Source organism: Camelus ferus, chromosome X, assembly GCF_009834535.1.
Source record: "Camelus ferus isolate YT-003-E chromosome X, BCGSAC_Cfer_1.0, whole genome shotgun sequence".
Classification (NCBI taxonomy): Eukaryota; Metazoa; Chordata; class Mammalia; order Artiodactyla; family Camelidae; genus Camelus; species Camelus ferus.
Window position 1 is genome coordinate 72757718 of NC_045732.1, and position 144179 is coordinate 72901896.

The following is a 144179-nucleotide window of genomic DNA, read 5'->3' on the forward strand; positions in this document are numbered from 1 at the left end:
TCAACTCTGCTCCCATTAGGAGACAAGGACACGGGTCTTGGGCTCTCAATTCCGCTTGGACAACCACCAGCACTTTACTCTCCTGCTCAGCTGCCTTCTGCAGTAGGGCCACCTCACCCTCAGACAACACACTTTGCATTTCCAAGCCCATCTCCAGCTGCTGCTTTGCCTCACGCTGCCTCCAGGACTCTAATGCATTCCAGAGTCACCTGAGGAGGCCCGAGTGTGCTGCAGGTGATTAGAATGGGGTTCTACAGGGCATAATGATTTCAATCAATGTTTGTTAACTGTTTTATTGAGTACAGTTTTATAATGATTACAAACAGAACTACAAATCCACCACAGATGCCACTACCCTGATTGATATGTCCAGGCCACAATCTGGGACCTACATACATCAGCCACATTCTACAGACATCTCAGGCCATTCCAAAGATGTTAAATGGTGCGACTGTTTGGCAGTCTTGAAAAAGAGACTAGCATATACAGGGATGGTCGGCGGTAGCTCCAGGATTTCTATACGGGGAAGCTGCCCCCTCCTTCATGTATTTTATTTTTACTGTTTGTGTTCACATTCTCTATTTATGTGAAAGGGCTTGGTGGGGCTGGTAAAGATTAAGGGATTTGTCTTGAAGGTGTATTTGCAGAGCAAGCAAGCACACTTTCTCTAAGCTTATTTGGGGTAACTTGAGGGTGACTAATAACCCCTTCCCCAAGCCAAATGGCACTGTCCCTGAGAATGGCTCATGGTCACATAGCAAGTCTTGGGTAAAAGATAAATTAGAAGTTTCCACTTCTCAGCTCCAATTGCTGGGTTACAGAAAACTTAGTTCCACTGTCCCTTCCAGACACTTACTAATTTTGGAGAAAATGGAAACCCTTTGCTGGTGAGAAATCCCAATTAGAAAGATAAGAGAGTCAAGCCAGGAAAGGAGGGAGTCAGGGAAGAGTGGGACCGGAGCCAGGAAGAAGGAAATCACACCCACACTAGAGTCAAGGCAAGGTTTGTAGCTCCCACTAAGAAACCAGAAAGCTCAAAACAGGAAGAAAGAGGTGAGGTGCAATCCAAAAAGCAATCAGCTCACTGACATTTTATTTATTTTTACCTGGGGGAAAGGGGTGTGGGAGGGGTTTGGGCTCCCAGGCTGACCCGGCAGCTGCAGCTGCCATAAAGAAGTGGGTGTTGGGGGGCGGGGGGGAGGGAGGCCAGGGCCAGGGGGCCGGCCTCTTCCTTACCCCCAAAGGAGGCCCAAAGAATCTAAAGGAAGGAACCTGAGACTGTGTGAAGCCCAAGAGACTGAGACACTTCCAAGCCATGCAGAAAAGGAAGCCGCTCTCCAAGGACACAGAATCTACCCCAGCCTGGACCTGGAAACCCAGAGAACACCTCCCCGCCCCCACTGCCTTTAGACTGAGCTGTTTGTCGGGGCCATTTTAAGGGCAGCTGAAGTCAATGGAGGTGCAAAAGGGATGAAGAGAAAGACATAAACTGTGCCAATAAAATATACAAAATTAACTGAAAACAAGACTTCCCTGGGATTTTTTTTTTTTTTTTTTTGCCCTGGTCTTACAGCATCTGGTTTCATTTCTCCTCCCCGAAGGAAAAGAAAAGAAAAGAAAAGATGAGGAAAAAGGGGTGAGGGGGTGGGTGAACACAGCACATACGGTTTCGATGGAGTCCTTTCGAACATACGCAGGCCCGGGGGGCCCGAGCCCCAAGGTGGAGCTCTTGTTGCCTCCACGGCCAGCGCCATCCTGTCGGGAGGGCACACAGGACGCTGAGCGGTCCTGAGCGAGTCGCTTCCCCCTCCGGCCCAGTTTCTGCCTCACAGAATGGGTAGTGAGACTTTCAGAAGTAACCAGAGAAAATATGCTAAAAGGTATCGTAACAATAGCACCAACATGTTCTAGAAGCTTTCCTGAGAACACGCATGTTCTCATTTAATTCCCATAAAACTCCATGTGATTAGTATTCTTATTGTGCTATGTCACAGACAAGAAAACTGCATAATAGAGAAGCTGACTTGTTAAGAGTCAAACAGCCAAGAATTGGAGGACTTTGAACCCAGCTGTACTGACTTGAGCTTTTAACTCCTACTACATTCCATAAGGTAAGATTGTTGGTATTGTTACTAAATTCTACACTTTATGGTTTCCACATTTTGTCTGGAGGAAGAGTTCAATCTGAATATAATTTTCTTCTCTGATTTTGAGAGATGAGGACTGGGGTGGTACTTCTGCCTGTAAAGTGGGAACTGAGAGAGAGGGACATCTGATGCCACGACACAAATTCTCAGGTTATAACTGGAGCAAGGGGCCCCTCCCATCAGGCATTCTGGACTCAGGAACGTCAGCCTGAGCTAGTCAGGGAATACTTTTGCTAAGTACCCCTGTCCTCAACCTCTCTGTAATCCAGTTTTCTCCTCTATAAAATGGAACAAGAATAGCACTTACTACAGCTAGTTTTGTGGGAATTGAAAAATGCCTGTAAAGCACAGGAAACTTCTAGAAACTGTTAGTGCTTTTATTATTTCTCTCCTGTCACTCAAGAGTGCCATCCATGGGCTGCTTCCAACTGCACCCTCCTAAAATCCAGAGTGCATGGGAGAAGGCACATGTCCACTGGGTGCGGAACAGTGGAAAGATCTCTGGAGTTAAGGACGGGGTACCTGAGTTCTACCTTTGCCTCTCTCGTGGCAGGCAAGTCACTTGCCTGTAGGTATATGGAGTTAAACTTGTGTAGTCTGCCTCAAAGAGCTGTTGCCCAAAACAGGGAAAGTAGCACAAATGGAAAGTCCTAGAGTTGGTTCTGTAGGCTGCATTCTTGACTCTGTCTTGTAAGACTGAAGTCTGAGAGAACATTCTGAGAAATGAACGTAGTATTTTAACATTGTATTTCATTGGCACTTCACACGATTTTTCAATGAAGAGACTAATTTTCAGCTTTGTCCCCACTGAACAGGATGAGCTCCACTCACTCCCTAAATTTTAAACCTATGTCTGGGTGGCTGCTGAGAGAAGATGATGATCGGAGGCGGTCAGGAGAGGAGAAGGTGACCAGCCAGGAAATCGCCCTGGAGAGTAAAAATACAACCCTCTTTGCTGGCTATGGTTTAGCGAGTAAGCACGAAAAGGGAGTAAGAGAAGTGGGAGACAGAAACAGATAAAGGAACAGAGAGGCAGAAGACAGAGTGGAGGCAAAGGGGAGGAAGGCCGGGTGAAGGACAAGGAGTTGAAGAAATCCAGATGGGAGTCTTGGGCTTCACACATCCAGCAGATGCTTGACCCTGGAGCAGACATGGAAGGGTGCACAGAGTTTTAATTTCCTCTGTGAAAATACCAAATAAGCATTTGGCTCACAGGAAGATAGCTTGTGATTTCTTTTGTCATCAGTGCTTGCCTGAGTACAGACACCACAGGGTGTCTCTCTGTTGTGAACCAGCTCTCCTCCTGCTCCAAGTCTTTCCCGTCCCCTGTGCTTCGGGGCCCTCAGAAGGGATTGGAAATACCCGGGGACCAGAGCGGAGAAGAGGAGAGGGATTCAGGACTGAGGTGAGCAGGATGAGAAGGGACTTCCTGGCCTCTTCAGTGGCTCCCTGGCTGGTCAACAAGGCCAGTATAATACAGTCATTACGGGTCTGGGTGCGGAAGTCAGCCAGACCCGGGTTTGAATTTGTCTCTTGCCACTTACCAGGTATGTCCTTGAACTAGTTGCTTCCTGTCTCTGAGCCTTGGTTTTCTCACATGTCGTGTAAACATAATAATAACTTCCATCTCCTGATGTTATTGTGAGGATTAAATGGGTTGGGACAAGTTAAAGGCCTGGCACGTAGTAGTAGGCACTCAATGAACGTTCAGCATGACTCTCATAATTTGGAACACGAAAGGGCTGCCACCTGAGCCGCATATTTCACAGAAATGTCTTGTCTCATTCAGAGGGATTGCCAGAACCAGGCTAGCCCGTACCCTCCACACTTTTTCAAAGGCTTTCTCAAAATACTGAAAAGATTTTTCTTTTATCAATCTCTCTCTCGCCCCGGTGCCCTCTCCAGCTCTCTCACGCTCTCTGGTGTTCTCTCCCCTCCCCTCCTCCCCCCGCCACCACCAGAGAAGCCCCCAGTCCTCCAAATAGATATAAAGATGTGACAGGACCCAGGCCTCACTTCATTTGAAGCTGGGTAGACTTGTCCAAAAGGGATGACAATATTGCTTTTGTTTCTCAGACCCTAAAATCTCCCACAAGTCCTGAAGTGGACATTCCAGCGCCTCTTCAGCCCACTCCTAGCTACTTCAGCCCGGGCTCTCAGGAGTCCAACAGTGCCACCTTTAAGGCCGCCCTCACAATTCTGACACCTGCATCCTGGCTCCTATAGAAACTCTTTCCCTCTTCTCAATGTATGTGATGTTGAGAAAACCCTCGGGATGAATGGGGAAGGCATAATCATGATGTTAATGGGACTTTAGACATGCAAATGTCTGTTCTGAGTTGGGATGAGCTGAACAAAGTCGGTGTGAGGGGCAGGAATGGACAAGTGCCATCAGTGCCCCAGATGTGTGATGTTGGGAGGAGGGGACTGAGAAATGATGAAAGGAAACATAAGGGCTCTTTAGAAAAATGGGACATTTGAAGGACTCCATGAGAGGTGTGTCAATGGAGAGACAGCATGAGAAAGTAGCGGAAAGGAGCCTGAGTGCCTGCAGGGGGCACAGAGCAGAGAATTCTTGAAAGCCAGAGAGCAGGAGAGGAGCCTGGGTGGTGGGAAACTGCCCGAAGCTGGGGGTTTTGTGTTTAAACAGATCCAGGACGGGAGGCCATGGGAGCCTGTCTGATCAGGCTGCCAGGTGGCTGGATTCAGGACAGTTTCTACCTGGGCCCAAAGGACCCACCTAGGAATCAAGCTGAAAGGATCTTGCTGCCAACTGATGTGTTAAGCTGGACTGCGAACCTAGGCTTTTCCTGTGTGTAAACTTTGAACCTTGCATTTCTTCCAACTGTAATAATGCATTTCAAACAGCTAGCTAAGAATCCCGGCCCAGAGGCCCAGAGGAGACTGAAAGGACACAGGGACAGCCCTGGTTTTGATTCTAGCCTGCATCAGTGCCTATCTATGCCCCTATCAGTTGCTCTTCTCTGAACAATATTTTTCAAACTATCTATGGACAAAACCAGAGTATTCTGATACTAAAAATGAAATGAAATGATGGTCTTTCCCCTACAATTTTCAAGAAACCACAATCAGTTAATGCATAGAATGCATTCCAATAAATTTTGCCAACTTCCTTGGAGCCTGCTCCCATGTGCCTATGCTAGGATACAAAAGTTAGCATCTGAATTAGCATGGAATTATATTTGTAGGTATTTTATGATTTAGATATGGATATTTTACGATACTCCACAAAGAGCTCTGTGGTTTTCAGTGCTGTGCCACTAACACAGGCTTAGAGGTCCTAGGACTAAGGATTGAAACCATCATCTTGCTGATTTTCTCCCTTTCGTGCTTGCTCCCTCCCAGTGCATTCTCCACAAAGTAGCAAGAATGATCTTTCTAACCTGTCAACCAGATCATGTCATTTCCCAGCTCTAACATTTTTTTAACTTATTTATTATAGTTTATTGGTTTTTTTATTAAGTTATAGTCATTTTACAATGTTGCGTCAAATTCCAGTGTAGAGCACAATTTTTCAGTCATACATGAACATACATATATTCCTTGTCATATTTTCGTCATGAGCTACCACAACATCTTGTATATATTTCCCTGTGCTATACAGTATAATCTTGTTTATCTATTCTACATTTTGAAATCCCAGTCTGTCCAGCTCTAACATTTTTGACGGCTTCTCATTGCCTTTAGATTAAAATGCAGGCTCCTGCCCACCTTTCCAAACTCATCTTGCCCCACTGTCCCTCTTCCTGATAATGTTCCAGCTATACTTGAGTTTTTAGTTCCTCAAATATACCAAGCTGGAGGCCAGCTTATTGTGCTTGTGCATGAGGTTCCCTCTGCCTGCAATACCCTTTCTGTCTGTGGTTAGGCAAAATTTGGGGCCCTATAGCTTTCAGCCCCTGATGTCACACCTGTCATTATGTAACATTACATAGCAAAAGGAATTATTCAAATGTAATTATGGTTACTAATAAGCTGACCTTAAGACTGAGAGAGTATCCTGGATTAATTATCCAGTAGCCCTAATGTGATCATGTGAGCCCTTAAAAGCAGAGAGGTGTAGAAAAGGAAGTCAGGGAGATTGAAGCTTGAGAAGGACTTGAGCGACACTAGCTGACCTGAAGATGGAGGAGGCCGTGTGGAAAATACAAAGAGGAAATGAATTTGGAAGTGGATCTTCTTGAGTCTCCACTAAGGAATGTAGTCCAGCCTACACTTTGGTTTTGACCTTGGGAGACCCTGAGCAGACAACTTAGCTGAGCCAAACTGTGCCTGGATCACTGACCCACGGAAATTGTGAGATAGTAAATCAATGTTGTTTTCATTCACTATGTTTGTGGTGATGTGTTATAACAGTGATAAAATACTCATACATCATCCTTCCCTTTTCATGCTTACCTCCTTCCCATCTTTTGGATCTCAGCTTAAATGTCAGCACGTCCGAAGTGTGACCATCCTACCCAAGATGAATCTCCTCCCCCAGCCCCATTATTCTCCTCAGCCCGTAGTGCTTGCTTCCTTCATGGCCCTTATCCTCGTTTTACCTGTTTACTTACTTGACGTTTTAATGTAAGCCCCATGAGAACAGGGATTTTTGTTCTCAGCTGTAGTTTTGGAACATAGAAGAATGAATGGCACAGAGTAGGCGTTTCAATAAATATTTGTTGAATGAATGAATATTTATTGAGCACCTACTTTGTGCTAGGAAGTCTGTTCTGTTCTTGATCTACTTTATTTTATTGGATCCTCACAATAGCAACACAAGTGAGGCGCTGTTGTTTTCCCCGTTTTATGATAGATGGTGCTCAGAGTGGTTACGTACAGTGTTCAAGATCACACCGCTAGTAACTGGGAGAGCCAGAATTCAAAGTCAGGTCTTGCTGACTCTCAAGCCTATGTCTCCCACTGCGCCACACTGACTCCCAAGTATTAACACAATCGACTATACACTGGCCTGATGAGACTTTTGCAAGGGGAAAAAGAAATAAAAGTATGTAAGCACGTGCACATGTAACTTTGCATACAATTTCAGAGAATTCACTGGACTCATAACGCTCAGGCTAATTTATACGCTACCTGCATCAAAGAGTAGTCAAGCTTTAATAGAGGTTATCTGGGGGTGATCAGGTGAGCTCCAGATGCCCTTCTAGTTTTTAGATGGTCATTCCTGAATATGGAGACAAACATTGGACTCAAAGACATGAAATGCCAACAGTCAGATGACAGGTAGGTGGCGATGGCCAATATTTTAGGGACAAGGCTCTAATATCCCCTCTGACTAAAAACCACGTGTCCCACTGGTAAGACCTGTATGTCTCTAGCAGAACCTAATAGTCCAAGTATTTGTGAAGTCACTAGAGATTTGAGAATAGCCTGAAGCAAAGCAAGCAACGAAAGCTCGCCACAGAGTTGTGAGTTCTGAGGGAGGCCAGGATTCCTAACCACCCAGCTCCTGTGGTTCAAAGTCTGGGAGCTGTGACAGCTTCCCTTTCCTCAAAAGCCCCCACCCAACCCTGGCTCTGAGGAGCTTTCCAATCCCCCTCTGAGTGCTATTTCATCAAAACCAAGTATTTATGTTCCCTCTCAGCTTTGTGTAACACTTGAAATTCCTTCCAGATAAACAGCGGGATTATGGCCAAGAAGGAGCCCAGAAAGAAGGGAGAGATAAGACGGTGAGGTTTGATTTATGAAGTCGAGTTTCTGAAAGCTGCTCGTATCCCTCAGGGGCCGGGCAGCAGCTGGCCGACTTCTCTCTTCCAGCTTCGCTGCCACCGTCCCAGGGTTTGCCAGGGCTCTTCTGGTGCCCTCAGCCTTGGAATGCCATTCTCCCTTCCCCTGACTCCCATCCCTTTCCTCACAGCGAGTCATGACGGCCACAGACTCTCCGGCTGGGCTTTCCGAGTGCAACTGAAAGCACTCTGGGACAGATGGCAAGGAGAGCATGGGTACACCTGGTTCACAGTCAAAGCTTGCTCCTTCTAGGAGAGGAGCCGTCCAGAGTCTGCATTCTCTTAAGAGTCTGGATACTTTCCAGCTAAATCCCCTTCACTTTTCTAAATGGCCTGCTTGCCCCCCCATAGCCTTCCCTAGGGTTTCAGCTTCCAATTTGCAAGGGGATTGCGTAGTGGTTAAGAATTCAGGTGCTGGAGCCATACTGTCTAGGTTCACATCCAGCTCTGCTCCTGCTTGCTAGCTGAAGGGTGTGGCCTGCTGCCGATTACCCAACCTCTCTGGGCCTCTTTCCTCATCAGTAGAGTGGAGATAGTAACTATAGCCCTGAACTCCATGTTACAAGGATTCCACAAGTTTATATAAATAAAGCATTTAGAACGTTGCTTGGTTTATAGTTAGCACTCATCGAATGTTAACTATTAATCTTTACCTATCCAGGGAAGCAAAGAATCCTTTTGTGTATTTATAGTGCAAGCAGATACCTCGCCTACTGCTTTCAATGCCATTGCTATGTATCCTATAGAGCAATGTGTGATGGCCTTAATTTGGGGCCATGGAATGTCCTGCCATGTTAATAATAACAGGTAGGACTTATTTAGCACCTACTATGATTCAGGCTTTTCCCTAAACACTTTACATACATTATTTTAACACTCACTAGAAACCTAAGAGGTGGATGCTGTTGATTTCCTCACCTACCCCATCAAGGCCCAGAGAGATTAAATAACTATGTAATGTAAAATCTAAGTGAGCTTTCTGCAAAGGGTAATTGTCATGGACTAGGGCAACGAAGGAATGCTCTGTGATGGAGACAGAACTCTGATTTTGGATCACATACTAAAATTTAGATGAGGGAAGGGGAAGAGGAGGCAGGATTTCAAGTAGAGGAAATCAAGGAAATGGAAGGTGGAAATGAGCCTGGTGTGTGTGGAGTAAAGAAAAAAGATTGTCATGACTGCTCCAGAGGCCAATGATAGAGAAAGGCAAGAACTCGGGCTGATTGCATTAGCCTTCCCACCTCATGGATTGAAAAACTGAGCCTTGATCCTTGAACAGCCTCTCAAAACCAGAAGCAGCAATCTTTTTCTTTTTCTCCCCTACTCTAGATCCACTTTAGATGATCATGCTTCCTAAATCATCCCTTTGGGCTCCCCCCACCATGGACTGCATGGCCACATAATATGCTCCTAGTTTCCAAGTCCAAAAATCACTCCTTTTCAGCACTCCCACTGAGATTTAACAAGGTACATAGGCTAGGTCAGGAGAGTAAGCCTTGAGAGGTCTGAGGTAAAGTGGATCCACTTGCTACCTTAGGATCCAAAAGCAGTTCAAATTCATGCCAATATCTTACCAATCCCCCATTCTTGCCCTCATTTAAATTCCTTGCTTCACTGTTGACCATGACTCTTGGGTTTTGTCCCAGGTTGGGGGGAGCCCCTAAGAAAAATAACATTCCAAATCAATCTTGAGAAAGAGTGGAGCTGGAGAAATAATGCTGTCTGACTTCATATTATATTACAAAGCTACAATAATCAAAGTAGTATGGTACTGGCACAAAAACAGACACATAGATCAATGGAACAGAAATAGAAAGCCCAGAAATAAACCCATACATTTATGGCTGAATAATCTATGACAGAGGAAGCAAGAATATACAATGGAGAAAAGACAGTTTCTTCAGCAAGTAGTATTGGGAAAGCTGGACAGCCACATGTAAATCAGTGAAATTAGAACATTCTCCAACAGCATATACAAAAATAAACTCAAAATGGATTAAAGACCTAAGTGTAAGACCAAATACTCTAAAACTCCTAGGGGAAAACATAGACAGAAAATTGTTTGACATAAATTGCAGCAATATTTTTTTGGATTTGTCTCCTAGAGTAATAGAAATAGAAATAGAAGCAAAAATAACAAATGGGACCTAATTAAACTTAAAAGCTTTTACACAACAAAGGAAACCATAAACAAAACAAAAAGACAACCTATGGAATGGCAGAAAATATTTGTAAATGATGCAACCAATAAGGGATTAATTTCTAAAATATATAAACAGCCCATACAGCTTAATACTAAAAAAAAAAAAACCCAATAAAAAATGGGCAGAAGAACTAAATAGACATTTAAGGAAGACATCCAGATGGCCAACAGGCACAAGAAAAGATGTTCAATTTCACTAATTATTAGAGAAATGCAAATTAAAACCACAATGAGGTATCACCTCACACCAGTCAGAATGGCCATCACTAAAAAGTCCACAAATTATAAATGCTGGAAAGGGTGTGGAGCAAAGGGAACCCTCCTACACTGTTGGTGGGAATATAAATTGATTGGTGCAGCCACTATGGAGAACAGTATAGAGGTTTCTTAAAAAACTAAAAGTAGAGTTACCATATGACCCAGCAATCCCACTTCTGGGCATCTATCCAGATAAAACCATAACTTGAAAAGATACCTGCACCCCAATGTTCATAGCAACACTATTTACAATAGCCAAGACATGGAAGCAACCTAAATATTCATCAACAGATGACTGGATAAAGATGTGGTGTATATATACAATGGAATATTACTCAGCCATAATAAAGAATGAAACAATACCATTTGCAGCAACATGGATGGACCTAGAGATTTTCATACTGATATATGATATATGATATAATGATACATCATATCATTACTAAGTGAAGTAAGTCACAGAAAGACAAATATCATATGATATCACTTGCATGTAGAAAAATGATACAAATGAACTTATTTACAAACCAAAAATAGGCTCACAGACATAGAAAACAAAATTATGTTACCAGGGGTGAAAGGGGATGGGGATGGATAAATTGGGAGTTCAGGATTTGTAAACTCTAATGACTATATATAAATAGATAAACAACAAGGTCCTAATGTAGAGTGCAAGGAACTCTATTCAATACCTTGTAATGGCCTATAATGGAAAAGAATATAAAAAGAATAATTATATATATATATAATTGAATCGCTTTGCTATACACCTCTAACACAACATTATAAATCAACTATTCTTCAGTAAATATATTTTAAAATTTTAAAAAGAAAAATAATATTTATTTTTGCTACAAAAGCTTGTGAATCTCTCAGCCATGTCAGACTGTTGGAGGAATCCTACTGCAGCGTGTGGAATCAGGAGAGAGGAGTAAGGAGAGTTGCATTTCTAAGGAAGGAGATACAGCCAGAACAGTTTTTTCCAGGCTAGGAAGGGTTAATGGCAGCACAGTGTTTCATATTACAAGCAAAACACCAATGAAAAGAAAAGCCTCTGCCCTTCCTCCCTTCCTTTCTTCCTTCTTTTCTTCCTTTTCCCCTTTCCTTCACCTTCAAAATAAGGACATTGCAAACAGGAAGAAAAGAGACTGTGTGCCTTTTTATCACCCCCACCCTGCCCTCCCTCTCGACACTTGACAGTTGAAGGCCCATTCTCTTAGAGCATCAAATCCCATCTTGACAAGAATGAGAGGCCAGGCAGTATGTGAGAATTCTATCTTCTCCCTTGAGCCTGAAATGCATGCCCAGATGTTGCCATGGTAACTTACTAGTACTCAGGCTCTGATCTACACAAGCATGATGCTTCTCCAGTGACCACCAGCTCCATAGCTTTTATGTTGATTTCACCTTTTCTGGACGTAAATAACATGCTGGAGTCTTAGCAGATCACAGGCTAGTCTGGGTAACAATTGTACCTCCAGTAAACACAAAGGGAAGAAGAGTAGACTAAAACTGGTCTGTAAGGTGGAAGACTGGGTTTTATGTGAAGCTCTGCATTAGTGGGCTTTGTAACTTAGCAAGATGCTTCACCTCTCATGACCTCATAGTCCCTTCCTAGTATGCAAGGGGGCTGGGCTAGCTGATTTCCAAAGGCTTTTCTCTCCTCAAAATGATTCCATGCATGTCTTTAATGTGCTCGGAAATGTCAGTGGTAACTGTTTCTAGAGCATCAGCTGGCAACCTGAGAATTTTTAAAAGACGCTGTTTAATGAAAGGTTTGTGAAAGGGGTGGGAGAATAGAAGTAAACAGTGGGTTGGGGATTGCTGCGAGTAGGAGACAGATTGTAACTTCATACCCTCCAGTTTGCTGGAAGAACACTCAGGGTCAAATATAAGTGGGAAATGGAGCCACCTTTCACTCGTCTGTCTTTTGTACGTTCTGGGTAGGTGGTATCCCTCACTTTACTCAGTCTCCCAAATTTCTAGATTATAGGGACTCAGTCTCACTTTCTCGCCTTTATGTGGACCGCTATCCACCATCTGAACTCCCTATCATCTCTACTAACCAAATCCTACATATATGCAAAGTCTAACCTAAGCTCCATCAACCCCATAAAGGCTCTTCACAGCTCTCATAGGCTACAGAGACTCACGCTTCTGAATGCGTGTGGCTCCTGGGATGTCCACCTCCTAATTGCTGTCATAGACTGCTCTCCCATTTTAGCCACCCTTATTTTTACAGTTTTAAATACATTTTCTTTTTAAAATGTAATTACTTTTATACTGATTTTAAATATGGAGATATACAAAGAAGAAAACAAAAATGAGACATAATCTTCCCCCTTCTAACTCTGTTGATTTTTTTTTGTAAAAGTAATACACATATAACAGTTAGAAAATTCCAACTATGGAATGGTACCAAATGAAAAGCAAAAGGCTCTCCCCACCATCCCTAGTCCCTTTCACAAAGATCATTATAAAATATTGCATGTGATATCATCAGAAAAAAATAAATATATATCAGCATTCATATGTGTATCTATATTACAGAGCATAATCCCTTATCCTAAACCCTTGAGGCCAGAAATATGTTGAAATTCAACATTTTAAAGATTTTAACATGGTGATATAGTGCCTGTGACATTGAGTGTGTCACTCCCACAGTGGGATTTGGGACAGCAAAGACACAGATTAGACATGTTCAGTATTAATCAAACACATTAAAATTGAAGGAGCATAGTATTTGAATAGTCACACTATCTGAGGACAAATGAACAAATAGCCACATGTCACTTAGCATCAGGTTTCTCCCCCAAACAAATTTGTGCTAAATTCTTGGGGAAAATGTTCTGTTTTCAGAGCTTTTAGGATTAAGGAAAAGCAAATAAGGAATTGTCTTTATATTCATATTCTCTCTCTCACACACACACACATAGAGAGGGTACTATATACATATTGTTCTTCCCTGCTTTCCCTTCTCCTGAATAGCATGTATTAGGGACTTTTAAATGTCAGCCCATACAGATGTAACTTATCCCCCAACACTCCAATGTATGGCTGTAGCAATATTTACTTATCGAATCCCCTACTGGTGAATATTTCAGTAATATCCAGGTGTGGGGTTTTGGTTTGGGTTAGGTTTGTGTGGGTGCTTCATTTTGTTTTGCTGTTACAAAGTTGCAGGAAATATCCTTCTTCACATTTCTTAACTTTTGCAGTTCTATCTGTAGGGGAAATTCCTATCAATAGAATTTGGTAAACTTTCATGTGTTTCGATCTTGTCTCTTTGGATAGAATTCAAGCTCCAAAGAACAGAGCTTTGATATATAGTAAGTGCTAGTAAATGATTGTTAAATGAGTAAAAATAATAAAGATAATGAAAAAATGATGATATGAAAATATGAAGATGAAAACCCTCATGAAGGTCCTCATTTACGTCTTCAAAATCAGACAAAAACATGTGGCGAGAACTTAAAAATATTATATGATTCGACCTTATAGTGCCCCTCCTAGCTATATTTTTCCTAAGGAAAACATTTTAAGGGTAGATATTGATGAATAAAAATATCAGTTGGAACAGTATTCATAGTAGCAAAACCTTTGAGAATGCCTAAATGCCCAGCCCTGCTGAGGTGTGGTACTGCATGTTTGCGAAACGATACAGAGAAAATTTTAAGATCAAGTGAAACAAAGCGAGCTAAATATTATATATAATTCTCAACTACCTAGAGGTGTTTTAAAGATACCAGATCATAATACTGGACTAAAGCATGAACAGTGGCTGCGTCTAGGCAGAGGAAAAATAAGGAATGTTGTTTTATCTGCTTTTTAAAAATACTTTTCTGTACTATGCTTATTACATTTCTACAAGGAGCTTGTATTGTTTTGAAAATTGGGACCAAGATATTTTTTAAGTTAGCTAGAAGGAAAGTATCTTAGTCTATTCCGGCTGCTATGACAAAATACCATAGATTGGGTGGCCTTTAAATAACAGAAAATTATTTCTCACAGTGCTGGAGGCTGGGAAGTCCAAGATTAAGGTGCCAGCGGATTCAGTGTCTGGTGAGGGCCTATTTCCTGGTTCGAGAGACAGTGCCTTTTCTCTGTTTCTTCACGTGGTGGAAGGGATGAGGGCTCTCTGAGGCCTCTTTTATAAGGCACTAATCCTATTCATGAGGGCTCTACCCTCACGACCTTGTCACTTCCCACCAGTTTCACTTCCTAAAACCATCACATTGAGGGTTAGGGTTTCACCGTGTGAAATTTGGAGGGACACACACATTTGGCCGATAGCAGGAAGAATTCTCATTTCCATCTCTACATGCAGATGAGGGGACATCTTTTGCCATTGTTCATACCTCCCTCCACATGGTACCCAGGTGGCTTCTCACAAGGTCCCTGAGAAGCATTGCTAGCCAAGAGGTGTGCTCTATCATATACCCATTTTATAAACTCCAGCCCAGGTTGAACCATGCCTTCATCAGAAAGCCTTTTTCTCTCTGTCCCTGGCTCCACACACACCTTCCCTTCTGACTTATTCTAATTTAAATTAGTCAGCTTGGCTACTTAATCATTTTAATAGCTTTTTTATTCTTGGTATATTCTTCATGAGAGTTGCCTGTTCTCTCTCTCTCTCTCTCTCTCTCTCACGCTCTCTCTAAGATGCTTGCCCATTTGAAGTCCCCTAATACCTGGGTCATGCCATTTATCAAAAGGAGGAAAGCTAGAGAGGCTAATAAGAGAGTCTGCCTGATCCTGGGTCATTGTCTGGCACCACTTTCTTCTGCCTGACTGGGTTCAGATGGGTCTTTTTCTGGGTTCTTTATTTTTGCCTTGCCTTTGGGACTTTCATAGACAGTGGAGACTGTTTACAAAGCCAAGCCATGTCCAAGTAGTATCCCACCTCTATCCATCCGAAATTGTGTCCCCAAGCCAGTCTTTCCTTACAGCCATAACCATATTTTCCCAGCTGATATGCAATATTACATGTTCTAACAGGGGAAAGGGGGCCTCTGATCTACATGCCCACTACCATGTTAAATACACTGATTCTTTAGGCCAAGGGCTGGTAAACTACAGTCTGTAAGTCAAATCTGCACAAGCAGCCTGGTTTTATTTTTAAATTTTTATTATTTTTCAAAAATTGAACTTTATATTCTTTTTTAAGCTTTTTGGGGGGAGGGCAATTACATTTATTTATTTAATGGAGGTACTGAGGATTGAACCCAGGACTTCATGCATGCTAAGCACACATTCTACCTCCAAGCTATACCCACCTTCCCTCCATAAGCAGCCTGTTTTTGTGTGGTCTATGAGCTAAGAATTTTTTTTTTACATTTTCTATTGTTTAAAATTCAAAAGAATAATATTTCATAATCATGAAAATTGTATGGCATTCCAATTTTAGAGTCCATATATAAAACGTTATGGGAACGTAGCCACACCCATTAGTTTACATGGCTGGTTTTGCACTACAAGGCAGGCTTGAGTAGTTGATACAGAAACTGCATGGCCTGCAAAGCCTAAAATATTTACTATCTGTCCCTTTACAGAAAAATTTGCCAACCCTTTCTCTAGTGAATTCCCATCTATTAATTGCTAGTGTTCTCCCCAAATTCTGTATTTGGCAAGTGTCGGGCTATTGAGTTAAGTGAATGAAGTAACTTGGACATACAGCGATAGGGAAGGATGTGGCAAACTAAAGAGGACATGTCTATCTAAAGGTGACAGCCACACTTGCAATCATTCAGGATGAAGGCCCAGCTTTGCCAAATCTTCTAATTTTTCAAGAAAAGACAGAAATCCAGATTTTTATGTGAACTCTCCTGATTTCTTTAAGTTGGCAAACACTGCTCAGGTCAAATAAATCATCTGTCAACTCCCAGTTTACAACTCCTCCTCTAGAACTTCTAACATGCAAGGGGGCAGTTCAGGTTGTAAGTCAGAGCCCCACATTCCACCATCCTTGCACACCAAGGGTGCAGACAAAGAACAAAAGTGAGCTCATTAAGATAGCCTGATCTGTCCCTCCCCACCCCTACCTTTCCCCTTCGGTAACCACAAGTTTATTTTTTATGTCTGTGAGTCTGTTTCTGTTTTGTAAACAGGTTCATTTGTATCATTTTATATATATAAAATAGATAGCAAAGTCCTACTGTACAGCATAGGGAACTATATTCAATATCTTGTAATGACCTGTAATGAAAAAGACTATACATATGTATAACTGAATCACTATGCTCTACACCAGAAACTAACACAACACTAAATCAACTACACATCAATTAAAAAAAAAAAGAAGAAAAGAAAAAAAAGATAGCCTGCTCCACTTCAGATACCTCAGGGCTTGGAGGCGAAGATCAGAAATGAAAATGAGGAGAGAAGTTCAGCATGTCCCTCTGCTGTCTTATCCATGTGACTTCTCTGGTGGCTTTACACACTTGGTGACCACTCTCTTCTTGAAACTCTCTCCACATTTTCTCCTCCATCTCTGGCCTGTTTTACTATTTCTTTCTCTGGCTCCTCTTCTGCTCTCATCTGTTTTCTTTCTCCCATTAAACTGGGTTTCTCTCTCTCCTATTGTCACTCTTCCAGGCACCTGGCTGGATCAAGGGGTCACAGAATTTGCCCTTGGTTCTGTTGTTCTTGCAGATTCCTTCATATTCTACCCAGACAGTGATAGGCTCTAGAAGGTGGTGGAAGCCCTACTTAAGCCTCTGACCTAAGCTATGTACTCCAGCCCGAATTTCCTAGAGACCCATGCATTGACTTTTCAGCTTTTCTATTTTTTTAATTGAAATATAGTCAGTTTACAATATCAATTTCTGTGGTACAGCATAATGTTTTAGTCATACATATACATACATATATTCGTTTTCATATTTTTTTCATTATAGGTTACTACAAGATATTGAATATAGTTCCCTGTGCTATACAGTAGAAAATTGTTTATATATTTTATATATAGTAGTTTGCAAATCTCAAACTCCCAATTTATCCCTGCCCACCCTCTTCCCCCCCGGTAACCATAAGTTTGTTTTCTGTCTCTGAGTCTGTTTCTGTTTTGTAAATAAGTTCATTTGTCTTTTTTTTTTTTTTCAGATTCCACATATAAGTGATATCATACGGTATTTTTCTTTCTCTTTCTGGCTTCACTTATAATGACAATCTCCAGGTCCATCCATGTTGCTGCAAATGGCATTATTTCATTCTTTATATGGCTGAGTAGTATTCCATTGTATAAATATACCACAGCTTCTTCATCCAGTCATCTGTCAATGGACATTTAGGTTGTTTCCATAACCTGGCTATTGTAAATAGTTCAGCTTTTCTACTAAAGTGATATTTTGTCTCCCATTTGGCTACTGTTCTTTGCAAATCTTGCCCTAGGGAATCACATGAGGGGAAAGGACTGATTAGCATGAAAATTTTCAACATCCCCAGGTACTATAGACCAATACTATCTAAATATGAGCAAAATTTCACCCCAATTCCCAACAGAAATCTTCTCTCTTGACTCTCTTTTTTTTTTCTCTCAGTCTGTTTTATCTCAAGCTCCATTACTAACCCTCCTTCTTGTACCCATCCTTTACATGCTGCTGTGACCCAAAATTCTTTCCTTGCCCCTTTTGCCTTCATACTTTATACTCTCTTCTTATGCAATCTCAACCACTCTTGTGATCTTAAAGACAACATATGGCTGATGAATCCAAAATCTTTATCTCCAGTCTGGATCTCTCTCCTGAGCTTCAGACCCATGTATTCATCTGTCTACTGGTCACCTTAGCTTGGATACCCCTGAGGCACCTCAAACTCAACGTCCCAAACTAAATCAATGATCTCGCTCCCTCCCCTTAAACCTTCTTCTCTTCCAGCGTACTCTTAGTACATGGTGTCTGTATTCTCCAAGACACTCAGGCCAGAAACCTGGGAGTTTTCTTAGATTTTTCCCTCCATACCTCCCCCACCACATTCAAACACTCACTACGTCCTGCAAATGCCATCTCCTAATGACCTCTGCAATCCATCCCTCCTCTCCATTCTCATCACTACCATTTCCCCTAGTTCAGGCATTCATTATTACTCATTGAAAAAGAAAAAAAAAATCAACTCTGGCAACAAATTGCTTCAAGTCTACTCCTTTCCCTCCATCCACTAGGCTGCTGCCAGTGTTATTTTTCTAAATTGCAGAGCAGGTCATGTTCCTTTCCTGCTTTCAAACCTATAACTCTGCAGAAGGTCAAGTCTAAATCCCTGTGTGTAGCATGTAAAATTCCATATGATGTGACTTCTGCTTTGGACACACTTCTTCAAATATATCCTGCCCTGGTTGTCTTGACCACCTTGCATTCTTCAACTCCAAACACATTATGCTATTTATGACCTGTGTGCCTTTGTCTAGAATGCCCTTCCTAATACCTCCGCACCCCCCGCCATAATTCCTGTAGCATAGCTTGTCAGCGCTTTGCTAGATGACTAGCTAGCTAACGTCTGATAGACATTCATACTGAGATGGCTGGTGGCTGCTCCTTGTCAAAGAATAATACTAGTAATAGCCAATACTTATATAGTGTTGACCATGTGACAGGAATTCTTCTAAGTGTTTTCTTATATTAACCCAGGAAATCTTCACAACCGCCCCATGAGAGAGGTACTACCAGCAGCCTCGTTTTCTAGATGAAAACACTATGGGTCTAAACCACAGTCACAACAGCTACTAGGATGTAGAGATTCAAACCCAGGCATTCTGGCTCCAGAGTGTATGCTCGTAACCACAGTCCTCTTGGTGTCACATTGCCTTAATTATGTCACCATTTTGGGGAAGAGTATGGTGTAGCAGTTAGGAGCGTGGGCTCTTCAGATAGAACTTGTTTCAACTCAAAACTTTGCCACCTGCTAGCTATGTGACCTTAAGTGAATTAACCTCTCTGATTCTCAGCTTCCTCTTTGTAAAATGAAGATAGTTATTCTAAAGGTTCAATGAGATAGGCAATATATGTCAATCTAGGTTAACAGAACTTGATACACATTAAGGTTTTATAAATACTACCATTGTTGATTGTTATAGTGAGTAAAAACAATGACTCTAATGGTGGAAATTCCATATATCAAAGGAAAGGGAATATAGAAATGTGGTTAAGAAAAGGGCTTGGACTCCTAGCTCTGCCTTTTGATAACCGCATGACCTTAGGTAAGTTACTGAATCTTTCTGTGTCTGTTTTTTTTCTATAAAGTGAGATAATGATAGTATCTATTTCTTAGGATTATTTTGAGGATAAAATGAGTTAATAGCTGTAAAACTTTTAGAACAGTATCTACATAACTTTTGTGTTATGATAACAAACATATTTCCTGGAGGCTCTTGCCTCTTCTGCCCACGTGTACGGTCCACCCTATATGCAACTTTGTTTTGGTAACGTCTGTGCCAGACAGCTTCTGCTTTAAAAAAAAATCACTCATGTCCTTAAAGGCAGAGATTTCACTATTTCATTATATACTGAAAGCCAGCACCGTCTCTGAAACATGGTCTGATGAGTGAATGAATAAATGAATGAGTGAGTGCATCTGAATCAAAACATGAATAAATAAACAAACAAAAGAATGAAAAATTTGGTTGAAGTTCTGGGGCTGTTATAACATCAGCAGGTAAGACCAATTTTTCTGACCAAACAGTAGAATGGAAAATTCCTTCCTGCCCACTCTGGGGACTTATTAAATATTTAATAAATGGCACTTACATAGCAATAGGCAAATGGCACATTCCATTCCATTTAGCTCTATGTGCTACCTCATAGTCCTTCATCTGAAAGCAAACAGGACAGATCATCCATTGCGCCTTACAGATCAAGCATAAGCATGAAATAGCAGCCTTTTTTCAAATCGTGATAGACTGTGGGTCTGCAACTGATCTAGCTGAGGACGGCGGAGGTTGGCTTTTGTGGTTATGACCCCCTCTTAATTTTGGAGGCTCTCAATGGCAAGGGTTTTCAATCCTGACTCTGCATTAGAAGAAGTTGGGAATTTATTATATATCCAGATACCCAGGTCCCATAACAGACCTACTCAATCATATCCTCTGGGAACAGAGGTTCAGGACCCTGCATTTTTAGAAATCTGCCCAAATTACTCTAAAGCAGTGCCTTAAAGATAGTCAAGATTGGCCAGTAGATGTCACTGAATCCTTCCTAGCCTATGGCACCTACCGGTTGTCCTAACCTTTACATACTTACTTGGAGAACTGTCTATAGTAGCTCTGACCATATCCCAGAGGCATCCATAGCTCAGGTCACATGGACCATGAGAGAAAACAAGTGCCCTGTCATGCAAAGCATCTGGAAACCAAATGTTTTCCTGGGCAGCTTGTTGAAGCAAGCTTGGTGCAGCCTGTGCAGGAAGCAGTCCCCAAACCTGTGGTTTTTCATTCCATCTTGATGCACTGATTGCTAAAGTGATAGTCTGAAGGAGCCACTGTTCTTTCGGATGCCTGGAAATAAACAGATCTCTTAAATGGAGCACAGAAGCAGAAGCAGCAATTTCATTTTCTTTTAAAATGAAAGAAAAAGGAAAATCGTATAATTTCTAAATCATCTTCAATTTCTAATTTTTCTAGTTCTAAAAAAACAGGGGGAAAAAAGCATAGCAGAAGAAGGTACAGAAATAATCTATGTGCTGCAGAAGGCTTCTACAGAACTTGACCACTAAAAAAAGAAACAGGCTGTTCCTTGCTTCAACGTCTCAGCTTCTCATGGCTCAGTCGAGCCAGACTTACCACAGAAGGACTCGGGGATTTGCTCAGAAATGTGGCTTTAGTTTAAAACACAAACAACCCCCTGCTGGAAAACAGTTGCAGTGCTCCTTGTCTAGGGAGGCAGACACCACTCATTCACACACCAGCTACCACTGCTCCCTGTGTTTAGAGGCCTCAGATCAGGGTGGAGTTTCATCTTGACTTGTAGTCCTTTCCCCCGTGGCCATTGTGTGCACATCTACATGTGCCTGAAGTGTGCTGGCAAGTGTCTTAGCATGGGCTGTCATAGCTAACGCCATAGACTGGGGGGCTCAAACAACGGACATTTATTTTCTCACAGTTCTGGAGGCTGGGAAGTCCAAGAGCAAGAGTCAGCAGGGTTTAGTTTCCGGTGAGGCCTCTCTTCCTGGCTTGCAGACAGCCCCCTTCTCACGGTGTGCTCACATGGCCTTTCCTCAGTGCTTGCCCATGGAAAGAGACGTTTTTCTCTCTCTCTTCCTCTTTTAATAAAGCCACAAATTTTATCTGATTAGGATCCCATTCTTCTGACCACATTCAACCTTAATTACTTTCTAAAAGCCCTATTGCCAAATCCAGTCATATTTGGGGCTAGGGTTTTGACATATAAATTTGGGGGTGGGGAGATACAATTCAGTCCATAGCAAGAAGGCAGTGTAGGAAAACTGAGAACAGACACCTAGGCCAGCCTGCAATCCCTTTCTGGAAAGGCTCAACCAGGAAAGAGAAACACCTGTCAGGCACAGGAAAGAGCCCAAACTCAACTGCCACCAAGCCAGCCCGCCTGTACTCCCTAACCCCCACCCTCCATCCCCACCCCTACCCTGTTGCCATCCCCAGTGGCGAGATGTGTACACTCTGCCAAAGGGTGTGTGCTTTAACCCTCATTTTAACAGGTACCCCAGCCAGTACATTTACAGTCTCTAAGACTCAATTATCCTCCCTCCAAGGAGAAGGGGAAGTCGGATAAATTGAGTATCAGTTACCAGCATAAGGAAGAAAACTGAATATTAGATATGTATCACAAGAGCAGAGACATGAAATGCTTGTATAATGATGATCATAATTGTATTTGTAGAGAGTGGTTTACTTTGACTAAGTACATTCTAGTACGTTACCCCATTTGATCAAAGTAAGTCACAAATTATTCCCATTTGACAGATGAGGAAACAAATACAGATGAGCTATGACAGTGCCCAAGATCACAAACCAAGTTACTATTGGAATCAATACTGAAGTCTTAATGAATGTCAGCAGTGATTTATAAATTAACAGGGCCACTGGCCCCCTGCACACCAGAAGTGCTGTTATATAGACAGCATCACACAATTCAGAACTGAAGTTTTTTCCCTATTGTTTCATGTATATTTATTTGGTCTCCTTGAATTGTGAATTTCTCAAAGTCAGAGACCTAGGTTTGTGTACTATTGAATTGCTCATAAGGCTTAGCATACAGCTGGGCCAAGAGGATGAACTCACTGAAAATACTTAAATGCTGGTATAACACTTTACAGTTTGCAAAGTGCTCTCACATATATTATTTTATATTGTCTTTATGACAACCACCAGAATATCATTTTAGGAAAGATCATTTTGTCCTCTCATTCTCATGGTGCTTATTTTGACACATTCATTTTATGAAACATTTACTGAGTACTTACCATTATTTTTATCATGACTAACTAACACTAACTGAGCACCTACTATAGAACAGGCATTGAACCAGGCACTGGGCCCGATGCTGAGAATACAAAAATAAATCGTATGTGTCCCTACCCTGAAGGAGTGTTGTGAATAAATAATTATAATGCGGTTTGATGAATGCCTGTTAGTGATCATTTGGCTTCTGGACTGTTGTGCTCTAATCAGGAAGATCTAATTGTCCTCTAAGCAGCTCATTTCATTTTGTTTTCAAGATAGTTCTGATAGAAAGCTCTTCCTCACCTTATGCCCCTTTTGATTCCAGCCCTTGCTCGCAGTCCTAGCCCTGGGGTCACATAATGTAAATTTTCCTTTTCATTTGACAACCCTTCAAATATCTGAAGACAACTGTTATTATCGGTCATGCCCTCCTAAGCCTTCCTGTTTCTGCCTCTGTTAGTCCTGGCAACCCCACAGCTGGACCTGTTGATCTACCCTCAAGAACTCAGCCCTGTCCCAGTTTCCAGAGCAAATGATGCTTGAGGTAGGAAGCACTCCAAATGACCAGCCTCAGACTTCTCCATTCCAAATTCCAATCACTGAGACTCTGCATTAGGGCAGTCTCTTTGTTCTGATAGTTTCTGAATCCTAGCTTCTTCCCCACCTGTGCCCTAGTTTGTTAAAAAAAAAAAAAAAGAAAGAAAGAAAGAAAAAGAATCTGCAGCTTGAGCCCATTAATTACATACGGAGGGGGAACTGAGCAGGAGAGTAGAGGAGAGGTTGCAGATAAGGAAAAGAGGAGATTTTATGGGTGGATCAAAGTGCCTGGGGACATAAGGGTGAAGTCCAGAGCCAAAGTGGAGAGGGTGGGATTGATATTGATCTGGAAGAAGAATGCCTTATCCTCAGAGACTGAAGGCAAATGGTGAGCCGAGTGGAGATGTAGATAAGTTTGCTGTTGGAGAGGGCTGGAAGTTGAAATCGTCCCTGAGGCTGATTTTGAGCTGGTTAAACCAGAATGGCAGTATCAGCTGTGAAAGCTGAAGTGCTTTCTGAGTGGTCAGTGGCTGTGCTCTATCTATTGTTATTTATTTTCTTTCAGTTTTATTGAGATATAATTGACACACAGCACTGTGTAAGTTAAAGGTGTACAGCGTAATGCTTTGACTTACATACATCATGGAATGATCATCAAAATAGGTTTAGTGAACATCCATCCATCATCTCATATAGATACAATAATAAGGAAATAGAAAAAAATTGTTTTCCTTGTGATGTGTTTTCCTTGTGATTGTTTTCCTCTCTTAACAACTTTCATATCTAACATACAACAATGTTAATTATCTTTAGCATGTTGCACAATACATCCCTATACCTACTGCTGTATATGTTTAATATGAGCCTTGGGTTCCCAATTGACAACTCTGCTTTCACATGGAAGTGGGAGTTGACGCTATCTGTGAGGGAGGGAGACAGGTAATTGCAGACTGTGTGAGGAGAGTGCTATGTGGGGAGTATCTTCCAGAGAACAGGAAACTGGCCAAACTGGCCAAGGGCAAAGACAGAAGTTCTCAACTAGAACCAGAGCCTCTGAGTGTGTAGTAGCACTAAACTATTCATCTTTCTCCAGCAGCCACAACAGCTCAGATATAGGAATGTAGAATGCAGTGTCATTCATTCACTCCATTTATTCATTCATCGAAAAAATATTTAGTGAGCACCTACTTTATATCAGGCACCATTCTAGGCTCTGAGGATATTGTAATGAACAAAAATAGGGTCATTTACAGTATTAATATGTCTGCATCAGTCAGCATTTTCCCTTGCACTTCTTGGAAATCATGCAAGAGCAAAAAGGAGAATGGAACGCCCACCCTCCCCCCACCCCACCCCGGGCTCCATTTATCTACTAAGACAGATATAATCTCCAGACTCCAAACTGCAGCTGCCAAAAGTATTTGAGATAGGGGAGGAATGGGAAGAAGGCATGGGAAGTGAAGGGAAGCACTGAGAGTAGAAAAAACACAGCAGATCTTAGGAAGCTTCAACAAAAATATACTTCCTGAAGGTTACTGGTACATCCTGACATGTAAAAGCTAATCCCCTCGTTTGCAACAACAGGTCCAAGGACTGGGATGAGTAGAGCAGGGGCAGATGCCCTCCTAGACTAAGTTTGGCTCAGAGAAACTGACAAAACATGACTAGACAAAGAACCTCAGAGAGGAACCATATTTGCTATAAGGTATCCATCTCTTTGCCTTTACGGATAGAGTTTTTGGATAGTGAAACATGGAAGGCTACCCTGGCTCATTTTCCATCGTGGGAATCTCCTGCAAATAGCTGAGACAGGATAATCTAAATCACCCAAGGATGGATAATAAAAAAGGAACTGACACAGTATTGATAAAAATATACTATCTTTTAAAAGGTGGAAATGTCCAACAAAAACAAAACACCATAAGCAATTTTGCCGCTGAGTAGATGAAAATTGTTTCCAAAAATTCCTCCATAAAATTAAAAAATAATGAGGTAACCAACTCTCTGAATGAAGAACACAAAGTGGAGATGGACAAATTCTAGAGGAGATGGTGCTACAACAGAAGATGGTAAAACTAGCAGAACTCAGTAGAAGTGATCAGATTCTGGGTATATTTTGAAGATGGAACTGATGGGATGTACTGATGGGTTGGATGTAGGATATGAATTGCACAAGCCCATTCCAATGCCCTAGGAGAGTTCCTAGCAATCGGTTCACACAGTAGTGTGTTTCTATAATATTTGTAAAAATGGGAGAGTTTAACCTGTTGGTTAAAATTGGTTAAGACTGATGTGATCATTAGCTTTATGAGCCAACTTGGCTAGGCTATGGTGCCCAGTTGTTTGGTGAAACACCAGTCTAGCGTCCTATGAATATATTTTTTAGATGTGATTAACATTTAAATCAGTTGACTTTGTGTAAAGCAGATGATTTTTCATAATATGAGTAGTCCCCACCCAATCAGTTGAAGGCCTTAAGAGCAAAGACTGAGGTTTCTCGGAGCAAAAACAATTCTGCCTCAGTATTTCAGACTTGATAGCTTCCCAATATCCACTTTTGTCTCTCTCCCTCACTCCGCCTTCTCTTATGTTTTGTTTTTCTGCAGAACCCTGACTTGTATATCTGCTATCTCACGCCACTGTCATTCCATCTCTTACACTTTCTCTCATGATCCAGCAAAGGGAAAGTTCGGTGGGAGATACATTTAGTTTGTGTTCAGTGACATATTTATGTGGTTTGCAGTCAGTCCTGTGTATAGATAAATCATTGCTAAATCATCCTGGTAAAGGAGTGACTTCCAGAAATACCTCCACTGCTCACTCTGCTGACTTATCCAGCATGGTAATACAAAGGTGCAAAGCCAAAGGTCTTATCAATATATGAATGTGTCTTGTAGTTCTTGGCACTGAATGTGTGTGGGTACTGAAATAAGGTTGGAAATGTATGGATCCAGATACTAATCTATGGAAAAGTCCTTTAACCCCCTGATGTACAAAATGGTATGCAGAGTATTCAGTTCTCATTAATGTCTAAAAACAGAGTAAGTTTTCTTCTGTTAGAAATATACTCAGTAACACAATGCATACAACTATGCATAGTACTTTTATTTATTCTGTGATTAGAATTGCATAAAATGTAATTTATCAGAATTCTTATGTGTGTAGAACACAAACCTGAATCAGTTTTGTAAGCATCAGTTGTACTTCAAGTGTGTGAAGTTGCATACTTTAGCTTTCCAACTATCAATAATATTAATACATTTGGATTAACCATGCTAGTGGATGCTTCCATGCTTCCTATTCTCTAGATAGAAAACGATATGGCAAAACTATTGTCATATGAAGAAGCCAACACAAATATGAAGCCAAAAGTGTAGGAAAAAAGGATTATAGAGGTGTGTTGGGTAGTTAATTAATTTAAAAAAATACTGCTTTTTTATTGTTATGTTTGTGGTATTTGTCAGCTTTTTAAATTTTGTAATTAGTTGTGACTTCTCGTTCCAAATAAGTACTTTAATTCTGATTGGCTATTTATAATTTAAAAAATTCTTTTTCATAAAGAGGGCTTTCCAAATTGTCTGTTTCAAAAGGCACAAGATGTGGATTTGCCTCTAGTTGTGAGAGGAAGAAAAGAGTTTTAACAGATACATTCTTTTTGTTTTTTGGATCTTTTAACTTTGGTGGTTGGGGAGGATACATATGTTATGCGTTTGTCACAGAACTAGTTTTTAACACCTAGCAGTTTACAAAATATTTATTTCCCTTTCTCCTTTTCCTAGATCTAGTTAGTCCCATGGGTATCATGGTGGCTCAGCAAATGCCACCGTTCTCTTGGCCATCTACTGCAATGTGACTCATGCCTTGATTATTTCTCTTTTACCCTCCCTTGTTTGTGCCACTCAACCCCCTTCAACTGGATAGATGCAAATTACCATGGACAGATGGCTTGAAAGAAATGTAAACTATTCTACCTTCCCTCTGTTTTGATCTCCTAAGACTTTTCTGGGAAATGTATTCTTGTGGACATGTCTTCTTGGGAAAATGACACATATAATAGGAGAATGAAGTAGGTATAGCCAAGATGGGGAAAATAAACTGTCAAGTGCGGGCAGAACCAGTGGAAAAAATATTTTGAGTTTGATGAATAGATTTTAGGCCTATAGAATATTTTCAATATATTCAGATTTTAAGGTCTTTTCTCTGTGCCACATAACCAATTTTGGATCCATGTGAAAGACTTTATGACCTGAGAGGTAGTATTTAGTCTCCTGGAATCAAGAAATATAAGAATCAAAAGGGACATTAGAGATCATAATCCAGTGACATCATATAGAACAGCCATTGGAATTAAATGAGCTGACCAAGATCATATATATGGCTGTGGTTGTCTCAAGGACTATAAACCATGTAAACCTATAACAAAAGTAACCAACAGTATGTCTTGTTTGATCAGAGCAGTAAATCCAACCACCATAGGTACTAAGGGTGAATGAAGAAAATAAAATGGCTGCCTACTGAAGTAAGGATGTACATAATACCTAATGTTCAAACTGAACTTATTCATTTAACTGTGTTCAGTTGAGAGTCTTTATGTAGCAGAGGAACTGAAGAGGGGAAGGGAAGTAAGATAAATGCCAGGATATCCTTAGCCAGTGTTTCTCAAAGTATATAGTCTCAGGACGAACTACGTCAGAATCTCCTGGGAATCTTGTTAAACTGCAAATTCCTGGTCCTTACCCTAGAACTACAGGATAAGTACTCTGAGGGCAAAGCCAGGGAGTGTGCACGGAATAAACACCTCCCTGAGGTGATTCTGATAAGAAGGTTTGGAGAGGACATCAAGAAGTACTGTTCTAGATGAGAATCAGCGAAAACAATGACGTCAGAGCAGTAGTGCCCTGTAAGCATAAGAAAACGAAGATGATCAGAATAAGTCATGATAATGATTCTACTGGAGTAAGAGTCCAAGATATCTGGGTTTTAATTTCCAGTCCATCAACTAGAAAATTTCAGGTTAATTGTTTGACTCTTGTGGTCTCACTTCATTCACTTAGCAAGGGGAAACTTTTGAAAGATTTTAAACAGGGGAATGACTTGATATGAACTATATTTGCTGCTGAATAAATATAAAATTTGTTGCTAAATAGATATAATAAAAGAGTAGAGCAAGGGTGAACATGGCAGATCAGTTACTATGCTATTGAAATAGTCTAGGTGAAAAATAGTGATAGCTTAAAATAGGTGGTTGGCAGTAGAGTTGGAGAGTAGTGAATGGTATTATGATTTCTTTTGTTAATATCAGCGATGGATTAGATATCAGCTATGAGGGAGAGGGAAGTATCAGTCATGACTCATGAGTTCCTGGCTCATGATGAGAGATTGAGGTTTTAATGGGTATGGATGATTTGAAAGTTCATGAGGTCCAGATCAGGTAGGTCAGGGCTAAATACTTAGGAGGAAATGGGGGCATCAAAAGACTTTGAAGTCTCTTGGAAGTCAAAAGGCAGATAGAGTGGGAAGAGGAGAACCGGGAGGGTGGAAGACGGTGGCTAGAGAGTAGGGTACTGGTGTATGTGACTTCTGTGGTGGAGCAGTTCTGCATGATGACAAAATCTGGGTTAGCCATGGGCACAGCAGATTCAAGTGCAATGGATGTAGCAGTCTGTGGCTTTGGAAAGGGCTGATAGGCCAGGATGCTAACTGGGTCTTTGTACCTGGAGAGAATAACTGTGATCTGGGGGCCACCATCATCAGTGCACTTAGAATAGTGACCAAATCAGTAGAGGAGAGGAAACAAGGAACAGATGAATGACAGACTCTAAAGGAGCTGGAGCTTTTTCTACGAGTGGAGGAGGAGTAGTAGCTTAGAACCTGCTTGGGTGGCCTTCAAAGAAAATATCTTCCCCTTTGATATGTGAATTATGGGAGGATGAACTCCTCCATTTTTTGAGACTTTAAGTTTCAGTTTAAGGCAAGAGTTGTGGTATCAAAGTTTTGTAAGCAGCAAAGCACAAACACGCTATCATTTTGATTGGTTGGTGGGTTAGACATTTTGGTTCTAGGAGTAGCACTTTAAATTTTTCATTATTAAAAAATGTCATCTTTATGCATACTAAAATATTTTGGGGTGAAATGCTATGATGTCTGGGATGTGCTTCAAAACAATATAGGGTGGATGGGTAGGGGAGATAAATAAAGCAAGACTTGCCATATGTTGACAATTGCTGAAGCCCAGTAATGGACACACGGAAGTCCCTTACACCATTCTGGTTTTGTGCAAATTTGAATTGTTCTTTGATAAAAAGTTAAATAAACCACTTCATCTCTATAGATTTGGCCCATTGTTTTGACTGGCCTTTCTATATTCTCACTTTGTGAAGTTCTCTTATCCCCTCTCCAGGAGGTCCACAGGGAGAGGTATTTATCCTCATTTTACTGATAAACTTCTTTGATTCTGTTAAGGGATGTATCCAGAGATAAACATCTGTTTAGCAGCAGATTTAGGACTAGAACTCCATGTTCTTTTGACTTTTGACCAGTGTGTTCTACCACCTAATTGAGTGAGTTTTTAAGTTTCCATTAAGAGGTTGTTAAAATTCAGAGTAGTTCTCTAGAGACTTTGATCTTGGAAACATAGTCTTCATTTAATGGCAGGTCTGACAAAGTGAGATTGCCTTGTACTTACTATTTCTTCTGCATGGAATGTTCGTCCCCATGACCTAGTTCATCAGGTTAACACCTGTGCACCCTTCAAAGCTCAGTTTAGTTCCTCCCACACACATACACTCTCTGTTCCATCCCATCATTCCCTCCTTTGTCCTAGTTCTGTATCTTGTTCACTGTTCCCATTTCACACATCACAATGAATCGTAAATGTGTCTATGTGTGCGTGCGCACGTGTGTGTGTTTGTGAGTGTGGTTTTCTCTGATAAACTAGAATCATGGACTGTATTTTTTATAACTTTGGGGCCCTGTACACAATGGCAACGTGGAATACGTAGTTATTCAACAACTCTCGCACATGCCTAAAACCATCGGTAGAGACAGTAGCAAATGAAAAAACATGGAAGCCAAAATAAATACCCTGGGCTTGGCCAGTTTGTGCATCTGAGGAGGAAGTAGTTGGATGTGGTATGAAACTTTGGTGTTGTGGGAAACATTTTTCTTTTTGGAAACTAAGTCCTGTCATTTGAGGGTCTTCATTCAAATACCAGGGTGACTGCCAATTATTGTAGAAAGTATTCTAAGACCAAATCACCTATCCTTTTTCCCTCCAATAAAAAACTTCCTGCGGGATAAGATGGTGGTAGAGAATGCAAGAAGTAGGGAGTGCTTTTTTCTGCAATGTGTAACTCATAGACTGTGCAGATCACTTACCATGGAGGGGAGGCCCACAGGATGGAATGTGAAGTTCCACACAGATAATAAGATCAGTTATAATACTGGAGAGTATGTAGGAATGCTCCTACCATGCGATCATAGTCACTTTTGAAGGAACACTTGCTTTTTCTCTTCACACGTGATGGCTCTTTAAGAATTAGGCATGATATATTTCTAAAAGGAATACTTTGCAAAGCTTTGTGAGAAGGTGTGTCCTAAAAAAGAGGAGTGGGCTTTCGCACATACAGTTTTCGAAGTACTCATCATAAATATGGAGGGAATGTAGTCCAATTTAATTTTTAAAAAATCAAATTTAGAATTGAATGAATTCTAGACCCTCTCCCCATCCATTTTGCAACACCCATCAAGCCCAGTTTCACTGTGAAAAGAGTCATTTCAAAGCCTGTGGGATCTTAGTCTCTCCGGTCAGGCTGGGAATCAGTGGTAAAGAGGAGGAACAGAGAGGGCAGTGTAAAGGCAGCTTTAACATTTTCAGTGAAAAGAGCCAACTTGTTTGTGGTTTTGATTTGCTTTTAATAACAAGCTCCCTCAACCAAAACTGATGAATTGGCATAAGAACAAGGGTACAAAAGGAACATCAAGGGGCCTTCCAAAATACTAACCAAAGGATGAATTCTCTGCTTTGGGTGGTCATCATTTTATCCCTTGGAAGCAAGAGATAAAAAGATGCAAAGCTTTTGATATATGCAGCCGAAATATATAAAGGAACCGATTAGACCATGTGGCCCGTGGTGGTGGTGTCTTAAGACTTTATAATCACATTCCATACTTTAAGCAAATGCAAATTCTGCCACATGCTGCCCTTGAAAGGCAATTTCACTGCATACTGACTTGAAAGTAATCATGGTACAGCACAAATAAAGCCTCTGTTGGGTAAACACCAAAGCATTTTCCACACAGCATTGCACTTTAAAATAGCTAACTTTATTGTCAGTGAAAAGATAGGCACAAAGTGGATTCAAACCTGCTTAACTTTATTGGAACTAACTCAGTTGATTACAGAATGGGGTCTCAATCATTCTGGGGCCACATACATTTTTAAACCAAAGGTGATTCCTGTCTAGCCATCCGCCAACCCCAGCTATCCATTTTACAAACACAAGCCATCAATCACAAGGGAGGCCAGAAGGAGGTTTGATGGCTCCATGGAACCCATCGTTGCTACTGGAAAAAAATAAACAAACTCCCAACACTTATCCAACTGATGATGGATGGTACTTGGAAGGTCTATTTCCAAGATCATGGCGGGCTGAAATTGGTGGCAATTAGCCCATAGCTGATGCCTTCCTTTGAAAACATGTTCAGTAAGAATGCACACATTTTAAGCAACACATTCCATATGTGAATGAGCGATTGCGATACTAGGAGATTGTATGGCTAACAGATACGAGAATAGAATTTATAAAAGTTAGTGTATATGTATACACTTGAAGCTGCCGCAACATGAGAGTTTAGGCTCTTCGTAAAAAGTAGTTTGCACAATCAGTTTGTTCCTTTTCCAATTGTCCCCACCCAACTGCGTAACAAGAAAAAGAGCACGATGGGTCCCTTGGTGTGTTTCCTATGGCAGATGATGGCAGGTATTTCAGGATCTTGCTATCCTGTTATCCTGAAGCTCAAAAGCAGCACTGAAAATAAATCCTTCATTAAAACAACAATCGAGATACATGATCTTAAAAGAAAGCTCAAGCTAGTCTTATTTAATAAAAAAAATTGTTACTAGGAATTTTATATCAAGTAAAGTTTGTTCTAATGAAGTTTTTCTGTACATGGGACACTGGTGTACAATTGACTTAGAAGGTCCCCAGAGACCACCAGGCAGTACAAATTAAGACAACAAGGTCACCCTCCTGTCCTGAGGTGCCAGTAAAATGCATAGATAGATGGGAGTCCAGAAAGATCCCCCAAATGTTACATCCACACAATCGTGAAAGGGCGGCTAACTTGAGATTTCTCCCATAAACCTGAAAGTTTAAAATGACACCTAATAGAGATTTTCTGAAAAGGCTGAATCTCATCCTCGTAAACATAATACACTGACATGGGCTTCTTCCATCTCTTAGATGTACCATATTATTTTAGCAAATTACCTGGGATTAAAAACTGAGCCAAGAGGGACTGCCTCTGGTGTGAGGGGCAGAGAAGTGGAAAGTTCCAAATAGGACTTGGCCAAGAACTTCCTGTTTTCTCCCAAGTATATGAGTCTAAAGAGATGGCTGCCACACAGTGTGGAATGTATGACATTTGTCACCTTACAGAATGTGATGAAAATGATGGCTCCCAGAGCTAGCAAAAATTCTGGCAATGTGTTGTAACTGCAAAAGGAGTAGATGAAAGGTTTCTTTTTCTTTTTTAAAAATTTATTTGGCTAGAAAGTAGTAGTCCTGAAGTTTGCCACTTTCTGCTTTTATTATTTGAGAGTTTTTTTTTCCTTATAGACTACAGGGTAGTATGAGTGAGTATTAACACAACTGCCCTTTTAATTTCTATTTGTGATTCACTTGATGACTGAGGATTGATATGTAGGATGATTAGTTCATTATTGGAAATGTCAAGACTGGCTGCAAATCACATCACCTTCCCTCCTATCTCTCTCCCACCACATACAAAATCATTCCTTTTAGGAACGACACAAGAATACTGCTAAACACACCATGTCTGTACTCACAGAGGAAGCCTGTAAAATGATCCCAGACAGCCAATCCCATAGCAAGAGAAGTAGTGAACTTGATTGATTTCTTAGGGGGGATGTTTCATGTGACTCAGTGTTGAAATAAGGATCAGGAAAGGGAAAACCTTGCAAAAGGCACTGCAGGAGAGGCAAGATCGGAATTTAGAACCCTGGACTAAATACTCAAGCCAGGGACATTTTCCAAAATGCATATGCCCTGGACCGTGTCAATGTCTTTTCTTAAAATGGGGCTTTTTGTACATAAGGAGTTCCCCAAATAAGCATGGTAATTGGCAGAGTGGAAAGGTGTGTTGTGTGATCTAGAAACAGTTACTTAACCTCTCCAGGTCTCAGATTCCTCATTACTAAAATGAGGGGGTAGGGCTATACTGCTAAAGTTCCTTGCAGCCACTATGCCTCACAACGTAATATATCAGGCCTACTCTTCTATTAATTTTGTTTCTAACTAACATATCCCCAAACCTCTACCCCCCACCCTTACCTAACAACCCCCACTCCCCTCACCTCCCCATACCCCTGAAAACTGATCTTAATGACATTGTGGATTTGTCACCTTAATGAAGGGCAGAGAGGTGACACAGAGCAGAGACCTGTGGCAACAGGCAGCCCTTCCATGTCCCTGGAGGCAGCCCTAAGGCAGAGCTTGGAGCCATGGCCTCCTTGGTCCCTGCCCATGTGCGCAGTTCCTGCTGTTCTCCCAAGGCATTCCAAGATGGAGTCACTGGCAGTGAGAAGAGGTAGCGGCCACAGCCCCCCCTCCCCACCCGACTGCAGCATAGCACTTTGGGCTTCTGATGCATTTCCCTTGGAGGTGATACGCAAAGATACCGTTTAAGATGTATGCTAAGAATTTGGGAAAACCACATGAGTTATTTCAAAGTAGTCATCAGAAATTCAAAGCATTTAACCCGTCAACAAAACTGCTTCCTCATTTTGCAAATTGGCAATTTGAGACTAGGGACACAGCCAGTGAATTTGTGCTGGAGAAGAAATAAACACTAGGCAGAATGGTCTCCGGAAAGGCAAGCGAGCTGTGTTCCTGGCTACACACAGACCACGTAAGTCTGCATACAGCACCTCATGCAACTCTCCATCAAGGCCTCTGATGGTCTAACTCCCTAAGAGAGAGGAAGTTGTACATCACTCAGCTAATTGACTCTCCTAGCATCTGAAAGCAATATATTAATTCTCCAAATGCATAAATTACTCCAGAGTATATATATGAATGTATGAACCTCCACGAGGGAACCAAAAGAATCCACTTCCAAAGCACCACTGAAATAAAGATAAACACAATCTCCTGGCCCAGGGTAGCTGGGAAATTGGGAGGGAAAATTAGCTCCAGCACCCTTCCACACCCCAATACTCCCTACCTTTTCTCCAGTTTACGTGGCTCCTAAAACTATTCCCTTTCGTGAGCCCAAGATGAGAGCTCTCTCTGGATGCTGCCTAGATGGTAACTATACAAAACAGCACACACGCAAATTCTCTCCGGCTTCCCACTTCTGAACTACATGTTACACACTGTCTTCCAAACATACTGTGCTCTTCAATAAAAGAATGATCTGGAATATGGAAATGCTAAACAAATTTCAGCATTGAAAACATTGATGTATATCTAGCTATCAACAGTCCCAGTATTTGTATAAATCCAAACAATAAACTTCAGAGCACATTCTGATTGATCTGGCTTTAGAGTACTCTCTAAGTGTACCAGAATAGACTGGAGTTCAAATGGTGTCACCTAAGTACTATGTTGTTTCAATAAAAAGTCCCTTTAAAAAACATCCCACCCCAACCCTTGTCCTCACCCTCAAAATAAGAACAAACAAAAGGGAAAAATGATAAAAAGCATTCTTGCTGATAAACTGCAGCTCCGGATTAGGCCATTTAGATGAGATATTCCACCATCTCTGCGTCAGGCTCTTGTCCCAGGATCTGAATGGGAGCTTTTCTTTCCAGAGTATTGGAGTGGAAAACAGGGCCATCTACGTGGAAATAAGGGGTGAGAAAACACTTAGGGACAAGGTAAAAAGTTACATTTTAGAAATAGCTTTAGAGCCCCCATCAAGCCAATGGCAAAGTGAGATTTGCTCGCTCCCTTCCCCTTCTTGTTCAACTGAGCATTTACTTCTACTGGGAGAATGGCCTTGACTCATCCCTGTTCCTATCCTGGAGAAGTCACAGACTCTCTGCCCTTATCTCTTCTGATTAATCTGCTTTAGAACTCTGTCCAAGTGATCAACTGTGCCTACGCAGCAGGTGCTGGCAACCAAATCTGTGATTCCGGGCAGAACCCACAGAGAATTATTACCTGTCTTATCTGGATTGCAGCTCAGACTTGGTATAGACAAACGACGGGGTCCCGAACCAGCAGCTGGACTTGCAGGAGCCTCAGCCTGAGCCAAAGCTGGAGTTGAAGCTGGAGCTGGAGGAGCAGCCGCAGCCGGAGCTGGAGTTGATGCCTGAGTCTGAGCCGGAGCAGAAGCCTGAGCCGCTGCTGGAGCCGGAGCCGGAGCCGGAGCTGGAACCGGAGCCGGAGCAGCTGGAGCAACCTGAACAGCAGCAGCGGCGGCAGCAGGAGCAACAGCAGCAGCAGCAGCAGCAGCAGCAGCAGCAGCAGAGGCGGCAGCAGCTGGAGTCGGAGCAGCAGCAGCTGGAGAAACAGCAGCAGCGAGCGCAGCAGCAGCAGCAGTAGTGGCCGGAGACGGGGCGGCAGCGGCGGCGGCAGCGGTGGGAGCAGCAGCAGCCACAGCCACTGGAGCAGCAGCTACCATGGTGGTGGTGTTGGTGGCAGCGGTGGCAGTGTTGGTGGCAGCGGTGGCAGTGATGGCGGCAGCAGTGGCGGCAGCAGCAACTGGAGCAGGAACAGAGATTGGAGCGACAGCTGCGGTTTTGTTCGGTTCCGTTCCCCTTTCCGTTTGGGTGCTGCAGTCTCGGCTGCCGGTCTTGGAGTGACCCGAGAGCAGGGGAGTTGAGGGCGGCACAGGCGACGGCGTGGAAGGGACAGACTCGGCGCGGTAGTCTCCACCCAGGAGGAGACCTGCAAAGCAAAGAGGGAAAGAGGTTAGAAAACTATATGGAAGTCACATACAGACACCCGACTGCGTCTTCTCCCTTGTGGGAGGTTCGGGAGAAATACGAGTGGTTCCACATTCTTTACTTTTGCCTCCAGTGAACCCAGGTATCAGTTTGTCAGGCCCTTCCCACTACGGTTAAGTTTCTTTCACACTTGCCAGATCCCTTCTGGTTCTCATTCTCCACCCCCCAGCACGATGTACTAAACCTTTAAGTGTCCTGACTCTCTGTTTTGATTTATTTCTCCAATGGTGATTGATTTCCACTGAGCTGTTAGAATGCTTCTACTCAGTTCCACATATAACCAACGCCATTCATTACCAGACAGCTGGAAAGGATCAGGGAAAGAAGTCTGTGGTCACAGATGAGGATGAGAGTAACTGTGTAATCTAAGGTTCTAATCACGACCATGGTCCTCCAAATACCTACCCTAACCAAAGGACACTGCAAGTGTCAGACGGCCAAGAAAGGTATTAGAAGCAACTAAAAGAGCTAAAATAAAAATATATATAGCTTGTTTCCTCAGGCTCTAAAAATGTTCCTCGTGGTATCCACAATACTTCTGGGGCTTTGATTAGAGGGGAAGGAATGGAGAGGAATGGAATGAAAAAGTACATTCTGTTCTCATCTCAGATCATCCTGGTAATGAAAACCTGCCACCCAGCTCCATTTAGCTTAACTAGAACTCTGTGTATTCCTATGGGGGGAAAGAACACAGAAAAGGCTGGAAGTCTACAATTTTGAATGACACAAAGGCCACATGGGCTTTGGACAAAGACAAAAGGTCCTGCACGGCAAAGGCCAAAGCTGAGAATTTTTAAGAGGAAATTGAAGTTATTTTCCTTCCCACCCAAATAGAACTCAGGATTCTTATCATCTAAGGCCTTGGCTTCAACCGGTGTTCTCTCAGTGAGACTTCAGAGGGTGGAAGGCGCTCCTAAATATGCAGCTAGCCTCTCAGGGGCGCAAAAAGCCGACCTGCTATATCGTCTTCTCTAGAATTGGGACCATCACTCCTTTTCACTGCCACGTGAGCATATATCTTAATCAGGGCTCTCTTTAAAATGTGTCTCTTTAACCTTCCTTATTTACTGTCCTTACCTAGGCTCCCCTTCCAGCTCTTGTCATCCCGCTTCTCTTCCATAATCGGGGTGCCAGTCAGGGTGGAAGAGTGGGAGAGCAAGCCTGATCCAGCATTGGAAATGGACATCAGAGACTTTGCTGGCCGCATGGATGACAGCTGCTCTGTCTTACTTGGCTCCTTCCGGGAACGCTGCTGGAGTACTTTGATCATGGCGTCCTTCTCAATAATCTGTGCATGGAGGGTCTTAATCCTAGGAGCCAAAGACAAAGAACATACAAAGAATGTATAAAACATTGTTGCCACCTCCAGGTTCTGGTCTCACTACCTAAATGGACTTTTGCTTCCATTATCTTTTCGACTAAAGGGTGATCTAATTATTTCTGAGTTGTAAGACAAAAGATAGCGTGCAACAACTTTGAATGCCTTTCTGAGCACCCAAATGGGCACAGCAGAACATCCTAGAGTTGTCGCTTAAATCTTAGAAACCCAAAGAAAAGTACGGGTGAAAAGAAAGGCTGTATATGAGAGAGAAAGCTGATATAGTGAAGAATCTGAGTCAATGAAAATGATGTATTGAGTGAGAAGACGAGAACTTCTAAGAATGGGCCACAACTTTGGCTGATAACTAAATGATCATGACTTTATAAGAGACATCAGATGCCGCATCTCTCAGTTTGAGTGGATATTCTACAGAGCACACTGTTGGACCACAGAGTTGAGGTGCAATGCTAGAAAGAATACCCCAGAATGTAAATATCAATAATTCAGTTCTGGCAGAGGGCAAATGGAAAGCAATTATAAGGCCAATGGGGAAAGCAGTATTACTTGGAATTCCAGTTAGTGGGAATGATCAAGGTAAAGGTCATTGCATCTCAAATCAGGCTGGCAGGGAGGTGAGGGGGAAGCTGCATTATCAGGTTCCCATGTTGTGAATGAAGACGCTTCCCCTTCCATACTGACCTATCTAGTCTCCATACCAACTTCTCAGATCCACCAGAGTCAGACTGACATTTTTACCTGCCCTCCATGTCAAGGCAACGCTTGTTGGCCATCAAGATTTCTTCTTCCTCCTTCTGGATGCGAGCTTCTAGAGCTGTGTCATAGCTGGTGTTAGGAGAGTGGCTGATGACTGTTGTGTCCCTGGGAAGGAAAGTGGCAGTGATGATGATGGGAGGGCAACATAATCGATGAATCCTGCCTCCCTCCTAAGTCAAAGGTATTGCTGGAAAGCCCTACCCTGATATCAAACTTATAAGGAATGATTGGTTTCTGAGTGACTTACTGATAAGAATCTCCAAGAATGGGCAGGTACAGCTTTCAGAGCTAGACGAGGTTACTGACAAGGACATAACTGCAAAAGTCAGTGATAGATCCTATGAGAGGTACAGAGGCTTGCCTTCAGAACTAGACAGATACCCTCCCAAAACTTTTCAGCAAAGAGTCCCCTCAAGTTTTTAAATCATGGCCAGGCAATAGGAAGATATTTATATTTCTACTTTATATTACTATTTATATTATATATAAGATATTATATATCCCCACTTTATTTTCATGACAGTCATGAAGGGGAAAAAGGCTAGACTTTGAAGGACGTCAGAGAATGTACTAAGTAGCTATTGCTGGAGTCAATAGCAGTAAAGTCCACCTGAGTGCTAGAAACAAACTATAGACATGCCCACTGCAAAGACCAGGTAGGGCATGTAAGCTGAGTGAGAAGCAGAGCCTTTGAGTAAGTGCCATTTGATTCCTATCTCAGCTACATCTGAAACATTCTAGTGCCAAATCAGTGAGTGTCCCCCAACTATGTGACTGTTCTCTCTTGCCAGAATCCCAAGTGCATGAAGGACCATCATGTTCCATCTGAAAGTGTTTCAGGCCATTGACTCAAAGAGTAATTAATAAGAACTCTGTGTGTGTGTGTGTGTGTGTTTGTTGAGAGAGAGAATGAGAGAAGAGAAGTTAGGGGAGGAGGGGGGAGGGTCTAGCCCATGGGTAAGGCTAATGTTTAAATAGCACAAGTCAAAGACATATGGGAACCCTATATCCTCCTGATAAGTGAGGTCATACCTCTTTCTTTAGTCCATTTAGGGTTAGAGAAAGGAGAGAAGGGAATGAAGAAAACTGGATCTTATTTGAGTAACATGAGGGACAGAAAAAGGGATTAGGAAGAATATTGATGTAATTATATTGGTCTTAAAGAAGACCAGACATAGGTTTCTCATAGGCTGATAAAACAATGAACTGGCACTGCTGCATTCTACTTCCTATGAGAACGAAGATCTGCAGGAGAACTCCAGGCATCTTTTCTGCTGGCAGCTGGCTAAATTCTGTTAGCTTAGAGATTGTGACCAGTGCATATGGCAGTGAAGGGGCAGGGGAATGAAGAGGCAGAAAGTTGGCATTAAAGTTGGGGAGATTTGGTGAGCTTCTGCAAAGCTACTGTTCCCCCAAATACTTGCACCTTATATGCAAGGAGGAAACAATTTATCTGAATGATGAAATCATTGGAGAACAAGATAGGAAAGGACCACAGTGGCTTTCATCATTTGCTGGATTCAAAATATTTTACCATCTCGGAATTCTACACTTGGTCTAGTGCAGTTCTCTTACTTGGAATGGCCCCTGTGTCCCAAAGTACCCAAGAGAAGGCAGCACTGGGTAGTGTTGAGAGCACAGGCCCTGCTGATAGATCATACCAGGGTCAAGTTCCACTTTCCCAAGTACTCTGCCACGAACAAACCCTATGAGCTCAGGAAGTTGATTAACTGCTCTAAGCCTCAATCTCCTCATTTGCAAAATTAAGATAATAATTATACCTAGATCTCATGGGATTTGGGGAGGGGGATAAAATAAATGTGTGCAAGTAAAACATACAGTGCCAGGCACAGCAAAAAAAGAAATTCAACAAAGTCATCTATTATTAAGAGAGAAAAGTGTAAGTAGAAGGAGAATAACATACAAGAGAGTATGAGTTGACTGGATTCCAGCTCTTGGTGTGATCCTGGAGGCAGTTCCTGCAGTGCAGAGTTCCAGTGTGATGGCGGACGCTTCAGAGCCAGGCCTCTTTAAAAAGTGCATGGTGTCTATGGACACCGGGGACTTGAGCGTTCGGTTTGTCACTGGGGGAGTCAGTGCTGGCTTACTGCCACTTTCATTGCATAAAAGACCATTTTGGGGACACAGAGCCCTGCCAGCTAATTGATATGGACACTGTGAACTCCTCAGGAATGGAGCCTGAAAGTGTGGGGCACTTAGTGAATTCCTACTGAACTGCCCGGGCAGCCTTCAACAGCCGTCTTCCTTCTAGAAGGCTGGTGCTACTAAGCCAATGGCTTAGGCAGAAGCAAGCAGGCACAGCGTTTGAAGGAGCAACTCGACCTGCTAACTTCCAATACTCTGAGGCCATCCTTAAGCACATCAGTAATGAGATGCTGGGCTTGCAATTATGACCTACACACCCCAAACTGTATATCCCTGAATTTCATATCCCACATCCCAAATTCTTAAGTAAATGGTTTCCGACAACTGGCCCTCCAGCCATCCCTCTCCTTCGTCTGTCTGCCGAAGCCAGCCCTGTCACATTATTTACATCACTTTCTAGAATGTCACTCACGAGCTCCTAATTAAAACATCGAGTGGCCTTTTCAACTTCAAGACCATCTTTTCCTGAGAGTGGCACCCGTTTGTTTATTTAATATGTGAACCTGACCATGAGTGGAACGCTGTGTTTGAAATTCCTGGGAGGCTGGAGGGTGGACGGACATGGATAAGACTAGTCCCCGACTGCAGGGAACTTGCAAGGGGAGAAAGCAAAAAGTAAATAATTAACTATGACAGATATGAGTTTGGACTTTATTCCAATAGGCACTGAAGATTATTAGAGCTTTTCAAGGGGAATTAAGCGATCTGAGCTGTGTTTTAAGAAGATAGCATTATCTCTTACTGAAATGTGATGGAGGGATTAGAGGAGCCATATCCTGGAATTGGGCGGACCAGTCAGAAAGGTTATAATCCCAGTGAGAGATATTGAAAACAGGGCCTGGTGAAGTGACAGGGGAAATGGGAACAGGCTACAGGAGGCAGAACTGCTAGAGCAAGGAGACTATTTAAACGCGGGTGTTGGGGAGAGCGCAGAGTGAGCGAGGACTTTGTCGTTTCTAGTTCAAATGACCAGAAAAGATGGCATACTGCTTGTTTTCTGTGATAGGAAACCAAGGAGATTGTTTTTTTTTGAAAAATGCTATAGTGGGTTTTTAAAAATATATTTTTATTGAAGTATAGTCAGTATAAAGGGTTTTGATCTCAGTTAAAGTGAAGTGAAAGTGTCTCATGAATTGCCAGATGACAATATCCAACAAGTTGTTGAAAATTCTAACTTTAATCTCATCGATGGCAGAGTTACTATTTGAAGCTCTAGTATAAGACAAGATGATGAAGACAGAAGGTACAATGAGAAGAAAACTGAGAATGGAACCCGAGAAAGGCCTCCACAGTGAAAGACTAGGTAGACGTGTAACGTGTGCGACCAGCTGCTACCTCTGCTCTCCCTTTCTCTTACTTCCTTCTTTCCCAGATTTAGTTTGCCCCAAGTAAAAGCATAACATTGCACATCTGGAGAAAGGTAACAACCTGATTCAGTAAATGCAAAGGAATACATTACATGGTTGATCAGATGTGTTACTTTTTTATCTTTTCTCTGCTATTCAGAAATAAATCACCACTTGTGAGCTGAAACAAAAACCCTGTATTGCCAAGTCGGTTTTTCTGACATGAACTCCCACTTGGTAGTAATTCCCCTCATGTATATTAAGCATCTAGAGAAGAATCTCTAGGAACACAATAATATGAAGCTATAATACAGGCCACGTTATGGTCATTATTTATAATATTTCTAAGCAACTAAATAATAAGTCTCAAATAGTAACTCTCAAACAGGTAATAATCCCTATTTCACCATCTCTGAAATCACCCTCTCTGGGAGGCAGCAGAGTGCAGTGGTTAAGGTGTCAAAAGTGTTGATTTAAGTCCTGGTTCTTCTGCCTCTCAGTAGCTGTGTGATCTTGGGGGAATTGCTTAACCTGTCTGTGCCTCAGTTTCCTCATCTGTAGAATGGATACTAGTGTACTTATCTCAAAGAATTATTGTGAAGATAAGCAATAATTGTAAAGTGCTCGGGAAAGTACTTTATACAGTAAACACTACATGGGATTTCTTGCATCGAGAGCTTTCCCCTTGAAAAAAGTTGCTTTGTAGAATCAAAGTTCTGGAAAGGGTATAAACACACAACTTAACATGTCATCTCACCTGGGGAAAGACAGCTGCCTATTCTTATATTAAAATATGTATTTTATTATTCATAATGGCCAAACACCGGAAATCCATAAATCCATCAAGTGGATGGATAAACTGTGGTACATCCATGCTATGGAACACTACTCAGCAAGAGAAAGGAGTAAACTATTGATGCACACATTAACTTAGAGGAAGCTCAAAATAACTATGCTAAGTGAAAGAAATCAAACAAAAAGAGTACATAAGATATGACTCTTTTTATATAACATTTCAGAAAAGACCAAATTATAATGACAAAAAAAACAGATATTGCCTTGGTCAGACATAGGAGGAAAGGTTTGAGTTAAAGGGGCATAAGGACACTGTAGAATGCGTCCTCTGTCTTCATTCTGGTGGTGGCTATGTTATTGTATACAGTTACCGAGATTCATCAAACCATTAAATAGGTGGTTTTTTAATATGTGAATAATACTTCAATTGAAAAAAATCTATAGCTACCATTGATACCACCCAAGCAACATTTCCTAATTGTGCAACCTGTTATTTACCTACGAGCTGTTCCAATAGGAATATATTCAGTTTGGGATACCAGCAGAATACACAGAAACCAAGCAGGACATTAAAATATGGCACTAGATTTAGAGATTCAAGTTACAGAGTTAGAAATCATTTCCTTCCTTCTTTTACTTTTTTCTTTCACCTTCCTCCCTTTTTCTTCCTTCTTTCCTTCCTTCATTACTCAAACATGTTGAGCACTTTCCATCTGTAGCCAATATTCTAGGCACTTGAAAATTACTTTGGAAGAAAATAAGATGTAAAGCTTTTACTATAGAAAGAGGCAAAGAGCAGAACCTTGGTCAATACATTTAGGGTTGGGAGGCGGGAAAGTGAAACCATTGGACAGAAAAGAAACGGCAAGAGATGTTGCAAGGGAAGGCAGAAGAACCCACAGGTTCTGCAATGATGTTTTCTGAATGTTACTTTCCAAATTTGAAATCTCAGAAAAGAAAGAAAGAAAGAAAAGAAAGAAAGAAAAGAAAGAAAGAAAAGAAAGAAAGAAAAGAAAGAAAAGAAAGAAAGAAAGAAAGAAAGAAAGAAAGAAAGAAAGAAAGAAAGAAAGAAAGAAAGAAAGAAAGAAAGAAAGAAAGAGGAAGGAAACTGATCTCTGTGGCAGAACATATGAGGCACTATCTTTGGAAAAATAGCATAAGCTTAGAAAAAGAAGGGTCTGGAGGAATCACCTCGTCCAATTCTCTCATTTTACAGGAATTTGAATACAATCTCTCCATCTCTCCTGTGGGTTGTATTAATAGGCATGCAAAAGGTACACAGTCCAGATACAGAATGTTTGTCTGGGGAACTATTACAAAGTGTTCCTACTAGGTGGGAACTGGCTGCTATTTTATCTATTAAATGATAAGCATGCACATGTTACTGAAAACAGTGATTCCATGGAAACTTTCTACCTGGTGATTTGAAGGAATTCAATTTAAATTAAAAATTTTTTATGGGAGGCAACAGCTTCTGGAAAGAAATCCATCTGAAAGGAAGTTCTCCCAACATTCAAAACTTTCCAGGGAGGAAGAAAGGGGGTAGTTTCTTTCCACAAGGTCCCCAGTGACAACCTCCTAGTTTTCCTGCATTTTGACCTGGAGTCTCTTCTGAAGTCAGTTTCAGCAGCGGACCTCTCAGCACCAAGAACCCTGGCTTTCCAATATTTTCTCACACCGCACACCTTCATGAGCAAGATCGTTCTAAGTTTCTGCCCAAAGATGACAAAATTGCCCTGTATCTCCCTTTCAGTGTTAGGGTTTCCTGAATAAATGCTAACCAAACACTGGGCACAGGTTTTCTTGGGAACCAGCAGCTAAAATTATACTTCATTCTGCTTCTAATCTGCCTACAAGATGCCTTCTCGACCATCTTCTAGCACAGCTGGGGTTTCTGTGTACTCTCTTACTACACTGTTCTCAGAAAACAAAGACAAGGAAGCTTAAGCCCATGAGGACCTCAAAATCACAGCACAGGCATTTTCAATCTGTTTAAGGTTTATAGGGGATATCTGGAGACAGACAGAGCCTGTTGGAGAAATGTAAGAGGTCTTCCTGGAGAATTGGGAGGTTTACAAACCACCAGTCCAGCCCTTAAGCACTGATCTCCCTCTGATTTGGCATGAGAAGGACTCAAAAATAAATGTATCCACCGCCTCCTTCACACTCATACCCAGCCCAAAGTTTGGCAAGTGCTCCCAGACTCGACCGGCTCACTGCATTTAGGAGAATGTTAACAAATAACATGATGGTTTTTAAAAACTTTCTGAATAGAGAACTGTCTGGGTGCAATATGCTGTAGTGTGCCTTAGCTCCCTAACTCCAGACCATGGCTGTCTGTATCTCCAACAATCCACGTCATCTCCTGACTTGAATTTAGTGTTTGCTCTTTCTTTCTTTCCCAATTTTGATTATGAACAGCAGGAAGACAAACTGGATAAGAGCACTGTGTCCTCCAGAGACCAATAATAAATGTTTATAACGTGAAAAGGGGAACATGTAAAAGGCAAAAAAAATCAAAAAGCCTCCTGCCACTTTCTCTCTCTTACCAAATGGAATGTGACTGCTTACATGTGATGAATTCATGGACACAGAGAATGTGGGCTTCAAATATAGACCTTCTCAAAGGGCAGGGATAGATTCATGTTCAGTACAGCCTTCGGCATACCTTGGCTGAGCCAGAGCTATCAAATGGCAGTAGCCACTCCTGAGTGACATTTAGTTTCTGAGTGGCATTTTTCTGAGGGAAGCTTTCACTCTAGTGCTGGGCCTAAACAACGAAATCTACGTATATGCCTGAAAGAATCTGTGGCCCTGGTGAAGAAGGTGTGCACATGTTGGGTTGATCTCTCTGTAATTGTTCTCGCTCCCAAGGAAAGCTGAGCTAGGATTCCAGTAAGTTCATTAGTAACTTTAATTTTCAAATCCCTGACCCTCTGCCCTCTTAGTCGTTCAGTCTCTGTATAACCAGATGAAACACACACACACACACACACACACACACACACACTTAAGCAGAAACTGAGAAAAAAGAAACAGAATATTATGGGGAAAAACACTGGAAAAACTCTGAATCAGTCAGTTTTCTGTTCCCCCTGCCATCCATGCCCTTCAGGCCATGACTCTCCCAGCTACATACCTCTGAGCAGCTACAGTGGCCGCAGCATCCAGAGCAAAATGTCTCATCACATTCTCCTCCAAATACTTCTGCTCCCACTTAGTCATATCAGCCTCCAGGGCCAGGATCCTCTCCTCCTTCTCACGGAGGAGCTCCATCAGTGCGGCAGCATTGTACTCTGAGACGTTGGTGGGCTGAGAGTTGCCCTGGCGCTGTTGGGGGAGATGCCGACACCCCTCAGGTTAGTGAGAGAACCACAGTAGCCAAGTCCCATCTGAAGACCCCTTTTTCTTGGAAAAGATTACTGTCCAAGCCACTTCTGTTTGGATTCCGATTCAGAAGCAAGAGGAATTCAGATTTCCTCCTAAGGCCATAGGACTTTCTATCTTGAGCCTGGGTATGAGACTCCCCTTGCCACAGCAAATTGTCACGCTGCTCAGAAAGTGGATCAATGGTTTAAAAAGCACTATTCCTACCTGCCAGCATGGTACACAATAAAAACAGAAATTAAAAATCTAGGATTTGGCCTCTACTTTGCCCCTAAACTTGCTGTGTGATGTTAAGTGAGTCATGCAATACTTCCTGGGTCTTGATTTTCTCTCATCAAAAAGTGAGGAAGCATATGGCCAAATGATTCTAAAGGCCATTTTCAATTCTAAAATGTCCAGGAGTCTCTCTGTATAGCATCTTCACTTCTTAGAGTGCCTACTGTTTCTGGGGTTCATATGAAAATAAAAAGTGCAAGATAATCGGCATTAAGGATTGTGCTATGATAGGAAGCTAAGGAAGCAGACTTCGTCTTTACAATTGGGAGGCCCTCTGGAGTAAAGGCAGATGGGGCAAAACACCAAAAGATGAGCCAGAGTGTGTGCCTGGTCTTCAGGGCAGACACTATCTGAAAAACAAGCAATTGGCGGTGGGGGCGGGGGTCGGGGGCAATCTCACTTTCTTTAAATTCTCTGTACCTGCTGGATTCGGAGGGATTCCAGTTCTCTCTCTAGTCGTGTCCGGAGACGGTGCTCGAGCTGCTCACGTTTTTCACATGCTGCCTGGAGCTGTACCAGAGCCTGCTGCATCTTTTCCACCTTATCTACGTATACTTGCTTCTTTTTCAGCTGAAAATCCAGGTTGGGAGAGATGCGAGACGGAAGGAAAGAGAACAACAGGGTCAGTTCTACATCCCCCGAATCCAGCCTTGTGTCCAGATCTCTTCCTGTCCAGCTCCAGAAGAGAATGAATGGCGAGAAGCTCCTTCATGATGAGTAGGAAGCTGCCTTGTATTTACCATACAGAGAATGTCTCAAGGGATAGGAATTAGGAGCTCCTTTTTCATCTCTCCTTCCTTCCTCAGCTCTGTGTTCTCCCAAGTCTTTTTCTATCATAGATTCTGTCTTAGATGGCAAACTTTAGGATTCCCATTTATGGATGTCCTCACCTCTGTTCTTCTTCACTCTAAACTGGAATATTCTGGGGGAAGGTATATTTTATTTTGGTCATTATAGTAGAAGAATGCTAACAAACAGAAGGTTGGACTCTCCAGGGAGAAGAGTTTAATCTGGAATAGAAAGGAAGCCTACCCCCCTTTATATAGCTGTCTCCTCTCCAAGTGAGAGAAAAAGGGTGGTCAACTGCTGGAGGCACAGGAGGTCGAAATTGTCTTTTTGAACTCTGCGGTCCTGGTAATGACTCAGTGTAATCATCACTGCCCTGCTGGAATGTTTCTGTTCCACAAATTGAAGCTGCCATGCAATGGTTCAAAAGTCTTTAGTCACTTCATTGATCAGCACTGCCCCACTAGTTCTTTATTAAAGGAACACAGGTTATTTGTAACTTCTGTATCACTCATGGGCCTGAGTTGGTAACATTGGACTGTAATCTCTCAACTTTCATTCTGGGACCTTGAAAGAGATCTAAAGATGCAAACTAATGAATCAAAACTAAGAAGAAATGAGTCAAATATGATTCTTCCTCTTTGCCGCCTATGAACCAAAACCAAAAGCAAAGGTAGAAACAGGTTGGGACTAAAAATCTGAGTTGTTTATACTCTTGTAAATTACAAGGCAAATCCATGATGGTAAATCCCTGACTCCATTGGAATTAAGGAATAAGGAGGATTTCAGAGCTTTTTAAAGAAGGCATCCATACTGTCCTCAACATTTAAGAAGATAGGGGAAGGTGCAGCCTTTCCAACTTGTTAGTAAATGAGCAGATGATGCTTCCCATAATACTTATGGGGTAACTCTTTTGCTAATAAAATCAATCCATGGACTCTTTCTAAAGCAGAAATTCTTCCAAGCTGGTCACATCTGTCATTATCATTCTCATGGAAGCTGAGGTTAGGGATACCTTCACTATTAAGATTTAAATATGAAGATATTATTGATAATGTGGTCAAAAGGAAATTCAAGAACTCTAACTTATCAACAAATTCCCAAGTCCTTGAGATACCTAGGTAGACAGTTACAATATAAGAGGTTACCCACCTTACCAGCTTTGCCCATATCCACTTAGCTGGGACCAAGCCAGCAGGACCAACCTGACTCCCTCATTGCAGAAACCAGGCAACTCCTTCATGGTAATGTGTCCAAATCACCGCCATCTAGAATATCCGGTCAGACTGCAATGGCACGTGCTGATGGGGAGATTCTCCTTGTCTTGTAACTCTCCCCGAATTAGAATTGCTGAATGTTCTCTAGGTGGAGGAATGCTTACAATTTCCCACCAGATCTGTATTATGCTTTGCCTAAGTGACTGGGAAAACTTTAAAAATGTGTTCTATATTTTTTGATATTTCCTTTCATTCCAAGGCCTAGTTCAACCTAGCCTCATAAAGCAGTTGAGGAGAGTTATAAGTCTCAAGGCTTTTATCCATTTTACTTTTTCCTAGGAAATAAAACAAGGAAAATTGTCATTCTCTTTCTGTCGATCAGCTTAAACCCTTCTTTCTTGGGATACATGGCTATTTGTAATAGCACTAAGGCAATCAAGACCTGTAGGCCATGGATGCCTCTGCCTTCCTACTTGCTAAGCTTTGGATAATTGGGGAGCAGGAAATATCCTCTATCCTTCACCTTCTGGGTTCTATAATCCTTATGAGCTATTTAAAGTTGAATGCATTTATTTGTGAATTGCTCTGAAAACCCTAGGGGAACAGTGCAATGTTAATGCAGAGAATGTTAACTATAATTACTGAAGCTTACAGCAGTTCTACTTAAAGGCAATTAAAGTTAGATAGCATGCAGTTCTTCCCTTGATGGTAAAGTACTGCAATTTAAGATCAGAGAACTGAAAAATAAGCAGTCCAGGGCCAGGTGGATTTCTCCATGTCCTGCCTTTCCTGAAAAAGGAACCCTCAATGTCTTAGCAAAAGCGCCCCCAGCAGTAGAAGTCACTGTGACAACCCTCTGGAAGGGAAAAACAATAAAGGCCCAGAGAGTTTTCTGAGTTGGCTGAAGCTGTGCATGCAGGTCAGACAACTTTCACAAAGCAGGCCAAGAAAAATCCTATTCTGCTTTGCCACTGGGATGATTTTCCAGAAGGTACTAGTACCGTGATAGCTGGCAACATTTTTCTGCTTCCTTTAAAAGAAGAAAGATTGCAGCTCACCCATGAACACCAGGATCACCTAGTAAATGCTTAATCCCTAGATAATTTAGGATGCAAAAGGACAACTGTTGGATGCTAGCCGTGCAAGACACCACAGATGCAATCAACAAAGTCAGCTATCTCCTAGGTAATATATTCTATGTTTTCTAGATCTCATCTATATAAGAAAGGTCTATATGCTTTATTAACTCCTCTACTATCCTGGATATGCTTTACTTTTACTTTCATCAGAGTAAATCCCTTTTTCTTTTCTACCTCTCTTCTATAAACTTAATTCCTATGCTAAGCTCCTCAAATGTTAGGTCAGTAATTAGGACATCCTGGGTTTCTAACTTCACCCTCCAATGTCATCAAAAATGTCAGTGGTTCCTTCTAGGTAAAGAGAGAGGCCATACAGTAAAATGGTTAAGGTCATGAGCTCTGGCCTCTGATCATCCAAGGCCGAATCTTCGTTCTCTCACTCACTAGGTATGCAACCTTAGGCAAGCTACTTAATCTCCCTGAATTCCATTTACTCGTTCATCAATAACATGGAGATGATGATAATGTGATATACCTGTAGAAGGATCAAATGAGGTAACCATATGAAGTGCTTAGTAGAGTGTCTGGTGCAAAAAATACTCAGAGTTGCTTTTCTTTTTTAAAGACAAAGTTAATGCTAAGTCACACATGCTCTAGTCCCCTCAACTTTGAACATTCACCCCAGACAGCCTTGACATGGTTCTCATTATCTTGATAACTCTAATTATCACATCAATTAAGCCATTAAAAACACAGTCATTTTCCCCCAGGAAGACATATAACACTAGGCCTCAAACACTTCATGAAGTAGAGCTTCAGATATCTTTATAGAGCAAAGCCATTCACTGGAGATACAATTAGAAGCGAGTTCTGAGTAGCAGCAAAGACACCATATTGTCTCTAAATGACACGATTTAGAGGGCACCTCTACTTTATAAGAAATATTTTACCTATGGTCAAAGGTACTATTTAACTAAAGACCCTTAGGCAGAGCTCATTCCCTGCCACACACACACACATACACATCAGAAATTTCTATTTGATAGCAAATTGAAAGGTAAAGGAACAAGATGGCAATCAGGAGACTTGGGTTCTAGTCCTAGCTCTGTTCTTAATGGTAATTTGCTTCCCTGTTCTCAGCCTCAGAGTTTCCATTAGTAAACAAAAAAAAAAATGAGGGGATGCTAGGGAGTCAGCAAACCCAAATGGTCAGCAGCAGGCCAAATCCAGCCACAGCCATTCGTGTACATATGGTCTGGGGCTGCCTTCCTGCTACAGTGGCAGAGTTGAGCAGTTGCAGTTGCAAAAGCTGCTGTATAGTCCACAAAACTGAAAATATTTACTATCTGGTACTTCACATAAGGTGCCAGCCCCTGGAGTGATTTTCAAACTGTGTTCCAGAGTCTGAGTGTTGTATGGAGCGCTTCCTAAGCCAAGACCATGGGTGAGTTGTATCAAATGGCTCCTGTTTTGTGTGTTTTATAATGAGGGTTCTAAATAAAACTTGAGTTCAAAAAAAGAGGGCCAGCCCTCCCTGCGGTTGAAAATCCGCTGATAACTTTATAGTCAGCCCCCCTTGTATGTGGTCCCTCCGTATCCACAGTTCCATATCCACAGATTCATTTGTTGGCAGATCATATAGTCCTATAGTATTTACTACTGAAAAAAAATCCACATGTAAGTTGATCCACACAGTTTAAACCCATGTTTTTCAAGGGGCAACTGTATGTGTTCTTGTGTTTTGTCTGTTTGCCCTAAAAAACAGGCTTCCCATCTTACATCACTCCATCACCTTTTCACAATTGATGCTTCAGCATAGATAAATAACTTAAGGTTCCTGAGGACCCCCTGGTATTTCAGGTCTCATTGCCTTTGGGAAGACCCTGCTCACTAGATTTTAAGAAGTTAAAAAAAAAAAAAAACAGCAACACTAGGGTAGATGGATGATCTCAGATGATCTTTAATAGTCTTTCAACTCACAAATCTAAGGTTTAAATCTAAGGTTCCCTTTTTCACCTTCAATACTGAATGGTAACTAACAGGACTGGACAAAATGGGATCCTAGAATTCTGTACAGGCATATTCTTGGAGGTAAAAACAAAATAAAAGTCCCACCTTAGTTTGTGTATCTGTATGTTTATCACACGTATAATGTGTGTACTCTCCATAAGACCCTAGATGATTTATTTTTCTACAGCTTCAGGGTTCAAGGAAGTGAAAGTTCACTTGAAAAGTTTGTAAAGCCAAGGTAGTGGCTCAAGTCTAGAGACGAGTACCTATAGGCTCCTAGAAGAAGCCAGGTAAATCCATCATTTAACCAAATTCCCTCTGGATATTCAGTGAATGGGAGAACTCATTTTTCCCATTCAAGTTTTCTTACCAAATGCCAATTTTCAAAAACCTCTCAGAGTCCCCCTTTCCTTGCTTTCCTAATTCTATGTTCTGCTAATGCAGTTCCTTAAATCATCCTTACTTTCTGTCTTGAACTTTTAGACCCACATTCCCTTCCAATTTCATCCCCACCTCCTGCCGTACCCCAAAGGTCCAACCTATGGTAGATTATTCTTTTACCTCTATACCAATGGTTCTTAATTGGGGGCAATTTTCCCCCCAGGGAACATTAAGCAGTATGTGGAGACATTTTTGGTTGTTACATCTAGGGGTAGGTTACTATTGGCATCTTATGAGTAGAACCCAGGGAAACTGCTCAACACCCCACAGTGCCCAGAACAGCCTCGTCCATCACTACCATCAAAGAATTACCTGGCCCTAAATGTCAATAATGCTGAGTTTGAAAAACCTTGCTCTACACTTCAGCACTACTGGAGATTTCTTTCATGCCACAATTTTAACAACTGCTTATATTCATATTTTAATGCTGTTATGCCCTCTTTAGTCATAGCTGAGGGCTAGATTTCCCACTCCGACACAGTGCGCCCTAGATTGCTTTCATCTCTCTCCAAAATGATATCCTTTTGATAGTTTAACCATTATAATCACCTATTCTGTTTTTCCAGTCTCAGAATGTTAGAATCATTGTCCTTTCTTCCCTCTTTCCTTTGACAACCATATGCATTCTATCACTATGTCTTAATTCTAACATCTTTTATATTCTTTCATTTCCTTATATTTCCATAGCCTACATAGTTTAAGCCCTTATTTCACAACTAAATTATTATAATAACCTAATAGATCTCCTTACTTTCAGTTACCTCCTCCTATCTATATATAAGCACAGATGCACAGATGAACACACACACACAACACACACACAACCATCCTACATACAGTTGCTATAACAGACTCCTCAAGCAGTAAATTATGGCACTGCCTTATTTAAGAATGAAAGCAATCTACTGCTAGCACACCATCCAACTAGCCTCTGATTATGTTCCTACTACATATCCAGGGTACCTTAATACCTCCTCTCTCACTTCCTTACACCAGAGCTACTCTTTCTCATCCATATTTTAAACCACTTGATGCTTGTCAATTAACCCCTCAATCTACTGTCTCATTGTCTCTTGTCCCATCTAAATATGCCTCTTACAAATGCCTTTATCAATGTTCTAGGCTCCTACTACCTTATGACTGTACCAGGCCTACGATGCAAATGATTAACCTTTGTATTAGTCTGATCATTTCTTCGTCCCTCCTCACCATATCCCTAAACTCTCCAGGAGTTCTTCTTGGAATAATGTGACCTGAGCCTGATTGCTGCTTTTTCCTAGAGCTTCTTATGATGCGCATTCTATTAACAGTCATTTTATAAGATTTTGTTCACGTGTTCATGTTCATTCATTCATTTATTCCTTCAATAGATATTTACTGAATGCTGATCACATGCCAGGCCCTATTCTACATCTGAGAGCAGTAGTGATGCAATGGGAAGCAAGACAAAGCCCCTGCCCCACTGAGGGGCAGTATCCCATAGCCACTCAAGGGCAGGGCCCTTCTATTTTCCTTCATCTCTCTCTTGGGTTCTAGTTCTAGTTCATTTTTCACTACACTTTTGGTGACCGGTTAATATTAAATAACTGTTACACAAGAACAAAAATGAACATAGCATAGCTTAGTGAAATACTGAAAATATAAAACCAGTAAACACACATATTCATAAATGTATTTGCCTGGCAAGTCAAGATAAGGGTTTCATATCATTCCCATTAAGAGATAAGTTTTCAAAAGGTAATCATAAAATTGGGAGGAAGAACAGCGGGAAGACAACCTATTGAAGAATAAGGCAAATACTCTTGAGCTCAATCCATCATATTTTTCCACTGCACTTCTGCAACAATTTGAACCCATTCCCAAGCATTTGGCAGATCTCTTAACCCCCTTCTGACTCAGGAAAATCTGATCCCTGCAAATGAATACCACGTGATGGCATCTCTTCCCTCCTTCCAACAACTGCAGATGTCTTTCAAATTTATTTTTTAAAGGATGGCTACATACAAAATTACTTCTAGGGCCCCTAAAGCTATCCATTTGCCTCAGCCATTTGTAAGGAAGTGATTTAATCATCAACCTTCTCCATTTATTCACTGGTAGACAAAGCATAGTGTGGGCTCTTTTGGAATGAAGAGCTCTGGGCTTTCTTCTAGATGTATTACTAATTGTATAATCTGCCTTCACTTTAATTTCCTAATCTAGTGAAAATTGCAAGGTTCATAGTGGGGATATATTAAGTGTTAGGAAATATTTTCAAAAGGTTAAAAAGTACATGCTGGGGGTTAGGAATGAATAGGCAGAAAACAGAGGATTTGTAGGGCAGTGAAAATATTCTGTATGATCCCATAGTGATGGATACATGTCATTGTATACATTTACCAAACCCACAAAATGTATACTACTAAGAGTAAACCCTAGTGTAAACTATGGACTTTGGGTGATTATGATGTGTCATTGGAGGTTCATCAATTGTAACAAATGTAGCACTCTGGTGGGGGATGTTGATAGTAGGGGAGGCTGTGCACATGTCTGAGAGCAGTGGATATATGGAAAATCTATGTACCTGTCCCTCAGTTTTGCTGTGAACATGAAACTGCCCTAAAAAGTAAAGTATTAATAAATAATAAAAAATATACATATGGATAGGTAGAGGGGGTGGACGATTATTATTAGTTAGATGAACACCAACATACACACATTCCGTTGGCTAAAGGACATTGAGACTAATAGTACAGAACTAGAGCTAGTGTCACAGAGGCCAGCCTTCATATCTGATTTTCATCTTCCCTTCTACTGCCCACAACTCCAAGCACTCACGGTGTCACAAATGTCACAACTGAAATGTACTTTCTTTGTTCCTTTCCTTCGTACAACTAAGTTATAGGTTGCTCCATGAGGTTCCAGTGATTTCTATTTGATTTGATTTAGCCTTACCCAGGAGCCCATGGCTCCGAGTAAGAGTTCCCTCTGAAGCAATTTGGTAACACTACCCTGGTATTAGCAAGTTGCCTGTGTCCACTGCCAAGAAGATGTGGTCCACTGGTGGATATTAAAAGAACTGAAGAGTAAAAAACCACCTCTGGAAACTTGCTACCAAGGGAATGGAGTTCGTTCTGTCAAGGAGACTGAAAAATAAAAAAATACACAAGACTTTTAATTTGGGAATTTCAAAAGCCAAAATCATAGGAAAAAACTGAGAAAATCAAGCTCTGAGAGGTAGTTCCACCTCATAATGTCTTATATTGGTGGACCAACACCTACTTCAAAGAAAATACGCTGCCATAAATATAGGAAATGTCATCCTTAGATGAAACGCCCTTCCAATAAGTCAACAATTCAAGAGCAGAACACTCTGAAAGATTCCTAGGTAGATACGTATTTTATCTGAATTCCTGTAAATACTTTAAATGCACACATAAGTTATACCCTTAGATCTTCCATCACAACCACCGTGTGAGTTTTACCTATACCTACAAAATCCTACTGTTTGAGGATTATTTTGGATGAGACATATAAATGTCTATGTCTAGAACATCTTCCTCTAATATTGGGAAGGAAGGAGACTAGTTAAGGTGCTGTGTGGATAGGTGTGATAGCAGAAACTTAGGCAACTCTAAAACCAAAAACACAAATCAAATAAGTGGCAAGAGATTTAGAAATAAGAGAAAATATTTACCATGAAGAGTCATGGTAGAACGGAAGTGAAACAGTATGAATTTAGTTTTGAAGAACTGAGTGGAGTGGTGAAAGGATTCTGGAAAATGCACCACCACCAAGAGTTTTCACAGCCATATCTAAATCACCACCAGACACTGCAGTTGGGAAAAGGTTAACACTTGGGCCTTTTTTTCCCCTGAATCTCTGTGGCTGTCAATCTAGCCAAAAGCCAAAGAACAAGGCTCACTGGCTCTTTCTGCCAGCCCTCCCACATTCCGCTCTTTCCCTTCCTGTGCACTCTGCTCAGTAAGCAGCCCACCCGCAGCATCTTCCCTCTTTGATCTTGCCAGGGCCTTTTTCCCACTGTCCCTGAAACAATTACCCAAGCAGTGGCTCAGCTCTGGATCATCGTAAGACAGCAGCCGGCCAGAAGCCTGGGCTGCCTTGAGCCTTGTGAGTGGATATGCCAGGCATCTGTCGAAACCCCCCAGTGAGGTCAAATTAGTGGGGGACAGAGGGAGGTCTCTTTGAATGGGAGAATACCATGGTTGCTGTAAGACACAGAGTTCTTTTGACTTGTTGTTTAATGAGACTCCACTTCAATAGGACCTACGTGTCCCGAAAGATAAAGGCAGGGATGGAAAGGCACCATTTACCTCGGCGGCTGCCTGCTGCGTGAGCTGCAGATTGGTGGCAAGACCTGGATCATAGTGAATCACCAAAAAACAGGTCTGCTCTTCAGAGTGCTATCCCCATTCCCAGCAAGATACTATATCCCTCCATGTCAGCAAAACAGGGTCCATGAGAGAATCTGTGCTGAACTTGGAAGAGGGAGGAAGTTGGGATTGCATGAGACAGTTCTCCGTAAACCTGAGGCACCATTTCTGTGTAGCACTTAGAGCACAATGAAGTAGAGTGTCCTGGGCAAGAGATTCAATAGTATTAGAAAGATGGAATGGATTTGAGGAAAAGCATCTAAACGAGGACATGGTAAAGAGAAAGGCACAAATACATGCAAGGGTCCTCAGACCATTAAAGTAGTCATAATCTTTCACTGACCATCTTTTATTATTATTATTGAGAGATGATTGACTTAGAACATTACATTAGTTTCAGGTGAACCACATGCTGTTCAGTATATGTATCAACCTGACCATCTTGATACAATGCAAAGTAGTTAAACCTGAGTGACCTCGTACTTAGCAAGCTAAGAAAATACTCCCTAGAAAAAAGGCTTCATTTGAGAAAGTTTCCCTAATTCTCATTTGCTAAGTAAACTAGAGAGGTTTCCCCCAGAAGAACTTCTTAGGAAAAGCCATGGTGCCATCTATAAGTCAAAACTAAATTATATTTTTTTGAGACATAGGCAGGCTTCAGATATATCCCTCTGCCTTCAAACATGAACTTACTGAGCCATCTCCAACAGATAGAGGGATGTATTTTCTATCCATGAATACTCTTCTTGATTTAGAAATGCTCACTAATTTTGTAATGGAATTACAATGAAGACTCCTTGCTAGATTATTTCCAGAGTGACTTACTTAAATACCTCCCTAATGTTCCATACTTTAAAAATTTTAACCCAGGGGAAAAATGAGACCTCATGGGGGTTGAGTCACAGCACAAAAGTAAAACTTCACTTATCAATTCCTGTAGTTGAAGATAAGGGAAAGGAATGTTTTCCTCTGAATATTATGGAGGAGATAAGACAAATACCACCCAGGAGCAAACCCAGCTCTGACAGACTACTCAAACAAAAAGGAAAACAGGAATCAGTGGAGTTTCCCTGAAATGTGGTTTCAAGCCCCTATATGTGCTAGAGGTGATCCGGCTTGAGAGCCTGGAAGACATTACATGGCCTCTGCCTGTGATTCTGTCGGGTAGAAGGCTCCCAGCCTACCCTCCCTGTCAAATGTTCCACCTCTTTTAGCAACAGCAACTCAGAATTTCCCAACAACTAGACTCCATGCAAAAGTACAAGTTGGATGGGGACTAAAAAATTAACAATAATTGATGAGCTCATGTGAGATATCTGGCCACAAGATGCCATCATTCAATCTTAGCCCAATATTTAGAGCTTCTTCTTTAAATTGTAAATCTACATATTTTGGAACAGAGCCCTGGAAAACAACAAAAAAATCTCTGGAACAAATGTCCAGAAAAGCCTCAGAAGTCTGAAGCCAGAAATATATTTCAGGCAACTGTTTCAGTGAGGGCTGCCCAGTGGGAACTACAGATTAACATCCCCTCCATACATGTATATTATTTCCATGATTAACAACCAGTTACCACTGAACCCTCAGATGCTGCAAACTGAGATGGTTGCAGAGTCTTTGTCCCCATGTATCTCCAACTAGATGGGCGCCCTTCCTGGAGGGACAGTGGAGCTGTATATATACCACAATCTCAAAGCAATCTGGATAAGCTTCTCATAGTCTGTTGAAAAAGAGGGGCCAAAAAAATAAAAGAAAAGAAAAAGAGGGGCCCAATGGGTAAAGCAATTTTAAAAAAATTAAAAATGCAGAGGTTACTATATCTGAACAAGCGCCCACATTTTCTTTTTAGGAATGGAACCAAAGGATGAATCAGCCAGGGAGACAGGCAGCAGGGTCTAGGGAATGAAGAGTCATGAGATTCCAGTTTTATTCCTGGCTCTGTCCAAGACTTGCCATGTGACGACCAGCAAGCGACTTCTCGGCGGATCTCTCAGTTTTCCCTTCTCTAAAAGAATACAGTCCTATCCTAGTCCCTTACTCTGTTTTCTTTTCAAAAAGGGAAAGGAAAGGGATATATGACTTGTGGCAAAAGGCTAAAGGATGTGTGCTAAGCTCCTTAGACCTGGACACCAGGAATGTACAAGTATTCCTCATTTTCAAGAAAGCAACTTGGCAGTATTTGTGGTCTCGATAGCTGATGAAGCAGAACATTAGCCTGATTTTATACAACCTGAAGTTTAATGATGAACCAATTCAGGTTAAAGGATATCATAGTTTAGATGGCATTACCTATTAGAGAAGGATAAACCGACAATACAGCTTCAACAAGCATTTTAACACCCACGAAAGAAATCAAAGTGTATCTGTCAGTCAGGAGATTTCTAGAAACTCGAACATTTTTACCGAGGGAGACAAGTAGGCAGTGAATGAAAGTAGGAAACATACCTACGTACAATAGCTAGAATGTTTGGCCACTAAACACTTTTTTGGTGTTTTGTTTTTGTCTCAAGTTTATAAAGATTTCAACTTGTTATAATGGAGGCTATTTTTTCTCTTAAAGCAATTCAAATGTTAGAATAGAGAAGTCAGTGAGATGTGAAATTTTCTTTACCAAGTTACACTTTAGATCTTTTTTTTTTTTTTTTTTTGCTGTAATACACTGATTCCCTGAACTGTAAAACATCTAAGGAGTACTAATACTCTGATACAATGACAACTGACATCCAACATTAATTAATAATAGGCCAGCAGCAAAGTTCTATCTCACATGAACACAGTTTAGTGTTGCAATCGAGTAACATCTACATCGAGAGTGACCAGATACATATTAATCAGATGCTTAGCAGTTTGGGGGCCTTTGCATTTGTTGAGGGAAGGCTCCATCCTTGCACACAAATAACTGAGAACTTCACTCCACCACATACCTACATTCTAGAATCTAGCCAGTCAGACCCAGGCCATAGCTCTTGACCTGCCATAAACTTTAAATTATCCCTTGATCCCATCCTGTCCCAGGTACCCCGAGATTGCCTCTATTCCAAAATCAATCTGCAAAATAAATCCAATGACAAGAGACACAGTCATCAAGATTCTTTTTTTTTTTTTTTTTTGCTTGAGAGAACCAAATTCCCACTGAGCCTAGGGAGACAAGGACCATTCTGATTTCAAGATCCTTGAAGTACTCTAAAATATCTGGAATCATTTTTCTAGCCCTTCCAAAATACAGCTTTAAAGCCCTGTAAGAGCAGGAATTTAAATATAATTATATTTATAATATTTATATTTATGTTATAATATATATTTATGTTATAACATAAATATATATTATATTAAATATAATTAAATATATATATATATCTGTCAGCGGCTTAATTTGAGGCAGGGCTAGGTACATAGTAAGAACTTTAGTGGGGAGTGGTTAGCTTATTATACCAATGAGTGAATGAAAATTGCACCTTGACCTTGGTGGCTTTCTATTCTGGAGCAAAAGGAAGGGACTTGAAGAGAAGAGAAAAGAAATCAAAGTCCACTCACATCACCACAGCTCTAACTAGAAGTAGTAGGTGGTACCTTCTTGTTGGAGAATGATGCAGCTTCCAGTTCACCAAAATGGGGACCCCCAGTGCCCTTGGTTTCCCACCTCTTCTACCCCCAGGTTCATATGCTACCCAAGAAAAGGACACATACCTCTTCCTCCAGCTTTACCACTTTGGCCTGGGCATTGCTCAGGGCCTGGTCTCGGATTTCAATGTGTCGCCTTTGGTCCTCATTGGTAGAACGGGCAGTGGCCAGCTCCGCTTCCAGTTTCTCCTTCTCCCGCTGGCTCTCCTTATCTATCAGGACATGAAATATATCAATACTGCCATTCCAGAGCTGGCTAACAGTCTGACCTGAGCAAAGCTGACAATCACATCCATTACTAGACATTCTAGTGTTCTAACACACAGCTACAAGAACCAGGACACCCGAGATCTGAACTCTATTGCTGACTCCACCACTAACTTGTCATGTAAATTCAGAAGTCACTTAACAATGGTTGTTGTGCAGAAGCAATGAGAAAGCAGATGTAAAAACTATTATGAAAAGTACTTGCCAAAGAAGAATACACACACACACACACACACACACACACACACACACACACATTAGAAGAACAGCTAGGCTTGTCTCCTTGATTTTATTTCTTCAGTCTTGAATTGGCCAATGAGCAACTGAGCCTCCACAAATTTTCCCCATTGTTTCCTCATGACAGTATATTAAATCAATCTAAAAATGGAATTTTATCAAATGTAGAAAACTTCGAACCCCACCCTTTATGACTGCCGTGCTTTTCTAACTGAGGTCAATCCAGGATCACACTGCAGCTATAGATGACCATGGCACATGTAGTTATGTCCCATGCTTTTCTGGGTCCTTCCCCACCTCACACCAGAAACTCAAATGAGCGATGTTGATGCTCATTGGGAAGGAGAATGCCCTTCCTCTCAAGACACTGATACTTAAGTTTGTAGGAGAAATTTTAATAGGGCAGCCTCGCCTTCCTTCCCACTCGGGCTTTACATATCTATTCAGATGTATCTTGGGAAGAAATAAACATTTGTTGAATACTTACTACATACCAAGTATTGTACTAACTTAATCCTAAGAACAACCATACAGGGCAGGTGTTGTATTATTCTTTTCTCCATTGTGCATATGAGAAAACAGAGCCTCTAAGGGCTTGAGTAACTTGTACCAGGTCCCACAATCGGTAAGGAAGCAGTGGAGCCCACACTGAAGGTCAGGTTGTTCTGAGCTCTTCCCACTATACCAGACCACCTTCTCCTAGGATTGAGTTGGTCTGGCCTCTTTCAGGGGCCTTTTCAAGAGGGCTTTCTTGACTCCTGGCATACTTTCAACCCTGTTGATGCCCAAAGACAAAAGAAATGAAGGGGCCACACAAGCCATGCCCTCTTCCTTGCCTACTAGGTGGAGTCCACATTTTCCTTCTAGAACCATTTGACAGGCTTTCACCCTGCTGTTAACACAGTGTGATCTACTAAATAAGCGCATTTTATAAGCCAGCAGCAGAGATCCGAGGACACCTGAAATACCCTCCCCACACGCTGAGAAGTATGAAATAGCAGATCCAGAGCCAAGAATCCATACATTTTCTGTTTTGTTTTGTTTTGTCCTGGAAGGCTGTCACCATCTCCACCAGTGAAGTAGCTTCCAGGGTAACCGTGACACCACAAAAGCAACTTCACAACAATTTACACTAGGCACTGATGACACCAGAAAAACTACATTCCTTCCTCTAAGATGTACTGACAAAGGAACAGGAGGCTCAGGGAAATGAGGAGGGAAAAAAAGCCCCTGTTTTGAAGCCAGAGCATAACAGAGCAACCCAGGAAGGGAGCGGGATACTGTAACTGAAGATCAAACAAACTTGTAAAAGCCGACTGGAAGATGCATGGAATGACTTGAAAGGGTCATGTGGAGGCCCAGCGAAGATGGGGCCTGACGACTCCCCACCAAGCACTGCTCCAGCTGGGAGCCATGCTGATGGAGGCTGGAGGTAGGAGACACCAGCTATGGGCATCTGCAGAAATAAGGGCAGTTCTTCTGTTTCCCCAGAACGCATTCTCCCTATGGACTCAATCCGCTGTGTAGTTTTTATTGCTGGTTTTATTGTGGTAATTGGAAAGAATGAGGTATTGTGTAGCTGGGTGGAGTCCATTAGGGACCGATAAAGACGAGGATTAATTCATTGTCACGGTCCTAGAAGTATTTCCAGACAAAGGAAACACTATTAGGAGGAAGACATAGCTCTGCCCTCCCCCACACCCTCCAAATCCGCAACCAGAGTCACTGGTTCAGGCCTCAGCAGTGGTCTCCCTCTAGCTCTCCTTAGGAACCCCCAACATGTAATGATGTGATATAACACAGGGTGTTTAAAGCAGCCCCAGATATAGGTTAGGTATTCTAAGCACTAATCATCAATCTGGCATGTTAATCCCATCTCCACCAGAGCCAACACATGGAGCCTTCAACAATAAATCCCTTCAACATAAGGGACCTCATGTTCACCACAGTCCTTTTCAGCTAGCCATGACAAAAAGCAGAGATTTCAAGGGGCTTCTCCGTTTTAATACAGAAGGAGTTATGTTGATGTGACTAGATGTTGTGGCAAGGAGCCTTCTTGGCCTCAAAGGAAAAGAACACAAGCTCCTAACTTCATGCTTGAACAGGAAAAAGAACCCTTAAATGAAATTCACTCTGCCCTGGCTGTTCTAGAAGGCTAAATAGAACTGTGTAACCTTTTCATACACTTCACTGCCCCCCACACGCTCATACCTGCCGCTGAAGCTTTCAGACTTACTTTTTGCAAACAGCTGAGAGATGGTTTTTCTGGTATCTTCTGATCCCTCATATTCCTTCTCCGCAAGCTGCTTGTTGGCAGTTTCTAGACGCTCTGTGGAATGTGGAGACAATCAACAAGACCCTAAGTACAAACTTCCAGGCACATGCTATGTGCCCTCTAAATGCTAATCACAGGCAAAACAAGCCTATCTCTTCGTGTTACACAAGAATGGGTGACACAGACATAGGTGTATAAATGTGGGTCCCAAAACAATACCAGACCATGGCAGGGAAGGAGGAGGTGAGCATTTGAACACTTTCATTCCTCACTGACAAAACCTAAGTGCAGATTTCTAAATTTCAACAAAAGAATCCACCCCTAAATATATGATATCTTTCATTCACCAAGGAAAAAAGCATCAAAGTTATTATAAAGTCTTTCAACCTGTAAGGGAAGAGAGGCAGCACAGACTGTGGGGATAGGCCAGGTGGATCCAGGAGACCCGGGAGGGATACTGTCTGATTAACCCATCAGCTCATCCCACTTTGATTAAGCAAGCTTAGGACCGAGCACTACTGTATTCACAAAAACCTAGCCTGGTCTATACTCTGCAATTTGCTGACCATCCCAGTGGGCTGGATAAGACCCAAGAGCTTCACCATGTGCTCCTTAGCCCTTCCCTTCACCATCTTGAGTGATGCTTCAGAAGTGATTCCCTCACCTCGCAGATCCCTGTTGAAGTCATGCATCCTCCGAATCTCCCCCTCAAGCTTGTTTCTCATGGCTTTCTCCAGGGCCTCTCTTTTGGAGGATGACTTCACAAGGTTTTCATATGCCTCTGAGACACGCTGGATTTCTGTCTCCACCTGAACAACAACAATAACAACAAAAAGGAAAGATAGTGATGATGATAGGAAGTTGATGGGGAAAGATGATCTAAAACACATATGCAAATCCTTAATTACAGCTTCTCCCAGGGCTTTATAGATGGCCAGGAGGCAAGCGTAACACAGTCAGATGAGAAAAGTTTCCTGGAAGAATTTCTAAGTTCAACCTTGAGCTCTGGAATTAACTCACTGGGTCACGAGACTTCCTCGGTTTAAAAACAAATACAAGTTTCTGCCTTCAGAGATGGTGGTAGGAGAGAATAAATTTGATAAGTATAGTTATAAATGATTTTCAGTTCTGAATAAGAATTTTCTTAATTTTGAAAATATTAATGATAATGCATATAGTATACAGATAACATTATTCCAGAGGGTTCAAAGGACTTTTACATATTTATTTCATTTGGGGTTGGTTTGTTTGTTTTTGTTTTGGGGGGAGGTAATTAGGTTTGTTTATTTACTTATTTATTTTAATGGAGGTACTGGGGATTGAACCCAGGACCTCGTGCATGCTAAGCACGTGCTCTACCACTGAGCTATACTCTCCCCTCTGCATGTTTATTTCGATTTGCATTGATACTGGCCTATGCAAGGGCACCTCTCCCCATTTTAGCAGAGAGAAGCATTCAGTTGTCTTTCCTAGAACATGTTTACGGCAGAGGTGAACCCTTAAACCCTAGGCCTCAGCCTCATGTAGTTAGTTCAGTTCAATTTAACAAACATTTACCAGGGGCCATATTTTTACAGGAACTCTTTAAAGCACCGAGGGGTGTGTAAATATGAATGAGGATGTTATAACTGTCCTCAAGTAGCTTGCAATCTAATCAAGTAAAGAATATAGGGACAGATATATTATGAAGAAAAGTAGGAGTAGTGTTATACAGTGTCAGGGAAGAAGAGGTTATCCTTGCTTAGGGGTGAAGGGAGAGGGAACAATTTCAGGGAGGAGGTGGCATTTAGAGTCAGATCCTGAAAGCTGGGTCAGATTTCAATGGGCAGAGGTGAGGGGAAGGGTATTCTATTCTGAGTGAGGAAATGTATTCCCAGAATGACCAGTAGCCTCGTTTGGCTGGACACTGTGGGGTACACAGAGGGAAGCTGGTGAGATGTGGCTGCAAAGATAGACTGGAGTCAGATCATGAAAGGGCTTTAATTCCAGGCATTTGGACTTTATCCCGTAGTCAGTGGGAGACCAGAACAGATTTTTTAACAGAAATTCATGATCAGAGTTGTGTTTTATGACACCCCTGCAAATCTTGTAAAACGGAAAACACACACATACACACACACACACAACCTCAAAGAGAAAGGGTCCTTCCCTGAATCAGCCCAAATCAGGAAGAAAATAAGAAATTAGACTCGAGTCTTTCTGTAACCAGTAGAGCTTCACTGCACATACCATAACCACAGAGATATTTGCATATGATTTGTGTAAGACAAGTAAACCCCACAGCCTATGAAGCAATTTTCAAATTAAATGTGACTCCTGTAACCATTCGGCATTCCTTTTCAGTTTTCCACTATCCTCCTTAACAAAGCCCAGGGTACTTTAGGGGAGAAATATCAGGCCCCCAGTGGGAGACTGGGGAAAAGGTGGGGTTACCAAACAATTCAGATTCCACCTGCCCCAGCTCCAAAATTATGCCTGAGGCAGGACTGCCTGCAAACAAATGAGGCTTACACCACAGAAAAGAGCAGACTTGAGAGTGTTTTTCTCCTTGCAGATGGCACCAAGATAGCAGCACAGAAGGTGAAAACTGGTGAATGGCATTTAGAGACAAGATCTGCAAGGCCTGAGCCTGATAAAGCTTTTGCATGAAATTCAAGTGCTGGGTAGAGAAAACAAACATTTCCATTTGAAAGAGCAGGCTTGGTGTTGGTCTGCTCTGGACAGCCTTTAGAATGCAGGGCTTTCCAGTACCCCACAGAATGCCACATCTGGAAGCAGTCCCTTTTGTTTGTTTATTGTTTTTTTATTGACGTATAGTTGGTGTACAATATTATATAATTACAGATGTACAATATAGTGATTCACAATTTTTAAAGGTTATACTCCACTTACAGTTATTATAAAATATTGGCTATATTCCCTGCATTGTACAATATATCCTTGTAGCTATTTTATATCTAATACTTTGTACCTCTCACTCCTGTACCCCTATTGCCCCTCCTCACTTCCTTCTCCCCACTGGTAGCCACTAGTTTTTTTCTCTATATCTGTGAGTCTTTTCCTGATTTGTTATATTTACTAATTTGTTGTACTTTTTAGATTCTACATATAAGTGATATCATACAGTATTTCTCTTTCTCTGACTTATTTCACTTAGCACAATGCCCTCCAAGTGCATCCATGTTGCTGCAAATTGCAAAATTTCATTCCTTTTTATGGCTGAGTGATATTCTATTCCATATACATACATACATACATATAGATAGATAGATAGATATAGATATAGATATAGATATAGATAGATATATATAGATATATATAGATATCTCACATCCTCTTTGTCCATTTATCTGCTGATGGACACTTAGGTGGCTTCCATACCTTGGCAATTATAAACAATGTTGCTATGAACACTGGGGTTTGTGTGTCTTTTCAAATTAGTGTTTGTTTCTTTCAGATATATACCTAGGAGTGGAACTGCTGGGTCATATGGTAGTTCTATTTCTAGCTTTTTGAGAAACATCCATGCTGTTTTCCACAGTGGCTGCACCAATTTACATTCCCACTAACAGCATACAAGGGTTCCCTTTTCTCCACATCCTCGTGGAAGGCAGTCCCTTTACTCAAGTTGTTCAGAGTACTATTTCAAGGCATTGTACCAATCCTTTTCCTACCCCCTGGGTAGATACTGTCTCCTCCAAAAGGGCAAGCTGTACCTTCAATAGGACCTTCCAGGAAAATAAGTCACAGAAGGGCATATCCATTGGTATGGTTTGTGATGATATGAACAGGGGCGAGGGAGGATGGTGATGGGTTTCCAGACTTATTCTGTCTACTTTTTCTCCTCATGAGCCTTAGGCCTTCTTATTTTTTCACAACAACCTATATCCTATTCTGCTCTACTTCCCTGCCACTCTCCCTTCACCCCCTCAAAAAAAAAAAAAAACATTCAGCATCCTCTGGCAAAGAGAGTCTATGGAAGATCCGGGTTCATCCTTCGGTTACTGCATCAAAGATGGCACCAGGGCTATTCTGAATAGAGTTTGGGGACTGGGGTCAACTGTGAATGTGATTAATTTATTGTAATAATGTGATTGGGGGGAATAGTTATACGAGAGGAGGAAGAAAATGTAAAATTGTGAACAAAGTTGAGGAGAAATATTTCTCACCCAACAACCCCCATCCAGACTTGGGAACATTGGATTAGGGGAAGCGTTTTTGCTACAGAAAAAAATCTTAGCTGATAAGCCCTCCTCTCCTTTAGGGCCCAGATCTCATGTTTATAAATTGTCAGCTTCATTCAGGCCCCTGAAATTTCCACTTCTGGGTGTCTCTTAAGAACAGAGTTGCTGAGCAATACGAGGCAACCTCTCCTCCCTCCTCCACCTTCACCCTCACCTCCCTGAACGGTTCCCATTGTTGGGAGATCAAACCACATGAGCGCCACAATGACAAAAGCTGCAAAGAGGCTGCCAAAGGCATAACCCTATTCTCCAACAGCCACTGGAAGCCAAGAGCTAAGGTTCCTAGCTTAGGGCACTCAAGAGCTAAAGTCTCAGCTGCAAGAGGCAGGAGGGGCCCAGGGAAGAACATGAACTTGGGACATCACTCCTTTTTTCTACTTCCTCAGCCTAGGGCTGTCACCTGTTACCCAGCTGTGGTGCTAAGCTCCTCCTGCCGCACCCCCCCCCCCCCCCCCCGGCAACACACACCAGAGAGAAAGAGCAGATGTTGAATTAGAGTTGCAGGGAAGGACCAAAGCAAGAAGGGGGAAAAGGAAGGGGTGTTGAAAAAGGGTTACTATGAGAACCACCGTTTGGAAAAGTACTCTAAGCCCTTTCCAGAACAAGACAGGGCAGGATCTCACTTCAGTGGTGAGATTTTTCTGGGAACTGTGGATTTATATTTAAGATTCAAATTCAGTATTTGGGAAAATATAATCAAGAGAAAAAGTCTTTACGCTGGCAGGTCCTTCACCTACACAGACCTCACCAGCGTTCTTGACCTTATGAAGACGTTTCTCTGCCTTTCGGAATTCTAAAATACTCAGTTAAGCTTTCTTTAGGGCTATGGTGTCTGTAAAATGTTACTTCTCCTAGAAAGATAGGCTTTGCCAAAGTTTGATCCATCTCATAACCATCAGATACAAGAATCCTGAGGACCTGCCCAGAAGTCATGTGGGCACCCACAAGTGTCAGTATGAAACAAGTAAGATTTCAAGGAGACTGTAATATCCCCAAACGGGGACCTCACCTTCTGCAGTCTTGCCACCTTCTCGTAGCATCCTTCCAACTCCTGCCGCAAGTTCCGGTTCTCATCTGAGAGAATCTCCACCATCTGCTGGGCTCTGGAAACAATGGCAAAAGGGTCGGCTGGCATTGGCTGATAAGAAGCAGACGACTGCTGAGCCCGAGGCATAGCTGAATAGGTTTCTCCGGGCTGTGGCTGCTGCTGCGGTGGCTGCTGCTGCTGCTGTGGCTGGTGATGGTGGTGATGATGTGGTGGCGGCAGCGGCTGCTGCTGACTCAGACCAGGCTGGGGGAGACGGTAATGGTCCCCCTGGTGAGCCTGGTTAGGAAGGAAATGCTGCTGTGGCCTAGGCAGGTGAGCAGAGTGGTCCCCTTGGTTTGGGACCAAGGGGTGTTGGGCAGGAGACAGTCTAGTGGATGGTGGAGACTGCAGCAAGGGCAAGGAACCCCCAGACGTGAGGGAAGAAGTAGGGCTGTGAGGCTGAGAGTTCCTGGCTGACAACGGCAACGAGATGTCTTGCGCTGGCCTGGAAAACATGGAAGGTGTGCTCGGGTTAAGCTCCCTCGGAAGGCACTGGGGGAGAGGGGCACAAGAAAGGGAGATGAGGAGGCACCTGGTGCCCCCGGGACACCTGCAAAATCAGGAGCACGCAGGGTTAGACTGCAGGATCTCGGCTAAGACCTCTCCAGGCCCTTCCAGGCCTGGCCTTCTGGGACTCCCTGACAGACAGAGGTGTGATCCCGTGGAGGACCGAACCAGGTGATCTCAAAGGTCACTCTGAAAATCTAAGTGATGTGTGCATGTGCGCTTGTTACTCAACTCTAAGCATTTTAAATGAGTCTTTGATAAGGTAATTATCCCCTCATTATTTTAAACTAACCCTTTTCTGACAATCTTACGTGGTCCAGCACACAGAAACTATGTTCCACTTGCCCAGAAGGAAACAGCAAACCATTATGAACACCACCCTTCACCTTGTTACTTGTAACTCTCTATGATAATTCAGATAGTCTCAAAAAATTACTTGAGGATAGAGATACTTAGTATATTATAGATTCCAAGTGATTATTGTAGATTACAGTTGTTAATAACTGAATGATGCCTTTTAGCAGCAATAATCCCTAGATTTGGAGGGGATTACAGGTAACACTATCATACTATTTTTGATGTACTGAATCACAAAATGTAAGGACTAAAAAGGCCTGAAAGAAAGAAATCCTTTAGTCCAAATCTGTCTTTGGACAAGGATGGTAAACTGAGGGCCACAGAGGAGAAGTGATCTGCCAAATATTACAGAGTGAGTTAGTGGTAGTGCTAGGGTAGAAACTAACTTCCGTTTTCAGGCTCTTTCTACTACCTTAATGCATTGATTTCCACTGATGTACAGATTCCTGGCTTATTGCTTATGGAAAGTTCCAGAAGGAGAACTTTGGTATATTATTTAATGTGGCTCTCCCATTTTTGTACCTAATACTGGACTATTAGCCATTAAGGGAAACAATCAGCGTCTGCGAATGGATCACTTCCACCATCACCATGACCAGGAAGAATATGTCTCGGTATACACTGAAAACAAAAACATGTGTCCACCCCGCCAGCCCATGGCCTAGCTAACCTCATCTACTCCCACATCCTGTGGATGCTTGTCCTACAGTTGATTTTCTCAGTCCAGGGAAGACAGATGGCTAAGAGCATAGGATTTGGATCCCAACAGAGTTTGGAGACCTCTCCTACTGTTTACTAGCCATGTAACTTTGCTCAAGTTACTTAATCTGCATGAGCCTATCTCGTTCCTGAGGTCACAGATGAATTACAAAAATACTGGGTTCCTCTCATATTTTGAGCTCAATAGGAATTATGAAGAGTCTTTTATTTACCTCCCAAAGAGAATGATTGACCCTGTTAGGGATTTTACTTATGGGATATCCACTTAATCTTTGCACTAAATTGCATAAAATTTGTGGTGAAGCTGGGACAAATCACCAGGAGCAATTAACTTATAACTGGTATTCCAGATGCTAAAGCACATCCCTCCCACACATGCTCCGGTTATCATTATTGTTCATTTATCTACCTCTACAAGAAACCCTCACTTTGAGGGCTTTTTACAGCTACAAAGTCACTCCAAACACTTGCTCACAGACACCCAATAACCCAGATGTTCCCCAGAGCCCCCAGACCTGCTCAAGTCCTAGGCTGTCTCTCAGCCCCATCAATGCCTCTGGTGTACTCACATTCTTCCAAATTCGTACATATGTCATTAGAATTAATTGCTGAATATTGAAGGGGGCATGCACACTTTGTGGACAGAAGAATTTACATGGTTTTTGGGATTACAACTGGAAAGTTGCTACAATACATAACCTTTAGTTCCTAGAGCTCAAAGCACTCATCCAATCAAAAGCCTGGAAGCTGTTTCTAAACTTATTTGGGGAAGAGTCTTTCTCTGTCTTCCATACTGTAGATCTGCAGTTTCCTCCGAGGTAAAACGAATGATGTGCTTTCCTTCCACTTTGAGTAAGAGCTATTATAATTTATATATATACCTAGAGTTACGATATAACGTCCTGGGATTTGCTGGGGCTTTTGGATATTTTGGGCAGAAAAGAGGGGCTTAAATTTCATGTTCTCCAATCCAGCTCTCGAATTTTAAGAGGAAAATGACTGAATTAATCTTCATCCTCGTTGCCAGGATTTGGAAACCCAAGACCTGGGAGGCGTTCTCTTTCAAAGACTGAATGCCCAGTTCTGAACTGGGCTACCTCCCCACAGCTCCCCTGGGTCCCACCAGCAACCCACACCTCTCTCACAAACAGACCAGCCACTGGCCTCCCTCCTGCCTGGAGACTGAAAAGGCCCCACAGTGCCCCGGACAGAACAAGGCCTCCCAGAGGCCTCAGGAAAAGGGAGACCAGAAAGTCTCTGGAAGGAGGTCTCCAGAGTGGGATAAGCCCGGGATGGCAGTGGCCCCGACCATGACTGTGCTCTGCCTAGAGATGAGTGGAGAAAAGGCAGCTACCCCTCAGGTTCCCCTAGGCTGAAAAAGGAAGCAGATTTCAGTGCATTGTGATGTTAGGAAAACCAAGGCAGTCCATCCCTGGCAGGTTTGCAAACACATAGCAAGGCTTGGGCAGTCGTAAAAGGAGAGAAAGCCCTCCAGCCAACGAACTCCATCTGGACTCCAGCATCCGCCCACCACAAAAAAAGTGGGACAGTATTAACACTCGTGTGAATTTCCCCCTGAGAGGAGAGGCCTAAGGAATGACAGGAGTGGGAGAGAAGAAGCAAAAATACACTCAGGATTAAGTCATAATAAGAGTAAGAGTAAGAATCGTCATAATAAAGGTGGCAGCTGGCTGAGCTGCACACTGCCCAGGTCCTTCTGCTGCACAGCAGCATGGAAGTCTCCCCACTGACACATTAACCAGGAACAAGCCGCCTGCAGACAATAGAATCACATGACCCCATGGAAGCCCTGACCTGCCTCCCTGCCCCTTCCCTCCCTTCAGCCTTCTCCTTCCTAAGACAACCTGGGCCCCCGGTGCTCTGTGGAAAATGAGACGTGACATACATGCAGGACAGAGGCCAATGACCAAAATCAGCATCTCCCCAAAGCGGGGGTAGGGGTAGGAAATCCCAGAAATAGCTTGTGAGAACACAAAAGGAAAGCAAAAGCAGGCCCCCTGAGCTGACACAGTGCCCTCCAGGCTGCCACTTCACGGACGGGACCCCCTGCCCTCTCAGCCACGCACCCACCCACACCCCACCCCTATGCACACACTATACACTCCTGGCCCACATGTGTGTAGCCCGCACATGCACACTCTCACCAAAGCAGGTGCCAACAGCCTGGAACCCAATTTATTCTCCCCACAGAAACTGTGCCTTTCCCAGGCTCTGGGATGGTCAGTCTCTGAATCCTGGAGAGGACTGCAAATTCCTGATTGTTTCTCTTGCACAACCAGCTCTGCTCTGAACTACAGAGTTAGGTCACCCTTAGATTCCACTAAACAAGGATCTCAAGAAACCTCAGATCTGGGCACGATTTCAACAATTGAAAGGAGGTGGCCGCTTTACAAACAGAAAGGACTGAATTTTTTAAAGCAGTTGATAAATATATAAACCCCGGATGCAGAAAAGGCTCAGCACTGAGAAAGACAAAGATTCAGAAAATGTTTAATTCTTCAGATGGCTTGGCCTTGTTTCCCATCTGGAGTTCTGGGCATTCAGGATATTTATTTTTTTAAGTGGGGAGGAGGGCATAGGGAAGATGAAGTCATAAAAAATGGTTTGTAACATTTTGTTCACTTTAATAGCAAATCTCGAGCATTTCACTGCACCGCTAAAGGCCAACAAAAGGTTTTTGGAACAGTAATTTGTTCAAAGAGCTCACTCTACGTCCTGATCTATAATTTGTGGATTAAGAGCTAAGAATTCTGTCTTCTAATTGTTTGGTGCTAGTAGCAGTTACTTGGAAGGGTGCTCACAAACTGCCTAGCTAGTTGGTTAAAGGAAATAAAGGAGGCAAAATATGTCACCACCTAAAAGGGGTACACTTCTGGAAAGCAGTCCAACTACCTTCCCTTAACAGTATTTTGTCAATAGGTGCCCCTCCCTCACCCCAGGCTTGGCAAAAATTTTATTGCCAACCCTGAGTTTGTCTGCTGCAGACTCAAAATTCACAAAGAGCATCTTCTAATTAGGATGGTTTTCGGTTTGATTATTCATTGAGCATATCAAGCACCCAATTCCTCTCCCATAGAGGGAAAAAAAAACTGTTAGAGCAAACCTGTGTATTAAAATACTGCTCAAGAGAGGGTAATCAGAGTGAGCTCTACTGCTGTTGAGGACAGAGAAACAGATACACAGATAACGTACGAGGGAGGAGAAAATACAGATATCTTTCTGTAAAATATATGCAGCTAAATTTCTCTGGTGGTTTAATCGGTTTGGGAAGCAAAAAAAATCTTGCTTTGGGCTCCTTAGTATTTATTTAGGCAGATCAAAGGGCTTTTCCATCTAGCTTCAAACACTGTGGGAGTCATTTCAGATCACAAACAATACTGGTGAATGAGTTCTGAAAATAGCTTTCCTGGGAAGGCAGGCCATGTGCTGAGCGGGACTTGGATTGTGCTCCACACCCGGCCAACACACCCACCCTCCCACAGGGCAACACACCACATGCATAGCCCATCCACATACAGGAGGGAGTCCCGCAGATCCTCCATGCTGATGGGAAGAGCAAAACAAAAACCCCCAGCTTCATTGACATTTGGCTGGCTTGGATGGGTTTCCACTAAGCTAAGCAGTCCAATGGACCAACCCCTCCCTGGGTCTTCCGTTTCATCGGGCAGATGGGAATCAGGTTCTTGCTCATTTAAAGCGGAAAGGCCCTGTCCGTTACCCCATTTCCTGTTCCAAGCCACTTATCAGAATTTAGACTCCTGCCCTTTGAAAGCTGCACAGAGGAGGTTGAAAAAGGTTAGGAAATCAACCTGGGTTAAGGAAAAAAAATCCTAAACTGGCAAAGTTAGGGGTGGAGCCCAAAGTGAATTGCTTCTGGCTAAAACACAGGACCTGGAGGTGAAAAAATGAAATACCAGGAAATGCCAGGTGCATTCTCTTACCTTCACCCTACTCCACCCCCTGACTGCCTTCTTCCTCTCCTGAGTCATCCACCATACTTCAAGCCAAGAGGCTCTGCCCCAAATGAGTGAGAAGGGGACAGGAGGCAGAAAGTTAGACATCAGAGGAGTCACAAGCCTAGTCTGGGGGCTGCCTAAGGAAAAGGGCCACCCATAATTAATTACCCATGGTCACACGGCAGGAATAGCACACACAACTGCCATCATTTTGGCCCAAGGTTGAAACCTTTCCTCTGTCCCATATGCGGAAATACTCTTGATCAGAGACACGGCCACAATAGAATGAACAGAATCATGGAATCATAAGGTCTGGTTGATGTAGCAGTGAGTGAATGGGCTCCTGAATAATTCAGAAGTATATTTAGGAATTTCTGAATATACAAAACAGTCCTTCTGAACTAATGGCAAGTTGGACAGAAGTCATGGGAATATTTTTCCTTCTGCATTTTAGCATCTGATCAAAACTTCTATATGATGTGATGTGAATTTAACTTAGATATTTAGCAATGTAACTGGCAAGTAACAAACTCTACAGAAGAAAGACGAAGCAATCCAGATTTCAGGAACTGCAAGGAAGTACCGGGCAAGTAACGTTCTGAACTTGCACGTATATAGTTCCCTCAACATTAATATCTGGATGTTTGTTTAGTGTCCAAGAGAATCACAGCAATTCTGCAGAAAGATTTGTTTACAAAAATTAGTGAAGAGAGTTTTGTGGAGGAGAATAAATGAAAGCGATAGGATATCCCAGACTGAAGTCCCAGATAATTTACTTCCCCTCACAGAAGGGCCTAATAACTCACAAGAAGAGGAACACTGACTCTTCCTTCAATATCCTGGGAGACTGGACAATGAAAAGCTGCTGAAATAAAGACTTGTGCTCCTGTTCAGCCACTAGGCGGCTGGGGACATGCTCAACCTATAAAGTCAAGGGAATGTTAATATTGGGCTAATAATGGCTGAAGAGCCTAGAAATTCAGGTTGGCGGGAAACTGACGAAGCCAGGGGCCAGCCATGCATGGCAGAGTTTGTTATACAAAAAACACCTGCCCATTCCTTCCCTTCAGATTCCCAACACTCAGCAGAAGCTGGTTGGGGATGAGGTCAGGGAATGACAGAAAGGGAACTCTCTTACCTGGCTGCTCCATACTCAGGGGGATGCTGATACCTCATCAGTTGCCCCTCTGTTCTCCCTGGCTGGTTCAGACGATGCTCACTATAGAAGTGCCCTGGCTCTTGGGGCTTGCACACTACAGATTGGGGTGGCATGCCCTTGAAGGGATACTCTGGTGGGGGGCCTCGGTGTTCCATGCCCTTCAGGCTATGCTGGCTGGGAGGTGGCCCTTGGGCCTTGTAGAATTCAGTGGAACTTGTGGGATTCTTGTAGAGGTCACTGGGTTGTGGTGGGGAGAGGGGAGCGCTGGTAACAGGTGGATGGGCCTTAACTCCACTGGTGGCCAGTGACATCTGCATGAGCCGTTCACTCAAGGAGCGGACATGTCCTTGCTTAAGGTCTCTGAGTCCTTCATCCTGGTGCATCTTTCCGGGATTGAGACGCTGAACTGATGGGCGTCCCTCAGTCCTCATCTTCTGGTTGGTCACTCCCGTGACGTAGAATGCAGCCCCCACACTGGCATGCTGTTGGCCCCGAAAGTACTGGGACTGGACCTTGGCTTCTTCATAGGTCGGGAGCTCTTCATTATTCTGCATTCGTGGGGAAAGCTGCTTCTCCATGATGACGTTTTCTGACTGGATTTCCTGCCCCTGGGGTTCTTGTCGAGCAGCATGAGCCACAAGCTGTTGGTGGTGGTCTTGAGGACTCAACACATCATTCTGAGGGCCTGCGTTCCCACTGCCACTGGGGAAAGGAGGTCCGTTCCCTGTGGCTTGCTGGTGGATGGCAAGCAGGTTGCGATTCTCATTCGGATTACCATAGCGAAGCTGCTCTTGCAGCAGACGCTGCAAGACCGTCGTTCCTCCACTTGGCTGTTCTTCAGAATTTCTCATCTCTATTGCTGGTGGTGCCTTGTGAAGAGAGAGAGAAATTGGGCACCTGGGCTGCCCTTGACCTGGGGAGGGGAAACAGGAAGCTTAACACCCAGTTGATGGATACATCATTCCTCTAAAGGGGAAGAAAATGGGTATTTGGGGTTGAGGATTCCACTGCAGAGACAAAGTAGAGAATTGAATCTAGAATTAATAGGTTAATTGCTGGCGACTCCTGGCTCTAGCATTGACATGATGAGGAACTTGGAGGCATCAGAACTTTCTGTTTCCTCTTTTACTTTTAGCATGGGTTAAGTACTCAAACTTGACTTAATTCCTAAAAGGACTGGGGAAACCTGAAGGAGTCGAGTAGGGTGATCAGAGAGGGCACTTTTCCTAGGTCCTTACAAAGTTCATCTCTGTATTCTATTTAAATGAAAACTCCAATTCTTATGGCTGTGGCGGTGGGGACAGGACCATAGGGGAAATTACCCCATAGGCAGGATCTGTAAAGCAGTTTAGCCCATGGAGGGAGGTACAAAATGCCAAATAACTAAAATAAATAGAAAATGAAGAGAGTTTGGCTTGCACCAGATAGAAATGAACTCTGCTTAATGCAAATCTTTTCCCCTGATCTCATAAAACTCTGAAACATAACTGTTTTTCTTAATCCTTTTTGTATTGTCCATTTTGGATGTTTCTTGGCTTAATAAGAGAAGGGCTTGGAATAATGATTATTGACAAACTTTCCCTTTCAGCCATCCAGGAATAGTCACTGAGAATTTGTTGTGGTTGTTGTTGGGTAGGAGGAGCTTAAAGGGGAAGCCCTCTTTTGTTTGAAGTGTGCCTCTGACAGCACTTAGAAATTGAAAAATAAAAAGGTCATCCTTCTGGAAAGGGTATGATTATCATATCCCTGCCCTCCCACCCAATTCTTCTTAGGGAAGTAATATGGGTTGAGTGAAAGAGATATCAGAAGCAAGATAACTTAAGATTCAAATTCTAATCATGCTATGGGTTTACAGGTCAACCTAAGCAATTGATTCCTCTTTTATGTCTTATGTTTTCCCACTTGAAAAATAGAAGTAGGTGACCTCTCTCTCTTCTCTCTCTGTACAGTATAGTATATGCAAACTCCTTACAGGCTCATAAAATCTTTGGAAGAATCGTCTGTCATCTTAAGTACTGCAGTTCAGTACTGATATTCAATAATTAAACTTTCACTCCAAGGATCTTAAGTAGTGTTGGAGAATGGACATGATGTCACACAAGAAGTCACATTAAAGATCAACCTAACCTGCCTCACATTCCAGATGAGAACTTTGGAACACTGGCCCCCAGTCCCTGATTTCTATGATATTAAACAGTCTCCAATCTCTCTGGAAACATGACTCCCTTTCCTTTAGTCTTGCAGGGAGTGGCCCAGAAGATGTGTGTGGTAGATGGAGAAAGGCCATCCTCTCTCCTTTTGTACTTTGCATGATCACTGCTACCTGGTTTCCAATCGTTCTGTTGAGCAGTTTGACCTCACAGTGAACCTTCCAAAGGCCTTTTTTTTAAATTCCATTCATCATATACTTTGGGGAAGTGCACACCAATGGGCTGAGCAGCCTGCATTTAAGTACTCTCCCCCTCCCTTCCAGTTCCTCTGGGACTCCTGTATTTTAAACTGTCAGACTGGGATTGTCTGTTAGACTGACATGTATAGTATACAAATCTCTTGGTGCCTGAAACTGGAAAGATGATTACCGAACTAGTTTTCCTCTCTCTCAAAATATAAATAAATAAATAAATAAATAAATAAATAAATAAATAAATAAATAAAGGAAGGAAGGAAGGAAGGAAGGAAGGAAGGAAGGAAGGAAGGAAGGAAGGAAGGAAATGGGAGCATGTATGGTTAAAACAAAATCACTTACAAACCCCTCCTGCAAAAGCAGGGAACTCTAGACCTTGAGCTCCCCCGGCCCCTGAAGAGTACACCACCCCCTCCCCCTCCACACCCGCCCCACCCTGCACACACACACACACAGGCTCGCACGCACACACCGGCACCCACACACACCGATGGTCCATACCTATTTCTGCTTTCTTTTAGGCTTAAAGCCTTGATCAGGATAGGGAATTCTTGCTTATGAGCAGCTCCAGAAACCGCAACGGCAGATTCCCTCTCCCCTAACACTCAGGTTCAGGGTAAGCGCCGCCAAGAGTCCAACCACTGGTCACTCTGAAATGTTCAGGAGGGGGAGGGAGGGAGAAATAAAAACGTCGTTTCTAGTTTGCCACCAATGGCCAACAGTTAACCAAAGCAGTCCTTCCAAGCAAATGACTTCTCCTCCCACGTGCCTGCCTTTTACATGAGTGGCAGAGTCCGTTTCCACAAGGACAAAAAGAAACCTCACTCTCTAGCAGCTGTGTAAAGGAGGTCTGCCAGTCTCCAGGGGAGGGAAATGTTCAGGTCTGAGGCTGGAAAAATTTGCTCTGTTCAAGCCTCATAGCCCCCCAAGATCCACTGCTTGCAATCTGAGTTGGAATGGTAGGTGATGACTAAAGCCATAACCACTGTCACCTTTAGGGTACAACCTTTAAGCTGCTATCAATAGCAGGGCCGGTGAGTGAGGCCCACTGCCCCACCTCCCAGAAGGGAAGGCAGTCATCAGAAGGTAGGTTTTGGGTCAAAAAAAGAACTCAGTGAAGCTCCTGATTTAACGGTTGCAGCCTCAGATGGGCAATAGAAACCAAAACTTCTTTTCAAGCAAGTCATTAAGTGTTTATCACATCCTGGCTATTCCAGACATTTGCCAGCCTCATGCCAAACACAACAAGGGCTACAAAAGACACAACATATAGTTCCTGCCCTCCCAGAGCTTACAATCTGATCGATGGCCCGTCCACCCTCACTGGAGTAGCAAAGGTGATTGCCCTTCTCCACGCAGAGCAGCGACTCTTCTCCAAGAAGATGCCTCGACTTGCTTTCTTAGCACGTCCACTGCCCCAGCATCTCCGCAAAAGGCAACTGCTAGACTCACATTATAGAGACAAGATGCAAACACCCACCAGATATGTATTTGAGACAGTCCTCATTTCTAATTGCTGCTTTGACTCTCAGAAAAGCCCTGCAGGTCCAACCAAAATGGTTAGAAAACTGAGGGGTTTGTGTTTAGGTGGGAGGCACATGATCTGCATTCCTATTTCCTGCCCTGGCCTAGCCATGACTCGTATCACTTAAAGGAAAGCCTTTAATCCGCACCAGGGATGCCATTTGAGGAGCAGGGTAATGCAAAGGAAGCATACGAGCATCTCTGTATTTTAGGAGCATGTCCAAAACATCCAAGTTAAAAAAAAATCCACAAAAACCACACAGTGATTAATTTAACATTATTTCCTTGCAAAGTTGCCAAAAATAAAGTGAACAGATATAGAGTGAACAAACAAGGAAATTTGTCTTTCCATCTTGTTTCAGTCCAACGTATAATCACCATCAAAAGCAAAATCGTCTCCCATATGCAAGGTCATTATTTTAGGGTGTCTCCCCTAATTTCAAAGCAGAGGAACAACTTCTAATTGGAATCAAAGCTGGGCTGAAAACGGAGCTATGGTAAATAACCAGCGTGCTTCTATTGTCCCAATTTTGAACAAAACAGTTGTCTTGTTTTCAACTGAAACATGCAGAAAACAGCCCAAGGCTTTTAAACTTGAGCGCCTGGTGAGAAACCACCATACAATTCTTTTCCAGTACGATTTAGAGTCTTCATGCTGATTTTGACTGGCTTGCTCCCAACACCCAGCTCCTCACCAGAAAAATTTTCCTGGTCCAAAATCTTCCTTTCTTCCTTCAATTTTGTCCCCTCTCCTCCATATCCTTTTGAAAACCCAAATCACTTTATGTCAACCGGACACAAATTGGCCCTCCCCATCACCCCACACCCCTGGCCTTTTTTGTTTCTGTTTAGAAGAGGAAAAGAAATCAGCCTAAGGAAAAAGCTTTGCTGATTCCTCTCCCGTTTACTGACTTTTTCCTTAAAGAACTTATGTTCATCTACATGGTAATACCAGAGTCATGTAAGAAGGAAAACACTACTCCATTTATTTATTAGAGAAAGGAAAGGAAAAGATTCCTTGTCTCATACACAAGAACTAAAATAGTATGAACTTTACAACCTTTAATCTGCCCATGGCTTTAATCACACCACTGCCAGGGGTCTGACATCATCGTCAATCAATAAAATAACCTTGTTTCTCCTGGACAAACAGACCGTCCCTGAGGACATTTGATAGAGGAAGAAAGGATATCAGTGTTCTCTCTTTAAAAATTTAATTTGAATCTATATATTCAACTATTTTGTAACAACAGAGCAGGAAGGCCAAGCTAAATTCTGCCTCCATTTGCAGTCATTGGCCTCTCCTAGGATATCTGAGAGGGTGAACCCAAACAAAATACATCAGTGAGAACCCAGGTGTTTCCCAAGCCAAGTACCAGAAAATCAAGAGTACAAGGTGGCCAGGGCAGACCAAATTCCCACCTTCCAAATAAATTCTGAAATATGCCTGTAAGATCTTCTTTCTCTTCCTTCTACCTCCTCCTCCTACTCTACCCCCACCCCTCACTCCACCAACCAGGCTGAAGAACCTAAGTCTAGGAAACCTGTTTCTCTGCTAAATCTTGGTCAACTTGTTTAATATCATTTTACTTCCAGCTAAATGGAAAGGAACCAGTCCAAAGTTTTCCCTGTATCTACATGCATCTATTTATGCATAAAACACACACACACACACACACACACACACACAACTCCCATACAAAGAGAGGCAAAACAGCCCACTGAATTCTCTCTGTCTTCTCATGTTGGTCCATATTATGGCCTGATGTGCCCTAGACAACACCTTTCCCAATAGTCTTGCCACCCAGGGTACTAATTTGCTTCATTTGGGAGGTAAGAAACAATGGTCCCTTTGTAGGTTATCCCTAACTTTCAATGAACAATGGACAGGCTGTATAAATACCATGGTTAAGAGCCTGGATCTAGAGTCACATTGTCCAAATACAAATCCTGGATCTATGGCTTACTAACTGACCTCGTACATGTCTCTTGATCTCCCCAAGTCTCAATTTCATTATCTGCAAAATAGGACTAACGGTGCTCAGACCTCATAGGGATGTTATGAAGATTGAGGGAAGCAATCAATGTGAAGTGCTAAGCACAGAGCCTGGCACATAGTAAAGGCTCAATAAAAGTTAGCTATTAATATTATTATTTCAAAGTGGTCTTTTCTGGAAGGGTGCAACAATTCTATGAAGTACAGTTTTTTTCTTTTCTCTTTTAAAAAATATCCTTTATTTGCAACTGAGTCTTTTGTGCAGGGGTCCTTAAATAAGTAAAGGCCAGAACTAGAAAGACTCTTGGGAGACCATCTAGTTATCCAAGCCCCTCTTTGTATAGATGATGCCAAAGCTTAAAAGTGGTTAGAGCCAGAACTAGAATGCAGATTATATTACTCTTAGGGTAACAGCATTTCTGCTACAACATATTATTTAGCACATTAGCTTGTACATGGAAGATGCTTAATAAATATTTATTAAATTGAATTGGCTCTAGTTTTAAGAGATTATAAAACTGGCTTAACGTTACCACCAATTTTCCAATTCCATTGAAAATAAAATGTTAATGGTGGGAGGAAAAATTCAAAGGCAAGAAGGATGTGTTTAGCCAGAAGCACAGCAAAAGGGCCTTGCAAAATCTCTTCTCTTTAGGCCAAGATAATGTAAGTCGGTTGGAGAGTAACAGGAACCTCCACTGATCAATGTTTCCAGGTCCCTGTTCTAGGTCTTGTCAATATCATACCAACTTGGCATTTGCTCTTATTTAAGTCTAGCACTAGCTTAAGAACAGGCTTCAGTCAGCCCCGCCTCTTTGCTCCTATCTCTACTTCTATCTAGATTAGGTTGGAAAATTATTTTAAGAACCACGATAAGTCTTTGGCATTTCCAAATCTTAGGATCAGTGTCAGTTGTCTGTTTCTCAGATGATAACTCAACAGCATGGTCAGTTTGGTGCCAGTTTTACTCTTCTGTACTCTAAAACAATTAACTTGAACACATTAATTGGTGATTAACCCTAAAGTGTACATAAGCAGTGAAATACTGAATAACAAGGAGAATCTTGTTGCCACCACTCCTGCACCTCCCTCCACACACACCCATTCCAAGGGAGGAAGAGATCACACCATCACATCCCGTTTCTTCTTGCTTCAGAAAAAGTATAAGCAGTCCATGAAGTCAGATTGAGCATAAACTGAGAAAAGTTTAAGAATATACCTAGAAGCTGCCAGCTTTACCAATCTCCTATCTTTAATGGCATACTACTCACCTTTATTTTTACTTTAGTTTACAAGTGATACAAGCACAACATGCAAATATTTATAACAAACAGAATAAAAGCACTCATAATCCCAGTACCTCAACCCAAGCATTGTTAGCATTATAGAGCATTTCCTTTAGTTGTTTTCTGTGTGTTTTTGCAAAGCAATGAAATATTCACGTACATATCATTTTGGATCTTAGATTTCACTTAATCATAAGCACTTTCTCCATGTTGTGGCATAGACTTCATAACATTGCAATGGCTTGTAATAGTCCATTAAATGAATGTATCAAGATTCACTAACCTATTCTCCAATTATTAAGACATTTAAATTGTTTTAAATTGCTTATAATTTTCTGCTAGTTTAAATAATGTTATAAAAACATCTTTGTGATTTAGCCTTTTTTTTTTCAATATTTTGGATTGTTTCCTAATGAAAGAATCCCAGAAGTGAAATTAATGGGTTAAGGAGCATGAATGTTTTCAGACAACCTACTAAAAAAAAAAATAAAACTAACAAAACACCAAAGCCCCATGAAATCTCTCCTTCATTTAATGAAAAGTTCTCCTGCTCCCATTTTTCCACCAGGCCAGAGCAGGACTCCTGGGAGGGAAAGAAGCCAAGAGAAGCAGTGTAGTATCCCAGTGGCTTGCGAAATGGCAGAGTGGAATGTGGGCTCCCCTGTGAGTCCAGCTTGCATGCACTTGCCCCAAATTGCCACCCGGCCAAGAAGCTTATTAGTAAAAGCATCAGGTGGGTGAGAACAGGTTCATGGCCTGTAATGGCTTATATCATGTTTCATTTTTGCCCTTGGAAAGATCTGATAGTCAGCTCGAAGACATTCAGTTCTAGTGACCCAACCTGCTACATTCTGAGCATTCAATTTGTTAATTTTCAGATACCAATCTTCAATACATTTTAAAGGGTATTTTGCTGAATAGAGCTGAGCATACATAACCAATGAGCTTGTGTGTGTACCACTATTTTCAGCCACAGTTAAGGAGGCACATTTAAGGTCAGCCTTGTTTAATATTATATGACTAACTGGCACCTGTCTTAAATGGTCAATGTGTTATAGACAGAGGTTTATTTGCAGATCCAACCATAAAAGTCATCCAGTCCCAAGGCAGGGGAGGCAACTGGCCAGAGATGCTCCTGGCTTAGCAAAAGCAGACACAACAAGCATTTCTTTCCTGGGCTGCTTAGTCAGAACTCTCAGAAGGGGCAGTTCCACTTTCTACCTTCTCCTTGGAGAATTTTCCCTAATTCTTCTCCACCTTCCCCCTGCCTCCAGCTCTGCTCAATATAGAAAATTAATTCTCTCACCTTAGTCTTCCTACTGGACTTTGGACACATCTTTATTACAACATTTTGTCACATCATATTTTCCACAAACATTTATTGATCACTTACTATAGCTAGGCACTCTATTGGCCCTAGGGCAGATGAAAAAGAAATAAAAATAGTCTAGTCCTCAAGGAGCTCCCAGTGAAGCAGAGGGGGCATAATCCAATGGGAAGCCAGAAGTATGAGTAGGTAGCTCTGGCACCAGAGAAGACCCTGCCAAAATCCCTGGGCCACCTGAGCAAAGCTTCCCAGAGGAAAAAACCTACCAGCTGAGTAGGAGACAAGGAATCTGATAACCAATGTTGGGGAAGTTTGGAAGGGAGGAGACAAAGCTAGGTTGAGATAGGTCTTTGGGAGTCATTAGCATATGGATAACAGCTAAGATCAAAGAGTGGGCTGGATCACACAGAGTAGGAGCAGAACAGAACCAAGGATGAAATTAAGGAGAGACCCCTGAAAAAAAGTTATCATTCAAGGGTCAGATAGTTTGCAAGTGTGGGAGAGAGAGAAATTCCTTTATTTACTGCACGGCTTTCCCCCAATATACTTTCAATCTAGACCTTGTAGTACCAGGGTCAGATTGTTTGCAAGTGTGGGAGAGAGAGAAATTCCTTTATTTACTGCACGGCATTCCCCCAATATACTTTCAATCTAGACCTTGTAGTACCAGGGACAGAAGTCCCCAGTTGCAATGCATAGAGAAAAAAAGTTAATTATTATCTTTTATGCTTCTAAGAACTCAAGCAGAAATCACCGCTTGAGCCAGAAATGGAAGTTGCTAGACTGCAAGGTCTTAGAGGGCAACATCTAAAATATTAACTGGTACATAAAACATGCTTATAATTGCATACTGAGTAAATAACTTCCCAAAGACTTTGCTAGAGGCAACAAAAAAGAAGAAAAGGAATGAAAGCCATAGAATAGCAACAACAGTAATATTATTACCTTTAGTTTCTCAGACTTTCTTCTAAGGAGACAAAAGCTCTTTCACTTCTGTTATCTTATTTGTCCTTCTCAGCAGCTCTGTGAGGAAATAAAGGCCGATGTGATTAATTCCATTTTACAACTGGAGAAGCTTAAGTCCAGGACAGATAGCTAATGATAATTAGTTTGACCAAGGTTTCACTGTGGCTAACTGGTCGGGACAGGATCAGAACCCAAGTCTTGTGACTTCCTGCCCTGTGCTGGGTTACTAGACACAAACCTCTACAGAACTGACTCTCCAGTTAGGAAGAGGTCTGTTCATAGGAGAGATTCATTAGGAAAGCAAATTCCCTCGGGACTCCAACAGTCTCTTGAGAAAGCCAGTGCACTGCGCCTATAAGAAAATAGCTAAGACGTATTCCCCAGACCCACACTGGAATGGCTCAATGTCATTCACAGTCGTGCCCCACTAACATAACTGGGAGCTCCCCGTTTTGTTGTACCCCTTTTAAAGGGAGCCCCATCTGCCTTCAGTCTGGTTTTTGTGTCTGAGTGGGGCTCAGGTGCTGACTGCAGGTGTGGCATCCAGCAGGTGCATGGACCAGAGCCAGCGTTTCATATCTTCATACCAAAAGGCCTGAGTCACTCGCCAAAGGCAGCCACTCCTCCTCCCTCTGACTTGCAAGCCCCAGGAACCTGTCTTGACTGAGTTGCCAGTGGAAAACTAAATCTAGACCCTATCTTCTTAGGAAGGGCTAGGGTGAAATCAGTGAAACTACAAATCAGATAACCCAGCCAACTTCCCCACTCACTCTCCAGAGCTAGCGCAGGCATATGCTGCGGGAGTAGCATCAGCGAACATAGGTACAGAATGACCATCCCCTACTAGTAATGGGGAAAAGGAGGACCACAGCAGCCCATAATACATATTTAGCTACAGAGCACCAATTCTATTGCAAATGGCCCTCAGGGGCAAATATTCATTTCCCTAAATAAGATGGAGTACAGTAGAAAGAACATGATAGAAGTCCTGCACTCTGGTTCCCATCATAACCACTCTCCTTCAGGCTGCCAAGGGAGAACCACGTAGCCTAGTCACAAAAGGTACCCAGGTCAGAAAAGTCATCACATTGTCCTAAAGGAAGCTTGAGAGCCTGAGGCAGACAGAATGTTCTAGGGTGTAAAAGGGGGGTCACCAAAATTTTCTTAGCTCCAAAAATTGTTTGCTTTAAAAAAAAAAGCTATTTGCCTCCCTCAAAGACACACCCCCCAAAGAGTAACTATAGAAGAAAAAAACCTAAATGTTACCTTAGTAAAATGGTTTATTGTCATTTGTCATATTTTTCCAATTCATATGGGAAACTCAAATTAATAAGCTTTGGTTCACAGCCCGTGATCCAGAAAGTAAAACTGACTACTAAACTAAAATGTGATCACTGTATATAAACAGTGAAACAAAAATCTGAACTGAAAACCTAAATGTAATAAAGAGGAAATTACATTTCTTTAAAATAGGCAATCTAAATAATTTTCCCCATCTGGGATTTTTATCTTAGTTTGCTATCACATGGAAAAGAATGTCATTAATTCAATGCAAATCCATGCCCCTTAAAAACAACCAAAATGAGTAAGTGATGTACTAATTAGCTTCCTAATGGGGGAGGTTTTAATTGAACCATTCTATAACAACCTTCATCGAAGTTTCCAGGGCAACTTCATAAAAGGACGTCAAACCTGGCCCATATTTTTATCCCCTTAAAAATAATTTTCAATGCACAGAAACACAGAAAGCTCATTTCTCTTCAATGCTGTTAACACTCAGGCCACTACATTTTCTGATGTCAGCAATCTCCTTCCCACAAATATTCCAAGTATGCACCACCGTCATTCTCCTTTCAATTATGTGGTTTCTCTGCTCCTTTGCTGATTGAGTCCAGGCCTCTCGGATAATGAGAAGCATGTGCAGGGAAAATATGCTCTTAAAAAACACATACATCAGTTTCATCTGCATGATGAAGAGGGGGGAAGATCATTTGTCCATATCAAAAGGATCAAAATGTGAAGTTTGTTATGGGATATATAAAGGGGAAAAAAAAAGATCAGCATCAATGCCTAAAGTGGGAGGGGGGCAGTTATTGTGATCTGAAGCAACACCAATCAGAATAAAGGAGACCTCCCCCACTCCCCAGTCCACCCTTTCTAGCTTGGCCACATTTATATTTAATGTTATCTTAATGTTGCTTTGGGGGGTATTTAAGTTCTGACATACACATGGAAATGAGCCATGAATTGTACAGCAAGCATAAATATTCCATCATTAATAAAAACCAGCTGTGTATAAAACACTACAATGGCTGGGTTTCAGTTACTGGCTATCATCAGTATGTGTCACAAGCAAATATTACTCAAAACTTTCTCCCTTAAAACACACACACACACACACACACACACACACACACACACACACACAAGCAGAAATATTCTTTACTCTTTTTAATCTTTTGGAAGAGCTTTGAAAAACTCACTGATCTCTATGGTACATTCCAACTAATGCCTCTTTTTGAAGCTATTTTTCATCACTGCAGCAGATGCTAGAGTCCTTTTATTAGAATTTCAGCTTACTACATAGAATGAAAATGTTTAATTTTTTTTTATTCAAAGAGGGTCAATAATATAAATGTTGGGACAATCAATTATAGTAAGGCAATGAGGCACCAAAGGGCACTGTATGTTATGAGAGCAAAGCTCATTAAGAGTGAGCACCTGCTCAGGACCCTATAATAAGTTTTCTCGGCCATCATGCAGACACCTTTCATCCAATGACCTCAAAGCATGCGCCCAATATGAAGCATGCCTAAACACCTCTGTGAAATATTAATATCCTTGCTTCCCAGAAGGGTAACTGAAGCTCAGAGCAGCTAATTCATTTACCCTTGGTCACATGGCAAGTCAGAAAGGGTTGGGCAGAGAAACCCAGAGCTTGGCTTCAAGTCTCGCAGTCTAATGATATTTCATGAAGTCGGGGCAATAGTGAAGTGACAGAACAAACGTCAAGGGCAGCTTATAGAGTTTTTTTAAAAAGTAAACATTTTTTGAAAAATTACCTTAGGAGATGTTAGCAAATCTATCTGCATTTTCCCCATGAACACATATCATAAAAAAAAGTTCCTGGTTGGAGGAGAGTATAGCTCCATGGTAGAGGGCACGCTTAGCATGCATGAGGTCATGGGTTCGATCCTCAGTACCTCTGTTAAATAATAATAATAATACCTAAGTACCTCCCCTCAAAAACAAACAAACAAGTCCCTGTACTTAACTTGGTACCCTCTAGGTACTAAAAACCCGTACTTCACTTTCCTATCCTCGATAACAAAATTTAATCTAACTTATGAAGAGCCATAGGTTTTCAGGAATGACTCCTTCCAAAATCAGAGATCATATGTATATTATAGAATACAAACTTGTGGTTGTCAAGGGGGCCGGGGGTGTGTGGGAAGGGACAGACTGGGATTTCAAAATGTAGAATAGATAAACAGGATTATACTGTATAGCACAGGGAAATATAAAAAAAAAAGTGACAATGAATATATGTATGTTCATGTATAACTGAAAAATTGTGCTCTACACTGGAATTTGACACAACATTGTAAAATGACTATTACTCAATAAAAAATGTTAAAAAAAAAAAGAAGAGAGAGAGAGCTCATATGTATATTATACCTTCGCTAGCAAAGGAAAATTAAAGGACCGTGTAACTGAACTTCCACTATATGATAAAGCCTCAGATGAAGAGGTCATTCTGCTACACCTACATATCTTTTATTTAATTGTCTAAAGTCCTTAGTTCCCTTACAATTTTAAAATTCTAATTTAAACACATTATTTTCAAAGCTATAAAAAAAAAAATCTGTGCTTTCCTTTTTCTTTCCTGTTCAGGAGATTTCATAGTCTACCCAAATTTGTTCTTTCTTGATGGGATATCGTAATACAGTGATTTAAGAATCATTGCTGATGATTTAAACAAAGGAAACAGTGAACCCTAGTTTTCTTTTTACTTAAAAAGAATGGGGAAGGGTAACAGGAGGTCAAAGGAGTAGAATTAACAGCCTTGCTGGACACATGAACACCCCTAAATTACAGAAATGGCTTAGGGATTACTTATTAAATCTGTTTGTTTCCCCTGGCAGTGGAGGAACAAATGTATGTGATTCCTCATGCATACTCAGTCAGGTTCTGACTTCATTCTTCCGCCTAGGTTTACAAAGCTGAGTCTTAGGTGAGCTCTATGTTTTTTTTTTTTTAATTTAAAAGCAACATGTTACATTTCTGTGACCATCACTCCGTAAAATTCATATAAGTACAGAAACAAGGACTTGAAAGGAACTAGGAAAAATGAAAGCAGGTGATCTGTTAGGATGATGGGATTCTGGATGAAGTTTTGGGCAGGGTCTTAGCTTTTTAATTTGATATGTTGTTAAAATACAAAACACAATGCACTTACATTGATATGTACTTACAGGTTTGTTGGTTTTTTTTTTTTTTACATCCAGGTGACTACATGATTGTATTCCTAACAGCTGTTGCACCTCATTCTAGTAGGAATCATTCACATTCACACCAGAAACCGAGGCCAAGGAAAAGAACTATAAATTTTGGAGAGCTGTTTCTCAAAATCACCCTGTCCAACCCCTCAACAATTTACAGAGGAGGAAACTTGCTAAGGGTGATAAACTGAGTTAGAGTTGTGCCCAGAGCCCAGGTTCCTCTCACCAACAGGCTCACTAGGAAAGTGTATTGTGGTATCTTTGATTAAAAATGACATCAATTGCTATCATTTTCAATAGCCTTGCTAGATACATGAACAGAACACCAGAAAAAAAAAATCTGGATCCTTGGGTTATTCAAATACAATAACTGGAATTTAAACCATTTACCTCTATGGGATAGAGTCCTATCCTTTGACTTATCAAAATCCATGAAGTCTGATTTATTTGCAGAAAGTCATACTAGCTCTCTTCTACAAGAGGATGTAGGCTGGGGCTAAACGTGGCCAGCATTATCACAATCCAGAATGATTTAGACAATTAACTCCATGCCATGTAACAAAAAGATTTCAAAGGCCAAATAATGGCCTCACTTAATTCAAGCAATAATCATTACAGCAAAATTCTAATGACTTCCTTTATGCAATAAATATATTTCTGAGTAGTCCCATTTATAGTCAGTTTTTATATATCAAGTCATAGTTCAAAGGCACTAACCAGGAAAGCTAGTTCTTTCAAAGAAACCTGTAGTGGATTCTTTTTTAAAGCAAATGACCTCCTATTTTCCTTCTTTTTCCTTTTTTTTCTAGTTCAGATTTTGTGTGTTGTATGTGGAAGGGGAGACTTCCCTCTTTTCTCTGTGTTAAAAGGGGTCAGGAGCCCACCATGGATAAGAGTAATGCAGTAGGGGCAGCTTGTTTAATACCCCCTTAGTTCCTGGGACCAAATTCTAACCTTTGACTCGGGGGTGGGACCCTAGATTTTGGACCAAAGTCCACAAAAGGCAGCAAGGAACGAAGAAGTAAGCAAGACTAAAGACAACACATCATAGTAAACCACCAACAAAAATTCCTGGGGACAGGAAATCAATGGAGCACAATTCTAAACAAATTGGTTTAGTCCCAAGCTAATTAACTTGTCAAGCAGATCTCCAAACCCACTGAATCCATGGGGGAAAGAGGTGATGTAATAGGAGATTTGGGAACATTTACCCATTTACCATCCGAAAAGGCTCAGCCACGACCACACACACCTCTCTCCACTCCTTTCAGTGGGTTTAAGCTGGGCTTAATGGGTGCAAAGGACAATTTCTTCCAGACAGTCCCTAAGAATAGACTGTTCTCATGCATTCCAAATGCTCAGTCTCCATGGAGGAGGCTACCTGGACACAAACATTTCTCAAGACGGAATATATCCTCTACACCTCCTCATTGGTAATACCCCCCACCCCAACAAAACAAAACAATTTCTAACCATCCGGAGAACTTTGGGGCACATTTTTGGGGCGAAAGAAAAGAAAACCTTAAGAGGGGAGTAGGAGAGTGTGAGAAACTCCTCTTGTCTCCAAATGGAAAAAAGGCCTTAAAAAGCTGGATCAAAGGAAGAAAGGGGGATGGGGGAGAAGGGCTGCTTAATTACAAAGACACCCTTTTAAAGAAGGCGCAGGCCCTGGGAGAGGGCTTTTAGGAGAGGCACAGAAGCAGATGTACCCACTTAGAATTCTGGCACTCAACGGGACCTCAAGGTCATAGCATCCATCCCTCTGCTTTCTGAATAGACTGTTCTCAAGGCATTCAAGAAAGAGACATTCGTTCTTTACAAGACTTCAGAAAAAGCAACTCCACAAAATGCCTTGGTAATGCATTAGTCTTATAAATCCTACTTCATAAACCAGAAATGAGATTTCAATTTCCAAATCCAAAACAGTATTGAATATGAATTTTAAAATTCCCTTCTAAAATCTTTCAAATAGGTAAACAGATCTACAACGTTCATGTAAAAGTTACTCTACATATAACCATGGTCAGAGGTTTACTTCATATCTAGACTATGAAGTAAGAAAAAGCATTTTCAATTTTACAGAGCCACAGACTTTTCCAAAGAAAGAAGTATCTTAAAATGAAGTATGATGTAGTGCCAGAAAGTGTCTGTAAATGACACCGGATAAACCCATACAGAATAGCTGGAACCTGAGTTATCATCTGTAAATAGATGCAACTACTCTACAACCACCTGGCTATTAAAATGTCCCAGGCCAGTTATAAAATGTAGTTTGGTCGGGCCAACTTTTCCTTCCCAGCTGATCTGAAATATGATAGCCTTTAAAATTGTCACCCTGTAACGTTCCTTCTCTCCTTCCTGCTTTCTTTTCCCCCATTAAAATCAACCAATGAAATTAGGTAAAAAATATAAGTAAATAATTTGTTTCCAAATAAGCAACGGGTTGGGAATATCTTAATAGGTCTTTGAACACGACCATTCTTCTAAGTTTGTCATGCTTGCCCAACTGGAGATAGGTGGGAGATGGGTGAAGATTTATCCTGCATCCAAAATGGTATTTCAAGCTATTCTTAGCAAGTAAATGAGGGTACTGAAAGGTCTAACTGAGAAAGCTTCACAAAGACTGGCCTGAGAAAAGACTTTTCACAAAGCTTAGTTCAAGGAGACTTAAATACCCTTAGCCCTCTATTATTGAAGATTATGGTGACTAATTATCTTCCTCTCTGAATGGGAGAAGAGGGTTATATTTTAAAAAGTTTTAATCTGCCTCCCAACTTCCACTCTTCATAGGGGTAGGGGAGAAGAGGGAGGAGGAAGGAAAACTAAATTAGACACTCCAAGGTGTCAGAAAATTCTTCCTAAAATACACGCTAGAGATTGGAAATGGTGTTTCTCACAAATTGTCCCCTTCCTCTCTCATTTAATTCTATTCAGTCCCTTGCTGCAAATTATTATTGTATTACTAGTAGTAGCAATTGACCAGGGACTGCTCACAGTCTACAAAGACTGTCACTTTCCCCCTCACTTTTCCTTCTCTTCATTTTCCTACACTGGTAAGTCCATCCTGCTGTTGAAGCACCAACGTACAGTGACCCAGGCTCAGGACCCTCAGGACACCTGTATGATCGGCAAAGCTAGCTACTAACATCCATAAAGCAGATAAGGGGCAACCCCTTCCTCACGAACACACACACACACACACGCCTAAAAGAGTGTAACGTGGTAGATTACTCCAGACTAAGACTTCAAGAACTCACGGCCTCCGGGGGAGGGTAGTATGAACCCCCACCCCAACCCGAAGCATTTAGGAGTTAACGCATCTAACAATGAGAGAAGCACGGACATTCCTGATGAGCTAAACTAGACCTCAAGTTCCCTCCGGTCTTTAATTCCTTTTGTGCTTCATTACCTAGAGACCTACAAGGACCCCAGGAGGCAAGAAAGTAAAAGTACCCTCGAGTAGTGGTACCCACTAGCATCTCCGTAGGACGAGAAAGGAGCGCATACTCTTTAACCTATTTAACTTGCTGCACATCCCGGAAAACTCACGGCCAGCTGTAGAGAAAGTAGAACGCACAGGCATCCCCACACGCATCTAGATCGATTCACTCACGCCGAGGGCACGATCAAGTTCATGCCACCATGGATACCTGCCCCAGTTCCCCAGGAAAAGTAACCATGCGTCTCCTACCCCCGAAGGCAACGAAGAAGGTGACGACTCTGCTCTCTCAAGTGGCTTCGGTCCCGGGCCGGAGGCCAGGGATGGGCAGGAGGGAAGCCCCAACTCCCGGCTGCTCCCCTCCTTGCTGCTCCGTCCGGGCTCTCCTTGGTGGCAGTGGACAGGCAGGATACCGGGCCGGAGGGTGGAGCAGCGGATGGTCGGAGGCGAGACAGACTGGAGGTGGGGGTAGAGGGGGCGGTGAGCACTAAGAGAAGATGAGGCGAAAGAGAGCGGAGATGGAGGAATAAATCAGGGGTCTACCAGCTTGGGCAGCCAGAAAGCTCCTCGGAAGGAAGGGGCGTGACTGCGATGAAGGCAGCTCCTGGGCAAAGGATGGGAGGTAGGGGAGGGGGACGAATGGGTGGCTTTTCTTCTTGCGGTGAGCGGCTAGGACCGCCCAGGAGCGGGGGGGTGGGGGTGGGGCGGTGAACTAGAGAGTGGGGCGGAGTAAAGGGCGGGGAAAGAAGGGAGGGAGCCGGCCAGGACCCCGGGGTGGGGTGGGGGCGGAAGAGAGGCGGGGTCAGGGGGCGGGGAAGTTTCAAACAATTGAACGGCGGGGTCCGGTCGCTCCCGCGAAAGCTGGGGCCCGCACTCTCGTTCTCTCACTAACGTGGCACGAATCGGGTACACTATCCCTGAGAGTCTACGCAAGGATTGGCTGAGAGGAAGGAAAGGGTTTTGCAAAGACTCCAATAATAATGTACGGCAACAGCGGAGCGGAGTCGCGTGGGAGATCCAGTGCAGCTCCCCGCCCCACAGCAGGAGGAAGAAAAACAAATAGAAATGCTGAAAAGCAGCTTCTTGCAAAGCTTGCTGAAAATAATGCAGGAAGGAGCAGCGCTCCTGCGTTTTCCTTCCCCTCTTGCTTCCTATGACCAGCAGGCCCCCACCCAGGTCGCAACACTGCGAGACACCGTCCTTTCTTCCACCGCTCTCCCTAGCCAACCCCTTCCTCCCCTCCGCAACCCTGCGTCCCCGCCCCGCCTCCGGCGGCGGGCCGCGCTGGCGGCCGGGGCGGCGTGGGCGGGGCTCTGCGGAGCCTCCGCCTCTTGGGCGGGCTGGGAGGGCCGGCCTGGGCGGAGCCGGTCCCGAGGAGTAAATCCCGCCCACCTTTCTTTGGCAGCCGCCGGTTGGCGATTCCTGGCCTAGGGTTCGCTTGCGATTGGTCACTTGCGTCGTCGATCCGATCCTTTTGTCCCACCCTCAAAATTAATAAAACTAAACAGGAGGCTATTGTCTAGCTCTCGGTTCTCCCCCAGCTGAGAAAAGAAAGATGCGACGCTTGGTTTCTCAGTCCCCTAAGAGAGTGCGACAGTGTGCCGGCCGGCTCCACTACACCTTTATGGCACTGAACGGCCCTCTGGGAATAGGTAACTTTTCTTCCTCCTCAATTCATTAGGCCAATAGGGAGGAAAAAAGTTCATGAGTGTCAATATGGTGTTCATAGTTCCTGGCTGTGAAAAACTGATATTGCTTGAAGAACACAGAGGGTTGAGAACGGCATCTGGGACAATGAAACTCGACCATTTTATGACCGGGAAACGAAAGCACACACACACACACAAATAGCAGAATAACATGGAATTTGGAACTAAAGGAAGAACTCATTTTGGGCGCACTCAAGCACTTACTAGCTAGTTGTGTGTGTGTGACTTCGGTTAAGTCGCTTAACTTCCTGTCTGTAAATTAAGGCTGTAAGACATGCCCTATTAACTTAATGGCACTGGTTTATGGAAATAAAATGAATTGTGTGTGAAATCTCTGTAAACCACAAAGCACTCCACACATGTATGTGTTCCTCATTGTGTCGGTCACATGGTGGAGATTCTCACATGTATTTGAGAATCAAAAATTCTGCTCATCTGTTTTAAGCATTCTCAGCCAAGGTGTGTAGGTTTTGTGACTTTATTTTAAAAAGTCAACTCTTTTCCTACCGTTTTGGGGGTGGATATGAAGGTGGCTCCCTGCAGTTAGAATAATAAATTACTCTTTTTCTAACCGGGGTAGGTGAGATTTCTTTTTTCAACTGCTCTGCAGTGGCGCCACGACCTGAATCTATTGTGGTGCTGGTACTGAAAGCAGAAATCATGCCGTGTGTCTCCAAAGAGAACTTGAGAAAACAAATAGGAGGGAACATTTACCATGGAAACCACCATTCTCTACAGATCCATATTTCCTAGAAAACACTACGAGGAGGAAGCGAGTCTAAATGTAAGGCCTTGACAAGGCAGAACTATTATACTGAACTCATGCCAATGAGAAAGTGACATCCAATTCAAGCTTGCCTAACGAGGGCCTTCTGAGGGGCCATGGACCAAGGTATGCAAGAGAAAGTGTTCTCAAAGGAAATGCCGTCTCACCATGAACTAGGCCCCAGGATATAACCAGGTGCAGGAAAACTATGGGCTAGTGGGCTAGTGACATGTTGTGGGGTAGCCTCTATGTACAGAGTGCTTTGCTGGAGCTGCTGAAAGATTCAGAAGCAAGAGCATGGGCAGCGATGGATTCTTGGTGTGATTCAGTTTATGTGCGAGGTGAAGTTATTTGGGTGATTTTTCATGAGGAAGATGATTGATTTTGAGTACTAAAGACATGGAGACACCTGGTTTGGGAAGGAAAGGAGGATTATTCCAGCCTTGTTGTTTGGCGGGGGTGGACAGCAGAGCTGGGTAGGGTGAGTATGTGCTGCAGTCCACTACTGATCAGAATGGCAATAGAATACTTGTTAAAATGAATAATGCCATTAAAATGGGAAAAGTAAAATACACTCATGGTAAAATTAAAACAGTACAGAAAGTAGTACCATAAAGAATTCCTCTCCACACTCTCATAGTCCCTTTTCTGCTTTCTCTCCATGCCTGTGTATAATCTTCAAAATATATTATTTGCGCACACACATACACACACTTTGCATTTCTTTGCTCAACAGTGTCATTTAAATATCCTTCCATATCAGGATAACTTCCTTTTCCTCATTCTTTTTCACCCTAGCTCATGTTCCATTGCCTAGATGTGCCAAAATTCTTTTACTCGTCCCCCTTTTGAGAGGTGATGTAGGCCATTTTCCATCTCTTGTTATTTTAGAAGAGGCTGGGTAACAAATTCTAATAGCGAAGTCCTAGCAGGTGTGTTTGCAGAATGCCTGCCCCCAGCCTTGAAGCTGCCTCAAAAGACTTTTCTAAACCTGCCTTCCCCACAGCTACTGGGGACTTCATACAATGGAAACCTCTAAAACACTTAATTGTTTTAATACTCCCCCCCCACCCCGCCTCAAATCCTGCCTTGGGCATTACTGTTTTCCGATTTTGAATTCTGATGCAGTAGAGCAGAGCACAGCTCTGAAATTAATGATGCATCAGGCCGCGTGTTATTCCCTTTCTTAGCCTGTGGCAAACCCCAGGTTTTCACTATTTTGTCTTTCCCCAGGTCTTCTGAGCATCTTAGGTGTTCCTTCTCTCCTGCCATGCAAGACTTCTTTCTGTTTTTACCCTGAAAACCCTTCAGTTTGTTTAAACTGAGTTTGAATGTAAAGCTATGCTTTACCAGCTCTACTTAAAAGGAAGGGGGAGGAGGGCCAACATCAACAAACATTGATGGAGCTGCTATTATGAGCAAGGCTGAAAAAACAAAGAAGGATGAGGCTTGGCTCCTGCCTCCAAGGGTATGTACAGAAAAAGACAACTAACAAGCGTATGCTAAGTGCTAAATGAATGGCATTGACAGTAAAAGCTGTGGAAGTTGAGAGCAGGGAGCGAAAACTAGTTCCAGAGAGTGAGTTTATACAGAGAAGTATGCCACACACATTTAACTAATCCCCAGAGCATCCCTGTGTCTTCGTATCCTGACTGTAAAATATGGGGAAGCCTCTGGGGGAGACCAGGAGCATTAATCACTAACTGTAAAACACCTGTGTCAAGACACTGGGTTGCCTAAGTACATTAAGAAGCACCATATATCGAGAATGGCTATAATGATTATTTTAAGTGTAGAAGTTGAGAGTCTCCATCCCGAATTACCTGTCCTGTTTGAGTTTTTTTCAATAAAATGCAATTCCCCTTCTAATATGCAATAGAAATCAGTCTATGCCCTAAAAAAGGCATTAAAAAATCAGTGTCTCCCTTAAAAACATTATGCTAACTGAAAGAAACCAGACACAAAAGGACAAATATTATATGATTCACTTATCTAAGGCACCTAGAATAAGCACATTCTCAGAGACAGAAAGTAGCATGGTGCTTATCAGGGCCTAGAGGGAGGGAGGAATGGGAGCTATTGTTTAATGAGCACAGTTTCTGTTTGGGACGATGAGAAAGTTCTGGAACTAGATAGTGGTGATGGTTGAACAACATTTTGAATGTATTTAATGCCACTGAACTGTACACTTACAAATGGAAAAAATGATAGATTTTATGTTATGTCTATTTTACCAAAATAAAAAGAATGTTTAAGATATCAGCCCTTAGGCTCAGTGTCAGGAGACAAGACCAGTGATGGAGGCTGCCAAGAAGAAGGCAGGACCCCTCTAAAGCAGGCAGCTTGGTCGACACCATGGGAAATGCAGGCCCAATGTGCCCAGGATTTTTGATTTTTGAAGAGAAACCAGAAGTCAAATGTTTTAGTGTAAAACCTTCCAGTTTTTCATTTTGGCCACTAATAATCATTTTAATTTTAAAAAGTCTTCCCTTTGCACGCACTATTTTCCTCAGTGTACAGGAAAAGTAGGAAGGAGAACACGGCTGATAGTCCATTCCTCAATCCCTGGTTAGGTTCTTCTAGAAGGAAAGGCCACAAAACCATAGTGCTTTTTATTGAGTGACATTCTCCCCCCTCACCAAGTCAACTGGGAGTGTGAAATGAGCACATCTTCCTCTAATTGCCTGGTGAACAACTCAATCACTTCAATGTATTTGGAAACAAAAGAAGAGGCAAGCACATACACCAGGGAAAATAAATCCTAAGGATTTATTGCTCCACATAAACTCTCTCTCTCCCCTCCACCCCAGAAGAAAAACACCTTACGCATACCTTCAACAAACTCTGAAAAGCAGCCTTCTCCGGGATATCTCTTAAAGTCAGTCTCCTCTTTACTCACAAGGATACTAGCCCTTGCCCATACAGAGCCAGCTGATTAGAAAAGAGAGGCTTTATCTGCACAGGAAAGGATCAAGGGGACCCATACAATACGAGCGTTGGGTTAAATGGCTTCCTTTTGGGTCCCCCTCCAGTCCCCTTTCCACCCTTCCCAAGCATATAAACACATGCACATGCATGCACACACACATGTGCGTGCACACACACACACGTGGTCCAGACACAGAAAGTTTGAAGCCTGATCAATGTGTGGAAAACAGCAATGTGGGAATTCAGGAAACACCACCAGAACTGTGTTCGAAGGCCAAGACCTGCTCCAGCATTTGGGAGCCAAGTTATTCCTGGGGTACTTGTGGGCCCCAGCATGTTGGAAGTGAATCAGCTGTAGAAAAATAAAGCTGCCTGCAAGTCTATTCCCCAAGCACCTCCTAGGGTCCTGTTTGAGTAACCTGGGTTTGCCTCTTTATGATTGATGGAGGGTTTCACTTCAGCTTAACTAAATATCATATCTCCTTCAGCAGCGTAAGTTTCTGGAAAGGCCCAGACTGTCCATACTTCTCAGTAGGGTTTGTTTGCAAAGTCGTACATTAGCTGGTGCTAGGGTGGGGGTAAGGAGACAAAAGAACGCACATCAAAGTCTACACTCTAAAAGGTGGTGGGATGAGAGGAAGAAGACGATTTGGTCACTGATAAAAAACAAATCACTGTAACCGATAATGAAAAAGAACATGAAAAGGAGTATATGTACGTATATGCATGACTGAACTATTATGCTGTACACCAGAAATTGACACAGCATTGTAAACTGACTATATATATATGCCCAGAAAAAAAAAAAAAAAAAAAAAAAAAAAACAAATCGCTGAAAGTGAGTTAGAGGGAAATCACATTCCTGAGCCAGTAAGCTCTTTAAATGTACAAAGTTAGCAGGATTTAAAGGAAGTCCATCCTCTGAGATTACACTTTGCAAATAAACTCTTGATTGATTCGGTACTTTCTCTGTTTTTGGAGTTGCCGGAGTGTCTGAGAGTTGTTATCCCAGTTGGAGAAGAAGGCTGTGACTGGAGTAGAGATTTATCTTCTCTGGCCCGCTGCCCTGCTTCAGGAACCACAGGGTGAGGGTAGGTCAATGCCATTCCGGTGTGATTTAAGGCAGGCCCACCTTGCAGTCCCCAATTAGCCTTCTCTTCACGTTCTCCACGGTCCTGTGAGATTCACACAGGAAAGACCCCTGTTAAAGTGTAAATATGTAACCCAGGAAGGGTTAAATATTAAGCCATCTTTGGTATGCTCTCCTGGGAAGGGTGTAGACTTTTGGAGTCACTGGGGCCTGGATTTCAGTCACAGCTCACATACTTAACCAAAGGGGTAAATTACTTCACCACGCAGATCCACAGTTCCCTCGTCTGTAAAGTGGGACTAATAATTTCTCCACCAAGAGGGGGTTGCCCAGAGGATTAAATGAAATAACATATTTAGAGACCTTATCATGATGCCTGGCTTTAATAGTCATTTAACACAGTTTATTTCTTTATGCCCCCCCCCCGCCCCAGTTCAATCTTCTTACGGAATTCCAGGGTGTAGGACAATGGGTTCACTTAGTAGCCTAGAGCGATTAAGTCTCTGTAATCACTTTTCCCTACTAACCCTGCTCAGCAGGGCAGTGTGGTGCTAAGCATGCGGGCTTTATCACCAAAAAGACCTCGTGTCATAGTCTCTGTTCTATCATTCTAGCTATGTGACTTTGGGCACTTTTGGAGCCTGTTTCCTCACTTGTAAAAGAGTAACAACAGCACGGATTTTGTGGGGGGTGGGATGGGGAGGATGAAATGACAGCCACATGCAAATATTAGCTGATGTTGTTATTTGTAATATTTTGTGCTGTGGGCTGACTAGAGTTTGCTCTTATACCAAGCAATTCTAATCTAAACCAATGAATGGTTTTAGCAAGAGTGTTGAAAATCCTTAAGCAACAACAGCTAGGTGTTTCTGGCTTCCTGGTTTTGGCTAAGGAATTTGGGGTAGTGCTCGAGGAGCTGTAGATGCCTCAGTTCCAGGCAGTTGGACTTCCTACCCCCTCCAAGATTATCTAAGTGTTTTGGCAGATGATGAGCGACAAGGGGGACTCCCAGGAGGTGGGAATGGTGAGTAGACATTTAAAGATACGTGAGGATTCACAATGTTGTTCACATAGTCCTGGAGCATAGTAGGTATTCCATAAATAGTAGTAGTATTGGTATCGTATTTTTAGTAAAGCTGTCAACATCTGTGAAGCCAGGTCTATACAAACTCAAATTTCTATACAAAGGGTTGTTAAAAAGAAACAAAGAAAAAAACCCAGGCAAAGCCAGGTAATTTCTCTATGAGAGATAATAGATGGCTTGAACAAAGTACTTGAGATTCTTGCAATTTGTAATAACAGGTGGTCTGTATGAGTTTTTCCATCCTAAGTGGCAATATTTTTTCCCCTACTATTTAGTAATAGCTCCATCCATGGCAAGATTAAACCCAGGGTGGCCCTAAGCCATAGGTTTAATATTCATTTGGATAAACTTTCCTCCTTCATTATCTCCAGGAGATCAAAGAGTATAAACCTGGGATCATGACGTTCTCCTACACGCTCTTCCCCTAGGTAACATTACTAACCAAACTTTTAAAGTAAGTTCAGTGTCCCATCCCTCTAGTCCCATAGCCCCCTTTCCAGAAGCATCGTGTCAGAAGGGGAAAAAAGGAAATGCTGCTCCTAGTTTTTCATGGTTCATGGTTTCTAGCTTGATTTTAAAAATGCAATTTTTACCTAGTTGCAGAACAATAGAACCACGACTTATGTTTCACAATTTATGTAGTTCATTTCACGAAGTGTCATGTTTCATGTACTATCATGTTTCCAGCATTTCAATTACTGCTCGCCTCCCTGGGGAGAGGGGCAGGCATCAAGTCAGGGTGTTGGGGAAGCTTGGTGTGTGGTGTGCTGTGGGCTCGCAGCACCCGTAGTCCCTAGCTCCCTCCCTCTTTCCCTGGGCTCCAGTTCTCATCCTAGTTCCTCTCTCTATCAGATTACTTATCACATTGTCTCATGGCTATTTATTCTCTGAATTCCCAACTAGACTTTAGGTTCCCCCGAGGTCATGGACAGTGTCCTATTCATTGCTGTATCCCCAACACCTAGCACACACTAAATCTGGCACATAGTGGGAACCCAGGAAATATTTGTTGGGTGAAGGAAACATCTATTTCATGACACAGGTTTTTGTGTAAATGAGTCACTTATAATCCTTTTCAATTCCTCATCTTACTTTGTATTTAAATCCAAAATAAAAGCTATTTTTCTCAGTATCTGGGATGAACAGAGCAGGCAAAGTCATTGCTCTGGTGTACCCCTCTGCCTCATGTAAAAACCCGTCAAAGCCATCCCAACCCCATCTTGGTGGCTTTCCTGGGCTACTCTCAATATTTTTGAAACTCATTTCCCTGTTTCCTTGGAAAGCAGACTCTGGATTCAGAACAATTTCAGTTTAAAAGCCTTTTCAATTCCCAGCCTTCTGAAAGCCTTAAGTTTTCTCCACAGTTCTCCTGTTCTCACCTTCTAATTGTTCATTTCTGTCCTACCTTCTCCAGCTCCCAAGTGGGTCACGTCTCCCAGTGGATGTACTTCTTTGCCAGCCATTTCTCACCGTGGCGTTTTCTCACTAAGGACACTGGCAGCGGTGTAGAAGTAGCATTGGATATGAACTCTTGAGAGATCTGAGTGTGGCGCTGCTATTTACAAGCTGTGCAAACTTGGGCAAGTAGCTCAACCCCTCTGAACCTCAATCGTTTCATCTGTAAAAACTAGGAGAATGATTTCTGTCATGTCTTAGGACCACACTGGTTTGCTGTGAGCTTCAGATCAAACAATGGTTGTGAAAACACCTTGGAAACTGAAATATATCGTTATTTTCAGGACACCTGTGGTTAGTGTGGTTACCACCCACACTAACCCCCACTAACCCTTCCTCCCTCCAATTAGGCACCAAGCATTTATGTAGTCTTAAATGCTCTAGCCCCAGGTTGTAGCTGGGTGGGGGAGGCATTGTTCTTCCTATCTTCCTGACAAGTTGATCTCAGCCTAAGACTTGTTGCCCTCAGGTCTTTTCAGTCAACATCTGGGGGGAGCCCCTCCCTTGGTTTCTCAAAAGCGTATTTGTCAGGTGCTCTTTAGATACTCTGTAGTTTCTACCTTCAGGCCTGCTTTGTCCTCCCTAGTGAAAAGTTGTTCCTGTGGGGGAAGGGGAAAGGGAACATTTCTAACCTCTTCCTCTCCTGCACCAGAACCCCCAGGGTCCCCAGACTCCAATTTTTCAGGCATAATTTCTTTACATCCATCAGGGTCTAGCCCATAAGGTATTTTAGACTGATCCCAGGCAGGTAAGTTACATTTTGCAGAGATTTCACTTATTCCCAAAGTGCAGTCTCAGCTGCTTGGTAATTACAAAGCCCAGGACTTCCCCTGCCTTTGTGGTCAAAAAACACCCTGAGCGTTTGCCTCTCTCCTTGACCCCAGCTTCCAGACTGCGTTTGGGTCTGCTCTGAAAGCTCCTGGGGGAGTTTTTCGGCTTTAATTTGGCCAGATGCTCAGTGTCCTGCTCAAATCGCACTCACTGATTTTTTTTTTTCCATTTTGAATAGCTTTTGCACAGACCGTTAGATTCACTCGAATCTGGCCCCCTCCTCCAGCTAGTGCTTCGTGCTAGGAGTGTTGCCCTACTAGCAGGCTGAGGATCCCTGTTTAGTTAGCCTTGGGTTTAGTCTTTCCCTCATTCAGAATCCTCTTCACCATCAATATTCTTCAAGTTGAAATAGAATGGAAATTTACACACACACCACCTTCTAGACCAAGGGTGGACAAACTGCTGCTAATAATTTCTTTAAGCATTTTTAAAGAGTTGTCAAAAGAAACAAAGGAGAATGTGTGACTGAGACTATAGGTTTGTAGCTTGCAAAGCCTGAAATACTTACTAACTGGTAAGTATTTCTTACAACTTTTACAAAAAGTTTGCTGACTCTTATTAGAGTTTTCCTCTATATCCAAAAACAGTTTGAAGCAGTTTTGACCCTATCACCTTCTTTTCCAAGGTTACAGGAAATTTCTGACTTATTTATTGCCACATTTTACCATCCCATCTATCTCTTCCATTCAATTTCTAGTCTAGCCGTGAAGAGTTTAAAAGGTTCCTGTCCTACCTCCTGAACTCACATTTCAGTTCTTTCCCAGGGAATAAACTAACTTCCTTTGGTGAGATCAGCTCCCTGCTCCCTCCCCTCTTGCCTCTAATTAATATTCCTTTGGCTTTGGTGGACACTTTGGAAAGTGAGAGCTCCTTGCTCATTTTCACAGAGTCTTAGAAAAATGCCCAAGGTAATTTGAAGACAGAGCAGATGTTAAATATGGGGAGATTTTTGTGGAGGACTAAACCTTGGAGACACTTAAAATCCCCCTGCAAATGGAGACTAACTCTGTTTCACCCACAAGGTGATTTATTTCCATTGCTCTTTGGAAGAAGACAGGATCAGTTTACTAGGGCTCAGCTTACTCAGCAGAAAGGCTAATCTCCTCTGTTAAAATGTATTTTCTGCTGAATTTAATCTTTCATTGGTTTTCCTTGTGCACTACCTTCCTAGTTACTGAGGGTGGGCCACACCTAAAGAATGTTACCAAACTCAAACGAAGGACATCAACAGTTAGTCCAAACACAAATATTTACTGAACAACTAGCAGATACCTAGCACGTGATTGGTGCCATGTCGGGTACCAAGAAGTCTAAACTTGGGCTCAGCCTCCAAAAACTCCAGAGTAGCTAGAAAGACAAAATGCTAAAAATAAGTATGTAAGGGATTCTCTGATACAATTCAGATGAGCAAATATCCTCAATTTTTAAATAATCTCTCCTGATTTTCCCATAACACACATATATTTGTCAAACTGTTATTTTAACCTGAATATATGATTGCTGTAACCAGGCTTGCTATATAATAGGAAAGAGAAGGGAGGGAGCTGTATGAACTTCAACTGGCAAAAAAAAAAAAAAAAAAGGTGCATGGTATGTGTTCAATTAAGATTCCTTAAATGACTGTAGGTAGAGAAGTTAGTAGAGGACATTTCAAGCTCGTAGAATAACTCTTTAACTTTTGCCTTAGTGAGAGTTCACAACCTGAAAAACACTGGTTTGTCTTCAGCACAAGTGAGTTAACAGTTTATATAGAGGCTAGAAACACTTCAGATATGTAAGAGAGGACTGGATCCTATAGGAACTTGAATGCCAACTAGAACAACTGGAACTTTTTAAAAATATTTTATATTATTTATTGTTTGTTTTTATTTTGGGAGGACGTAAATTAGATTTACTTATTTACTATTTTATTTTAATGGAGTTACTAGAGATTGAACCAGGCCCTTGTGCATGCTATGCGTGTACTCTACCACTGAGCTACACCCTTCCCCCTGAAACTTGTTCTTTTGGAGGTTTGGGAGACTGATGAAAGTGGTGTTTCATGAAGAGTAACCTTGTGGTGGTACAGAATGGTTTAGAGGATGTAAAACTGGAGGCCAGGAAGACTTTACAAAGCATTAAGAACAAAGAAGGCCAAAACCAGGAGTATACAACCTCTTGTTCATTCTGTCCAGTTCTCCTTGATGCATAAATGCCATTTAGTGAGGGACCAAGACTGACAGGTACCAAGTATGACTTTCTTGGGTCTACTACCACCCCTCGAAGAATACATTAACCACTGCATACATCATATTTCACAACCAAAGTCCACACACCTATCTTGGGTCAAGAGCATCTAGACTGAGCTGGGGAGGAGGGGGCGCAAGGCCAGCCAGCGGCCAAGGTCATGAAAGCATTTTGAAGATACCTGGAACTTTGTTCCCCCTTAACAATGTTTCTTCCACCTGCTGTTGAGAATTCAGAAGCCAATGACTTTTCATGATCTAACAGAACAACAAGGGGACATGTTGATTGACTCCAAAATCAATACCACTTGTCATATCTCTTATAAGATCCCTGTATCAAACTGCCTGCTGAAATCCCCTGAATGTTTCAAAGGTATCTCAAAATTCACATGTACGAAGCCAAACATATCATCTGCCTGCATCCCTACCCATAATTCTCACCTGCCTCTTCCTGTATCATCCACCTCCCTGAATGACATCACCATCTACCTTATTGCCTACTTACCCAAGCCAGAATCACTGACCTACAGAAATCAATCTCTCTCTCTCTCCAGAAATCCTTACCTTTTCTTTGCTTGTTTATTTAATACTTATCCTTTGAGACTAAGCTTAGCCATTACCTTTTTGAGAAATGCTATTTCAGTTCTCCGAGCGTGGGTTAGATGTTCCTCTGTGGCCTCTACGGTACTCTGGTTATACTTTGAGTATAAAGCTAATGACATTCTACTATACTGTAATGGTCTGTTTATCTTTCCCACTATAAGATGAAAGAAAGTGCCATGAATTTTTTCCATTAATGATGTGTTCATCTAGTACATTCTTCAAAGTATTTGTTTGGAATGGAATACTGGAATGGGTGAATAAGTGAATTTGAACATATTCACAGTGATATGTAAAGGTTCAATACCTGATCCCTCTGCAAAATAGGTTTGATAGGTAGAGAGCAGGGAAATCATGGTGACAGAGGGTTGAAAATATGGGGTTGGGGATGTTGGTATGTGGAGTATTAGGGGATGCTATGAGCAGAGAAAAAGTCCTATTGAAGGTTCCATGGAAACTGCCCATCATTGGAGAGGGCCAGCCTTGACAATAGAAGCATTTTTGTTACAACAGGGAAAGAGTTAGGAGGTTAGCAGGATGCTGGGTGTAAACAGAAGGCTACTGCTTCCTCAGGCAGAAGTAGGCAGTGCTTAGACAAGGATGAAGACTTTCAGATTTTTGGTCTCAAGAAAGCATCCGAATGAAAGTATCATCAACTATCTCCCCCTTTGCCCCCAACCCTGAGTGACTCTCCGGAAAACAAGTGCCTTAGACCTGTGTCTAAAACCATCAGTGTGATATTCGAGGGATGCAGGACTAGCCTTGAGGCACTGACTACATGATATAATTTGAAGGAAATAGATTTTAAATTCTTAGAGGTCATGTAGATGCTCTACTCATTTCTACATTATCCCATAAAGCACAAGGCAGAGTCTTGTACATAAGGAGGTATTCCTTAGATTTATAGCATGTTTACCAAAGCAGTGTAGTAGAGAAGAAAGAATATTGGACTGGGAGTCAGAGAGACATTGGGAACTAGTTCTAACTTTTACAAATTCTTGCTGTCTGACCATGGGAAGTCACTTCACTTCTCTGTCTCTGTTTCTTTTTCTTTAAAATGAAGATGTCAATATCTACTTCACAAGATTGTTGTGAAGAACACAATGAGCTGAGTAAGTGAAAGAAAATGTGTGGCAAAGAGTACATGCTCAATACATGTCAGTTGGAACTGAATAAATGAATATGGGAGATTAAAGAACCCCTGCCCCAAAGGATTCATCCACCGTGTGTCAGTCCATCACTAGAGCTATATTCTTTTTGATTTTGAGGGCTTTATGATCTCTAAAATAGCCCCCTTTAAAAATAAAATAATTTCTCTGAGGGGGTCATACCTCAAGCTGATATCTTGTTATCAGTTAGTAACTTAGTAGGCAAGGTTACGATAGCCAGCCAAAATAAGAATGTGACAGGGACATGAGTAAGGGCACCTAACTGGGGGTAGGCAGATGGGAGAAGGTGGAGCATGATAGAAAATGAGGTCTCTAGCTATGAATATGGGAGTGGAATAAAAACAAATACTGCCTCCTTCATCAATTTGCGAAAGGCTTATCATGGCATCAGCAAGGTCCAGCCTGGGCTTTATTACTGAGGTTGACATGTAATTGGCCTTAGATTTACAGTCTCCCCCACCCCCCGGCACCACATCGTAAACCCTGAGGTTTATATTGTGACATTAACTGAATTGTGTATTTTTATTAAATTTTGGGAATGAAAACAGTACCACATTGTGGTCCCTGCATAGTGTTTCATAAAATGTGAGAGGAACTCTTCATTTTAGAGCAGGAGGTATGTCATTGGGAACATGGATTCACTGGAAAAGATACAGGAAGGAAACAAAATGAAAGCTGTCTTAGAACCTTCCTCCTTTCCCCTTCCCCACTCTCCTTCCATGAGCACCTCAGAGGGACAGAGAGCTACATGAATGACCCTGTCATTGAGTAAATGGAATAGGCAGAGATGCCAGGAGAAATCTGGTCTTTAATGCACCTACATGTTCTACATATATGAGCAAATAAGACAAAAATAAGATGGGGCATCTGAAAGGCATCTGTGAGGCCCTGGAAACGTACTAATCCATCACAGAAAACTGAAGGCTGCTTTAAAGCAATAGGCCCTGTCTTCTCTTTGTGTTTCCCCTGTTCCTACCAGAGTGCCAGGCACATAGGAGGTTCAGTAACTGTTTTAGTTTCCTAGGGCTGCCATAGCAAAGTGCCACAAATGAGGTGGCTTAAAAGAGCAGAAATCGATTCTCTTGCAGTTCTTGAGGCCAGAAGTCCAAAGTCAAGGTGTTGACAGGGCCACACTCCCTCTGAAGCTTTTAGGGGAGGATCTTTTCTTGTCTCTTCTAGCTTATGGCATTCCTTCACTTTTGACAGCTCAACTCCAACCTCTGCCTCTGTCTTCACGTGACCATCTTCCTTCTGTGTGGCACTGAGTCACCACATAGTATTCTCCTCTCTGTGTCTCTCTCCATCTCTTCTCCTCCTCTTATAAAAATACCAGTTGGGTTGGATTAGGGCCCACCCTAATGACCTCATGGTCACTTGATTATATCTATAAAGACCTTATTTCTAAGGTCGTATTCACAAGTACTTGAGGTTAGGACTCCAATATATTTTTTAGGGAACATAATTCAAGCCACAATAGGGCCCAAATTAACCCAGGTGGCTGATAGCATTTCCTGGTTATTAAGTTTGGAAAGCATAAACTTTCTCTGAACCTATGTTCAAGCTTGATCTCTACCACAGTCAAGCTCTCATTTTCACTCCCTAACATTTTAAGGGGAAAAAATATGTATAATCTTTTTTGAATGGCCATGTTTTTAATATCTTAATTTACTTGGTCAAATGGTCTGCCCATCCCCATTGCTTACTTTCTTTTTTTTGAGTTCTCTTTGTTCAAATTCTTTCAGCGTGACAGTGTGTTTATTTTCTCTAGTTTGCAAATATTGGAATGGGGAAAGGAGGACTCTTCAGGAAGCAGGAAGTACTGAGCTGTTGACGAAGTACATGGGAAAAGTTCCAGTCCTACCCTTTGATTTGCTAGGCCCAGGTAGGATGCCTGTGTTCCCGTAGATTCTTCCATATCCTATCCCATATCAGGGCCTTTTGGTTGCCATAATCACCCCTCCCTCCTCTTAGTTCATTATGTAGCTTTGGGTCCTGAATCCCTGGTTCCTGATCAGGAAATGAAAAAGTAGGATAAGATCAGTGTTTCTCAATCTGGGGTTCACAAACTAACTGAAATCCACAAGACTGTGAATAACTACATGTGTTTCTATTAGTTTCTTGTGGCTGATGTAACAAATTTCCATGAACTAAATGACTTGAAGCAACAGAAGTTTATTCTCTCATTGTTCCGGGGGCCAGGAGTCCAAAACCACGGTGTCAGCAGGGCTGTGCTCCCTTTCAGAGGCTCTAGGGGAGATTCCATTCCTTGCCTCTTCCAGTTTCTGGTGGCTGCCAGCATTCCCTGACTTTTAGCCACATCTCTACCTCCATCTTGACATTGCTTCCTCCTCTTCTGTCTCCTCTGTGCATTTCTTATAAGGACACTTGTTACTGGATTTAGGGCCCACCTGTATAATCCAGGATAACCTCCTTATCTCAAAATCCTTAATTTAATTTTATCTACAAAGACTCTTTTTCAAGTTAAATTCACATTCACAGGTTCTGAGGATTAGGACATGAACGTATCTCTTAGGGAGCCACCATTGAACCCATTACAGTGTTGTTGTTGTTGTTGTTGTTGTTGTTGTTGTTGTTGTTTTCTGGAGAGCAGTTCCAAAGACTCCATTTCAGCCACCCTGTCTTCAGAGCTTATGTTCCTAACTGCTATACTTTATGAAAGAACCCTGTTTAAAATTTAAAACTTATGGAGCATCCAATGTCATAAAAGATAAAGAACAGCTATCGAAATAGGTTAAAAAGAAAAAACAGCTAATTTAAATCCCCATGCTAGACTGAGTCTTGTATTCAAGGAGGACAGTATGCTATAGAGGACATTATTGGGCCAACTGACAAAACTAGAAAACAGACGGTAGATTGGATAAAATATTGTACCAATGTCAATATCACTGAAGTTATTAACTGTATTGTGGTATATAAGAGAATATCCTTATACCTAGGAAATATACACCAAAGCATTTAGGGGCAAAGGGTCATGATGTATGCAACTTACTCTCAAATGGTTCAGGAATACAGATTATATAGACAGGCAGATAAAATAGGGGAATATGCTAACAATAAGTGCATCTGGATACAGGGTGTGTGGATATTCTTTGTGCCATTTTAGTCTCACAATTTTTCTAAGTTTGAAACTATTTCCAAATAAAAAGCTATTGTTTTAAATGTGTAGAACATTCATTGGGGAACTAGATGGCTACCCTTTGTTAAGATATTTGCATTTTATGCTAAACAAACAAATTACATGTTTTAACTTTATTATTCAAAGATGCTAACATTTATTGAGTACCTACTATGTGCTAGGAACAGTTACATATATTGTCTTATTTAATGATTCCTCCAAACACTATGCTATTTATTTATTTATTTATTAGTATCTTTTTAATTGAAGTATAGTCAGCTTACAAAGTGTTAATTTCTGGTGTACAGCATAATGCTTCAGTATATATACACACACACACACACACATATATGTATATACATACATATATTAAAATTTAAAATTTATGGAGCATCCAATGTCATAAAAGACAAAGAACAGCTGTGGAAATAGTCATTTTCATATTCTTTCTCATTAGAGATTACCACAAAATATTGAATATAATTCCCTGTGCTATACATTAGAAATTTGTTTTTATCTATTTTACATATAGTAGTTAATATTTGCCAATCCCAAACTCCCAATTTATCCCTTCCCACCCTCTTTCCCCCCTGGGAAACATAAGTTTGTTTACTACGTCTGTGAGTCTGTTTCTGTTTTGTAGATAAGTTTGTTAGTGTCTTCTTTTTCTTTTTGTAGATTCGACATATGAGTGATATCATATGGTATTTTTCTTTCTCTTTCTGGCTTACTTCACTTAGAATGACGATCTCCAGGTCCATCCATGTTGCTACAAATGGCATTATTTCATTCTTTTTTATGGCTGAGTAGTATTCCACTATATATATATATATAGTGGATATATGTACACTACATCTTCTTTATCCAGTCATCTGTCAATGGACATTAAGGTTGTTTCCATGTCTTGGCTATTGTATATAGTGCTGCTAGGAATATTGGGGTGTATGTACCTTTTTGAATTAGAGTTCCCTCTGGATATATGCCCAGGAGTGGGATTGCTGAATCGTATGGTAAGTCTACTTTTAGTTTTTTGAGGAATCTCCATACTGTTTTCTGTAATGGCTGTGCCAAATTACATTCCCACCAACAGTGTAGGAGGGTTCCCTTTTCTCCACATCTTCTCCAGCATTTATCATTTATGGACTTTTGAATGATGGCCATTCTGACTGGTGTGAGATGATATCTTATTGTAGTTTTGATTTGCATTTCTTTGATAATTAGTGATATCGGGCATTTTTTCATGTGCCTATTGGCCATTTGTATGTCTTCTATGCTATTTATTTTTAATCCCATTTTATTGATGAAGAAACTGAGATCAGTAGAGGCCCAGTGATTTGCTTAAAGTTCAGGACAATTATGTGACAGAGCTGGGGTTTGAAGCCAGCTTCTCTGACCCCAAGTTTAGTACTTTTAACCCTACGTCACAACTACTTCCAATTACAAGTGGTCCATTTCAACATTTCTGAACACAGACATCTTTAACTATTATCAGCCTGACTTTCTGACTCAGTGGTCAGAAGGTCAGTGGGAGGGTTTTCTCCCCTTTCTGGCTGCTAGTGATTATAGCCTTGAGTCCTGAGGAGCCAAAAAGGGAGGATCAGTCTAAAGGAACAATGTTTCTGTCCTTGTTTGATAAATGGAATTAGCATTCTCACACGAGCAGGAAATGTTGAATTGTTAATAGCCTCGCTAGGGTTTATCATGTATAGTGTATCTACATGCCTTAGCTATACCCAGGATGTAACTCAAGACAAGCAGTCCCACCTGAAAGTAATGCTGTCCTGTTTTCTGTTAGTCTGTCTACTGACAAGAGTAGAGATTAAACATACTGCTTAGTTTTATAATATTACAACATGGCACAAACATATAAAGTTAGTTACAAGTTGATTGAAGCACCCTTTGTGATAAGATGAACATAAACCAATCAACGTATTTATTGTATGTCTGCAATATTCATAGCACTGAACTAAGTACAGTGGAGATGTATGGTAAGCAGACTATGGCCTCAGGACTTAAGACACTAATTAGGAAAATGAGACATCGAAACAAAATATTGCTACAATATGGGGCAATGCTTAGATGATGACTATATAGGCCAAAAGTGCTACAGGTGCCCTGAGGGTAGATAATTACTGCGGCATGAATTCCTTAGGGAAAGATTCTTAGATAAACTGGACCTTAAAGGGTGAGTAAGATTTGGATAGGCAGAAGGAAGGAATTCCAGCATACGGTCATGAAGGTGAGAAACCCTAGGTTTCGAGTCAGATTTAAGGAGCCTTGATGTTGGTTAATGGAGGCTAATTTTGAGCTGGTAAGTTGCATAACGAAAGCAGTGCTTGTAGAAGTCCTGGCAATAAGTGAGTAGAACGGAATAAGCACTGATCCGCAACCTTGGACGTATATTAAAAACAACAGGTGGCTTTATGAAATACTGATGCCTCGGTCCTAACACCGAGATTCAAATTTAATGGTATGTGTACTGCAGGCACTCGAGGCCTGGCAGGTTCAGGGATTCGGGCAGACCGAACACTCGCCGAGCTGTAGGTATCGCTGACGTGCCTTTATTGCAGGAGGCATACACAGGTTTCCGTGGCGGCGGCGGCGACAAGTCCCGACCGCCTTCTATAGCAAGGCAAACAAAGCGGCATCGAACTGCGACCTATGGGCTAACCAGTGCGCTTGCGTAGCGCAGGTCATTACGTAACAACGCACGGGTACTGCGCATGCGGGATAATATAGCTGAGTCATTGGGCACTGGTGTCCCGCGAGGGAGCCTGACTAACTCCATTTTCCATGCAGTGTGGGATATAGCTTGGGCCTTACGATTTCAAAAAGATCTCCAGATACTCTTAATATGCAGCAAAGTTTGAGAACTACTGCAGTGCAGGCGGGAGAGATAACGAGCGTGGAGACCAGCTAGAAGGTTGTTATAACGAAAGCTTAAAATTATGAATTCTGGGGCTGCTGGAGTGCGTGACAAAGCAAATAGAAAGGAAGGTTTGGATATGGGTTACATTACAAAGGAAGAACTTACTGAGCTTCGGGATAGACGGAAGACAGAATGAGAAGGAAGATTTAAAGACACCAGCATGATTTCTAGGCTCAATGTCTCCTTCATGGTAAGCACCCAATTAATGTTTGTTGAAATAAACTGAACTTAATAGCATAATTTAGAGACTCCCACTTCATTAGCAGAAATCAGGGAAGAAAAGTCAGTTTGGGAGGAAGAAGGGGATTTTGTTCCTAGGCCAAATAGGAGATGGCAGTAAGTTATCAAAGTCACCAGTCACTTTTAAGAGGTAGGACTGGAACTCAGGCAAAATCAGAGCTGGAGATAGCCTCTTAGAAACCATCTTCATAACTGAGAGTTGAAATTCTGAGAGTGGATGATGTCACAGAGGGAAAAGCAGACAGTAAGAAGAGAAGCAGATTGGTGATAAAAGCTTAGGGAAGGCAGAGTCATGGTTTTGTTTTTGTTTTTACCAGTCAGAAGGTCCTGTGCCCGTAAGTAAGCAAAGAAGAGCAAGTTAAAACATCTAGCTGGAGCAGGAAGAGAGGACATGTCCAGCATTGTTTAGCTGTCCTGGGGGGTAGAAGTCAAAGTCCCTTCTTCCAGGTAGATGATAATCCAGTCAGTAGAGCTGTCCATACCAAATGTGGCAATAAGTGCTTGAAATGATCACAGGAAAGGCAGGAGTCCTGAGCTTGAACAATGATTGGGTGCACATCTTATTTTGAGATTGGTAGGAAGGATGGAAAGATGAATTCATAGATAGAGCTAGCGGTAGAGAAGAGAAGTTTACCTGTTAAAAAGCAGGGCCCAAGGCCTATATCATCTCTGTCACCTTCCCTGAACCCTTCAGCCCACTGCTTGCTTCTACCCTCCATGGGCCCCACCCTTTGTATATCACTCCCTTTAAATATAGCCGTGCCCTGAGTCACTAGACAACCAGAGAAGTCCCCTTAATTTGCGTTAGCTGAAGATGTCTTTATGGGGAACATTTAAGAAAATACTATATGGGCAACTTGAGTCCATTTCAGAACGACCCAAGAATTTTTCCTTAAGGTTCATTCATTTAAGTATTTAGCAAATGAATGTGTTCTGCGTGTTCAGGACGGTGTATCAAGACGAAATGTGGGAGGCTGGCCCAGACGGTTCCTCAACTTCACAGTGTTGCCGTAGGGCAGGCTTGACTGTGCTTCTCAGAATAATTTCAAGTTGCCAGCCTATGGTGTAGGCATGACCTGAGACGCTCCACAGGTTACTGAATCAGCTCATTATTTGTTTAGTGCCCTACCATTTGTTTGACATTATGTAGACACAAGGCTCTATTGAATGAGGAGAGTGTGTTCGCTGGTAGGGTCATAACTGAGGCCTTGGAGTTACAATCCAAACAACCTGTCACACATTTCAGTCACACATAGCAGCAATATAATTCTGTTGCTTTGGAAATAGTTAAAAGCTAGTTTTACAATAAGAAGACAAGCTCTTGAAAACAGGGAGGGGCGGGATCGGGGTGTGATTGACAGACTGTCATTAGTATTTGACAGATATCCATGATTGTTTTTTCTAACAGGAAAATGGTGATTTTTAAAAGCAGTCTTAGATTCTTGCGTCTATTTTTTTTTTAAAGAAGAAAGCCTCTTTCTTCAACTTTTCTGTGTAGTGTCAGTAGATGAACTGTTTCCTCTCAAATCATGCATATTGCCTCTCAGCCTTCGACCGCGTAGTCATGTATCACAAACATTTGGTTGTGGGAAGGGGAATGACCAGAAATAACCATTTAGGTCAGACGGGCTTTCAAATGCATCTGTTTACGCACAGAGGGTCCCTACAGAAGACTGTTTTATTTCAGGGAATATTTTACCCTGATGACAAACTGTAAGTCAGTGAGTCATTTTCATGGTCTGACATTTTGCTGTAAAAGTGCTTGAGAGAGGGTACGTCACTTTCACAGGCGGCTTGTATCCTGAAGTAAAGTTGCAGGCGTCATGTATGACAATTAGATTATATTGGATGGTGGACCTTTATGAGACTAGGTTAAAATAGAAACTAACATTTTTCAACTTTATTTCAATTACTTTGTTATAGGATATACTACCAGTTGTGATAATGGGTATTTCAAGAATTGCAGAGTAGGATTGGCATAATCTAGTCATAATACCTATAATGTTACAGTTAAATAGGGCCACGATCACTTTTCCCTTGATTAAAACTCTTCGTTTTCATAGATCTCTAAATTCCCATTGATACACTTACTGTACTTACAAAAAGAACTCAGGAAGTCCCCAAGTTAGGTTCCAAAGGTTTGTTTTTTTGAACTCAGAAACAATTTTCCCATAAAAACAATGTTACAAATTACGGGCATATTCCAAAATCAGTCCACCCAAGGCTATTTAACCCATAGAATGTTGAAGTAAAGTATGTATATCACATATAATGACATTTCTATGGAGAAAAAAAAAACAAGTTCAGTTCCAACATGAGAAGACCGGGATAAATTTTCCTTCTTTTCAGTGACTCTCCTCTAGCACCGCCCCTACCCCAACTCTGAGTCCTTTATCAGTCAGGCCATGTGAAGGGGAAACACCTTTGGCTTCAAGACTGATGTGCTTTCTTTAGAGGCAGGAAAGAAGCGAGGGAGAGATTCTTAGGCATTTTAGGCTCGCTACCCCTTTTCTTTTCCATCAGCAGGTATTGGACTGCCTGATGCCCTGACAACACAGCCTCTTTAAGAATTTTATTTTATTTTTTTTAGGATTTTTACTGATAGTAATGGTAGAAACTGGGATAAAAATGAACATATCTGTGCTTCCACTTCTCTGTATTCATTCACTCACTCAGCAATGCATTAATCAGTTCCTATGCAGCATTCTAATTCAATCTAAATTCTAGGGGTACAAACATGAATGAGCCCTTGAGGTCTCCCCCAGTCTAGTGAGGGACACAGACATGTAAACAAACCATTGCAATGCAGTGTGCTACCTGCTGTGGTAGAGTGCTATACTAGGTAGATTGGGGTACAAAAGAGGCAGTGTTCTGGTTGGTCTGAGGGGTGGGGGAGGTTGTCAAAGAAGGCTCCACAGGGACACACTAGGCCTAGTCTTGAAGGATGAGGTGTTCATCAGGCAGATAAGGGACTCTGAGGCATTTGGGGCAGAGACAAGAAGTCATGAAAAACCACATGTTTGGAAAAGTAAGAGCAACTTGGTATGGTTTGCCCACAGATACAAAATAGTGCAGGGCTAGGAGGTGGGGCTGGGCAGGGGCTTTAGGTGAAGAGCCTTGCATGTCAGGCTGGAAACTGCATTTTATCCTATAGTGGTTAATGAGGAGTGTTGTGGTCAGAGTCACCATTCTAGTGACAGGATGGGAAATAGGTTGAATGGGAAATAAAAGGAGACAGATCTTTTAAGAAGGACAAGAGGAAAGGAGAGAAATATTTTCATTTAGTTATTTTATTTTTTTAATTTTAATTAAAATCTTTTAAAACTGTGGTAAAAATATACCTAACACAAAATTTACCACCTTAACCATTTTTAAGTATACAGTTCAGTGACATTAAGTACATTTATGTGGTTGTGCAACTGTCAACACTTGATCTCCAGAAATTTTTCATCTTTCCAAACTGAAACTCCTTACCCATTAAACAATAACTCCGTGGCAACCACCATTCTACATTCTGTCTCTACAAATTGGACTTCTCTAGGTATCTCATGTAAGTGGAATCATAGACTATTTGTCCTTTTGTAACTGGCCTATTTAGTTATTTTAATTTTAAAATAAGGAAATTCATGTTTGTGGTTTAAGAAAATTCCGAATAATACCAAAATGTGCAAAATGAAAAGTACAAACAAGGAATGGATGGTAGATTTTGTTAAGGAGATTTTCAATGAAGCCCATTTGGAAACTAACATTTGCTAAGTATATGCCGTATGACATGGTGTTGAGTGCTTTACATACATAATTTTATTTGCCTCTTAGGACATATGTGATTTCGTTTACTGATCATACTTTATCATTTACTCATCTACAGTCCCCAGGGAGAGGGATCTGACAATAAGTAGGCAAGCAGTCAGGGTTACTGCTGTAAAGACTAGAATGTAGAGAAGAGCTTGTGTGCCTGTGAGAGAGCTGGAATATACTCCAGGAACCAAGGAAGCCCAGCCTTCAGCACTGACCAGGGCAGAGCAAGGCAGAAGGAGGTTATTAGCCCAGGTGGCCTTGGAGTTGCCAGGACCCTCCTCAGACACACTGGTTCCTGAGCTTGAAGGACTTGTCAGACATGCTCCCTGGTGGGGTTGATGTTCTTATCAAGCTTTCTTTGGGTTGACTTAAGAACTTCTAGGATGGCTGCAAGAAACTTCTGAAAGTATCTTGGTCCTCCAGTAGAGATACCAATTAATATATGTCATACCTATTGCTACATTAGCCTAGACTAGCATTCTTTAAACTATATTTCATGGAAACACTAGTTTTCTCTAAGATGTTAAATTAATACGTAGTTATCAAAAAGAAACAAATAAAAAACCACAAAAAACCCAGGTCAAATACATTTGGAAAATTTATACTAGATGCTTCTCCTAAAAAGTCATAGCACATATGAGCTTATTAAAACCTCTGGGAAGTCCTATAATAAGTAAGAAACCTGTTAAACATTTAAATCACTATTGCCCAAACATTTTGGCCACAATACTTTTTTCTTTTTTCCCTAGCGATATCGATGTATAAGTGATGGGACCCTAATATTCTGTGGAGCCCAGAAATGCAGTTTAAGTAGGTAGCACCTTGACTAGGCTATCTCAGCCATCCAGGAGTTGAGAGAGGTTGCTCTGAGGCAGTATCCCAGATACATACGCTTCAAAACTGAGCTCAATAAGCAAAAAGTTAAGGAGATATCCTCAGCTTCGAGTGTGATTAGACTATCTCCAAAATGCCTGGGGTGACGGTTTCTTCCAAAAGGTTTAACTAAATTTCAATTCCATAAGTTCCAGGTTTTTAAACCTCTTATGCAGAGCCAGCCTACCACTTCCTACTTCCCACTCCAGTTGCATAACTATTACTGACGCTTCAATAATCTGTGACTTCCTAGGCTACATTTTCTCTTATGTAGGTCTCTGAAAGACATACAAATTGATATGAATTTGGAAGGAAGATGAGGAGAAAACCACCTTCCAACTGAATACAGGCAATGTGAATAGCAGTTCACTCTCCTCTGTATAACAGAAGTCCCCAGAAATTTATGAACATTGAATTCCATTGTGGACTAGAACAGCATGGGATTATCAGTCCACTTTAGCAAAAAATGTGATGTACTCTAATGTCCTTGCTTGAGTGACTAGAACACCCCATTCTGGACAGACCTAATGACAGCATAAATTCTATGTTAAAAAAAAAAAAACCTCCAGAAATATAAATTCAGTCTTCTAAACATAAGGTTTATCATACTATAAGGAATAAAGATGCTAATGACCAAGGTCCACATCATGCTGTAAACATCAAAAATATACCATAGATTGCCTAGTCTTTCCAGGTTTCGTGGGATATGGCCAGCATTCCGTGGGAAGCCTGTGGCATAATGATAAGAACACAAACCTTGGAGTTGGATAAACTAGATTTAAATTCTGACTCTGAAAATGAATACTTCTGTTATCTTAGCCAGTTATTAAAATACTGTAACAATACCTATCTAAATAGGGTTATTTTCACATAATGTATGTAAAATACCTGGCATAATGCCATACACATAGTAATAATAATAATAATGATAGAAGTATTGAATGACTACTTAATATTGGCTCATTGTACTAAGTACTTTATATACATTGTATAAAGTAATGTATCCAACACCATCTTGTGCATGGGCCTTCATAATTCTGGATTTGATCATGGATGTGTCACAACTTTGGAGCTGTGATGGCATTCATTGTTTTGAAACTGGATTCTCAAAAATATCCACAAATGTATGCCAACGTCCTGCTCCCTATCTTTCCTTGACTATTAAATCTCCAATTGTGACCCAAATTCACCTCCTGGATCTGGAGGGATCATCTTTGACTACTTACTCACTATATTACACTTCTCTTCTGTACATTATCCCCATATCTTTGAGCAATGACTCCATGTCTATACCTGTTATAGCAAAATATGCTAGATAGTAAGGTTGCCTTACTACCCTCATTGGACTTCTTGTAAGATTACGTATTTTATTGATTACATATATATCAAGAATACTCCATTCTACACCAAGTGTGGTTTTCATCTTTGTATCTTCCAATTCCAACCAGGCCCGCTGCTGATCATTAGACATGAATATCTGACAAAGGTTCTAACAGCACAAATATTCTTCAGAACAAACTTAGTTCAATTTGTGTCAAATTCCTGGAGAAACTCTGAATAGAGGTCTGAATCTGGATTCTTATGCTCAGAACATTAGATTGTAAGTGCTTAGACCTTGTAGTGGTTCTATCTTGGTTTTTCTGCCTAGCACCCTCTCTTCTATTGAGGAACTGCTCCTCCTCCTCTCCAATCATGTGATTCTTGAGAGAGAGCTGCTAGGCATAGTGCTCTCACTGGCCACAAGGTTGGCTTCTGAGCCAGGCCTTAGCAAACAAAACTCCATTCCTCTAACCACACTGATTGTTATGGGTTGAGCATGTGACCAACTTAGCCAGTTCAAGTGTTTCCTTAGGGTTTTCAATTTTGAGCTAGAGAAAACTGGTCTTGCTTTTTAGGTCAAAAATCTAGAAGAAGAAAGGGAGCTACAAGCAGTTATCATCCCTGCCATAAGGAAAAACCTACCTCATTAGAAGAGAATGAGGCCAACAAAGAAAGGGTACCAAAACCAAAATATGGACAGAGATATTCCTGATAGCATCATTTGAAGCTCTGGTCCGGTTATTCTAGATCTACCTAAGATTTCCAGTTATATGAGCCAATATTTCCCTTTTTCTCTTCAAGTGACTTTGATTTGGGATTATGTCATTTGCAAATGTACTTTCTCATAACTTCCATTGTCTATCTGGTTGCCTGGCTCTCTCCATACCTCAGATATGTTCTGTGTTCCAGCAGCTCCTTCTCCTTTTATATAAACAGGACCTCATTTCATACCTGGCTCTCTGTGGCCACTACCACTGAGCACCAATTCAGCAGTATTAGACTCCGTTGGTAATGGAGCAGACATTTTGAAAGTAGCCATCTAGTCAAGAAATTGCTCTTCAACATCAGGGTCATGTGAAGTAGGAGCAGATAGTGTTTGCAATGAAACAATGGGGCATCCTAATAGGGAACATATTACAATAATGAGGAAATTCAGAGGTGGACAATGCTCAGAACATGAACATTAGAAGTTAAAGTTGAGACAAATGTAATTTTCAGTTTTTTTGTGCCCTCTAGTTATTCTAGTTATCTCTAGTTAGCTATTTACCTAGTTACCCTAGTTATATCTAGTAACCCATAGTTATTCAAATAAGAAAGGAGATGTTAGAATTGAGTGGAATGTATATTTTGGATCCTCTTGGCTCACTCCAGTTATTCTGGTCATCTGTAGTATGTAGCTATTAGTTAGCTTGTTACTAGTTAATTATATAATTTATTCTTTCTAGTTTTCTATAATTCTCATTCACTGTTCTGATAAGAAAAAAAAGTTAGATTGGAGAGGAATGAGGTATTTAGCTTCTTATTTTACTCTAGTTACTCTACTTAGCTCTAATCAAGACTAATTATGTCTAGTTACCAACTCCAACAAGAAATAAGAATTTAGAGTTGAGAAGATAAAGTATCATTCTGAGCCTCTTGGCTTACCCAGTTATTCTAGTCAGCTAGTTACTGGTTAACTTTCTCCTCTATTTTTCTAGTTTTCTACTAGTTCTCACTTATTTTAACAAGAAATAAGAAATTAGATTTGAGAAGCTTTTTTTATTTTTAGTTTCTTGGCTTCATCTAGTTATTTCTAGTTACCTCTAGTTACCAAGTTACCACAAGTTACATCTACTTATCAATATTTGTTCACTAGGCTTGTTTACTTTTCTTAGGGACACAGCTGAACTATCTTTTCCAGTCCAGCTTTGTCTAAGTGGAGCCACCTGATTGGTTTTCCCCTCTGCAATGCGAGCAGAAGTGATGTGTTTCATCTGGGCAGAAGTAGGTAAGAGTGGATGTTTTCTCCACACTTTCTTTCCCCTCCGTGATGACTCAGAGACCATGTGATGAAAATGGTGGTATTATAAGATTGAAGGAGTTTGGGTCACTGAATGACTTGTTGGAGTAGAGGCTCCTCTGCCTCTTTCTGACCACATTGGACTTGAACTTGAATGAACAACAACAAAAAAGCTTTACTGAGTTAAGCTACTAATATCTTGAGGTTTGTTGCAGCATTTAGCCTATCCCGACAAATTCACCCTATCATAGTACTTATTATACTCCATTGTAAATTGCCTGTTTTATTTTATATCTATCTCCTCCATTAAGACTGTGAGTTCCTTGAGGTCAGGGCCAGTGTCTAGTTATTCATTATTGTATTACTAGTGTTTAGTGCAATGTTAATAATTACAATCATAGACATTATTGCAAGAGTATAATAAACAAATATATATGCACTGACAGGATCCCCTTTATTGTCTCACTAGTAAGGATCACTCTTAATTAAAGAGGAGATGTGAATTCTTTACTAATGGAGCCTGAGTGCTTCTCCCTTAAGTTTTAGTTGTAGGTAGGTAGAAGAGCTTTGTAATGAATTTGATCTAAATGATAAGGTTCAAAGATCAACCAGTAGCTTACTCACAGTGGATTTGGAGACCCTTATTCTACATACTTGAGTCACATCTTAAGTTGCTTACAAGCAGCCAGCAGAATTTTTCTAAAAAGCTGAATTTCTTTTATGGAGTCCATAGATGTCAGTATAACATAAAACAAATATACTGAAAACTGGCTTCATGGGATGCAGTGTGCATAGCAAAGATATTTTGAAATTCACATATATGGGAGTCTATGAAATTGCAATGTGATTGGTCATTCTGGATAAAAATCCAACCAACCAACCAAACACAGTCAAACTAATATTTGGCAATATGCAACCAAAAAGATCTGGTTATTTGAGAGAAATTTTCATTTTCACAAGTTGAGCAATCATATATAAAAAATGAACTTAATGTTTTAAAAATGAATGTTTATAATCCTCAAGCAAATTTAACTACAATCTCACCAATTTCTAGCACATGTTTTGAAATGTGACAGGCATTTTCTAAGCTGGTAGGAAAAAGAAACTTGCACTGTTAGGCGGAAACGTTTTTCGTTGAGTCTTAGAAAAGGTCACTGAAAAGATTTCTGAGAAACTTCTAGAACATTCAGGCTATGCCACTTCCTGAATCAGTATGTCCAGTTGAAAAAGAAACTGAATCCAAACAAAACAAAACTGGGGGTTATCTCAAGGTCTGCTTCATGCTAAATAACCATTTTGCTCTTATTTTTCAACTATCCTATTGGCTTTGATGCAACCAGAGTATGTGAGGTATTACATACAGATTGCTACAGGGCACTGATCGACTCTGCTATAATTCAAAACACTGGGTATACTTGTTTTCACAGTTCTACAAATATTCTTATAACAGATCTCCTAAGGAAAGTGCAGAGTGACAGGCAGCTATTGTGTTACTGAAAGACAAGATAAGGTTACAATTTTCCAAATGAAAGTTTTTAGTTATAATTGCATATGTAGCACATTCCTTAACCCACTTACACAGAAGACGTTGCTAATTACTTCTGAGAGTCAAAAAGGGACAATCAGGTCCATATTCATACGCTAATAAGCACTGCATTATTTAAACCTGTTTTTCTTTTTAAACTTTGAGAATTGAGCAGTGACGATAGAAACATATAAAAGTAGTAATTGCCTTCTTTAAAGTGCAGCTTTTCACATAAACACATTTCATCTAGCAGGTTTAGTAGCGACTTTTCAACAGTAAAATTTGGTAAATAAACCTTATTTTCCCTTGTAGAAATAGCCCTTAAAATACAGAATATCAAGTTATCTTAAAACCATCTCTAAGGAGAGCGAAGTTTGCTACAAATGCTACAAACTTCCCCATTTCTTATTTTTGAAAGCCTGCCTTCCTAGAATATGCTAGAATCTCCATTTCTTTTCTTTTTTTCCTTTTTGGAAAAAAAATTGAACAGGAAGAGGAGCAGAAGGTATCCCCATATTTTTGTTAATTGACATCTACTAGACTCCAGAGAGATTGGGGAACATGGCTATTTTAGGTGCTGGAAATTAATCCCAATAGATCTCGCAGAATCTCTTGGTTTTGAGATGTGTCTCTCATGGTGACTGTTCAACAATAGGCTAATGTTTGACATTTCTTAGGTGAGGTGGCTGAGGGTTAGTAAAAATCAAACCCTAAGAAAATTACTCCGTGACTTGCTTGAGGGGTAGATTTTAATTTACGAACTTTATCAGAAAATAAACAATCATGAAATCCAAACGAAGTCACACCTTAATCAGGGTGTTTTGTGGTGTTCAGGTCATACTGCACATTGATTATTTGTCATATGATGTTGAGCACTAGCTCATTATTGAACATAAGCTATCACATCTGCATCATGTCAATTTCACTGAGCGAACTACACTGCTGCTTCTGCACGATGTTTAACATCCTGAAAACACTCGTCTAGTCAAAGTAAAGATGAGCATGCCACATACTGCTGTGAGATTTCTTCACAATCAGGACTCACAGGAGATAGAGTTGTGAGTTCTTCTGATACCTCCATTCCTCATTTACCTTGCACAAAAGGCGAATGATTCTTATGCATACCAACTCACAGTGCAACCTTGGGTGAGTCATTTAACCTTTTCTGCCTGAATTTCTTAATCTGTCAAATACCTGTCCCACAGGATTGCTGTGAGTGTCAAATGAGATAATGGTTGTCAAAGGGCTTTGTAAATCACACTGTTGTAAAAGTACAATGTTTTAATAGTAATATCATAATAATAATAGTAATCTATTAAAAAAATGGATGTGGCTTTTGTTTCTGCTGCTTTGTTTTTGCCTTAGAGAAGCTAGGCATTTGCCTTCTTGCCCTTTAAAAAAATCAGAAATTCTGAATCAGTTTATCTGCCTACTCTGTGTTTATGAGGTTGTTCCAAGGCGAATTGCTGTTTAGCAAATTGCACAAGCTGTAACCTCCAGTTCAAACCAGAAATAAGTTGGAAGGTGTTCTCTGTGGCCTTTGAAGTCTGGTAAAAGTTCTTTCTGTACAGGACAGGAGAACATGGTCAGAGCTGAACTACACATGCAGCTTCTGTCCAACATGCCCCGTATGCAGGAAAAGCGAACAAAGAAACCATCACGTTTTGAACTTAATAAGGAGTTTGAGTGAATGAAAAAGGGTTACCTGTCACCTTTGCTTTTCCCCATGAAATAATCCCAGATACTTGTCAATTCTGTAGTGAAGCCCAGGTGTCGTATAGAAATCCTTTCAAAGAGATAATGAAAAACATAGATTGTGTTCTATTATATAAAAAACATATAAGGCTTTGTAACCCATGAATCTCAGTATGCAATATATTGTTAGATCTGCATGAAAATATTTCCTTGGAAAGCAGATTTTACTGCTGACCCAAATGCTATGATTTTCCAGGTGCCGAGTGAGCCTGCTGCCCTCAGAAATGTGACTTTCCACTAGTTGACCACAATCTGCAGGTTCCCTTTTAGTCAGAGCTTCTTTCCAGGACATTATGAATTTTACTCTTCTCATAATTTTTCTTATTCATGTACTGCAAGTATTTGTGTCTTATTCAAGATTATACAAAACAGAACTGTTATTTACAACTGAATGTGTTAAGAAAAAAAAAGATGATCTTCTGACAGCCTAAGAGAAGTGATCCTTCTGGGCTAAGGGCCTGCAAATCTCTGTGTCAGTGGAGCAGGGTTGGCTCATGAAAAAAAATTTGGGGAAAGAGCCTGGGGTTACTAAGAGCCCCACAGAAGGGGTGAAGCTTGGACACTAAAGAGGCCTCACCTACTTCACCATTTTCCCCCTTCTAGACATTCAAAAGAGACATTTTATGATTGCTGTGACCTTGGAAAGACAGGATTGCACAATTGCACACACCTGTTACAGAGCAGTCCTCAGAAGTTTGCTTCTATCAGGCATCTGGCCAACTTAAAAGAATTTTAATTGAGAAAGAGGGTTACGCTGTAACATTGCTCAAACTCTCCTCTCTGAAGCCCAAGCAAAAGGTTGTTCAGTCAATCAGTTGCTTATCAGACCTATCTTAATTATACCTTGGAAATCAGTATGCAAGTTAAATTATCGTTGTTACTATACTGTCTGAGAAAGTGTGCACTGTGTCTGTTCATTTCTGAAAGGAGATTTTCTTCATCTTGAGAGTCACAGCTGGAGCATGACTAAACCTAACACCAGCCAGGAAACCTCCTGCTGTGTGCAGTTTCCTAGCTTCCAGCATAATTATGCAAATCCATCTTTGACATTAGAGAAAGGCCGATGACAATGTCAGGCAAATGTTATCCAATTTTCACTTAGTCCCATTTTAGGTATTCACAGAGCTGATGTTCAAGTGCGAAACTATGAAAGTCATTTAAATGTCTAAGGGAGTTTCAGTTTGGTTCCTGCTACCGGAGGGTGTCAATTAAAAGGAGAAACTCCTCTGCACAGAGGCTTCTCCACTTCTAGCTTGTCAGCCAGCAACAGTGCTTCCGGTTTTCTGATGATTCTTATTACACTTCCAGGCAGCAGTTTCCATGACACTGACCACTGTGAACCCTGCTATTCTGAAATTCGGTTGCGTCTGAATGTAAAACAGAAGCACCTGCAGCCAGAGTTTTATCGGGACTGTTGTGTTTTGTTTATTTGTTTGGTTTATGTAGCTCTACCCAGCACAGCCACAACAGTCTAGGAAACCATAAACATGATGGGGCTTTTCACATAGAATAAAAAGGCTACAGAAATTTGTTGTTATTGGTTACAGAGGCTACAGAAATAGATTTGTGGATAGGATGAGCTGGAAACATGACCTAGAATGGCCTCTACATTCTGCATATGAGTTACCAGAAGCCTGCAGTAAAGAACTTGTCCAAAGCCTCTATGTAAATCACTGACATAGCTAGGAGGAGAGCCCAGATTTTCTGACATCCAATCTGTGTTCATTCTACTATATTACTTTGTTTCCAAGAGATGTTTGAGTGCTAGGGTCCCCGACCTTTCATAGAGGCAGTACAGGCATTTCTTATGCCATGAAATCTGGGAGGTTTTCAGAACTTCTTGGGAAAGACCACAATTCAAAGCATTACTTGTACCAATGCAGGAAGCTTGGATATTTGCCCAGTGACAATGGTGAGCACAAAGAGCAAATGACCCAGATGATGTTTTTAAGAAAGCTGATTACAGAATATTCCTACAATCTAGAGAAAATCAGTTGGCTTTGAGAGACTCTGATGACCTCACTGAAGTAGGTTTCTTTGTTTGGGCAGGCTGGATTCCATCATAGCTACTCCAGCTTTGGGATCCAGGAAGTCTGAAAAATATGCACAGTCCATTAAGAAGTGTGTTATGGCTTTTCAGGCCTTTTCATAGAGTGACTTGGGAGATTACCAGGGCTTTAAAACGGTGCAGGCCAGAGAACAAGGAGGGTGAAGCAAGAGGGATGGAAGGGGGAAATGAGACCAATATGGATGAGAGGATAATAAAACAAAAGAGAGATGGAAGAGCAGGAATTCAAAGAAAGGAGGCAGAGATTTGAACTTAGTTTCAGTAATGGGCTTGCAGACCAGTTGAACTCTTACTGCTGAGGTAGGAATAGCACAGTGAGATTGGTAGATTCTATGAATACTATAGACAGGATACAGGATGTCAAAGACTGGATGTTGTGTAAAAGTAGAGTTGCTGATAAGCCAAGCTCTGATACCAAGTCAAGACACTGTGTCTCTAAGTCTGAGCAAAAGCAAACAAAAATCAGACTTGGAAGGGACAAATCTGATAAAAGAATTGATAAAGAGAAGCCAGGACACTTAACATTTAATACTCAAGTTTGTAGTGTTCTGTGTTGGTGATAGAGCAAGCCCCAAGTAAGGAAGACAATGTATGTTTCTGCAAACAATTTTATTTCTAACATCTAGCATAGTACCTGGCACAAAGTAGGAATTTGATAAATGTTTGTTGAAGGAATGAATTTATTAAAATAAGTTCTCTTAAAGACCTATACTTCTGAGTTGAGTGATTGTCCATAGGGACAGAAAAAAAATCCAGAGGATATGTAGAATGAGAAGAATATGGCAGAAGGATGTGGGGATTGAATTTGAGGGCATAACTTGGTGGGGCCTGGACAGATGCCTAAAAGGTAGACTTAGTGGAGCTTATTATTTTGCTGAAGGCAAACTTTGTGTTTTCTTTGGTATAAAATGAGATGATGTCCCTTTGTGAACTTACTTTGAAGTTTGGAGTATCAATGTAAATATGAATTATTATCATCATTGTGCACCTTAGTTGAGTCAAGATACGTTTGTTCTTTCTGATCCATTCCCTTGGGGCTTTTGTGAATCCAGAATGGGTGTGGGATATATACATAGATTTGATAAATCTCAATGTATTTCTTCTCTTCCCCATATGAAAAGGACTAATGTGAAGACATTTCTTGTTAGGCTCATATGTCACTGCTTATATTGACATAAAAAGAGAGTCTTTAATGCCTTTATGATCAAAGGGCACAAACAGAGTCACTTAGTTACCGTGCCAAAGTATTTATTGGTCATGAAAATTCAAAAGCACCCTGTTCATAAAAGAGTCTCCCACCCCCTCAATTGTTTGTTTCTCTGTGTTTTCATGGCAAATTGCAAATTGACTTCATATTCTAGTTTAATTTAGGCTCACCGGAGCTATTTAACAAATGTGTAGTAAATGAATGAATGAATAGATGAACTCAGAGGCAATTATACAATAAAGGATATATTTAAATGTCTCACTGGTACCCATTAAAGAAAGAAAACAGTATCATAACCTTCCTTTCTCCAGTCAGCTTCTTATAATCCCAGCTGCTGGGTCATAATGTCCTTGGACTGTTTGAAAATGAATCATTTCAGAGCATTAATTTTTTAAAAAAATCCAAATTCTTGCTGCTTGGATTACTGGTCCTTCATAGTTTAGCCTGGTATGTTTGGCTTTGTAGTCTGCCTTCCTTAGTTACTTAACCATTAACTTTGTGCAAGTTATTTAATCTTTAATATCTTGGTTTCCTTCTCTGTAAAATTATAATGACAGTCTCTATTCTGTAAAGTTATTATGAGGCATGTATGATGTTAAATGTAAGTCATTTTATAATAGGGCTTGGCACACAGAAGGTGCTTGATAAATGTTTCCTGTTATTATTTTTTCCATTATTATTATTATAAAGATTTTTATTAGCAGATAGATAGAAGTCTCAAAGAAGAGCTGCTTGTTTGTCAGGAAAGATGGTAGGTCTGTTTTTGGCAGGCTGAGTTTAATATGCTGGTAAAATACTCTCTAGTGCCATCCAGCAATTTGTTTTAAACGTACAGTGGTATCAGTAATTGAATTGTTGAGAGAGAGAGACTAAGGAGAAAGCTGTACAGACATGAGATATGAAGCTAAAAGAGAAAAGAGAATACCTCGGGGGAAAGTATAGAAAGAGGAAAGGACGTCAGGCCTCAACCTTGGAGAAGACCCACATTTATGGAGCCAGAGAAGGATGTACCAAAGCTCGTAAAAGTAGAACTAGAATACCTCCACAAAACTCAAGGGAGAAAATAGCTTTTAGAAGGGTCAAGTGTTTCAAATACTTCTGCAGAGAAATCAAGGATGATTAGATTGAGAAGTCTATTCATTTTTGTGAGATTGCTTTTTGGTAGCAAGGATTGAGTTTTATCAATATTTACATTCATTTTCCTAGCATACTGCCAGACTCATGGTAGGAGGTCAATGTAAGCCATTAAAGAAGTGAGTGAAAAGGACATTGGAAAGAGGAGTTTCCATGACAGAAAACAGATTGCAAAAGGTAAAGAGTAAATTGGATGATGAGAGGATGGGAGGTGCCAGTTGAGAACATGGTTATAATACAAGTGGGAGAATTAGGTTGATAACTGAAAGAAGTCACTGGATAAACAAAACGCCTTTAAGAAAATGTGGAGGTGATGGGACAAGGCATGTTTTTATGTAGAGAGAAGATAGAGAAAAGAGATTGAATCTGCACTAGGAGAAGGAGCGAATGGTGGAACACGGATGGATGTAGAAACAAGATGGGAAGAAGAGAGTCCAAGTGAGACACTTCATCCTCTGAGTGGGAGGGAAGTGTGGCAAAGGTGAAGTTTGAAGATAGAAAAGGGGACATGAGAGATCTCACTTCAGGTGGTTTAAGTATCCTTGGTGTTGGAGAGGATGGATGGGGCTGAGGATTTGAACAGGAAAGATTAAGAACAACTTTATAGAACATTCCATCTTTCATCTGTGGTGTGGAAGAGTAGGCCACTTGGCCTTAGCCTTTGGTTAAGGGTTTCATGTATTCCTGGAGTTCTGAAATTATTTTCTAAGAAAATTTGTATACTTGTAAGAATTTAAGCCATTAATACCAAAACTGGAGGAAATATAGATAAGTCTTTTAATAACCAAGCAGCACTTTTAAAAATTGGTGTACCATCATGTCAAGTTCAAAGAATGTTTGTTATTGTCAGTAGCCATTTTGGCAGAGTGTAATTAATTTTATTTCATTTACTCTCTCAACACTAAGGCAATAACATTTTAAATCTAGCAAAGAGATGGTTTAGTGTTTTCAACACAATAATTCAAATGAGTAAATTACTGTTTTATAGCCACACACCTTGCAAAAGTAACTATCACATTTGTAGCCCTGTGGATTCCAGGGTTTGAGTATAATCAGCCTTTGTTAAACAGCTGTTTAGTAAGGTTTTGTTTTTGGTTTTTTTTGGATTTGTACTTTCACTTTTTTGCCTTTTTTTTTTTTTTTTGAGAAGGGAAGTTTTCACTCTATGTCTGCATGGAAGCAACTGGACTGAATCTGAGCCAAAAGTTTCAACTTGATTTGGTCCATTTTCCTTACAGTTTGGGGATTTTTATAATAGGAAGAAGCTGAACTGATTTCAGTAATTGAATTCTACTCCAGCTAAGAACCACGTGATCATGTAGTCCCCATTTCCTCCAGCACACGAGTAAATTATACTAGGCTTCTAAAATATACAACCCTCATGCCACCCCCAACAACACTATTTTGTAATCATCAAGAGTGTGTGTGTTGTGGGAGTGGGTGAGGAGAATGAGTACCCTAGTATGAGGATGTTTCTTGGAAGAGGTTGCTTAGAATTTCTAGGTGTTTCTTCTGCAGCTGTAGTAGCCACATGAGAAGTACTGCTTTCTATTCTTTGTGGCATGAGAGGATTTTCAGGAAGTATAATAGAAAATTAAATGGCTGTTAACATCTAGATTTCATCCTCAGATTTCATCTCTTTCCTTTTACTTCTCGTCCATTTGGAGCAATTTTTGAACCTCACCATTTTAGGTCTGGATGAAATCTATCTATCTATCTATCTATCTATCTATCTATCTATCTATCTATCTATCTATCTATCTATCTACCTATCTACCTATCTACCTACCTACCTACCTACCTACCTACCTACCTAAGATACTGGGGATTGAACCCAGGACCTCGTGCATGCATAAGCGTGCACTCTACCACTGAGCTATACCCTCCCCCCATATCAAATTTAATACTCAGTTCTTCCTTTGACTCTGGGCTAGCCTGTAGCTTTTGTATTGGCCAGTTTGTAACAAAAGCTATTTTTTTTTTCCTTGTAGTTCCTCATGATTTCTCCCTTACATTCTGCTCTTTGGCAGCAATGGAATTCTTTATAAAATCTTCAATGTGTGGTTTAAAATCTGAACTTCTATTGCTGAGATTTTCAAGGTTTTTTGCTTTTTGTTTTTGTAAGGCAAGACATTTTGATTTTTGAGAATTCATTCATCAAGTGTCAAGCTTATTTTTATGGATTTTAAATTACTTTTTCACATATTTGTCCTTTGTGTTCAGTAAATTTAGGATGGACACTATTATTATAACCCTTTGGGTATGAGTTCCTGAAGCTCAGACACGATCACATTTTATTCATGTAAAGATACAATTTTAACTTTCAAGCACGTAGGTGCAAAGGCTGCAATCAGATAGTTATATCCTGCCCACAGTGAATTTTATAACTGACCAAGTTTCCTTCTTCACTTTAGCCAGTAGGTAGCTTAACACATAATTTGAAACTGACTTTCAAAAACTTCATATATCCACAGGTATACCTTTCTGGTGGCTGATCTTCCTCCTTGTTTTTGTTATTTTCCATTTCCCCAGTTTCTTTAAACAATTTTTTTTCCTTTTATACATGCATATGACTTCACATCCTTGGCGGAAGGAGATGGGTGATAAGTAAATACATACAAAAGGTGTCTATATCAGGGACTTCCTATAACCTTCCAGTTTTCTGGGCGACACTTTAGGAAATTTGTTAGCACTTCCTATAACCAGCATGTCTAAGGATTTTAATGTTTTCCTACTCACTTCCTAAGAGGTTTCTGTACCACCCCATTACTGTCACAGGTGCAAGCATCTCTGGATGAGCCACACTACATATGTCTGGGAAGTTTCCAGCCACATCAACTCTATTATTATTTTACTGAAGGGTCATTAGTCTTAGAGAGTGGTGGTTTGAAACGGAATTGTGGAAAGTGTCTTAACAAGTTAGGGCCACAGCATCTTATAATCATGGCCACTGCTTAGTACTGCTGCAAGTATTACAATTTTCAGAGGTGTCTTGCTGTCAACTCTGAATATGCTTGAATATGCTACTAATTCTTTTGTCCCCTTGACGCATAAATGCTTACCTAAAGTATGGTAATATGAGATTATGTGATACCACTAAGGCTTTTTTTTAAACTTTTATTGAAGTAGAGTTGATTTACAATGTTGTATTAGTGCTAGGACATTTTAAAAATGGATTTTGAAGGGCGAACTCCAAGAATGTTTCATCCTCTTTGAGGATCTGCACTCTATAATCTTGAATCAGTAAGCACAGTATTAATATAATCCTCCAGAGCGAAAGTTAGTGTATCTGAAATGACTTGTAGATTTTTGGGGGTAGGCGCCACCTGTGTTCTGTTGATTCACTTGGTCAGAACTCTCTGTCTGCATATTTTGAGCAGGATTAATATTGGTATTAATTAATCAAAATCCCTTTTGATTTAGGAGACATTTAGCAATACTGTTTCACCGTCTAGAACCCTTTTCTGGGCCATTAAAAATGTCAAATTGAATCTAGTCCAAAGTTTCACTATGGCTTCCATATACAAGGTGATTCTGCAGAATATTATTTAAGGAATCATCAAGCAATATTGAATCTGATGATGCAACTTGGGGTTGTAAGCACTGAGAGATGTTGTTTAAGGTTTTGATATTTACGTTTCTGAACTCAGGGTGGAAATAGGCTTCTTTAGTACTTCAAGAATTTTACACAATATATTGACCTCAGCTAAAATTAGTAAGGTGAGAGATATTAAAATGGCATATATTTGGGGTCTACCAGTGGTCAAGGATGCTGCATGAGTCTTCCTAGCATTTAAAAACTCTATTTCAAAGTAAAATAGAGTATCTCGGCAAGTTTGACTTCACTGAGCATGCAAAGAAACTGTACTAACCAGAGTGTCATCCCTTTCCTCCAACACACAAATTGTAGGAAATGTCACCTAGCTTCCTGGAAGAGGAAAATTTAGTAGGCCCTGAAGGATAAAAGCTGAAACTTTCTATTTATCTGGCAGTCTAGATTTGAGATGTTAATAAGGTCCAAAGTGGGGGAATAGGCTGATGGGGCAACAAGTGGTTAACCTGACCTAGACTGATAAAGAGTGGGTGCTTAGGGTTGGCAGAGCTAAACATTCTGCTGGGGACAGTTTTAGCTTGTACTTCTGACCTCCCTTGTTCTTTTTTTAAAATTAAATACATTTGACATATAGCTGTGTAAATTGAAAGTGTACAATGGGTTACTTTGATACATTTATATACTGTCATATGATTGCCATTGTAACAATGTTTATTACATTATGTGATTATAGTTCAATGTTCAGTATTGCTGTCTATATTCACTATGCTGTGCATTAGATCTCTATGGTCTATTTACTACTCATTACAAGTTTGTATCATTAAACAACATCAATCTTATCTCCCACCCTCCGGTGACCACCATTAGATTCTGTTTTTTAAGGGTTTAAATTTTTAGATTTCACATGTGGTATTTTACAATACTTGCCTCTCTCTGACTTATCTCGCTTAGCATAATGTGCTCAACGTCCATCCATGTTGTCGCAAATGGTAGGATATCCCCCTTTTTCATGTCTTAATTATATTCTACTGTGTATATTTACCACATCTTTTTTAGCCATTCATCAGTGGATGGGCATACAACAACCTGATTAAAAAACGGGCTTAAGAACTAAATAGATATTTTTCCAAAAAGGACATCAAAATGGCCAACAGGTACATGAAAAGATGCTCAATATCACTAATCATCAGGGAAATGCAAATCAAAACCACACGGAGCTATTACCTCAAGCCTGTTATCAGGACTGTCATCAAGAAAACAAGAGACAGCAGGTACAGGCAAGGATGTGGAGAAAAGGGAACCCTTATGCACTGTTGGTGGGAATATAAGTTGGTGCAGCCACTGTGCAAAACAGTATGGAGGTGTCACAAAAAATTAAAAATAGATCTACCATACGATGGAACAATTCCACTTCTGTGTATATACCCAAAGGAAATGAAAACAGGATTTCAAAGAACTATCTGACCTCCCTTGTTTTTGACCTATAAATAGTAATATAACTCTGAGTTCCTGTGTCCCTGACACTTTCACCTCTGGAAAACTATAACTCTGCATTCTTATCTCCATTTTTTTAATACCCAGGCATGATATGAGAATTTCACCCCCACCCCCACCATCTGCCCTTCTTCCCCTGGTAGTTTCACTTCTCCAGTGATCCCTGACCACTTCCAAACTTTGATAAACAGTCACTGTTACTCAGAAGGAAGGGCCTGGGTCCTAAACACTCAATGAAAACATGTCTGGAGCTAAAAAAAAAAAGTTACAGTTCTCCGTGCTATGGCATTCTGTTGCTAAGAGAGATATTCAAATATTTAACAACCAGAACACAATGAACACCAACAGTCAAAGGTGACTGCAAGTCCTAAAAACTTTTAAGACTGTAACTGTGCATATCAGCTGAATATCAGCCTTGGCTATAACCTTTCCACCAGATGAATCCTAAAGAATTTTATAAACATAAAGTCAGTCTTTCACTCATTCATTTAGTAAATATTTATTGCAAGCCTATTATTGTCACACACTGTGTAAAGTACTGGCTATAATAAGCCCTATGAGCTAAAGGAATTTATAAGCTAGTTCCATAATTATGTAAGGATTGGAAAACACCTTAAATTTTCTCTTAAATATAGAAAGATAAAATTCTCCAGGCTGATGGAAAAGTATGGTCCTAATGATTTGGACAATCTAAAAATTATAAGCATTGGGTTTTCATTTTTATAATATCAGTAGGAAAAGGATTTAGGATTTTTTTTCTCCATTCTGGAGCCCCAAAGAGCTATACAGGAAGAGTTGAGTTAACCATATCCATAAGAGTAGTGCCTAGGAAGGAGAGAGTCTCATCTCCCTCACCATGAGGAAAAGACACTTTTAGATCGCTTCTGGATATTGCTGTTTTTCTTAAAGAGGGCTTGTTTCAAACAGCATTATCCTAAGTTTCTTCAAATGGTTTGTTAGTTGGTGAGCAGCTGAAGCTACAGAGAGTAGATGAGACAGAAGGGTGAAAAGACATTCAAGGTGAGCACTGAGGAGAGTTTGCATGCCTAATGATCAAGAATTATCCAGAAATCCTGTGGTGGGGGGCTTCCACCAGGCTGGGGCCAATTATCCAGATGTTGTGGCTGGACTGAATGGTGTGGGAGGATTTACTCTGCAGGAAATAAACTTAATGAATGTTCCCTTTCTTCAACATGTGGTACACTGAGCACATATTCCTCTCAGGATTATATTTTTTTTACAGCAAAGCCAAAAAGAGGCATGAGTCTAATGCTTTTTTTTTTCAAATTAGCATTTACTTTGAATGTCTTCTGAGTAAGTGAAACATGAACTAAAATAACAGGCATTAGGAAACGTCTCCTGTGAAAGAATTACCTCTAAGAACTTTCTGGATATCATAAGAGTTTTGAATATCTTAGCCTGAAATTTTTTGGACACTGACTTATCTTTAAACCATCTCAAAATCCCAGTTTAAAATGGCAGTAGTAAACTGCTCATTAAATGATGCCGGCTACATGACTGGAAATATAGATGGATTGAAGAGGCTGCAGAAGCACATGGGTGTGAGTATAGATAGTGAGAGTTTGTTTTTGCTTGAATTGTTTTGCTTTGTTTTGCTTGCTTGTTATTGAAGAAGGAGAAAATTTGAGAAGCGTTATATATAATAGAACTTTCTGGCATAGATATCGACATCCCTTAAGATGCCACGTATTTAATAAAGGGAGCCATCAATTGTCCGTCGAAAGTATAAGTAATTTTGATCCTTATTTCCTTTTGTCATAAAGTTCTCTTCCCTCATAATTTCTTTTCACCAGTGATGAGTAAAAATGTACGACTTATTTTGTCTGGTTCCCCTCTTGGACAGGTACCATGTTTACTATTGGTAATCCCACTGAATGTTCGGTCAGAGCAGTTGAGAAGGTATAAACAGAGAAGTTGAGAAGAAAAAGGAAGGTAACTTAATCATTGTCTAAACCTCTTTAATTGCCTTGATTGTGCTTTTCAAAACTTATCTATGGAGGAAATTATACTTCTAGGAGTAGCAGTGGTTTCAGAATTCCCCTTCACCTTCTGTATCATGGATGAAATACCTCCTCAGAGGGGGAAATTTTTAAGTAAATATGGTTGTCATGAATCCCTGTGCTAAGTTTGTGGATAAAAACTGTCCTTGCAGACATTTCATCAAGAATAGTAAAATAAATTTAAATGTTTCATTTTTTAAAACACATCAATAAATTTTTTGTACTTCACAAATGATACTAAATAATTTATTTAGTACATCTAAATACCATATATTTGTAAAAACATGACTATTCTGAAAAGATAGAAAGGAAGTTATAACCCTTTTGTTCTTTCCAATTCAGATCATGTCTACATAATGTTAATTTTAATTAACAAATTACATGCTTTGGCCCTTTATGAATATATCAAAGGAAACTAAAGAGTATCCCCACTTACATACTCAAAGTGTTATATTGTTCAGGAATCACTCATTCTATCCTCATAGGTTGTAGCACCACAAAGTCCTCAGAATGACTGCATCTTGAGAGAGAGCATAGCAGTTCTTTTTTGAACAAGTATCCAGTTGTACGTGTATTGGGACTTGTTTTTCAAGCTGGGGAAATCAAAGTGGCTAAGTTTCTTGATTGTAAATCTTCAGGGAAGGGGCTTAAATTAAGTTAATCTTTTTTTTTTTTTTTGGCCCTGACTAACTGCTCAGTATTATGCCAGGTATTACATCTGGAAAGGGAGATAAATGAAATAGAATGCAGACCTGCTTATTTAGAGCTTAGATATTTGGCACCTGCAGATGTCTAGTATATTTGCAAACTGAAATAAACAAAGAAGCCTCCAAATTCAACCATTCTTTCCCATAATGGCTTAGAAGATGCAATGTGTTTGGCTAATTTTCCAAGCAGAATAAAGGACTGCTCTGCTTGACTGAAAATGATGGCTATACAAGTCAAACCTTGATAGTGACAATATATTCCAGTTTTCAAAAAAATGGAAATAGAAATATGAAAATAAAGTTTATTTTCACCAAAATATACCAAAACATGGGCAAAACTTGTAATTTTGTACTGTTTTTAGAACAAAAAGCTTAAAAGACTGAAATAGTCAAGGACAAAATTTCCAGGGACTTCTCTTAAAACTTTGATATTCAAATCATTTTATTTTGATGTGTCTCCCTTGGTATCATCCTTGTTAGTTTTCTTTTCTTCACTTGTTAACTGGTCTTACTCTGCCAGACCTTTAGTTGTCAGTGGTGTTGCATGTGATGAGAGTGGTTCTTCATCATCACTTTCATCGACTGCATACAATCCTGGATGTTTTGCAAGATTTGCAGTTTCACTTTGAAATTGATTTGGCATTGTAATATCTGACAATATTAGAAAATATACCACATAATGATCAACATAGGCTCATTCTAAGTGGAAAGAGATGCTTGAGTAGAGACGATTTTATAGATGGTCAGTTTGTTAGTGAATAATTTGTGTTTGTTTTCACTCATAGCCTCTTAATTTTGGGAACATGGATAATGGAGACTCAGATAATGAAGACCACCTATTAAATCAGCATGAACTCAAACCCAAGTCAACACATGAGCAATTTGATAGGTTTTTGTGACAAGATGGTTCACAGCAACACCAATCAAATTATGTGCTTGATTTCAAGAGCCAAGTGATCTTTTTGAAAAAAATAACTCAACAAAAAACTGTAAGAGTGGGCTCAGTCTGGGGATTTTTAGTTAATACATACTCAACGTGAACTGAAAGGTGATAGAGTACCAAGTCAGTTACACCCTCCTCAACACCTGATACTGGAAATTCCATTAAAAGATTTTGTCGTGGGGGAAGGTATAGCTCAAGTGGTAGAGTGCATGCTGAGCAACAGCAAGGTCCTGGGTTCAATCCCCAGTGCCACCTCTAAAAATTGCCTCACCCTGCCCCACCAAAAAAAAAAAGATTCTATCTCTGACATTTAAAAACAACAACAACAACTCATTAGCCATTAAAAAAGACTAAAATAATGCCATTTGCAGCAATATGGATGGATCATCATTCTAAGTGAAGTAAGCCAGAAAGAGAAAGAAAAATACCATATGATATCACTCATATGTGGAATCTAAAAAAAAAGAAAAAAAAGAACTTATTTACAAAACAGAAACAGACTCACAGACATAGAAAACAAACCTATGGATATTGGGGGTGGGGGAAGGGGAGGGTGGAGGGATAAAATGGAAGTTTGGGATTTGCAGATACTAACTTCTATATATAAAATAGATGAACAGCAAGGCTCTACTGTGTAGCATGGGGAACTATATTCAATATCTTGTAATAGCCTATAATGGGAAAGATTATGAAAAGGAATATACATATGTATATGTATGACTGAAACATTATGCTGTACACCAGAAATTAACAGAACATTGTAAACTGACTATACTTCAATAAAGTTTTTTTTTAAAAAGCAAAACAAATGTAGAAGTGGGGTAGCATAGGATGGTAGACAAGGTAAATCTCCAGTTGGAAAGCCTGTGTTCAAATATAAGCCCTGCCACTTACTGCAGGATGCTGGCTAAGTTGCTTTGCCTTTCTCAGCCTCTCTTTGCTCAGCTATAAAATGTGAGATTTTAATTACACCTATCTGATAGGGTTGTGGGTATTAAATAAGATAATGTGCGCAAAGCACTCAGAATAGTACCTGGCACATGAAAAAGCATTCAATAAATGGCAGCTGTCAGTATTATCAGTCATTGATTTCTTGCTATGGACTAGTTTCAGACTCTTTCCTGAGCTAGAATTGTAGGGAGAGAGATTAAGACAGTGTAGGGTGCGGAGTAGAATTGGGGATTAGAAAACGGTGAGGGGCAAAATTTACTTTCTGAGGATTAGATCTGTCTCATGCATTCCAATTCAATCTTAACTTTTTCTTTTCTCCAGTGTGGAAAAATCTCATTCCAGATGATGCTTACTATACTACATCTGTATGTGATTTTACATTATAAAATTACCTCTTTTGACTGCACTGAAGAAAATATTCTTAATATGCTAATTCTAATATTTGTGCAAGTAATGGCTCCTGGTAAGCTGTTTTGTCTCAGAACAGAGCACTTGATATGCCAACTGCAAAAGAGTATTTTTAAAGATGTCAGAGCTCATTTTCCAAGAAATTGTTAACAGAAGAGAAGCAATCACTTAGCAGAAAGTGAGCCTTTCTCAAGGCTGGCATATTTCTTGTCTTCAGAAAAAGTTGTTGGGGTGGAGGTTTGGGGTATGGTATCTGGGCTGAGAGGCAGAATTAGTCACTTTCCAGGTGCTGAATTTATTATTTTAATGTTGTCTGTGATATTTGGGTTTCTCAGGCCACACAGTAATGTTTCTGACCCATGACTTTTAATTTGTTTTGTCACTCAAGTGTACACTTGATAGACTGTAGGTCACCATGTCAAATCTTCTGTTTGATTTTGTTATGATTGTAGGATTGGGGAGGTAAGGGATGGTTAAGGAAAGGGGCAAATCTAAGACAGCCTCAACCCTCCATCCTCTGCCTGCAAGCTACATTAGCTTCCACTATTTCCCATCTCATGTACTCTTTTCTTTGTTCTTTATCTGTCTAAAATGTTCCATGCTTTCTTGCCCCTGTGTCTTTGCTCATTATTGATGTCATTTCAAAAATATTTATTGAGCACCTGTTATGTGCTGTGAACTATGCTAGGAACTGGAATTATGGTGGTGAATAAGACAAGTGTCGTTCTGGTTTGAAATACTTTTTTTTTCTTCCTCTTTATCTTTAAAACTATCCACCATCCTTCAAGACCCAGCTCCAAGTTGTCCTATGATGTGTACCTCTCCCTGATAAACTCAGCCTAAAGGACCTCTTCTTGCTCTCAACTAGCATTTAATTGGCGTATCATTCCTTTAACTCTTATCATATACTCTACAGTAATTGTTAAAAATGCTTTGGGCTGCAAATAATAGAGTGCTTGGTTAATAGCAGCTGAACCACAGGACAGTCAAGAAGAAGGAAGCCCTAGAGTTGATCTGGCATCTTAAAAATGTCATTTGGGAGCCAGGCTGCTTTAATCCTTCCACTCTGCTTTCCTCAGTGAGTCAGTGATGTCTTCCCTCATGGTTTAAAAATGGCTGCTATAGTTGCAAGTATTACATCTTACTTTAGAGTGTCTAAAGCAGGATGCAGCAGGGCAATCGTGGCACCAAAAGAATTTCCTCCTTCCATGCCTTTTTCAGAAGCCCTAGACAGTTTTTGGCTGCTGTCAAAGAGCAATAGGATTTGCTGGCTTAAATCATTTAGGATTGAGCCCCTAGGTCTAGATGTATTGCTACCGGAACAATACTGGGCATCTGTTAGGAGAGAGTGAGCAATTACTGTTGGCTAGGAAACCAACCTCATATACCAGCGTTTTTATGATTTTGATTTGTGCATTTATTAGTTATGTTATCTTGGACAAGTTAACGACTCTTTCTGATTCTCAGGTTAATGTATCTGCAAAATGGGCATAATAATCCCTATCTCACAGGGTGGCTGTGTGCATCAAGTGAAATGCTGCTTGTAAAAATGCCTTACACATAGTAGATGATTAAGAAGTGTTTCCTATATAAGCAGATTAGGCATGGCACTAGAACAGCAGACATCTAACCATGCTCTTTGATTCTGATTTGTAATCTTTGGCCCAGCTTATACAAATATTTATAGTGAAGACTTGTAATGTTGGTTATATGTAAAGGCCAAGTAGGTGGTTGCCTATGATTGTAATACATGGAGTGTTAAAAGAGACTCCCGAGTCTAAAAATACCTTATTCACAATTCCTGTGGCTCATTTCTCCTGTTATAGTTCAATGACCCTTAGAAGGATAACACAGTAAACTCTTAGGCAGTAGTGTCAGTGTGAATTATGTGATCAGATATTTTCCAGTGATAACTTAAGTTAAAGGATGAGGGTAAGTTAAAGGATGAGGGAAAGGTCCAGAACACCAAATAGAATATAATTAATTTTTTCCCTTCAGGTTCCAGAGCTCAGGAGATAATAAATTAGTTTATGCTAAGGTGTTAATATGTAACTCCAGTCTAATGTGTTAAATAGCCTAGTCATACATAGACTTTCACATTTAGGTCAGACTTTAGAATCAGACAAGATTTGAGCTCAAATTTCATCTCTCATTGAGTGTGTGATCATTAGCAACTTATATAGTCTCTGTGTTCCGAGTTATCCACCTGTAAACAAATTGAAAATAGTAGCAGTAATCTCATGGAGTTGATAGCATTAAATGAGGCTGTATCAAAGGGCTTAGCACTTGTCTGGCACATGTTAAGTTTGTCCAAATGTTCACTACTATTATTGTTATTTATTGATATAAATATTGTCATCAAAACCATCTAATGATATAGAAATAGAAGTGAAGATGATTCATACCTTGCCTTTGAAGGAATGGGTACACAGAGTTTAATTTATTTGTCTTACATCTCCCAGGAAGGTAATGATAGAGGCAGGGCTAAAATCTAGGCCACCAGCACAGAGCCAGAGGTTCTTCTGCCTGGATTAAAGTCTCTCAGAGACCTCTATGCTCTTCTTGACCAAGGCTGATTTCTAATGACACAGCTAGTTTGCAGCAGCAATTTTGAAGGAACAGAGTTAAAAACACTGTGTTTTCTTAACAAGCAATGTATGACACAGACACACGTGGCACTTATTCCATCCACTACTCATCCTTCTCACCCAGGCTCACAGGGATCAAACTCATACATGGATTGGGAGTCAGAAATGCGGCGAGATGGTCTGAGGCTGGACACAACCTTATCGGTCTTGTTCACTATTATATGTCCAGCACTTAGAACAAAACCTATCACGTGGTAAGTGCTCAATAAATGCTTGCCAAATGAATGACTTATTTGGTAAATTTTAAGAGTTGACAATGTAATGGTTAGGGTTTTCTTTCTTTTTATTTTGTTTCTATAAAAATATCATGAACCTACGTGATTTTTACAACTGAATCATTTGAACATCTTGTTTTAAAGACAGTTAGAACATAAAAATGAACCAGCTAGGCTGGGATTTTTAATTTTCCCATCACAGACCTGGACTTTGGATAAGCTTTTATTTCATATAGGGTTTGACTTTAATGTTAGTCTTCTCTCCAGCTGCTCACAAATCACTTCCTGCAGTGAGAGCTAATTTTCTAAAGCTAATTTTCTAAGCAAAGCTCAATTCTTGGGGGCAAACTCAGCCAGGTCTTTCCGGCTTCTTAAAAAATGAAACATTTAGACAATGGTTTAACTCTTTTCTTAAATCAAACAGCACAGATGTAGTGCCTTGAAAAATAAATGGATGAAGCAACCCTGAATTAAGAAAAGATAACAGTCTCTTTAACAATGGGCATTCTATAGTCATGACTCATTATTCTCTCCCTATACCTCTTTTGGGGCCCTGATAATGTTTTTGTTTTCTCCTCCACCCCTATTCCCAGAAATGGTTTCTTTTCAGTCCTTTAGACATAATGGTAAATATAAAATTGTTTATTCATTCCTTTGTCATTTTGTTTACTGAGTGATTTCTATCAGACACTGGTAAGAATCCTGAGGAATCAGAGATGAATGAGGCATATTCACTGCCCTCAAGGAGTTCACAACCTCGTGGGGGTAGACAGACATGCAAACAGATGAATTATAAAGTAACATAGTTAAATGCTGTTGCCAAGATATGAGCCAAATGCTGTGGGAACCCAGTTCTTTCTCCCAAGAGTATCTGATTTATCATCTTTATCTCTAATTCTAAAAGAGAATGTGAAGTCCTCATTAAGTGATGTTAAGCCTCAGAAAACAGGCTGGAGGGATATTTTTGGCAAAGGGCACCTTCCTGTTGTCCCTGAAATAACAAGAGGCTGCCTACTCCATCTTTGTTTAAGGCCAGTCTTGCTAATAATAGTATGTCTTCCAAGAAATTAATAATACAGCATCTGGCTCAAAAGGAAGTGCTTCCCTCAGACAGCTGGAAAAAAGACATGTCTTCTGTGAGGCATCTGACGCAGTTCTGGGAATGAAGGTAGCATGACACGGAGGGTTACTTATTTTCTGGGACTGCCTCTAAAGCAATCATCTCCCTTGGCATGGCAAGTTTAATGAAAACTAAGCAACTGAAATAATCGAAAGTAGAACAGTTTCCATAAAGACTTAGACATAAGAAGTTGTTAGGCCTTTTACCAGTCCAAATGGGCCCATTCAGAAGTAGTCTTTTTCATTTTGCAAAGGGATCCTGCCTTTCCACTGCTCAGTAGTGGGGAAAGGCCCCTGAGCTCTTGCCCTCTGCCTCTGGGTTTGAGACGTTTCACATATGACCTGCCTAGCAGTGGAAAAAACTTTAGCAATGGTGTCTATTAACAAAATAACAAAACAACACAAACCATAAGCAAAAAAGATCTCTGCTTCAGGGAAGGTGTTGGGGAACCTGCACTTGATGAATGTTGAGTTTGTCATGCAATTGTAGGATATTTTACTTTTAAGTGATTTGTCTTTCTTGAATGATGGAATTAGTGATGACATTGTTTTCCCATGGATGCTGATGTCATGTGTGGACACATCCTTTGCCAAACTATTGCTCTCTCAGTAACAGTGTGAGGAAAAAGTAACATGCTTTCTAAATTGGAATACCATTTATTTTTGAGGCCTATTGACAGTGTGATTAAAAGTTCAGGGTGCTATTAACTGAATGTTTTATCCTCCAAAATTCAAATGTTGAAACTTAGTTTCCAATATGATGGTATTGGGAGGTGACTGGGTCATGAGGGAGAGCCCTCATGAACAAGACTAATGCCCTTATAAAAGTGTCTCCAGAGAGATTCCTTGTCCCTTTCACCACGTGAGGACACAGTGAGAAGATGGCCATCTATGAACCAGGAAGTGAGCTCTCATTAGACACTGAATCTGTAGACACCTTGATCTTAGACTTTCCAGCTTTCAGAACTGTGAGAAATAAATGTTTTGCTTAGCTACCCAGTCTATGGTTTTTTATTTATAGCAGCCCCAAAGAACTAAGACATCTGGTTTCCAGTCCAGCATGTAAGGAGCTTGGAAGTTGCCCCCCTAACGGGTAAAATGCAAAACAAACTGAAAAATCAACAATTCTTCTTAGATACGTTAGTGAAGTGAAGTGCCATTTCTCATGAGATTTGTATCTTTTCTCATGAGACTAAGTCCGCTGTTCAGCGTTGAGGTGTCCTGTTGACATTCCTGTAAATAAATGAAACCTGCTACCTCCAAAATTGGAGAGATAGGTGAATACAGAGAATCAGCTTACCAGAGAAGAAATCCATAAGTAGAAACCTCTTCAAGAATCAGTGATGGGGTAGAAACACCTGAATTATAATTGACAAATTTCTGGATGCTCAGTGTGGACAAGTTGAAGAGTTAAGAACTCTAGGAAGACCCAGTCATAAGGAGTTCTCCACATTTTTGTGAGTGTTATCTCTTGATAACCTGGAGCTTGACATAGTTGTAACACTAAATGTCAAAGAAAAATTTCCTAGTGCTATTGGTAGGGTTAGGGGAAATGTAACCATTTTGAAATAAGCCAGAGCATTTTTTCTTCTTAATATGGCATGCCCTCAAGAGAGGTTATTTTACTAGAGCTTAAAATATTGGCGTTTTTTTTCCCAGAGGCTAACCAAACAGGGAAGGGAAATATGCAACTCCAGCCCTCCGTAGCCTTCTATATGAGAAGAGGGAAGTACCCAACTCCAACCCTCTGTACCCATCTTGTGCCACATAGTGGGGTAAAAAAAAAATGGAGAAACCCTTGTGAAGTTCACAGTCCAGAGGCACAGGCTCACTGAAAAACTGACATCTAATCATAAGACTATGGGATGTTTTCAGTATCCCCACCCCAGTGACTTACCACCACATTACCAAAGGCCT

General features: G+C 41.1%; 1 protein-coding gene across 4 annotated transcripts; it reads right to left on the minus strand.

Moving 5' to 3' along the window:
* Nucleotides 1-31604: 31604 nt before the first annotated feature.
* On the minus strand, nt 31605-93040 carry AMOT (angiomotin). 4 transcript variants are annotated; one of them, XM_032476099.1, is made up of 14 exons: nt 92615-93040; nt 84401-84478; nt 77824-77972; nt 74898-75831; nt 68121-68643; nt 63532-63676; nt 62829-62921; nt 60155-60300; nt 46982-47131; nt 46038-46228; nt 38574-38696; nt 37574-37806; nt 35709-36437; nt 31605-35382 (listed from the first exon to the last, which is right to left on the minus strand). In XM_032476099.1, the coding sequence occupies exons 4-14, from the start codon at nt 75767-75769 to the stop codon at nt 35285-35287; spliced, it is 3303 nt and encodes a 1100-aa protein (XP_032331990.1). In that variant the 5' UTR covers nt 75770-75831; nt 77824-77972; nt 84401-84478; nt 92615-93040; the 3' UTR covers nt 31605-35284. The 4 variants fall into 4 exon arrangements, with proteins under 4 accessions (XP_032331990.1, XP_032331991.1, XP_032331992.1 ...); XM_032476100.1 differs by lacking the exon at nt 92615-93040 and adding an exon at nt 92473-92492; XM_032476101.1 differs by lacking the exon at nt 77824-77972.
* Between the last annotated feature and the right edge of the window lie 51139 nt (nt 93041-144179).

Coding starts and splice junctions, on each gene's coding strand:
- AMOT (XM_032476101.1), bottom strand. CDS start 75,769: ATGAGAAATTCTGAAGAACAGCCAAGTGGAGGAACGACGGTCTTGCAG. Junction 63,677..68,120: donor AGGTGGCAAGACTGCAGAAG/GTGAGGTCCCCG, acceptor GTTGTTGTTCAG/GTGGAGACAGAAATCCAGCG. Junction 37,807..38,573: donor TGCCTTGACATGGAGGGCAG/GTAAAAATGTCA, acceptor TTTGGCTCCTAG/GATTAAGACCCTCCATGCAC.